The 144,179-nt window shown below is 36.9% G+C and overlaps 1 protein-coding gene across 1 annotated transcript; it reads left to right on the top strand.

Annotated features, from left to right (window-relative positions):
* The first annotated feature begins 56,218 nt into the window (after nt 1-56,218).
* On the top strand, nt 56,219-142,446 carry SLC13A3 (solute carrier family 13 member 3). Its single transcript, XM_053693641.1, has 13 exons — nt 56,219-56,469; nt 62,444-62,610; nt 80,609-80,675; nt 82,747-82,749; nt 92,639-92,824; nt 94,163-94,288; nt 97,665-97,760; nt 101,807-101,911; nt 106,659-106,756; nt 113,210-113,322; nt 118,073-118,234; nt 118,701-118,838; nt 142,279-142,446. The coding sequence occupies exons 1-13, from the start codon at nt 56,234-56,236 to the stop codon at nt 142,444-142,446; spliced, it is 1,665 nt and encodes a 554-aa protein (XP_053549616.1). The 5' UTR covers nt 56,219-56,233.
* The last annotated feature ends 1,733 nt before the right edge of the window (nt 142,447-144,179 follow it).

Genomic DNA, 144,179 nt, shown 5'->3' with positions numbered 1-144,179 from the left:
ATTATGGCAGGGCCTCATGAGATGGACACTCTGGGGGGAAGTAGTGATTGGAGGAAGCCGGTTTCGTCATTGGTGATGTATTTACAGAGGACTTGCAGGCATGGGATGCTGATCCAGCTTTGCAGAAGTAAAAGGTACTTATTTGTAAAATACTGTGCAATGTAAACTTTCATCAATGAAAGTGGCCCTGTTTTTAATAGTATTTTTAAAAAATGGGCACTAATTGATGAAAGTTTACATTCACTTTATTGGGCCAAAAAAATAGCTGAAACGTGGCTGCTGATAGATCATGATCAAGGTCTAATTTGGTTCAAGCTGGTACACAAATGTCATATAGCTAGTATGGTAATTTGTCTATTTTTATATTGTAATTTGAATCTAATGCTTACAACAGTGGTAATTTTTTGGTTGCTTTAAAACAGTACTAGATACTAGAGATGCGAGCATGGTTTTGTCCAAAATGGGGTTTTTTTGGTAAAATTAAAATTTTAGTTTTAGTTCATTTTTGTTCATGGTTGTTTTCGTTTCAAACTAAAAAAAAATGTTTTGTTTTGAGCTAAATTTCAGATTAATGCCATTTTTCTTTATCTGAAGCTGTTATCAGCTATATTACTTTTTGGTAAAGCATTTTTGTTATTTTCTTTGATTCTTCTAAAAACATAAAAAAAACAAATGCACATGTCAACTAGATGTTACTATGTAGAGAACCGACTTTAATGAATGTAGAATACACCATTTTTATGATCAATGTTTCAGCCATCTCAAAATCTAAATATACACAAAACCCAAGCAAATATTTTTTTTCTTAGACGAACATTTAACACTAAATAATTCTAGACAGAATTATGTAATGAAAGTAAATATTAGACTGAGAATATTATACAAGTGTATTTATTTAAATATTGAAAAAATAAATATAATATTTTAGTTTACATAAATCAATTTGTGCTGCCATGTTGTAACTTAGGTTTCCTTATCTAATTATTATTATTATCGGTTATTTGAAGAGCTCCGACAGATTCCGCAGTGCTATAAACAAATGCCGAGTACAACAAAACAATTATATGGATCAAATGGGTAGACAAACAGCTAGACTCTTAGGTTTACATGCTAAGGGGGTTCAGGGGATAGCGATGGAGGAGAGGAACAAGTATAAAGACAGGTTAGCGTAGGTTGTATGCATCCCTGAACAGTAGAGTCTTTAGGGAGCGCTTGAAGCTTTCAAAACTAGAGGAGAGTCTTGTGGAGTGAGACAGAGAGTTCCACAAGATGGGAGCCAGTCTGGAGAAGTCCTGTAAACGGGAGTGTGATGAGGTAACAAAAGAAGAGGAGAGTAGGAGGTCATGAGGAGAGCAAAGGGGACGGGAGGGAGAGTATCTGGAGACAAGGTCTGAGATATAGGGGGGAGCAGTGCAGTTGAGGGCTTTGTATGCCAGAGTGAGAATTTTGTGTTTGATCCTAGAGGCAAGAAGAAGCCAGTGAAGGGATTGGCAGAGAGGTGCAGCAGATGAAGAGCGACGTGTAAGGAAGATGAGCCTGGCAGAAGCATTCATTATGGATTGTAAAGGAGCTAGGCGGCAGGAGGGGAGACCAGAGAGGACAGAGTTGCAGTAATTGAGGCGGGAAAGAATGAGAGAGTGGATTAAAATCTTAGTTGTGTCTTGTGTAAGGAAGTGTCTAATTTTAGAGATGTTTTTAAGGTGGAAGCGGCAGGCTTTAGCTAAGGACTGAATGTGTGAAAGAAAGATCTGAGTCAAATGTGACCCAGAGACATCAGGCATGCAGGGTAGGGGTAATGATTGAGTTGTCGACAGTTATAGAGAAATTGGGGGTGGAGATTTTGGAAGAAGGGGGGGAAATAAGGAGCTCAGTTTTGGAGAGATTTAGCTTGAGGTAATGAGAGGACATCCAGGAAGAGATGTGAGAAAGACAGTTAGTGACATGGGTTAGCAAGGAAGGAGATAGGTCTAGTGCAGAGATTTGGGTGTCATCGGCATACAAATGATATTGGAAACTGGGGGACTTTATTAGGGAACCTAGTGATGAAGTGTAGATTGAGAAGAGAAGGGGACCGAGGACAGAGCCTTGCGGTACTCCGACAGAAAGTGGTGACGGGGCAGAGGAGGCCCCAGAGAAGGCTACACTAAAGGTACGGTTTGACAGGCAGAAAGAGAGCCACCAGAGGGCTGTGTCACAGATGCAAAAGGAATGGAGGGGTTGGAGCAAAAGAGGGTGGTCAACAGTGTCAAAGGCTGCGGACAGATCAAGGAGGATAAGCAGAGAAAAGTGGCCTTTTGATTTTGCTGTAAGTAGGTCATTGGTAACCTTAACAATTGCTGTCTCTGTGGAGTGATGGGGAAGAAATCCAGATTGCAGTGGGTCAAGGAGGGAGTTTGATGTAAGGAAATGGGATAGACGTGCATATACTAGTTTTTCAAGAAGCTTTAAAGCAAGAGGGAGGAGGGAAATAGGGCGGTAGTTGGATGGGGAGGAAGGATCAAGGGAAGGTTTTTTGAGGGTAGGTGTGACTAGTGCATATTTCAGAGATGAGGGAAATATACCGGTGCTGAGGGAGAGGTTGAAAATGTGTGTGAGTATAGGGGTAATGGTAGCAGAGAGGGAGGGGAGTAGCTGTGAGGGGATAGGGTCAAGGGGACAGGTAGTGAGGTGAGAGCGCAGTATAAGTGCTGGAACTTCTTCCTCAGTAACAGGGGAGAATGAGCTAAGTTTAAAGTTATGTGGGTTGTGGTTGATTGAGAGCATGTGAGAGGGTGAGAGAATGGAATTATGTTGAGAGCTGATTTCGTTTCTGATGGAGTCGATTTTGTAAATGAAGTGGCTGGCAAAGTCTTGAGCTGACAGAGAAGTTTTATTAGGAGGTGGGGGAGGGGGCGGAGAAGAGTATTGAAAGTGAAGAACAGACGTTTTGGGTTTGAAGAAAGATTAGAGATAAGAGTAGAGAAGTAGTGTTGCTTATGGAGATTAAGAGCAGAATAGTAGGAGTTCAAGATGAATTTGTAATGAAGAAAATCAGCTGAACTCCGAGATCTAATCTACTCTGTTGAAGCCAAGCAATGACAGCTATAAATGAGTTGTTACACTGTGATACCCATGAGTGTATGGAATATAGCAGGGTTAAAGGGACAGTCAAGTCCAAAAAAAACTTTCATGTTTCAAATAGGGCATGTAATTTTAAACAAATTTCCAATTTACTTTTATCACCAATTTTTCTTTGTTCTTTTGGTATTCTGACTTGAAAGCTAGACCTAGGAAGGCTCATATGATAATTTCTAAGCCCTTGAAGGCCACCTCTAATCACATGCTTTGTATTTGCTTTTCACAGCAGGGGAGAGCTAGTTCAGGTAAACCCTATAGATAACATTGTAAGCATGCCCGTCAATTGTGGCAGACACTGCACTAATTGGCTAAAATGAAAGTCAATAGATAATAAATAAAATGTCATGTGATCAGGGTTTTTTTCAGAAGATGCTTAGATACAAGTTAATCACAGAGGTAAAAAGTGTATTATTATAACTGTGTTGGTTATGCAAAACTGGGGAATGGGTAATAAAGGGATTATCTATCTTTTAAAACAACAAAAATTCTGGTGTTAACTGTCCCTTTAAGTCTGGAGTCTGATCTTCCACTGCTAACAGGAATTGGAAAGCCCATGATTTTCAGGGAAAAAATAAAGGAAATGGGACAAAATAAATAATGGAAGTATAGTGAAAAATATTTCTACATTATATAGTTAAACATTTTATATTACAATCACAAATAGTGTTGCAAAACGTTGAGAGATCAAATGGACAGTCTATTATTTAAGCAGGCTGTCCAGTTAAAGCTTCACAAAAATACTGGACACTTCAAGGGACAGTCAACACAATTTTTTTTTATTGTTTACAAAGATAGATAATCCATTTATTACCCATCCCCCAGTTCTGCATAACCAACACTGTTATATTAATATACTTTTTACCTCAGTAATTACCTTGTAGCTAAGCATCTTCTGACAGCCCCCTGATCAAATGACTTTATCTATTGACTTGCATTTAAGCAAATTAGTGCTGTGTTGTTAGAATCCACGGGCATGAGCTCAATGCTATCTATATGGCCCACAAGAACTAGTACTCCCCTGTTGTGAAAAGCTAGTGACTTAGAAACAGGCAGAACTTAAGAGGCTTAAAGGGACACTCAAGTCAAAATTAAACTTTCATTATTCAGATAGAGCATGCAATTTTAAACAACTTTCCAATTTACTTCCATTAAAAAAAGTGCACAGTCTTTTTATATTTAAACTTTTTGAGTCACCAGCTCCTACTGAGCATGTGCAAGAATTCACAGAATAAGTGTATATGCATTTGTGATTGGCTAATGGCTGTCACATGGTACGTGTATGCATTTGTGATTGGCTGATGGCTGTCACATGGTACAGGGGGAGTGGAAATAGACATAACTTTTAAAATTGTCAAAAAAAAAATCTACTATTCATTTGAAGTTCAGACTAAGTGCTATTGCCTTGTCTTGTTATCTTGCATTTGTTGATTATGCAAATCTATTGTGTTGACTAAAGTATATTAATATAATCATGTTTTTTGTGCAAAGCTGGGGAATGGGTAGTAAAGGAATTATCTATCTTTTTAAACAATAACAATTTTTGTGTTGACTGTCCTTTTAAATGTCCATTTTTTCTACAGTCCCTGAGTGTTAGCTAATGTATCTAAATGTAAAAGGCCTGCAATTCCTCAATGCATTACGAATATGGAGCAGCAAGAATTGAGGGGCCGTCAAGGGGGTCAGATCATTACTGTTTGGCAGGCTACTGACAACCAAAAAGTTAAAGTTATTAATTTGCATGTTACTGGCAGGCGATTGGTAAATGACTGCTCAATTGAATAAAATACATTGTGGCGATGAGGAGGACAATCAGCTAGCAAAGCTAATCACAAACACCTAGATTACAAGTTTTGCGCTACAGAGGGTAGTTAACGAAAGCAACAAAAAGTTGTGTTATTTTACCCTCCATAGCGCTGCCATTACGAGTTTTTGAAAAGCCGCCTTGTGCATGCAATATGGTTGTGTTGAGCTCCATACCACACAAAATACAAGCGCTGCTTTGATGTGCTTGTGCATGCTTTTCCCATAGACATCAATGGGGAGAGAGTGTTAGAGAAGAACCTAACACCTGTTATCACGGAATTAAAAGCTCCGTAACGCAGCCCTATTGATGTCTATGGGGGAAAATAGTTACGTTTAAACCTTACACCCTAACATAAACCCCACATCTAAACACCCCTAATCTGATGCCCCCAACATCGCCGACAGCTACATAATGTTATTAACCTCTAATCTGCCACTCCCGATATCGCCGCCACCAAAATAAAGCTATTAGCCCCTAAACCTCTGGCCTCCCACATCACTACCACTAAATAAACCTATTAACCCTAAACCGCCAGCCCCCCACATCGCAACAAACCTAAATTAAACTATAAACCCCTAAACCTAACCCTAAACCTAGAATAGGACTTACGCCTCCGCACATCGACCGCTCCGCCTCCGCAGGGATGAAGAAGATGCCGGTCCTACGATGAATGAAGATGGAGCCGCCTGGATGAAGATGGAGCCGCTGGGATGAAGATCGTTCAAGCAGGACTTCAGCAACTATGAGTACCTAAAGAGGGGTTAGTGTTAGGGTTTTTTAAGGTGTTTTGGGGTGAGTTTTTTTTTAGATTAGGGTTTGGGCATTTCTTTCTTTCATATAACTGCATGTAATAGACACTACTATAAAGAATAAGATGCACAGATACTGATATAAAAATCCAGTGTAAAACTGTTTAAAAACTTACTTAGAAGCTCTCAGTTTAGCTCTGTTAAAAAGGTAGTTGGAAAGCCCACTGCAAGTGGAAAATAAGACACTCCCCCCCCCCCTTCTTTTGCATATGAAAAGACCCTTTACACAAACAGGAGCAAGCTGGAGTAGGTATCTGTCGGTATTCTCCTAAAACTTTGGGGCTTGGTTAGGAGTCTGAAAATCAGAGCAATGTTATTTAAAAATAAGCAAAACTTAACTTTAAAAAAAAACAAAAAAACTTTATGGGCTATATAAATAGATCATCTACAAAACATGTATGCAAAGAAAAAATGAGTATATAATGTCCCTTTAAGGGCAAGAAAAAGAGCTGAATGCCCTTTTAAGGGCAATGCCCATACAAATGCACTTTTCAGGGCAATGGGTAGATTATTTTTTTTTAAGAATTAGGTTTTTTATTTTGGGGGGTTGGTTGGGTAGTGGGTTTTACTTTTGGGGGGTCTGTATTTTTTTTTCAGGAAAAAGAGCTGATTTCTTTAGGGCAATGCCCTACAAAAGGCCCTTTTAAGGGCTATTGGTAGTTTATTGTAGGCTAGGGTTTCTTTTTGTTTTGGGGGGATTTTCTATTAGATTAGGTTTAATTTTTTTTATTTTGGATAATTTCGTTATTTTTTGTAATTTAGTAATTTTTATTTTTTGTAATTGTAGATTTTTTTTTTTAGTAGGGTTAGGCTTTTTAATGTGTAATTTAATTAATTTAATTGATAGTTATTTTAATTTTAGTCTAATAGTAATGTTAGTTTAATTTATAGTTTAAACTTAGTTTTCTTTTCATTTCCCAGGTAAGGGAGCGGCTTAATAGGGGTTAATATATTTATTATAGTGTGGTCAATGTTGGGGTGTGGGGGAATAGGGGTCAATAACTTTAGTATAGTGGCGACGATGTCGGGGAGCGGCAGAATAGGGGTTAATACATTTTATTAGTGGTGGCGATGTCAAAAGCAGCAGATTAGGGGTTAATAGGTTAAATATAGTGTTTGCGATGAGGGAGGGCCTCAGTTCAGGGGTTAATAGGTAGTTTATGGGTGTTAGTGTACTTTGAAATACTTTAGTTATGAGTTTTATGTTACAGTTTTGTTGCGTAAAACTCATAACTACTGGTCTCAGATAGCGGTACGGATCTTATCGTTATAGGGTGTAACGCAAGCTTTTTAGCCTCACTGCAAAACTCGTAATGGCAGCGCTATGTGAATTCCATGAAAAACGTTATTTTTTCGAGTGCGGGACTGACGTTGCGTTACAGGCTAAAAGGCTTGCGGTACAGCTATACCGACAAGACTTGTAATGGCTGCGTTGCTGTTTTAATGCTAAAATTACCATTTTTTCAGCGTTAAAACACGAACGCACAACTCGTAATTTACCTGAGAGTGTTTAATACTTTCTGACTAGGTATTTTAGCATTGGAAATTATGAAAAGTAAATTAAAGGTTTAAATGGATTTCATATGTGTGACCTAAATCATTTCTACATATGTTTAATGTATAAGCACATTTTATAAATATCATATATAGTTCAAAAGCTTACTGTCTTTAAAGATGACTTCATTTTGTCTTTATAAACTAGAGAAGGAGGGACAAATGCAAATGATTTACATTTCTTAAAGGCACAGTAAATGCTATGTAATTGCAAAACATTTCTGTTGTGAAGTATTCTGTTGCTGTAGAATGAAATATCAGCCATGTCTTAAAGGGATATGCAAGTCAAAATTAAACTTGCATGATTCAGATAGAGCATTCCATTTTAAGATCACTTCTATTTTCAAATATACTTTGTTCTCTTGATATATGTTGTTGAAAAAGAATATATACATATTCTACACTACAGTGAGCTAGCTGGTGATTGGAGCATGCTTATATTTGATTGGCTCACTAGATGTGTTCAGCTAGCTACCAGTAGTGCATTGCTGTTCCTTCAGCAAAGGATAACAAGAGAATGAAGCAAATTTGATAATAGAAGTAATTTGGAAACTTGTATGTTCTATATGAATAATGAAAGTTTTAGGTTTCATGTCCCTTTAACAATTTTAAAACAAATTAACATTCTTTTTACTGCAAATATTTTTCAATAGCTATACTCCACCCATCATTTGCATTACTCGCAGGAGGCAATATGGGCTTTAGTCCCCAGAAAACAAGGCTAGCCACTGTCATAAAGTTAGTATACAATTCATTGTTTTGTAGTCATTATCTGATAAATCCAATTAGGGACAGATATGTATAAGCATTAGTCTTGAGAAGCCAGCAGGTGCATTTTCAGTTCTGAGAACGTGCTCAATTTTCAGACCTAAATTACAAGAAAAGAGGGCAAAATAAATAATTAAAATATACTGCAAAGTTGTTTATGTAACACGAAATGTAAAAATCTCAAGGTGTTTACTGTCCCTTTTTGCATAATCCTTTTTCTCTTTCCACAAGTTCTCAAAAGGTTATGTACTCCATCTGCCCGGCTCTTTTACATCCTTTCTCTAGGAACTATATAACAGTAAGTGCTTTGTATTACCCCACAAACACTTCACCACAGTATTAATGCTGTTCTAACAACTCCCACTGCAGAAACTCACTAAAGTTTTGAAAACAGCAAGCAAAATTCAACTTATTGTGCATTTAGAATACTAGAAGGGGTGTTCCACTGATGAACCACTCTTTATTATGGACTTGTTATTATGGGCTGAAAATATTTTAAATAGAACTTTATTTTCAAGTTAATGGTCAAAAGGTCACTTGCTTATCCCAACAAAGAAGTTTCATTCATGATACAGCATGTTTAAAATGCTTACATACTTTTCTTAGTAAATATCCAGACTCTGTTTAAGCTCAAGATTCTTGTAAACTCAGCATGGTAAACAAGTGTGTTTAAACTGCACTTTCTGTTTATGTTGTCTTAAAATTTACAATATAATTTGTAATCAATTTTAATGTGTTTTTAAAAGAAATAGTTTAAGAAAATGTTATATATATATATATATATATATATATATATATATATATATATATATATATATATATATATATATATATATATATATATATATATATACAAGTGCAAGGAGTAAAGCATTAGCATTTGAGATGATTTCTGAGTGTGCACTAAACCACTATGCACAGTGTGAGAAAGACTTAGGCCTAGATTTAGAGTTCGGCGGTAGCCGTCAAAACCAGCGTTAGAGGCTCCTAACGCTGGTTTTGGCCGCCCGCTGGTATTTGGAGTCAGTGATTAAAGGGTCTAACGCTCACTTTTCAGCCGCGACTTTTCCATACCGCAGATCCCCCTACGCCATTTGCGTAGCCTATCTTTTCAATGGGATCTTTCTAACGCTGGTATTTAGAGTCGTTTCTGCAGTGAGCGTTAGAGCTCTAACGACAAGATTCCAGCCGCCTGAAAAAAGCAGGAGTTAAGAGCTTTCTGGCTAACGCCGGTTCATAAAGCTCTTAACTACTGTACCCTAAACTACACTAACACCCATAAACTACCTATGTACCCCTAAACCGAGGTCCCCCCACATCGCCGCCACTCGATTAAAATTTTTAACCCCTAATCTGCCGACCGCCACCTACGTTATACTTATGTACCCCTAATCTGCTGCCCCTAACCCCGCCGACCCCTATATTATATTTATTAACCCCTAACTTGCCCCACACAACGTCGCCGCAAGCTACTTAAAATAATTAACCCCTAATCTTCCGACCGCAAATCGCCGCCACCTACGTTATCCCTATGTACCCCTAATCTTCTGCCCCTAACATCGCCGACCCCTATGTTATATTTATTAACCCCTAATCTGCCCCCCACAACGTCGCCGACACCTACCTACACTTATTAACCCCTAATCTGCCGACCGGACCTGAGCGCTACTATAATAAAGTTATTAACCCCTAATCCGCCTCACTAACCCTATCATAAATAGTATTAACCCCTAATCTGCCCTCCCTAACATCGCCGACACCTACCTTCAATTATTAACCCCTAATCTGCCGACCGGAGCTCACCGCTATTCTAATAAATGTATTAACCCCTAAAGCTAAGTCTAACCCTAACACTAACACCCCCCTAAGTTAAATATAATTTTTATCTAACGAAATAAATTAACTCTTATTAAATAAATGATTCCTATTTAAAGCTAAATACTTACCTGTAAAATAAATCATAATATAGCTACAATATAAATTACATTTATATTATAGCTATTTTAGGATTAATATTTATTTTACAGGTAACTTTGTAATTATTTTAACCAGGTACAATAGCTATTAAATAGTTAAGAACTATTTAATAGTTACCTAGTTAAAATAATTACAAATTTACCTGTAAAATAAATCCTAATCTAAGATATAATTAAACCTAACACTACCCTATCAATAAAATAATTAAATAAACTACCTACAATTACCTACAATTAACCTAACACTACACTATCAATAAATTAATTAAACACAATTGCTACAAATAAATACAATTAAATAAACTATCTAAAGTACAAAAAATAAAAAAGAACTAAGTTACAGAAAATAAAAAAATATTTACAAACATAAGAAAAATATTACAACAATTTTAAACTAATTACACCTACTCTAAGCCCCCTAATAAAATAACAAAGACCCCCAAAATAAAAAATTCCCTACCCTATTCTAAATTTAAAAAGTTACAAGCTCTTTTACCTTACCAGCCCTGAACAGGGCCCTTTGCGGGGCATGCCCCAAGAAGTTCAGCTCTTTTGCCTGTAAAAGAAAACATACAATACCCCCCCCCCCAACATTACAACCCACCACCCACATACCCCTAATCTAACCCAAACCCCCCTTAAATAAACCTAACACTAAGCCCCTGATGATCTTCCTACCTTGTCTTCACCATGCCAGGTTCACCGATCCGTCCTGGCTCCAAGATCTTCATCCAACCCAAGCGGGGGCTAGACATCCACTGAAGAAGTCCAGAAGAGGGTCCAAAGTCTTCCTCCTATCCGGCAAGAAGAGGACATCCGGACCGGCAAACATCTTCTCCAAGCGGCATCTTCTATGTTCTTCCATCCGATGACGACCGGCTCCATCTTGAAGACCTCCAGCGCGGATCCATCCTCTTCTTCCGACGACTAGACGACGAATGACGGTTCCTTTAAGGGACGTCATCCAAGATGGCGTCCCTCGAATTCCGATTGGCTGATAGGATTCTATCAGCCAATCGGAATTAAGGTAGGAATTTTCTGATTGGCTGATGGAATCAGCCAATCAGAATCAAGTTCAATCCGATTGGCTGATCCAATCAGCCAATCAGATTGAGCTCGCATTCTATTGGCTGTTCCGATCAGCCAATACAATGCGAGCTCAATCTGATTGGCTGATTGGATCAGCCAATCGGATTGAACTTGATTCTGATTGGCTGATTCCATCAGCCAATCAGAAAATTCCTACCTTAATTCCGATTGGCTGATAGAATCCTATTAGCCAATCGGAATTCGAGGGACGCCATCTTGGATGACGTCCCTTAAAGGAACCGTCATTCGTCGTCTAGTCGTCGGAAGAAGAGGATGGATCCGCGCTGGAGGTCTTCAAGATGGAGCCGGTCGTCATCGGATGGAAGAACATAGAAGATGCCGCTTGGAGAAGATGTTTGCCGGTCCGGATGTCCTCTTCTTGCCGGATAGGAGGAAGACTTTGGACCCTCTTCTGGACTTCTTCAGTGGATGTCTAGCCCCCGCTTGGGTTGGATGAAGATCTTGGAGCCAGGACGGATCGGTGAACCTGGCATGGTGAAGACAAGGTAGGAAGATCATCAGGGGCTTAGTGTTAGGTTTATTTAAGGGGGGTTTGGGTTAGATTAGGGGTATGTGGGTGGTGGGTTGTAATGTTGGGGGGGGGGGTATTGTATGTTTTCTTTTACAGGCAAAAGAGCTGAACTTCTTGGGGCATGCCCCGCAAAGGGCCCTGTTCAGGGCTGGTAAGGTAAAAGAGCTTGTAACTTTTTAAATTTAGAATAGGGTAGGGAATTTTTTATTTTGGGGGTCTTTGTTATTTTATTAGGGGGCTTAGAGTAGGTGTAATTAGTTTAAAATTGTTGTAATATTTTTCTTATGTTTGTAAATATTTTTTTATTTTCTGTAACTTAGTTCTTTTTTATTTTTTGTACTTTAGATAGTTTATTTAATTGTATTTATTTGTAGCAATTGTGTTTATTTAATGTATTGATAGTGTAGTGTTAGGTTAATTGTAGGTAATTGTAGGTAGTTTATTTAATTATTTTATTGATAGGGTAGTGTTAGGTTTAATTATATCTTAGGTTAGGATTTATTTTACAGGTAAATTTGTAATTATTTTAACTAGGTAACTATTAAATAGTTCTTAACTATTTAATAGCTATTGTACCTGGTTAAAATAAATACAAAGTTACCTGTAAAATAAATATTAATCCTAAAATAGCTATAATATAAATGTAATTTATATTGTAGCTATATTATGATTTATTTTACAGGTAAGTATTTAGCTTTAAATAGGAATCATTTATTTAATAAGAGTTAATTTATTTCGTTAGATAAAAATTATATTTAACTTAGGGGGGTGTTAGTGTTAGGGTTAGACTTAGCTTTAGGGGTTAATACATTTATTAGAATAGCGGTGAGCTCCGGTCGGCAGATTAGGGGTTAATAATTGAAGGTAGGTGTCGGCGATGTTAGGGAGGGCAGATTAGGGGTTAATACTATTTATGATAGGGTTAGTGAGGCGGATTAGGGGTTAATAACTTTATTATAGTAGCGCTCAGGTCCGGTCGGCAGATTAGGGGTTAATAAGTGTAGGTAGGTGTCGGCGACGTTGTGGGGGGCAGATTAGGGGTTAATAAATATAACATAGGGGTCGGCGATGTTAGGGCAGCAGATTAGGGGTACATAGGGATAACGTAGGTGGCGGCGGTTTACGGAGCGGCAGATTAGGGGTTAAAAGTGTAATGCAGGGGTCAGCGATAGCGGGGGGCGGCAGATTAGGGGTTAATAAGTGTAAGGCTAGGGGTGTTTAGACTCGGGGTACATGTTAGAGTGTTAGGTGCAGACGTAGGAAGTGTTTCCCCATAGGAAACAATGGGGCTGCGTTAGGAGCTGAACGCTGCTTTTTTGCAGGTGTTAGGTTTTTTTTCAGCTCAAACAGCCCCATTGTTTCCTATGGGAGAATCGTGCACGAGCACGTTTTTGATGCTGGCCGCGTCCGTAAGCAACTCTGGTATCGAGAGTTGTATTTGCGGTAAAAATGCTCTACGCTCCTTTTTTGGAGCCTAACGCAGCATTTGTTTGAACTCTCGATACCAGAGTTAAATTTATGGTGCGGCCAGAAAAAAACCCGCGGAGCGTTAACAGCCCTTTTACCGCCAAACTCCAAATCTAGCCGTTAGTTAGTACAGTGTGTGCGCCTGAGTCAGATCACTTTCATTTGCAAAGTAAGTAGGACTTTCTTAGTAAATGTTTTTTATTTATTTGTGCAATTTCAGATTGCAAATTCAGTGTGGTAGTTGTATGGTGGGGCCAGGGGTCCATAAAAGCACATTATGTTAGCAATATGCAGCAGTGTATTTATGATTATTTGACAATGCTGTAGAAATTCTATATTTAGAACCATGTAGAAATGTTTGCTCCTCAATACACAAATGGTAGGTGCCCTTTTGGCAGATATGATTTTTTTAATTTATATATATATTTTAATTACATTACACTTTACTGCCCCTTTATGCAAGGACTTTCCAGATGCTAGGAGGCATTTTATCTAAGATTTTTTTACATCTGAATAAAATGTTTTACTCTCAGGCTAAGATTGCTCAATGTTTGAAATGAGACAGGTTAACTTAACACTGTTCAGTTTACACTACAGCTGACTTAATTTTGAAATACATACAAACAATCCTAAATCCTGCATTTAACCAGATCTAATGGTATGATGGTATGAGACTGAGTACCACAGCTTATAGTTCCACCAAGACCATGTAGAATACAGGATTTTCAAAATCCAGAAGTACAGCTGACAGATTTGAAGTGGTGCTCTTGGTTGGGGAAAATGGGGGGGGGGACCCAAACATATGTCAACCTTTCAAAAGTACTTTTCTTCATCTACCCCTTCTGACAGATCAATAAGGTACAATTTTGAATTCACATAAGTATTTTTGTAAGCTCATTTACAAATATGATTATTTACAAATATGATTTTTTTAAAAGTGATCTCTTAATTTCTGCTATTTTTTTTTATCATGCACGTCACACACTGTTGATTTAGGGGATGGCAATGTGCATACATTTGACCTCCTGTGAGTGTTTCTGTGGGTGTCTGTGTTTATGTCTTTGTGCTTTTGTTGGTGTCTCTATGAGTGTGTGTGTATTTCTTTTCTGTGAGTCTCTCTGTGAGGGTTTATGTGTCTGTCTTTGTGCATTTTCTGTGGATGTCTCTGTGAGGGTGTGTGTGTGTATGTATGTCTTTTCTCTGTGTGTCTGTGTGTGTGGGTGTCTTTGTGTGTTTTCTGTGGGTGTCTGTGAGTGTGTATGTCTTTGTGTGTTTTCTGAGGCTGTCTCTGTGGGTGTTTCCTTGGGTGTATGTGCAAGTTTGTGTTTGAGTATGTCCAATGTCTGTTCCTTTTTAGGACATTTTGACCTTACTACTGAGTTCTGTGTTTGTGTTTTACTACCTTCACAACATTTCCAAGTTTGACTACACTTAAGAATAAAGTGCATATATGTTTTAGTCACTTGGTCGAAAATTGCACGTCAAAGTGGGGGGCCCTGATCATTAAGTAAGGGGTCCCAAAATTTCTAGTGGTGGCCCTGCATGGGCATATGCAGAATTTGTACAATCCTAATTCAAGTTGCAGGTCCATCTATATATCCTCAAAATCATTATACAGAGCAACATATATATCATTATTATTTGCCTTTGGGGGAGGGCAAAAAGAAAAACTTGCACCAGGGCCCTATGTTGAGTAGTTCTGCTTTTGATGCCAGAGATATGCTCAAATGAGACCTCAGCTAAGATATATGATTCCTACAGAACCTCTAACACAATCTATATGAACAAATTAGACCTTTAATTATGTATGATTCCAGGCTAGTTTTATACCCAAATTAGATGCATAAATACTGAACTTAAAATAAAGGTGAACGAAAGCAGCACCCAAACCCTATACCTAGACAAGTACCAGGGTCCTCTTGTAGTTGTGGAAATAATCTACTACTATCATGTGTCCTGAAGCTTCTGCAAAGGCTGCACAACCTATTGTTCCATTCATGATGTATAGTATGAAGGAGTCACAGATATTTGGGGTCACAGCTTTCCAATTATCCCTTTTAAATACTGGAGTGTATTACATTGTTTACAAACATCTCCTTTACCTTTACCTTTGTGTCTGTGTGTGTATATATATATATATATATATATATATATATATATATGTAGATAGATATTTATAATGTGTATATAGAGAGAGATAAGTTAACAACATCTGCTCTTCTTCAAAAATAAAGCTATAAAATAAGCCATTTCCCATACCCCTTGAAACTCTGCCACTGAAATAAAAAGTCATTAGAACACAATTTTATAGTACACAAGTTTAAAAAAATAGTTTTAATAGGTACTCCCAAATGAAAAAGTGAACACACAAAATATATTAGCCCATTGACAAACTGAAAGTTTGCTTGATAACTTAAAAAGACACTCAAGTCAAAATTAAATATTCATAATTCAGATAGAACATGCAATTTTAAACAACTTTCCAATTTACTTCCATTACAAAAATGTGCACAGTATTTTTATAATTACACTTTTTGAGTCACTGGCTCCTACAGAGCATGTGCAAGAAATCACAGAATATATACCTATAAGCATTTGTGATTGGCTGATGGCTGTCACATGATACAGAGGGAGTGGAAACAGACAGAAATTTGTCAGAAAAAAATTCTACTACTCATTTGAAGTTCAGACTAAGTGCCATTGCATTGTCTTGTTATCATGCATTTGTTGATTATGCAAATCTACTGTAATTACATGTCCTTCCTTTAATTGTTCATCTATATATACATTGTATTTTAAATAAGCTTTATCTACACTTAAATCTTATGCAAGGACTTTTACAATTGTTTGGGTATGTATATTGGATAGCCGTACTGAGCTGATTACAACTTTAGTTCAAAATTAAATTAAATGTATATTTCATAAAAGTGCAGCACCTTAAAGGGTAGATCTATGTACCCAATGTTGAAGGGCACTAATTTAAGAAATATTCTGCAATAATAGAATATTTTTTTCACGCAGAGAAATAAATAAATTAACATTGCATAAGTTTGTCTTAGAAATCCAGTTCTTATGCTAGGTTGGAAAACCAAGATGCATGTAATGTACTAGAAGGAGGTTCTATGTCAGGTGGGGGTGGTTTGTTAATTACAGAGCAACTCTTCTCAACACTGCTATAACAACCAACAAGTCAGTGTTTGACACTTCTCATCTGCCACTGCAGCATGTCTGTCACTATAGCTTTAGTCAAGAAACTCTGGTGCATTAAAAGGTATATTATTTTAATTGCAACTCCGCTGATTCTTCTGCCTATTATTTTCACACTTCCACCACAGGTAAGACTGTATTCTTTTAATGCAAAAACAATATTAATCTTTTATTTTAATATGATTAGAAGAGTATAGAGTGATACAATGTATGTGCAAGGATATTATTTGCACACAATCTAATTATTGTGCGCTATTGATTTATACTTCTATACTTTTACACTTGTTTTCATAAACTTATACAACATGCAACATTTGATGTTAAGATGTGAGGATTTTTTATTTTTACAGTTTAAATAAAATGTAATTGTTGCTTTATTTATTACTGTAAGTGTTCATGTCAGTTATCTTTATTTATATCAGAAAAAGAAAGTTTTTTTTGTTTTGTTTTTTTAAATCGCCTGCTTTATCTGCAAAAAATCCCTGTTGCTTTTATAAAAGAATTTAGTAGAAAGATGTTGTTAAACTTTCATCTAGAATATAATATGTCCATAGACTGCTAAAGATGCAAGGAAAATGTTTTATTTCCCACTATATGAAATAGCACAATTGTAAAATAAATAAATATAAGTCAGATTACGAGTGGTATTTAATGCTCCTGCTGGCTAATTCCGCTAGAAGTAAGTTTTTTGCACGCATTGGGTAGCGCACATACTACAAGTTGAAAGTAAAAAGTTTCCGCTTGAGTGCTAACCTTTGCGTGCAAAAAGCTGAAATTAGCTGAATTTTGTATATTGCAAATGTGTTAACGTATTTCCCCACAGAAGTTAATGGAGCAAAAAAGTGAACATGATCGCATATTCTAATGTGTGCCAACCCGACATGAAAATATGAATATTTCACATTACAATGTTCTTCAAATAGAAGAATATGTTCTATTTATTCATAAATACATATTTCTATATATACCTTTTAGTATTTTGGTACAATATATATCTATACCTATATACATTTATATACATGATTATATATAGGTATAGATGTGTGTGTGTGTGTGTGTGTATATATATATATATATATATATATATATATATATATATATATATATATATATATATATATATATATATATATATGAATATCTATTTAAAAATACTTAGAACAAATTCCCCTATGTGCAGAACTTTGGAATGTGAAATATTCACAGTAAATACACAGTATAACACTTTATTAAATATGAATATTGAATAAATATGAATGTTTTCATCTACTTGACTACAAAGGGCTCCAATGCATATATACTGTGTATATATATATATATATATATATATATATATATATATATATTATTATTTTTTTAATCTCTATGGAAAAGCCCTTTGTCTGCCTTCATACCTTCATATCTTTTGTGCAATATTTTTTTAAAATAATTTTTATTAGATAGTGTTATTTTGAGTGGATTTTTTATGTGTTTTGTGACACTTTTTTTTCGCTCTGAGGTTGTGCTGTCCTGACACGCATTAATTTCAATTGCGCTCAAGTAATCGCGTTTACTTTTAGCTTGTAATACAAGTGATACATACAACACAAAAACAGCAGCGATAAACCCTATATCACTCATGCATAAATGTTAGTGTGCCACTTGTAATCTGGCCCTAATAAAGAGCTATTTCTGCTATTCCACATAATAACACTTGTTTTCCTTTGCATAATGACAATTGCTTTTATATGATTCACCCTTGTATTACAAGCACAAGAAAGAGATTGCATAATTGTTCATTGGGTTCATAGAATGAAACACATCAGCTAAGCTGAGATATTGAATCTTAAATTCATGAAGAAAAGTGGCTAAATGACAGTGTACTCTGTCCCATATAAACTAATGGGCTTCCTAGCCCATTTTTTCACTAGCTTTATTGTGGTGACACCCAAAACAACTTACACTGTAATGTTCTTGAGCAGAATGTGCCAATCAGGAGCAGTAGTTGAACAACCTGACAATCATTGGCTATATTCTGGTTTGACTATGTGTTTGCCTATTCTGGGGGTTTAAACTTGTAGTTAGCTAGGGTCAATAATGCTCTAATTTGTCATAGCTAGGGTCAATAATGCTCTAATTTGTCATTTTTGCATGTAGGTTTTGCATTACAATGTCCCTTTAAAAAATAACTAGAACAAAATATACTTTGGCTTTAGCACAATAAGGACGAGCATACAACTGTCTCTAGAATAACGTTGTAAGTCAGTACTCCTTGAGAATTTCACCCGGATGACGATATTTGCACCGGCCATAATATCTCGGCCACAATGTTACCATAGCCACAAAATAAACGCTGTAATGTCACAGGTGTAGCAGGCAACATTGCCACAGTTGTGAAAAACGTATATTACAGCCCTTAATGGCATCCAAGGGATGTAATCTATCTCTGTCCCTAAACCTAACATAATCCCTAACCCCAGTGACTATAATACCAAAAGACCTTCTAGCAAGACTGCAAGTTGCAACATTTGTGCATTTGGATGTTGTTGGGTAAGATTTAGCTTTACTTTAGATCTCCGGCTAAGGTTTTTAGACTGTATCTGTTGCAGGAGCAGGTACTGTACTCTCATAATCAAGTACAGTGCAGACAGAGTAGCTTTTCACAGTGTTATAAAGGGAAATGAAATGTGTGTTTATGTACATATGTGTGTGTTTGAAATGTATTTTCATATATCTTATTGCAGCTAGGCAGCCTCAGAATTCAATTTTATACTTGGCCTAGTATATCCCCATCTGCGCAGACTATATTAAACCAACATGCAAAGAACGTTCCCAAGCCATATAAGTTTTAGTATAACTATAAATAACTTGTGTAATCTGTATGTTTTTCACAATACAAACAACAATACAAGTTTACATGCTGCCCCAATATGTATGGAGTAAATGTGCTTCCTGAAGTGCCTGAGCGAGGGGGGGGGGGGGGCGGTGTTGGGGCACAGAGATAATAAGACCCTGTAGGCTAAAGGTAACTGTCCATTCTGTCTAGAAGACAAGATACAAATTTAGTATGTATAAGGAAGGAAAGAAGTCTGATGCCTAAAAATGTGTGAGACAAGATATTCAAGTTTAGCAGAATTCTACAAAGACAAAGAGCTGTAGAACCACACTTAATTATTCAATCATTCACTGGATTTCAGCTTTTTCTCTGTCTTTGAATCATTGCTCTGTTTGGGGAGCACTCATACTGCACGGTTTATAGGTGATTCACAGCTCACTCTCTAAGGGACAAAGGATCATTAAATTGTGCCCTAATAACAAAACTCATCCCCACAATTTGGCTTATTTGTAAGAGCCAATCTGCACTCGAAATGGAGTACACAAGGCACATGACTGTCATTTTGTTAGTAAAAATGTAAGTTGTATTATTGTATCTTAGCTTATGCCCCTGTAGAAGCCATCTGGCGAGAGATATGTAGCAAGGCTAGTCTTGTAAAGTTTGCCATGTGCAGTATGAATTTTCACAAATTGGAAACCCCAACATTTTCAAAATTAACTTAAAGGGACAGTCTAGTCAAAATTAAACTTTCATGATTCAGATAGGGAATGCAATTTTAAACAACTTTCCAATTCACTTTTCTCATCACATTTGGTTCGTTCTCTTGGTATTCTTTGTTGAACGCTAAACCTAGGTAGGCTCCAATTCTAATTCCTAAGCCCTTGAAGGCCGCCCCTTATTTCAATACATTTGGCAGTTTTTCACAGGTAGAGGCCATTAGTTCATGTGTGCCATACAGATAACATTGTGACCACGTCAGTGGAGTTACAAATAAGAGGGTACTTATTGGCTAAATGCAAGTCTGTCAAAAGATCTAAAATAAGGGGTCAGTCTGCAGAGGCATAGATACAAGGTAATCACAGAGGTAAAAAGTATAATAATATAACTGTGTTGGTTATGCAAAACAGGGGAATTGGTAATAAAGGGATTATCTATCTTTTTAAACAATAACAATTCTGGAGTAGACTGTCCCTTTAAATGAAAATAGGGCAATATATATAAAAGTATAGTGCAAATTTCTTTTCTATGCATAGTTACGTTTTTTATATTTCAATCTCAATAATTTTATGTCCCTTTAAAAGTACATGAAACACCTTGTATATTCAAGATTTTTCTGCAGACCTACAATAAATTAATATCAGTGGAAATGTTCTGATTGGATCATCACTTGATTTTCAGCATTTCTTTTTTAATTGCCAAACTACCCCACCATTTGCCTTTAAGGTACATTGTACTGTAAACTGGTCTCCCCTTAAAGGGGCAGTAAACCTAAAAAAATAATGTTATATAACATCTTAGCGCAAACTTTATACAGCAAAATATTGCAGCCATATTTTATTATAAAGTACAGTTTTTCAGACCGGCGCTCCTTGCTCTGCTGAGCGGGTCTGTTAAGCACAACTGGGCAGCCGTCTACTCACAGCCGGCCCGATCGTGCCTTTAAACTCAATGTAGCTCGTTCCTGCTACCAAACCACAGTGGGAGGGACCTACATTGAGTTTAATGGAGCGATCGGGCTGGCTGTGTGTAGACACCTGCCCAGATGCGCTTAGGAAAAAAAACAGACCTGCTCAGTAGAGCAAGGAGCAGCGGTCTGAAAAACTGAACTTTATAATAAAATATGTGCAGAATTATATAACATTATTTTTTAGGTTTACTGCCCCTTTAAAGGAATAGTTTACATTAAAATTGGTTCCCCTTAAATGGAGAAGAAACCCAAAATGTTTCTTCTGTGATTCAGACAGAGCATACAATTTTTTTTAAAAAGGTTTCAAATTTACTTCTATTATCAAATGTGGTTCGTTCACATGGTATTCTTTGTTGAAGAGATACCTAGGTAGGTCTCTGGAGCACTACATGGTGGGATATAGTGCTGCCATTTAGTGCGCTTGCAAATGGATAACATTCTTGCAAAACCGATGCCATATAGTGCTCTAGACACATGCACGCTCCTAAGCTTACATCTCTGCTTTTCAACAAAAGATACTAAAAGAACCGAGAAAATTTGCTGATAGAATTAAATTATTAAGTTGTTTAAAACTGAATGCTGTATTTGAATCATGAAAGAAAAAGGTGAGGTTTTGTGTTTCTTTAATGTGTTTACAATGACTCATTTAGGTTTATTTTTCTATAGGAAATTTGCTGGTTTAGTTTTTTACACCATAACCCATTAATATGGGCTGAACTTGCAGGGAAATCTGATCTACTGACTTAATCACATATTCTTTATATGCGCACATTTCCTTATTGCTGTATCTCTGTCTGTATACCAAAGCCCAATGCTTAGAAATTAACTAAAAGTAACATTGCATTACTTATCTTTCATACCTCCCACTGGGAGTTTAATTTATTCTGCTGGCTATGTTCACATACAGTGTCTCACAAAAGTAAGTACACCCCTCACATTTTTGTAAATATTTTATTATATCTTTTCATGTGTAAACACTGAAGAAATGACACTTTGCTACAATGTACAATGCTGTCCCCTCAAAATAACTCAACACACAGCCATTAATGCCTAAACCGTTGGCAACAAAAGTGAGTAAACCCCTAAGTGGAAATGTCCAAATTGGGCCCAAAGTGTCAATATTTTGTGTGGCCAACATTATTTTCCAGCACTGCCTTAACCCTCTTTGGCATGGAGTTCACCAGAGCTTCACAGGTTGCCACTGTAGTCCTCTTCCACTCCTCCATGACATCACAGAGCTGGTGGATGTTAAAGACCTTGTGCTCCCCCACCTTCCGTTTGAGGATGCCCAACAAATGCTCTATAGGGTTTAGGTCTGGAGACCTGCTTGGCAGTCCATCACCTTTACCCTCAGCTTCTTTAGCAAGGTAGTGGTAGTCTTGGAGGTGTGTTTGGGGTCTTTATCATGTTTGAATACTGCCCTGTGGCCCAGTCTCCGAAGGGAGGAGATCATGCTCTGCTTCAGTATGTCACAGTACATGTTGGCATTCATGGTTCCCTCAATGAACTGTAGCTCCCCAGTGCCGGCAGCACTCGTGCAGGTCCAGACCATGACACTCCCACCACCATGCTTGACTGGAGGCAGGACACACTTGTCTTTGTACTCCTCACCTGGTTGCTGCCACACACACTTGACACCATCTGAGCCAAATAAGTTTATCTTGGTCTCATTGAACAACAGGACATGGTTCCAGTAATCCATGTCCTTAGTCTGCATGTCTTCAGCAAACTGTTTGCGGACTTTCTTGTGCATCATCTTTAGAAGAGGCTTCCTTCTGGGGCGACATCCATGCAGACCAATTTGATGCAGTGTGCAGCGTATGGTCAGAGCACTGACAGGCTGACCCCTTACCCCTTCAACCTCTGCAGTAATGCTGGCAGCACTGATACGTCAATTTCCCAAAGACAACCTCTGGATATGACGCTGAGCACGTGCACTCAACTTCTTTGGTCGACCATGGGGAGGCCTGTTCTGAGTGGAACCTGTCCTGTGAAACTGTTGTATGGTCTTGCCCACCATGCTGCAGCTCAGTTACAGGGTCTTGGCAACAATTCATTTTTTCAGATCCTTAAGAGAGTTCTTTGCCATGAGGTGCCATGTTGAGCTTCCAGCGAACAGTATGAGAGAGTGTAAGAGCGATAACACTACATTTAACATACCTGCTCCCCATTCACACCTGATACCTTGTAACACTAATGAATCACATGACACAGGGCCCAATTTGGACATTTCCACTTAGGGGTGTACTCACTTTTGTTGCCAACTGTTTTGACATTAATAGCTATGTGCTGAGTTATTTTGAGGGGACAGCAAATTTACACTGTTATACAGGCTGTACACTCACTACTTTACATTGTAGCAAAGTGTCATTTATTCAGTGTTGTCGCATGAAAATATATAATTTAAATATTTACAAAAATGTGAGGGGTGTACTTACTTTTGTGAGATACTGTAGCTTACCTATAGCCAATACTTAAGTATTTCAATTTTCAGTATAAGCAGGGATATCACAGGCAAAACCAGCTATTTCACATTTCAAAATAGAGATAAATGAACTATGTACAAACTATTTAATACACTCCAGATGTCCAAATGTATAAATGGAAACAAATTAAAGGAGAGAAAATTTTACAGTATACCTGCCTCTTTAATATGTTTTAAATAGTATGTTATACTAATTGCAGAGTTTTAAATCTATGATATTATTTCTTCATGTTTATTTTTGTGTTAGCTGTTTTTTTTTTTTAATTAAAATCATCACAAAATCTCAAAGGTGTGTCTATTGTCAATGGGCAGAAAGACCTGTTCATGTTACGGCTTTCTATTCCCAAAGCCTGATAAGTATTGTAATGCTAATTATGGATGGGTGAGGGGGATTCACAAACCAACAATTTCAGATACAACAGTGTCTCTCTACCACCTCCACTAAAACAGTTATTTCAAATGAGAAAAATAAAAGTTAAGTTTATATTTCCAAGCAATTTAATACACTCCAGCAGGTAAAATGAAAGACTACGAACATGTTAAAGGGATAGGATACTTTCATCAGCCAATCACAAATGCATATATGTATATTCTGTGAATTCTTGCACATGCTCAGAAGGAGCTGGTGACTCAAAAAGTGTAAATATTAAAACACTACACATTTTGTTAATGGAAGTAAATTGGAAATCTGTTTGCATGCTCTATCTGAATCTTGAAAGTTTAATTTTGACTTGAGTGTCTCTTTAATGTGCCCTTAAAATAGCAAGCACAAATAAACCTCTGGGATAATTATGGGAACTTACATATTACTGTATACCATTGGCATACTCTAAGCTTTTTATATATTTTTCTTCACAGTTTTAATATTATTCCCTTTTTTAAATAAACTATATGCTCTGCACCATGCTAATATACTTCCATGGCTTTTAGTCACTCTATTTATGGAGATTATTAAACTGAAATGTAGGTTTCTTTCCATAGTGAGATTAACAGCTTTCAACCTACAGTTTGTCCCTTTAAAATTCTTAGTACTGACTACTGATAATTTCGCCAGAGCAGAGAGCTTTAAATCATTGGGTCACTCCTGCATACTCAGTAACTTTTACAGGCACAGTCTCTGAATGTAGATGCATGACACCATGCAATCTAAATGTTTATTGTAAGAATGCTTCTAATCAAAATGTGTGTGTTTTAGTTTTGACTAGAATGCTCTTTTAACACTTTAATAAAACTAGGAAGTTGTAGTCTTTGCTAAAAGTCAAGCTGAATCTGAGTGAGAATAGAAGCCAAAAAAGGAATGTGAAAAAAACTAGACATGCCTGAGAAAAATATAAAAATATAGCTTTTACCCAGGGTAAAAGTCTGAAATGTTTTTAGAAATCCCATTTAAAGATATTGTAAAAATGTGTAAAAAAAATGGTGAGTTGTCTAAGTATCTGATGAGTTATTTAAAAAAAAATTGTACTATAAATATTTGCTACATTCACATATATTGTAGATTTAGTGTGTGTTGCCTAAATTACTTCTAGTGGAACCTATGTACTAAACGATGGGTGAACAAAGTTCCCAGCTAGGGAACCTGTTCAATTCATCCATTTCATCCATCTTTGCAGTGTGTGGGCAGTAGACACTGTCACTGGAGGATCTATCTAAAACAAATGTTTTTTTATATATATATATATATATATATAATCAACAAAATGAATGCACTCTCAGGTCTTTTGGAAACAACATTCCATTACATTTAAACTCTTTTTTTTCCAAAAGATCTGAGAGTGCATTGGTTTTGTGGATTATTTAATATATCTATGCACCCAGGCAGAAGTTCTTAGGAGGGTAATCCTGTAGAGTGGACTTTTGAGATATATATATATATATATATATATATATATATATATATATATATATATATATATATATATATATATATATATATATATATATCTTAATTTTTGTTATTTTAGCTAGTTATAGCTTTCTTTACATTTCTACTACCTAAGTTACCTAAAGTATAACTAGACCCATCAGAGAACATACAGGAGGTTAGCTAAGACAATACAATCTAAATGTAATTATGACTATAGAATAGCATTTACAAAAATATCTTATAGAAGTACCTTTTGGTTATGTTAGCCATAGGTATAATACAGCAGCTATTAATGGCAGACATGAACAATTATCTTTCCCATCAGAGGCAGGAAGTACTTCTGGAGATATAGAACATATCTTCTTAATCTAATACACATCAAAGGCATCTGGTTTATAAAGATGAATAGCTTGTTTATTATCTCCTGGGATGAGTCCACTGTTGATCTTTTCACCTTTTGTTTTTGTTATTTCCATGTAGGAACAGGTCAACAGTAAACAGCAATGCGCATAAACATACATACTCATAATCCAACAAGAAGTAGATAATTATTAGACCTCAGTAGTGGGAGGAAAAAAAGGAAAGGTTGTGGGTTTTTGTCACGTATGATGAAACATTTTGTTTTTCAATTAAAATGTAATACAGTATATTATAATATAATGCTTTAACACTTTTTTTAAACAATGAGGGGGTAAATATTAAAATACATTTAAATATTTCTATCTATTGGGTACTTATAGAGCGCGTACTAATCACCCGTGAGGGTCTCAAGGCGCTAAGGGAAAGTAGATAGGAGGAAAGGGGGGGTGGGAGGGGATGGGCGTTCAGTCGAAGAGCCAGGTTTTGAGGTCCTTTCTGAATTTTATAAGGGAGGTGGATTGTCTGAGGTGCAGCGGGAGGGTGTTCCATGTCTTTGCTGCTATGTGGGAGAAGGATCTTCCACCCGCTGTGGCTCTGCTGATGTGGGGGATGACTGCGAGTGCTTGGTCGGCCGATCGTAGTTGTCTGGCGTGGGTGTAGAAATTTATGCGGTGGTTTATGTATTCGGGTCCAATGTTGTGTAGGGCCTTGAACGCGTGGGTAAGGAGCTTGAAGGTGATTCTCTTGTTGATGGGGAGCCAGTGAAGGTTCCTTAGGTGTTCAGTGATGTGGCATTGGAGAGGGATGTCGAGGATGAGTCTGGCTGAGGCGTTCTGGATACATTGGAGTCTCTTTTGGAGTTTGATGGTGGAGCCGGCGTAGAGTGCGTTGCCGTAGTCCAACCGGCTGCTGACAAGGGCGTGGGTGACTGTTTTCCTGGTTTCAGTAGGGATCCACTTGAAGATTTTTCGTAGCAGGTGGAGGATGTGGAAGCATATTTAATCTTGAATCCTGGGTTCCTGTCACCTCATGTAAGACAATACATTTGTAAAGGGACATGAAACCCAAAAATATTTATTTCTTGATTAAGACAGGTTATACAATTTTAAAAACTTTCATATATTCTTCTGTTAACAAATTGGCTTAGTTTTCTTGGTATCCTTTATTGAAGGAGCAGCAAATGCACTACTGGGAGCTAACAGCACATTGGGTGAGTTAATGAGAAAAGGCAAATATGTGCATCCACCAATCAGCAGCTAACTCACAAGAATGCATTGTTATGCTTTTCAGCAAAGGATATCAAGACAATTGGAAAGTTGTTTAAATTGTTCTATTTGCATCATGAACGTTTTTATTTACCCTTTAACTCTACCTGGAGTTCTTCTGGCATTAAAGCATTTCTAATCATTTACTTTTAGAACATCCTTTATATATTAGTATTCTTTCTCTCTTCCACTTTTACAGCTGTTAATAGGAAGAAATTAGATTATATTTGTTTTCAGTATAAGTTATTGGCAAAAAAAATATTTATCGTCATTATAAGAGTTAAAACAGAAACATTAGTAATCTTGCATATACTTAAAGGGACAGTCTACTTTAAAAACGTTATTGTTTAAAAAGACAGATAATTCCTTTATTACCTATTCCCCAGTTTTGCATAACCAACACGGTGGTATTAGTAAATGTATTACCTCTCTGATTACCTTGTATCTAAGCCCCTGCAGACTGACCTTTATCACAGTTCTTTTGACAGACTTGCATTTTAGCCAATCAGTGCTGACTCTTAACTCCACGAGAGTGAGCACAATGTTATCTCTATGACATAGATGAACTAGCACTGTCTAACTGTGAAAAACTATCAAAATGCACTGAGATAAGAGGTGGTTTTCAACTGTTGAGATATCTGTTTGAGCCTACCTAGGTTTAGCTTTCAAAAAAGAATACCAAGAGAACAAAGCAAATTTGATGATAAAAGTAAAATGGAAAGTTGTTTAAAATTGTATGCCCAATCTGAATCATTAAAGTTTCATTTTGACTAGACTGTCCCTTTTAAAGAGTTTGATTCTTGCAGCATACTTCAATAACAACTGGTGCTCACTGCATATCTGTTATGAATGCTCCAATAAACATGTGGAGCTCTCTATTGAACAATACCAAGTTTGTTTCTATGAAGCAATGCTTTCATTAGCAAAGTACTTGGCAAACTTGCTGTCTACAATACCATTACAATTCTTTTCATATTGCATCTGAATTGTTAGAAATTTTTTTTGGGGCTTACAGTATGTGACCTTTCCATGTTAAGAATAATTTGAAGATAGAATTAAAGTGATAAAAAAACAGTGCTCCTTTGGTAAAAAACAGAATTTATGTTTACCTGATAAATTACTTTCTCCAACGGTGTGTCCGGTCCACGGCGTCATCCTTACTTGTGGGATATTCTCTTCCCCAACAGGAAATGGCAAAGAGCCCAGCAAAGCTGGTCACATGATCCCTCCTAGGCTCCGCCTACCCCAGTCATTCGACCGACGTTAAGGAGGAATATTTGCATAGGAGAAACCATATGATACCGTGGTGACTGTAGTTAAAGAAAATAAATTATCAGACCTGATTAAAAAACCAGGGCGGGCCGTGGACCGGACACACCGTTGGAGAAAGTAATTTATCAGGTAAACATAAATTCTGTTTTCTCCAACATAGGTGTGTCCAGTCCACGGCGTCATCCTTACTTGTGGGAACCAATACCAAAGCTTTAGGACACGGATGAAGGGAGGGAGCAAATCAGGTCACCTAAATGGAAGGCACCACGGCTTGCAAAACCTTTCTCCCAAAAATAGCCTCAGAAGAAGCAAAAGTATCAAACTTGTAAAATTTGGTAAAAGTGTGCAGTGAAGACCAAGTCGCTGCCCTACATATCTGATCAACAGAAGCCTCGTTCTTGAAGGCCCATGTGGAAGCCACAGCCCTAGTGGAATGAGCTGTGATTCTTTCAGGAGGCTGCCGTCCGGCAGTCACATAAGCCAATCTGATGATGCTTTTAATCCAAAAAGAGAGAGAGGTAGAAGTTGCTTTTTTGACCTCTCCTTTTACCAGAATAAACAACAAACAAGGAAGATGTTTGTCTAAAATCCTTTGTAGCATCTAAATAGAATTTTAGAGCGCGAACAACATCCAAATTGTGCAACAAACGTTCCTTCTTCGAAACTGGTTTCGGACACAAAGAAGGTACGACTATCTCCTGGTTAATGTTTTTGTTAGAAACAACTTTTGGAAGAAAACCAGGTTTAGTACGTAAAACCACCTTATCTGCATGGAACACCAGATAAGGAGGAGAACACTGCAGAGCAGATAATTCTGAAACTCTTCTAGCAGAAGAAATTGCAACCAAAAACAAAACTTTCCAAGATAATAACTTAATATCAACGGAATGTAAGGGTTCAAACGGAACCCCCTGAAGAACTGAAAGAACTAAGTTAAGACTCCAAGGAGGAGTCAAAGGTTTGTAAACAGGCTTGATTCTAACCAGAGCCTGAACAAAGGCTTGAACATCTGGCACAGCTGCCAGCTTTTTGTGAAGTAACACAGACAAGGCAGAAATCTGTCCCTTCAAGGAACTTGCAGATAATCCTTGCTCCAATCCTTCTTGAAGAAAGAATAGAATCTTAGGAATCTTTACCTTGTCCCAAGGGAATCCTTTAGATTCACACCAACAGATATATTTTTTCCATATTTTGTGGTAAATTTTTCTAGTTACAGGCTTTCTGGCCTGAACAAGAGTATCAATAACAGAATCTGAGAACCCTCGTTTTGATAAGATCAAGCGTTCAATCTCCAAGCAGTCAGCTGGAGTGAGATCAGATTCGGATGTTCGAACGGACCTTGAACAAGAAGGTCTCGTCTCAAAGGTAGCTTCCATGGTGGAGCCGATGACATATTCACCAGATCTGCATACCAAGTCCTGCATGGCCACGCAGGAGCTATCAAGATCACCGACGCCCTCTCTTGATTGATCCTGGCTACCAGCCTGGGGATGAGAGGAAACGGCGGGAATACATAAGCTAGTTTGAAGGTCCAAGGTGCTACTAGTGCATCTACTAGAGTCGCCTTGGGATCCCTGGATCTGGACCCGTAGCAAGGAACCTTGAAGTTCTGACGAGAGGCCATCAGATCCATGTCTGGAATGCCCCACAGTTGAGTAATTTGGGCAAAGATTTCCGGATGGAGTTCCCACTCCCCCGGATGTAATGTCTGACGACTCAGAAAATCCGCTTCCCAATTTTCCACTCCTGGGATGTGGATTGCAGATAGGTGGCAGGAGTGAGTCTCCGCCCATTGAATGATTTTGGTCACTTCTTCCATCGCCAGGGAACTCCTTGTTCCCCCCTGATGGTTGATGTACGCAACAGTCGTCATGTTGTCTGATTGAAACCGTATGAACTTGGCCTTTGCTAGCTGAGGCCAAGCCTTGAGAGCATTGAATATTGCTCTCAGTTCCAGAATATTTATCGGTAGAAGAGATTCTTCCCGAGACCAAAGACCCTGAGCTTTCAGGGGTCCCCAGACCGCGCCCCAGCCCATCAGACTGGCGTCGGTCGTGACAATGACCCACTCTGGTCTGCGGAAGGTCATCCCTTGTGACAGGTTGTCCAGGGACAGCCACCAACGGAGTGAGTCTCTGGTCCTCTGATTTACTTGTATCTTCGGAGCCAAGTCTGTATAGTCCCCATTCCACTGACTGAGCATGCACAGTTGTAATGGTCTTAGATGAATGCGCGCAAAAGGAACTATGTCCATTGCCGCTACCATCAAACCTATTACTTCCATGCACTGCGCTATGGAAGGAAGAGGAACGGAATGAAGTGTTTGACAAGAGTTTAGAAGTTTTGTTTTTCTGGCCTCTGTCAGAAAAATCCTCATTTCTAAGGAGTCTATTATTGTTCCCAAGAAGGGAACCCTTGTCGACGGAGATAGAGAACTCTTTTCCACGTTCACTTTCCATCCGTGAGATCTGAGAAAGGCCAGGACTATGTCCGTGTGAGCCTTTGCTTGAGGAAGGGACGACGCTTGAATCAGAATGTCGTCCAAGTAAGGAACTACTGCAATGCCCCTTGGTCTTAGTACCGCTAGAAGGGACCCTAGTACCTTTGTGAAAATCCTTGGAGCAGTGGCTAATCCGAAAGGAAGCGCCACGAACTGGTAATGCTTGTCCAGGAATGCGAACCTTAGGAACCGATGATGTTCCTTGTGGATAGGAATATGTAGATACGCATCCTTTAAATCCACCGTGGTCATGAATTGACCTTCCTGGATGGAAGGAAGAATTGTTCGAATGGTTTCCATTTTGAACGATGGAACCTTGAGAAACTTGTTTAAGATCTTGAGATCTAAGATTGGTCTGAACGTTCCCTCTTTTTTGGGAACTATGAACAGATTGGAGTAGAACCCCATCTCTTGTTCTCCTAATGGAACAGGATGAATCACTCCCATTTTTAACAGGTCTTCTACACAATGTAAGAATGCCTGTCTCTTTATATGGTCTGAAGACAATTGAGACCTGTGGAACCTCCCCCTTGGGGGAAGCCCCTTGAATTCCAGAAGATAACCTTGGGAGACTATTTCTAGTGCCCAAGGATCCAGAACATCTCTTGCCCAAGCCTGAGCAAAGAGAGAGAGTCTGCCCCCCACCAGATCCTGTCCCGGATCGGGGGCCAACATTTCATGCTGTCTTGGTAGCAGTGGCAGGTTTCTTGGCCTGCTTTCCCTTGTTCCAGCCTTGCATTGGTCTCCAGGCTGGCTTGGCTTGAGAAGTATTACCCTCTTGCTTAGAGGACGTAGCACTTGGGGCTGGTCCGTTTCTACGAAAGGGACGAAAATTAGGTTTATTTTTGGCCTTGAAAGACCTATCCTGAGGAAGGGCGTGGCCCTTACCCCCAGTGATATCAGAGATAATCTCTTTCAAGTCAGGGCCAAACAGCGTTTTCCCCTTGAAAGGAATGTTAAGTAGTTTGTTCTTGGAAGACGCATCCGCTGACCAAGATTTCAACCAAAGCGCTCTGAGCGCCACAATAGCAAACCCAGAATTTTTCGCCGCTAACCTAGCCAATTGCAAAGTGGCGTCTAGGGTGAAAGAATTGGCCAATTTGAGAGCACGGATTCTGTCCATAATCTCCTCATAAGGAGGAGAATCACTATCGATCGCCTTTACTAGCTCATCGAACCAGAAACACGCGGCTGTAGTGACAGGGACAATGCATGAAATTGGTTGTAGAAGGTAACCTTGCTGAACAAACATCTTTTTAAGCAAACCTTCTAATTTTTTATCCATAGGATCTTTGAAAGCACAACTATCTTCTATGGGTATAGTGGTGCGTTTGTTTAAAGTAGAAACCGCTCCCTCGACCTTGGGGACTGTCTGCCATAAGTCCTTTCTGGGGTCGACCATAGGAAACAATTTTTTAAATATGGGGGGAGGGACGAAAGGTATACCGGGCCTTTCCCATTCTTTATTTACAATGTCCGCCACCCGCTTGGGTATAGGAAAAGCTTCTGGGAGCCCCGGGACCTCTAGGAACTTGTCCATTTTACATAGTTTCACTGGGATGATCAAATTCTCACAATCATCCAGAGTGGATAATACCTCCTTAAGCAGAGCGCGGAGATGTTCCAACTTAAATTTAAATGTAATCACATCGGGTTCAGCTTGTTGAGAAATTTTCCCTGAATCTGAAATTTCTCCCTCAGACAAAACCTCCCTGGCCCCCTCAGACTGGTGTAGGGGCATTTCAGAACCATTATCATCAGCGTCCCCATGCTCTTCAGTATCTAAAACAGAGCAGTCGCGCTTGCGCTGATAAGTGGGCATTTTGGCTAAAATGTTTTTGATAGAATTATCCATTACAGCCGTTAATTGTTGCATAGTAAGGAGTATTGGCGCGCTAGATGTACTAGGGGCCTCCTGAGTGGGCAAGAGTGGTGTAGACGAAGGAGGGAATGATGCAGTACCATGCTTACTCCCCTCACTTGAGGAATCATCTTGGGCATCATTTTCAGTGTCACATAAATCACATCTATTTAAATGAGAAGGAACCTTGGCTTCCCCACATTCAGAACACAGTCTATCTGGTAGTTCAGACATGTTAAACAGGCATAAACTTGATAACAAAGTACAAAAAACGTTTTAAAATAAAACCGTTACTGTCACTTTAAATTTTAAACTGAACACACTTTATTACTGCAATTGCGAAAAAGTATGAAGGAATTGTTCAAAATTCACCAAAATTTCACCACAGTGTCTTAAAGCCTTAAAAGTATTGCACACCAAATTTGGAAGCTTTAAGCCGTTTTTATCTTTAACCCCTTTACAGTCCCTGGTATCTGCTTTGCTGAGACCCAACCAAGCCCAAAGGGGAATACGATACCAAATGACGCCTTCAGAAAGTCTTTTCTATGTATCGGAGCTCCTCACACATGCGACTGCATGTCATGCTTCTCAAAAACAAGTGCGCAATACCGGCGCGAAAATGAGGCTCTGCCTATGATTAGGGAAAGCCCCTAGAGAATAAGGTGTCTAAAACAGTGCCTGCCGATATTATTTTACAAAAATACCCAGATTAAATGATTCCTCAAGGCTAAATATGTGTATATATGAATCGATTTAGCCCAGAAAATGTCTACAGTCTTAATAAGCCCCTGTGAAGCCCTTATTTACTGTCTGAATAAAAATGGCTTACCGGATCCCATAGGGAAAATGACAGCTTCCAGCATTACATCGTCTTGTTAGAATGTGTCATACCTCAAGCAGCAAAAGACTGCTCACTGTCCCCCCAACTGAAGTTAATTCCTCTCAACAGTCCTGTGTGGAACAGCCATGGATTTTAGTAACGGTTGCTAAAATCATTTTCCTCTTACAAACAGAAATCTTCATCTCTTTTCTGTTTCAGAGTAAATAGTACATACCAGCACTATTTTAAAATAACAAACTCTTGATTGAATAAAAAAAAAAACTACAGTTAAACACTAAAAAACTCTAAGCCATCTCCGTGGAGATGTTGCCTGTACAACGGCAAAGAGAATGACTGGGGTAGGCGGAGCCTAGGAGGGATCATGTGACCAGCTTTGCTGGGCTCTTTGCCATTTCCTGTTGGGGAAGAGAATATCCCACAAGTAAGGATGACGCCGTGGACCGGACACACCTATGTTGGAGAAAATAATATAATATGTTTAGTAAATCAAAGTAAACAGATAAACACACTTGTTTTCTTGCTGCCTACAGCTAGGTAAGGGAGCCATGCGGAAAACTTAGTTTGCATTCTGTCTCTCCTGAGCATGGGCAGAACCTGACTTCCTACCTCTCTAGCTTTCACTGAATAGTAAACCAGCTCATGTTACTATATAAGATTTATGACATCAAGTTCTGTGAGCCTTCCTGTAGAGATCCCAGCTCCTTTGTAGGGCTGTGGCAGAAGTAGTAATGGGCACTGCTAAATATTGAAATAAAAAGTGAAATCCTTTTAAAATGATTAATACATTAAGGGCCACTTAATGCAGTAGAATTGCATAACTATCAAGTGCATAATAAACATACAGTTATTTAACACTTACTCTAAATTTCAAATAAGCAGTAGATTTTTTTTCTGACAAATTAATTTTTCTTCCATATTCTGGCCTCCTATATCACGTGAAAGGCATCAGCCAATCACAGACTAGTATACACATCCCTGTGAGTTTATGCACATGCTCAGTAGGATTTTGTTCCCCAGAAGTGTGAATATAAAAAGACTGTGCAAAATTTCATAGTGGAAGTAAAATGGAAAGCTTCTGAACTGCATGCTCTTTCTGAATCATAAAAGTTTATTTTGACTTTAGTGTCCCTTTAAAGGTATATGATACCCAAATTGTTCTATAATTTAACAACCTGCTTAAAACAATTATGGAATATTACATGCTCCAAAAAAAAGAGTATCCGCTAGAAACATTTATACAGAATGTCAAAAATAATGAAGAAAAGGAGAATGATACACTAACAAATTATATAGAAAGAAAAAACATTTAAAGGGACAATAAATCCAAAAATTTTGTTTCATGATTCAGATAGAGAATACAATTTAAAAAAAAGTTTCCAATGTACTTCTATTATGAAATATATTTCATTCTCTTTGTTGAAGAGATTCCTAGCTAGGCAGCATGCACATGCCTGAAGCACTACACGACAGGAAATAGTGCTGCCATCTAGTGCTCCTGCTAATGTATAACATTGTTGCAAAACTGCTGCTATATAGTGCTGCAGACACGTGCACACTCTTGAGCTTGAGAAAATTTGTTAATAGAAGCAAATTAGAAAGTTGTTTAAGATGTTATGTTCTATATAAAGTATGAAAGAAAAAAATGTGGGTTTTATGTCCCTCTAAGGACAATTCTATTTAAAAAATGAAATGCTCTAATTTGGTTATAGTATTTTATTCTTACACTAGTGTAGGATAATCAGATGTTCCCATTTTTGACACACTGAGATAGCAATATAAAGGGCTAGTTTACAAGTGGAGCACAACATATTGCTTTTGCAAAATTGTATTCTACTTAATGTGTTTACAATGACTTATTATGCCAGCTGCAGAGTTTAAAATCTATGGGAAATTGCTCCTTTAGGTATATTTTTATATGAAATAGCTGTCTCTGCTAATTGAAATCACAACCTAATCAAATGGGCTGAGCATCCATTGAGAGCAGACAGACCTCATTAGCCTATCTCCATATATTTACACAAAATTCTTCTTATCTTATCTCTCATACAAAGTGGGACAATTAGAAAATTAACATTTTACTATCTCTCTTTCTCACTACTCTTCAGAAAGTGTAATTTCTTCAAAACATTCTTGTTTACATAACCTTTCTATAACCAGTATTTAAGAGTATTGAAATAAAAGTGGGGATGCCAAATGCAAATTCATCTATTCAATGTACAAAATAAAGATAAATGGATCAGTGGGAACACAATAAATGGAACAAATTACAGTACACTGTCCCTTTAAGGCAAGAGGTTGATGTAGTTTGACTTCTGAAAAACAACAATTGTGCAAGGTGATAATGGCTTCCAGTATGTTAGTTTATTGCAAGACTGCAAGTTGTTTACTGTCTTTTTAATGGGATTGGCATTTTGTTAAATGGACAGTCTACATCAGAATTGTTATTGTTTAAAAAGATAGAAGCCTATCTAGGAATACCAAGAGCACAAAGCAAATTTGATGATAAAAGTAAATTGGAAAGTTGTTTAAAATTGCATGCCCTATCTGCAAGACTGCAAGTTGTTTACTGTCTTTTTAATGGGATTGGCATTTTGTTAAAGGGACAGTCTACATCAGAATTTTTATTGTTTAAAAAGATTGTTTAAAGCCCTCTAGCTGTAAAAAAAAACTGTCAAAATGCACTAAGATTAGAGGCAGCCTTCAAGGGCTGAGAAATTAGCATATAAGCCTATCTAGGTTTAGCTTTAAACTAAGAATACCAAGAGCACAAAGCAAATTTGATGATTTGATGATTTTTTTTAATGTGGTGGGCGGGGCAGGGCTTAAAAATCATAAGACTAAAGTAATATAAATAAAATTCTAAATAAAGTCATATCTTTAATTACTCTTAGGCAGCAAATCAAACACAAGCTCAAACCACTCGTAGAGCTATGTGAACTCTGTATTTAATTAACCTTTGCAGAGACAGTGCTAAATATTTTTTATCTTAATTAGACATTTAATAATAGATTTTTTTTAAACTGCTTTCCTCATTAATATTCTAGATTCTGGACTTTAAATTTACTAAAAATGCACAGTAACACACTACATAGCATACACTTATACATGCAGATACACACACACACTACATAGCTTACACATATACATGCAGATACACTACATAGCATACACTTACACATGCACATACACACACACACACTACATACCATACACTTACACATGCAGATACACACACACACACACACACACTACATAGCATACACTTACACATGCACATACACACACACACACTACATACCATACACTTACACATGCAGATACACACACACACACACACTACATAGCATACACTTACACATGCACATACACACACACACTACATACCATACACTTACACATGCAGATATACACACACACACTACATAGCATACACTTACACATGCACATACACACGCACACTACATACCATACACTTACTCATGCAGATACACATACACACACACACACACACACACTACATAGCATACACTTACATATACAGACACACACACTACATAGCAGATACACACACACACTACATAGCTTACACTTATACATGCAGATACACACACACTACATAGTATACACTTATACATGCAGACACACACACACTTATACATACAGATACACACACACACACACACACACTACACAGCTTACACTTATACATGCAGTTACACACACATACGCACTTATAGATACAGATAGACACACACACTACATCATATATGGGTATCCGTAACTCATTGTATGGGGTCCTGGGGTTGGCAAGCACATTAGCTGGCAGTCTTAGGCTGCCACTGTTCATTACCCTGGTATTAGCATTGCTCATTGAATGAAACTGCAGGCATGCTAGTATTATCACCAGGAGTCAGACGTGATCACTACCGTGGGTTAGAGGTCACCATTACCTGAGGTCAGAGGGTATACAGCCTGTCTACTACTGCTTAACTCACACACCATTACTTTTCCACAAGGAATCTAACAGGTATATAACCTTGGGAGAGAAAAGCCAGCTGCTTCTGAGTATGTGCCCAATAGAATTAAAAAAAAAAAAAAAAATTAATGCATGGGGTAATGCGGAACAGAAGCCTAGCAACCCGGGACAGCGGGACAGGCCGCTAAAATTGGGCCTGTCCCGCGAAAATCAGGACAGTTGGGGGGTATGGAATCATGAATGTTTAATTTCGACTAGACTGTACCTTTAAAGGGGTGATCCTGTTGTCACCAGAAAATTCAAAAGGTACTCATAAGCCTTTTATTTTAAATGTAGTAATTTGTGCTCACAGGACTTTTGCTCATTGCATGTGCCTTAATATACTGTAGATGCATTGCTCTTTTTCTTGCACTTTAGCCGTTCACCAGCCCTGTGTGTCTGGGAACTACAGTTCCCTCCATACCACTCTGCAAGAGAATTGCAGCACACACTGTATGACTAGGAGGAGAGAGCTCAGTGGTAGGGATGGGCGAATGTGCAAATTTTCGAATTTCGAATGTAGAACGAATGTTATTACCGAAATTCGAATTCTAAATTCGAATGTCGATAAGAACGAATATTCTTAAAAATTCGAAAATCGAATGTTATTTACAGTTTTCGAATGTCAATTTCGAATTCGAATGTTTATAATGATATCGAATGTCTACATTCGAAATTCGAATTTTTAGAATTCGAATTTTTCGAATTCGAATATAAATTTGAATTTTTCGAATATTGCATAATTCGAATATTGCATTTAAAAGCATTAAAAATACTATTACAATCTAAATTCAAATTTTTCGAATTCGAATACACGTATTGCATAATTCGAATATTACATTTAAAGAAAAAGCATTAGAAATACTATTACAATCTAAATTCAAATTTTTCGAATTCGAATGCACGTATTGCATAATTTGAATATTACATTTAAAGAAAGCATTAAAAATACTATTACAATTTAAATTAGAATTTTTCGAATTCGAGATTACATTTAAAGAAAAAGCATTAGAAATACTATTACAATCTAAATTCGAATTTTTCGAATTCGAGATTACATTTAAAGAAAAAGCATTAGAAATACTATTACAATCTAAATTCGAATTTTTCGAATTCGAATACACGTATTGCATAATTTGAATATTACATTTAAAGAAAAAGCATTAGAAATACTATTACAATCTAAATTCGAATTTTTCGAATTCGAATATTGCATAATTCGAATATTACATTTAAAGAAAAAGCATTAGAAATACTATTACAATCTAAATTCGAATTTTTCGAATTCGAATATTGCATAATTCGAATATTACATTTAAAGAAAAAGCATTAGAAATACTATTACAATCTAAATTCGAATTTTTTGAATTCGAATACACGTATTGCATAATTCGAATATTACATTTAAAGAAAAAGCATTAGAAATACTATTACAATCTAAATTCGAATTTTTCGAATTCGAATATTTTCGAATGTAATCGTAAAATTTGAAACCGAACATTCGAAAATCGAATGTTAGAATGTTATGTAAACATTCGAAATTCGATTCGAACGAACGAATGTGTTAAAATTCCTGCCGTTTTTCGAATGTTGCGAAACATTCGCCCATCCCTACTCAGTGGTCATTGTTGCAAAACTCCCCCCCAAAAAACAAATACATAAACCATTCAGCTTTGCATTAGGCTGGCAATTGAGGAAAATAGCAGCCACTGAGGACTGTTGTGGAACAGTGCTGAAGAGGTAAGTAAGGCCAGTTGATAAATACTTACTGTAAAAAAAAAAGTCTCCTTTTCAAGAACTGTATCATATATGAAATTATATAACTTTCTTCTCCCCCCATAATACCAAACTGTGGGCTAGATTAAAAGTGGCACACTAACTGTAGGGTATTACAAGTTGAAAGCAAACACGACCGCTCAAGAGCAGATTTTGCACTTGTCTGGATAGCGCGACTGAAGACCTTGCATAAAGATTTAGGGCTGAAATAAAAGTTGCCCCTAGCACAACATAAATACATTTAAAATAAACAGCTACAGAGATATAAATAATATCTGATAAAAATTAGTCATAAAAATATTAATAAAAATGTATTTATGAGGGTTCAAAAGTATATGCTAAATAATCATTCTATAATACTATTTAATAAAGTGTTTTACTGTGTATTTCCTGTAAATATTTAACGTTCCAATGTTCTTTGTATTTTTTAATTGATATATATATATATATATATATATATATATATATATATATATATATATATTACATTAACCTTATCATATATATGTGTGTGTATGTATATATATATATATATATATATATATATATATACACACAAACAGTAGAGCTCTAGCACTCGCATTAAAATCCAACATCCGGAGTGCACTTCAAATATATCAAACATAAGCAAAAAACAGGAAGGCACTCACCATTATAGCAAAATTACTTTAATAATGTTTCAAACGTGGTAAACGTTTTCAGGGTCTCCCCCTTCCTTCCTCCGAGAAAATAATTTTGCTGTAACGGCGAGTGCCTTCCTGGTTTTTGCTTATATATATATATATATATATATATATATATATATATATATATATATATATATATATATATATATATATATATATATATATATATATATATATATATATATTAGTTAAAGCAGGGAAAGTACTTTCAGAGATGCGCAATTTAGCTTCTAATTCTTCTTCATGGAAACCAGAAAAAGATGTTACTTCTAAGCAATTGACCTTTGTGACCACCTACTCACCAGATAGATATGCGATAACAAGAGCAGTGAAAGATGAGTGGAAGCTATTGGAAGCTGATCGGTCATTACCATTTATGAAGTGGGAAGTCCTGAGAATAGGATACAGGAGGGGACGGAGTCTGAGAGACTCATTAATGAAAACTGATATGGTTGAAACATCACAGGAAACTTGGCTGAACAAAAAGAAAGGGTCTTACAGGTGTATAACTTGCAACAGTATGATAACCGGTACACATTTTCAACATCCAGAACGCAAGAGGAAGTACGAGATCAAGTACTTTTTAACTTGCACCACACAATTTATAATCTCTTTTCAACTGCCCCTGTGGGAAGTACTACACAGGAAAAAAGGTGGATGACGCAAGGACGAGGATGGCGAATCATCGGTCAAGTATCAGGACAGCCACCCAGAAAGGAAAATCCGACTTACCGGTAGCTCGTCACTTCATGGAGGCGGGCCACACTGTGAAGGACTTAAGGTTCCGAATTATAGATCACTTCCCTAAACTCAGAAGAGGCGATAATAGAGCAAAGACCCTCTTACAGAAAGAGGCGAGATGGATCTACGAGTTGGGAACCCTTAGTCCGAGAGGACTAAATGAACATACAGGGTGGCAATGCTACCTGTAAAGAGCTGATTGGTGAACATAGAATACCATATGAGAGTCTATGATCATTATCTAAGTGTAAACATGATGGGGCATCCCAATCATGCACACCACAATGGTTCCAACAATGGTTGTGATTATTAATGAGAGTAAATGGATCCAAGATAGCATCTATGATCATTCTATAGCCAGGATGGGGGCGGTCCCATAGTACTAATATGATCCTTAAATAAGTATTTATACATCAGACAAACATTATACTCCCATAAGTATACAAAAGTTAATGACAGTTCATGAATCTGTTTTAAATGTATGTCTGGATTGTTGTTAAATTCCTCAATTTGAGTCACATGTAGCTGTATGAAAATAAGTAATGTGATTTGATGTTTTGATTCTGTAGGCCTTGTTAAGATATGTTAGCAACTTGTTTTTAATTTTTTAATATTCATTTTTTTACACTTTGTGGTGATTGAACCTGCCAGCGGTGAATCGGCTATGTGGTGTGAATGAATGTTTATTTAGCCCTGAGGCCAATACCTTATGTTGCGTCTCTTTAAATTTATATAAATTATTGTTATTTTATAATAGTTTCATCAAAACCCCTTTTTTCTGTGAATATATCATTTTTACTTTTATGTCTAATGTTTTATGTATACAGGGTATATGTGTTTTAAAATATGAAATTTTAATATGTTATTAAGAAGGGATGCATTGTTGTATATACATCATTTGCTCACTCTTAATTAATGTAAATATTTAAATATGATGTAAACTATGTAGTTAGTAGTTAAGAACTCTTACTGTACACTTATATGAGTATTTATTTATAAATAAGGACAGGTTTGAAAAGAGCGATTATCAGTTGAATAAGAGTTTTAATATTGTGAACCATGGTCTAAATTTATATAGTGAATTTGGTTGCCTCTTTTGCACCAAATAGGGGAGTGTTAAAGAGGAGTCTAAGGTATAAAAACACTGCACATGTTACAAGTTGCAGACTCTTGAAAAAGTTCAGCCGATTACAGAACGAAACGCATGTCGAGTTGTAATCAGTTGTTTCTCAACTGTCAGGCGGAACATCTGCTTTAGAAGGGATTAGGTCCCAGTGAGGCTTCCGTACCCTACCAGTTGAACACACAGGGCGTGATAAAGCCGAGGGTTACCTCTCCTCAGAAGATATATCAGTAAGTCTTATTATTTGTCATATTTGGGACTTATAAACATTATCATCTGTTATTCATATGTGGACATCATTGGATTACTTTGGAGGTCCTTAGAGAGCAAGAAAAGAACGGATGAGAACAGGATACATGGTGATATATGTTTGTGCTCATTAATGCACTAAAAGCACACATATGTTTTTTATCTTGTGAGTGTATTACTTTATATTAGGAAATGATTAAAAGGGTTTTTAATGCTGCACAGAGATCTGGTGTCTTGCGCTTCTCTTTTTTGCTATAGTTCCTGAGGCCAATACTAAACAATTTGCTGAGTTTTGAGTAAATAAAGACATTGTGGTCCGATAAGCTGCTATCCTTTGTGCAATTATTCAGTATGAAAGAACTTGAGGAGTTTTGAAACTAAGGAAACTAGAATAGACTCACTAGTGTAACTTTATTTGGTGTTAGGCGTAATGAGAGCTCTTAGTTTGATATAACTTTGGCCATTAAAGGCTAAGGCAACCATTGAGGGTAATATTCATAAAGTGAATTATTTACACATTGTTTATATTTTTATTAATGAGACACCCACAGTGGGAGTGACTAGGGTAGATAAACCAATGGGAAGTGATCTGGCGTGGTATCAACACTCCTCCACTATGACGTTGGATGTATGCACGACAGAGCAGCGCTAAGTATGGACACGCCTTTATCCATAACGGGAATTGTATCTTGAGTTGTTGAATGTGCCATATTGTCATACATATGTGTCCCCATGGATTTTGTTAGACAGACATGAAGGGTAAAGCAGATTGAATACTCTATGTGATCACAGTATAAACATTGCGTGCAACTATATAGGTGTGTACGTGATCCACCAATAGGATTAGGAGGAGTGACGTGCAAGCCAACAAGATGTTTATATTTCTTGATTGGATCAGCCTGTGGTGTGTTGTATCCCTCCGGGATCCCCATTGGCTGATCGTACTGGCTGATACAATTAGGTAGAAGTGGGTTTAATATGAATTAATATGACAGTTTCCTTACACACTGTTCATATCTGATCTCTGTTTGGCTTGTATACTTATACCATAAGCATATATTATTAACAATATTTGTTATCCTATCATGACAAGAGTTTTTTGTACACGGACAGTCGTGATTGGCTGAAATGAGGGGGAGGGTTTCAGAGGCCTTTAAAAGTTTGCTTTTCACATGAGTTGTTTGTCAGAGGAAGGGACTACATTTTGTCCCGAAATGTCACACAAATAAAGTTTATCACAGACGGCTAAAGACCAGTGAGTGCTTATTTGCAAGCAATCCTTGAGAGCACCCTGGCGGTTATTGTTTGATGGTAAGAGTGCATACACCTGAATTACTATCTATATTTTTATATAGTATTTGAAGCCAGGACTGCACTCACTGGGTTTAGATAAAGTAATATTTATTTTATGGTAATGTTTCGGGGTTCACAGAATGCTTCCTCAGACCAAGTAGTGTTCAATACAAACTGTGCAACTTAAATATACTAAGCCACACTATTTTTTGGCACAGTTTTTTAATTGTTTGTGAGGGTGGGGCTTCGTATATTTAAGTTGCACAGTTTGTATTGAACACTTCGTGGTCTAAGGAAGGGGTCTGCGAACCCAGTGAGTGCAGTCCCTGCTTCAACTACTATTAATTTTTTTTTTACTTTGCACTCTGATGACCTACTGGAATTGTGAGTGCAGATACATGTGGATTATATATATATATATATATATATATATATATATATATATATATATATATAATGTTTAAAAATAAAATACTTTTTTTTTCTATGTGAAGAACATAGGAATGTAACAACTGCGTAATGTGCTTCGAGTTTTACACTATAGATCTAACATTTTGTCGGGTTAACACACAAGAAGAATTAGTGATCTTAAGGCATGTTATGTATATATATATATAAACTCTCCGTAAAGTAGTTGAATCAGGAACACCTTATGGAGGACATGCTGGATATATCCTACCCCTTAGGCTGCAATAAGTTAAATAAATTAGCTGAGATAAATGTAGCATGGGATATTGGTTAAATACTGTACAGTTTAATGCTTAAGTATTAAGTTAATTAAAGGGACACAGAACCCAAATTTTTTCTTTCATGATTCAGATAGAACATGCAATTTTAAGCAACTTTCTAATTTACTCCTATTATAAAAAAATGTTCGTACTCTGGCTATCTTTATTTGAAAAAGAAGGCATCTAAGCTAAGGAGTCAGCCAATTTTTGGTTCAGGACACTAGACAGCACTTGTTTATTGGTGGGGGAATTTATCCACCTATCACCAGCAAGAAAAACCCAGGTTGTTCACCAAAAATGGGCCGGCATCTAAACTTACATTCCTGCTTTTCAAATAAAGATACCAGGAGAATAAAAAAAAATTGATAATAGGGGTAAATCAGAAAGTTGCTTAAAAATGCATGCTCTATCTGAATCATGCGTATGTTTTTTTTTTACTGGGTAAATCAGGCAACCGCCTAAAAAAGGAGAAATCAGTTTTGATGATTTTTGTATTAGTGTATGATGTATAAGCTCTCACTTTGTTATCTCTAGTCCTTGATTAGGGTAAGTACACTGAGGCTGATTTTCCATATTGCACCCTCTATCATTTAATCAAATACTCAAGTACTGACCGAGTGTTACTTATTTCAATAGTTGATGTATATTCTGAACAAAGACATAATCAGATAGTGGTGCCATACATAGATATCTCTCACTAAGTGTATTAGGTAAGTTAAATATGTTAAAATATAGGTATCACTTATGAGATATTCTCCATTTAACTCTCTAGAGAGTATGTGAGGGGCTTATACAAAGGGATATACATTTAAGCTACACGGTATCATACATTATTTATATTCCATAAAGTTCATTTTTTGTACCTTTGTATCCTAAATATCATACAAAGAAAAGCTGGTAAGCTTGCTCAATTGCTGGTTTTCATTACTAAAGAATTAAAATTGTATATATTTTACTCTAGGCTATCTTAAGTTTGGTAAACATTGTCTATTGTTCAAAATTATTTAACAGGCAATTTATCACTAGTACACCAATTATTTAAAGGACCAGTAAACACAGTAGATTTGCATAATCAACAAATGTAAGATAACAAGACAATACAATAGCTTTTACTCTGAATTTCAAATAAGTAGTAGATTATTTTCTAGCACATTTCAAAGTTATGTATATTTCCACTCCCCCTGTACCATGTGATAGCAATCATCCAATCACAAATGCATATACGTATAGTCTGAGTTCTTGCACATGCTCAGTAGGAGCTAGTAACTCAAAAAAGTGTAAATATAAAAGAATGTGTACATTTTTTTTTTAATGGAAGTAAATTGGAAAGTTGTTTAAAATTACATGCTGTATCTGAATCATGAAAATGTAATAAAACCTGAGTGTCCCTTTTAATTGTTTTCTCGCCCCCCCCCAAACACATTTTAAAGAAAGATTTTAAAGCAGAACGTGATGAACCTGCTGAAATGACTGTGTAAATTGATGTAAACTAAATAATGTCAAGAAGACATTACTATCTGTAAAAACATTGTCGTTCTGCATGTTGGTCTGATATGATAAGGTATAAACCCTGTAATTCTCAATAAAAAAAAATAAAAAATATATATATATATATATATATAAATCAATGCGGGGGGCGGAGCCAGCTGGGCATCTGAGCGGTCGCACTTAGAAGGAGCTCTGCTCACATATTATCTTTAATTGTTAACTAGACCGCTCAAAATTGCCCGAGAATCTTTAAAACATCTTGTTCATGCCTAGGAGTTCAGTACTACAAAAAACGGAGGTGAAGAGGGGATCTAAAAACGTCCATACACGAAGCCTCTCTCTATCGCCCATAATCTACAGACATACCAGCTAAGGTGCAGCCATATTGCGAGCCGCATGGCGCTCAACATAGTAAGAGAACAGATTGAAGCAGAATATAGCAATAAACTTTCTCTACCTGCTCCCCGGTCCTTTGGTATCCTGTGAGACACACACTGGCGGTACAGCTGAGTGCCCAAGTCGCACAGAGGAGGAACACACTACAGTCGCAACCAGGGAACCCAGAGATACCGCACGATGGCTGTCACAGCAGTCGATTTGCTCAGACTATTGACTGTCAAGATGGAGAGGCAGTTTGATTCTCTTGCAGCAATCCTCTCCGATAAGCGGAGCGCTGCAGCTATGGAGGACACGGAATATTGGATGACACAAGCTTCCTCCAGATTGCGTGATGCATTAAAAAGTAATAAGCCGCCAGTGAGCATAATGGAGGAATTAACTACTAAGGGTGCCTCGATTAGCCCTATCTTGCAGGACCGGGAGAAGAAGAGTACAAGTTGCAAATCTGAGGATAATGCTGACAGCAACTTTCTGATGACCTCGCTGAAACTCTCATCTAGCCCTTCGGTGCTACGACAGATCGCTGAGAGCCATAAAATTCAGCCTACCCATGAGCTAAATGCTGAAACAAATATAACCCCAGCTACAACACATTTGCTCTTTACCTCCTACTCAGATCCCGAAGACGGCCGGGACAGAAGATGGAGCGTCATTGTGATGTCCAACCTAGTATTTTGCGGGCTCTCAGCTTTACTCCCTGCAGACTCCATTATGCTTACCCTGATCCCCTATGAGAACTACCTAATGTTGCCCAAGCTGTACTGCCCTCTGAGCCTACTACCTAGCGTTCATCCACAAACACAGATGGCAAGAAACTCCCCTATGACCGCTGCAAGACTGGGCGTTGGGTGACTGTTTTCTCCTTCCACCACATAGAGCCCCAGAGCTTAGATTTGGCTGTGGTAGTGCAAACTGATTATGCAGGATCTAAAGACACAGGCACCTTAATGAGAACACATGTTTGAGAATGGTGTATGTCTTACTATGTTTGTTAGGGGTCTGTTATCTATTTACTTAATTTAGTATAAGTTGTGCTTTTTGCTGAAATTAGTTACCCCTAGTACAGTTTAAGTAATAGTAAGTTATTTTTCAGTAACCGTTTAGCTTCTGAGCCCTTTTTGACCTTCAGAATTCTATGTGACCACCTACCCTGTTTCAGAGTCTGAGGTTATATTGAGGTTATGCAGATGAGTTTCAAACCCCATAATTACCCAGAGATTAAGTGGGTCCTATATAAAGTTTGCTCTTACAGATCTCCAATGTCTATTATATGCCTACTAACCTCCCTTGCCTTTCATTTCTATATCTAACCAATCTGTTATATCCATGAGATATAACTCACCTGTAAGCAGAATACTTCCTTTTTCAGTGAGACCTACGCCTAGTTCCCTAATTATCCAGTTCACAACTGCACTAATGAGGCTCTCTTATACCCCAGTTATTTCTTTAGAAGATACGTGAATTCACAGATTCATCTAATGATATTATGTCTTGTTTGCAATATCCCACATAAGCCTCTTGTTATTTGATATTGTGGCACATCTAAATATGTTTTATGTCTCTTACTACCTGAGTGTAGCAGTGAACATATTAAGCAGTGAAACCATAAGCTTCCACACATGAGATTGTATGTACATTATAGAATACCTCCAGTTTCCCTGATGCATGTTCTCTGACAATTAGGACTTAATGCGTATTATAATGTGACCATGTAAGCTTCCTATGCTAAAGGTTTAAGCTTAAATGAGCTATTTACCTATTTCAATACTAGAAGCTATGTCCTTAATGAGACCTTTCCACTCCTAGCCTAAACTACCCACAGGTACTGCCCCACTCGCAGAGCCCATATCCTTGACTCGATAGTAAGCCTCCTAGTTGCCCCATTCACATAATTGATTTAGCATTTAGACAACTCCGCCCCTCACTCCCTTCACTCCCCTCTCTTTTCATCCCTTTTTCTCTCTCCCTTTTTCATCTCTTTATTGCAGCTCTGATCTGCTATTTTTCCCCATCTTGCTCTTTTACACACTAGGTCCAAAAGTGGCCCCTCTCAACGCCAATTTCCTCTCTCAGTATCCATCAGCTCCGTTGGGTTCAAAAGTAGCCCGTTGTTTTCATGGAGGAATTCATTACAGAAAAATAATATAAAACAGAGGTTTCAGATGATAAGCCATACAGATTTGATGTATTTTTTTTTTTTTTTCTTATCGCTTTATTCTGGTTGTCATGTATTTTGATGTTTATGCTCTATGGCATTTCGCATATGATGTACTATTCCATAACCTCAATAAAAAAGTATTAAAAAAAAAAAAAAAAAAAAAAAAATGCAACTCCTGAGCAGGACACAGACAGTGATAAGCAGCTTCATGAGTAACTGATTTACCAGTCCTGTTCTGATTAGGAGCCATAATGTGTTGCCAGCTTCATTTAATTCACTTAAAGGGACACTGTACCCAAAATTTTTCTTTCGTGAATCAGATTGAGCATGAAATTTTAAGCAATTTTCTAATTTACTCCTATTATCAAATTTTCTTCATTCTCTTGGTATCTTTATTTGAAATGCAACAATGTAAGTTTAGATGCCGGCCCATTTTTGGTGAACAACCTGGGTTGTCCTTGCTGATTGGTGGATAAATTCATCCACCAATAAAAAAGTGCTGTCCAGAATCTTGAACCAAAAAAAGCCTAGATGCCTTCTTTTTAAAATAAAGATATCAAGAGAACGAAGAAAAATCGGTAATAGGAGTAAATTAGAAAGTTGTACTGAAACAAAAAAAAGCTTAGATGCCTCCTATTTCAAATAATGATAGCAAGAGAAAAGTTGCTTAAAATTGCATGCTCTTTCTGAATTACAAAAGAAAAAATTTGGGTTCAGTGTCCCTTTAAATCACTACAGAGTAAAGATCCTAGTGCTTTTGATGTGCTAAATCTTTATTAATCCAATTTTGTTCGTAAATCCTATTTTAAATCTGATTAACAATTCCTCTGGTACATAACATACTAATTCCATTTATGTGTGGAAACATAAAATACATTTTACACTTAGATAAGAATTATTTTATTTAACCATGAAAAGATCACATTTCACATGCACATGTTGTTTAGGCCTAGATTTGGAGTTTGGCGTTAGCCGTGAAAACCAGCGTTAGAGGCTCCTAACGCTGGTTTTAGGCTAACTCCGGTATTTGGAGTGACTCACAAAAGGGTCTAACGCTCACTTTTCAGCAGCGACTTTTCCATACCGCAGATCCCCTTACGTAAATTGCGTATCCTATGTTTTCAATGGGATCTTTCTAACTCCGGTATTTAGAGTCGTGTCTGAAGCGAGCGTTAGAAATCTAACGACAAAACTCCAGCCGCAGAAAAAAGTCAGTAGTTAAGAGCTTTTTGGGCTAACGCCGGTTCATAAAGCTCTTAACTACTGTACACTAACACCCATAAACTACCTATGTACCCCTAAACCGAGGTCCCCCCACATCGCCGCCACTTGATTAAATTTTTTTAACCCCTAATCTGCTGACCTCCACCTACGTTATACTTATGTACCCCTAATCTGCTGCCCCTAACACCGCCGACCCCTATATTATATTTATTAACCCCTAATCTGCCCCCCACAACGTCGCCGCTACCTACCTACACTTATTAAATCCTAATCTGCCGAGCGGACCGCACCGCTACTATAATAAAGTTAATTACCCCTAATCCGCCTCACTAACCCTATAATAAATAGTATTAACCCCTAATCTGCCCTCCCTAACATTGCCGACACCTAACTTCAATTATTAACCCCTAATCTGCCGACCGGAGCTCACCGCTATTCTAATAAATGTATTAACCCCTAAAGCTAAGTCTAACCCTAACACTAACACCCCCCTAAATTAAATATAATTTTAATCTAACAAAATTAATTAACTTTTATTAAATAAATTATTCCTATTTAAAGCTAAATACTTACCTGTAAAATAAATCCTAATATAGCTACAATATAAATTATAATTACATTGTAGCTATTTTAGGATTAATATTTATTTTACAGGCAACTTTGTAATTATTTTAACCAGGTACAATAGCTATTAAATAGTTAAGAACTATTAAATAGTTACCTAGTTAAAATAATTACAAAATTACCTGTAAAATCCTAACCTAAGTTACAATTAAACCTAACACTAGACTATCATTAAATTAATTAAATAAAATACCTACAATTACCTACAATTAAACCTAACACTACACTATCAATACATTAATTAAATAAAATACCTACAAATAACTACAATGAAATAAACTAACTAAAGTACAAAAAATAAAAAAGAACTAAGTTACAAAAAATAAAAAAATATTTACAAACATAAGAAAAATCTTACAACAATTTTAAACTAATTACACCTACTCTAAGCCCCCTAATAAAATAACAAAGCCCCCAAAAATAAAAAAATGCCCTACCCTATTCTAAAGTTCAAAGCTCTTTTACCTTACCAGCCCTGAACAGGGCCCTTTGCGGGGCATGCCCCAAGAAGTTCAGCTCTTTTGCCTGTAAAAAAAAACATACAATACCCCCCCCCAACATTACAACCCACCACCCACATACCCCTAATCTAACCCAAACCCCTCTTAAATAAACCTAACACTAAGCCCCTGAAGATCTTCCTACCTTGTCTTCACCCTGCCAGGTTCACCGATCGGTCCAGAAGAGCTCCTCCGATGTCCTGATCCAAGCCCAAGCGGGGGGCTGAAGATGTCCATGATCCGGTTGAAGTCTTCATCCAAGCGGGGCAGAAGAGGTCTTCCGTCCGATTGAAGTCTTCATCCAGGCGGCATCTTCTATCGTCATCCATCCGGAGCGAATCGGCAGCATCCTGAAGACCTCCGACGCGGAAAATCCATCCTGCCCGACGACTGAATGACAAATGACGGTTCCTTTAAATTACGTCATCCAAGATGGCGTCCCTCGAATTCCGATTGGCTGATAGGATTCCCTCAGCCAATCGGAATTAAGGTAGGAATATTCTGATTGGCTGATGGAATCAGCCAATCAGAATCAAGTTCAATCCGATTGGCTGATCCAATCAGCCAATCAGATTGAGCTCGCATTCTATTGGCTGTTCCGATCAGCCAATAGAATGCGAGCTCAATCTCATTGGATCAGCCAATCGGATTGAACTTGATTCTGATTGGCTGATTCCATCAGCCAATCAGAATATTCCTACCTTAATTCCGATTGGCTGATAGCATCCTATCAGCCAATCGGAATTCGAGGGACGCCATCTTGGATGACGTCATTTAAAGGAACCGTCATTCGTCATTCAGTCGTCGGGCAGGATGGATGTTCCGCGTCCGAGGTCTTCAGGATGCTGCCGCTTCGCTCCGGATGGATGACGATAGAAGATGCCGCCTGGATGAAGGCTTCAATCGGATGGAAGACCTCTTCTGCCCCGCTTGGATGAAGACTTCGACCGGATCATGGACATCTTCAGCCCCCCGCTTGGGTTTGGATCAGGACATCGGAGGAGCTCTTCTGGACCGATCGGTGAACCTGGCAGGGTGAAGACAAGGTAGGAAGATCTTCAGGGGCTTAGTGTTAGGTTTATTTAAGGGGGGTTTGGGTTAGATTAGGGGTATGTGGGTGGTGGGTTGTAATGTTGGGGGGGTATTGTATGTTTATTTTTACAGGCAAAAGAGCTGAACTTCTTGGGGCATGCCCCGCAAAGGGCCCTGTTCAGGGCTGGTAAGGTAAAAGAGCTTTGAACTTTAGTAATTTAGAATAGGGTAGGGCATTTTTTTATTTTGGGGGGCTTTGTTATTTTATTAGGGGGCTTAGAGTAGGTGTAATTAGTTTAAAATTGTTGTAAGATTTTTCTTATGTTTGTAAATATTTTTTTTTTGTAACTTAGTTCTTTTTTATTTTTTGTACTTTAGTTAGTTTATTTCATTGTAGTTATTTGTAGGTATTTTATTTAATTAATGTATTGATAGTGTAGTGTTAGGTTTAATTGTAGGTAATTGTAGATATTTTATTTAATTAATTTAATGATAGTCTAGTGTTAGGTTTAATTGTAACTTAGGTTAGGATTTATTTTACAGGTAATTTTGTAATTATTTTAACTAGGTAACTATTAAATAGTTCGTAACTATTTAATAGCTATTGTACCTGGTTAAAATAATTACAAAGTTGCCTGTAAAATAAATATTAATCCTAAAATAGCTACAATGTAATTATAATTTATATTGTAGCTATATTAGGATTTATTTTACAGGTAAGTATTTAGCTTTAAATAGGAATAATTTATTTAATAAGAGTTAATTAATTTCGTTAGATTAAAATTATATTTAATTTAGGGGGGTGTTAGTGTTAGGGTTAGACTTAGCTTTAGGGGTTAATACATTTATTAGAATAGCGGTGAGCTCCGGTCGGCAGATTAGGGGTTAATAATTGAAGTTAGGTGTCGGCGATGTTAGGGAGGGCAGATTAGGGGTTAATACTATTTATTATAGGGTTAGTGAGGCGGATTAGGGGTTAATAACTTTATTATAGTAGCGGTGCGGTCCGCTCGGCAGATTAGGGTTTAATAAGTGTAGGCAGGTGGAGGCGACGTTGTGGGGAGCAGATTAGGGGTTAATAAATATAATATAGGGGTCGGCGGTGTTAGGGGCAGCAGATTAGGGGTACATAGGGATAATGTAAGTAGCGGCGGTTTACGGAGCGGCAGATTAGGGGTTAAAAATAATATGCAGGTGTCAGCGATAGCGGGGGTTGCAGATTAGGGGTTAATAAGTGTAAGGTTAGGTGTGTTTAGACTCGGGGTACATGTTAGGGTGTTAGGTGCAGACGTAGGAAGTGTTTACGCATAGCAAACAATGGGGCTGCGTTAAGAGCTGAACGCGGCTTTTTTGCAGGTGTTAGGTTTTTTTCAGCTCAAACAGCCCCATTGTTTCCTATGGGGGAATCGTGCACGAGCACGTTTTTGAGGCTGGCCGCGTCCGTAAGCAACTCTGGTATCGAGAGTTGAAGTTGCGTTAAAAATGCTCTACGCTCCTTTTTTGGAGCCTAACGCAGCCTTTATGTGGACTCTCAATACCAGAGTTATTTTTATGGTGCGGCCAGAAAAAAGCCGGCGTTAGCTACGCGGGTCCTTACCGACAAAACTCTAAATCTAGCCGTTAGTTAGAAATGCAAATTTTAAACAAACAACTAAATTGAAAGAAAATTAAGAAATACTGACAAAATTTGTTTCCTCTAATTTACTTTTAGGGGTTAAATTCTTTCCTCTAGCCTGCTATGGGCTTAGCGAGGTGGATCCCAGGGTCTGCATTTAAAAAAAAAAGTAGATGTTCCAGGTATATTCAGTATTCGTTCAGTTTAAAACAAATAGTGCAGTAGGCAAATTTTAGGGGGAACTAATTTCCCACAATATCCGTTCTGAAAGATTCGGACAAACCAAATTTTCTCTGCTGCATATGTCTAGACACTGCTGCTTTGTAGTTAGAAGCCCAACAGAAAGACCATTCATTGCATTTTCTAGAATGTTTTTATATCTACATAAGTTATATAACTGTCTGATTTGACTGAAACTTGCTATTTCATAATGAATTGGGAATCACAACAATCTCTTGTACACAAATCAGTTTTTAGATATGTGATAGAGAGAAGATGCTTTTTTTGAAAGCTGCTTAATAATAAGTCGTGAGAAACATTTCTTATAGTAGTTAAAACCAAATCAATAAAACACACATCACAACATGTACTGGAGGCATTCTGGGACAGGAAGATTAGGGAACTTGTGGGCAGGTCTGTGATAGGGTGTCTTGCCTGGAGTGTCCTTTGTGGAACTTATGCATTCCCCAAAAAAATCAGGATACTGCAGGCAGGAGGTGGGACAAGACTTCCTAACCAATGATAATTGCACAGAATATGGGATGGTTGGGAGGTCTTCAAAAAATGATCTCTTGAAATTCCTCAGAAAGATAGATTTTATTATTATTATCAGGTTTTTGTAGAGCACTAACAGGTTCTGCAGCGCTATGAACATAGCTGGTATATAAAAACAATTACAGGGATCAAATGGGTAGAGGGTCCTGCTGAGAGTTGCACTGTTGTAGTCGGCTCTTATTAAGGTGGACTACAAACAGCTGGGCTCATAGGTTTACATGCTATGGGGTTTAAGGGGATAACAGTGGAGATAGGAAAGATAGTGTAGGTTGTAGGCATCCCTGAATAGTAGAGTCTTCATTGATCTTAGGAGTGTATACTATCTGTTGTAAATAGCAAGTAAATTGTGCCGGTTTCATATATTTTCTTTGCTGTGGTATAGTAGTTTTTTTATGTGTGCAGTGTATGTACCGTGAACATTATTACTGTATAGTGTGAAAAAATAGTTGGTGTACGAATGTAAATTAGAGTATATGCAAATAAATTAAAACCCAAGTCTTCATATGTATGAGGAAGTTATTTAATGGGGTTTGTGAAAGACAAAAATACATCATTAATAAACAGATTGTAAAGATGCCTTCCAATGTTAAATGAGTTGCAAAAGTTGGTAGCTAATGGTTCAAAATGTGATGCAAATAGAGTTGTTAGGTGTCTGGTATTCAACCAAATAGTCCAGTATTTTAGCAGGCTGTTCAGTAAAATAAATACAAAAATACCAGACACTTAAAGGGACAGACTACTCCAGAATTTGTATTGTTTAAAAAGATAGATGATCCGTTTATTACGTATTACCCAGTTTTGCATAACTAACATGGTTATATTAATATATATGTTACCTCTGTGATTACCTTGTATCTAAGCCTCTGCAGACTGACCCCTTATTTCAGTTTTTTTGACAGACTTGGATTTTATCCTTCAACGGTTTAGAAATCAGTGTGAATCTACCTAGGTTTAGCTTTCAACAAAGAATACAAAAAGAACAAAGCAAATTTGATGATAAAAGTAAAATGGAAAGTTGTTTAAATTTGCAAGCCCTATCTGAATCATGAACGTTTAAGTTTGACTTGACCGTCCCTTTAATTGCATTTAGTCAAACAGAACTTCTAGGTTCCAGCAGAAAATGGAAATGTACTGGGTTTATAATTCATGTTGTGGACAAAAGTTCACATAGTTTTCCTCTTTCATTAACCAATACTTTGTTAATCTGGTTGTTACTGTAATAAGATTTTCTTGTTAAACCTTCCTTAAAACCAGCCTTCAGTCATCTTGCGCACAGGATATTTTGAGAGATTATTTACTCCATAAAAAGACTCTGAAGGTCAATTCAACACATGACTTACTCACCTATTGACTGTACTGACCACATACAGAATAATTATAAGTTCATGGAGATACATAAAGCATGTGCAAAGTTAGATCTAAACATAGCCCTCTACCTTAAAGTCATAATTGATTATGGGTTGGAAAATTACATTGAAAATACTATACCAATGAAAAGGTTGTTCATTAAAGTTTTATATTCCTTAACCCCTTTAAGAAGAGCTTTATATCTGACCTTATGAGCCCATTAACGGTCTGATTACGAGTTGACCGGTATTTAACGTTTTTGCGTTGGGTAGCGCTTGTATTGCAAGTTAACCCAATGTGCGCATAAAAGTCAATGGAACAAAAAAAGTGTGAAAAACACCCTAATCGTGTACAAATCTGATCGCAAATCCTCAAGTGTGCAAACCCGACATTAAATTATGAATATTTCACATTCCAGTTTTATAGAATATGTTCTATATATTCAGAAATACACATTTCTACATATATCTGATTATTTTTTTGGTTATATATATATATATATATATATATATATATATATATATATATATATATATATATATATATATATATATATATATATATATATATATATATATACACCACACACACAGATATGTATAGGAATATCTATTTAGAACATATTCTGCTTTGTGCAGAACATTGGAATGTTATAGTAAGCACACAGTATCTGGCCCTAAGTGTTTGGTCTTATAATTTGTATATTGTTTTAGCATCGTATGTAAAAGACTAGCCAATTTTTTTTTCTATTGCTCATTATTTTGTTCTTCTTTACATTTTTTTTTTGCTAACAGTTTTTAAAATAGTTGTAGATTTTTGGTAAACTTTATTAAAAATAATTATTTAAAAAAAGGGCACAAAGGAATATTCATTGTAACTTGTCATTTGCTTTTATTCTCTTAGCATCAAATCAAGGTAAAATGACTAAGCTACTTACATATTGTACTACAGTCTTCCAAATTATTTTATCATTAGAAAACTGAGGTGTAGAAAAACTTGATTGCTTCCATTGCCGGTAGTTGCCATAATCTTGGTTACTGAGACTATTAAAACTCAGATGTCCTATTAAAAAAAAAAAAGAAAAACTATAAAATTAAGATGTTTAAATTAAATAAAATTATATTGGTTTAAATACATCATTGTTTTTAATTACAGGAAGGAAAATGCCTCTACGTAGTATTATTAATGGCCTTATACTGGTGCACAGAAGCTTTACCATTGGCTGTCACAGCACTGCTTCCGATAGTTCTCTTTCCTTTCTTGGGTATTTTGCCTTCCAGCAAAGTTTGCCCACAGTACTTTTTGGATACAAACTTCCTTTTTCTTAGTGGGCTTCTAATGGCATCTGCAATTGAAGAGTGGAATCTCCATCGAAGAATAGCTCTTAAAGTTCTCATGTTGGTGGGAGTCCAACCTGCAAGGTAATGCCTATTAAAATAATTGTGCCACCATTGTATACATTCCTGCAACTGATAAATTCAATGAACCCTACAAACAGATTATTTTAAATAATGGTATACTTTATGGTGTTTTTGTCAGGTCAAACAGAGAATTAAAAATGATACAGATAACCTGGCCTGGAAGATCCTCACATCAGTAGATGTAACACACATATCAGGCAAATCTGTGTGAAATATTAGCATCCACTATAAAAAATCACTCAGAACAATATAAATTTCAGTCATATTTTGTCACATATGCAACACATCATTAGATACGTAGATTGTCGCAGGAAACAATATGGGCTTGGAATTTTTCACATTTGCAACAAGTGTATTGTCTGTAATTACTATTCAAAAACCACTCTGACTTGTCTCAGCTAGACAAAAAATTTCCTTATCACTCTACAAAAGTTCTCCATCTGTTTCCTTGGGAACCCTGTAGTAAGCACTAGAAAAAAGAGTCAAGACAGATTCTTCATCACAGCACCCTACAACAATGATTACACAAAACTGATATCTAAAAACCTTAATATGTGACATATTCTAAAATGTCTTAAGGTTTTAAAGCAAAGATACAAGTATTTGTATAATCTTCATGCTAGTACACAAGCATTTGCATGGATTTGACATGTAGTGCTGAGCTGTCTTTTAGAGTGCAATAATTTACTTTATATGTGAATCATATGTTGCAGTTATTTGTTTAATGTATTTTAAATACAGTAAGCATAACCATTCATACTTGGATTGACACATAAGGGCGTTCATTGTAGTAAAATGCTCGTGTAGAACTAGAATTTACATGTTTCAACACAGTTGAACATTTCCTACATTTATGAATCAGAAATACTATTGGCTTAAAAATAAATAAAGAAAATCAAAGTGAAAAAGAGATGGGCAAAAATGATTAAATATATCAGCTTTTACATAAAAATTTTGAAACAATGTGTTCTATTATAATTCTGCAATACTGTTTAACATACAGTCACTTTATCACTTCCTCTAACAGAACAGTTGTCCACTCACTTTAACATAGGGAAGATACATTCACTAAGATTTCATGAAGAGATAAGTTTAAAGAGGCATGGAAGGAATATTCAACTTTCAAAATCCTGATAGAGTTTACACTTAGAAAAAGTTCCAGTTTACTTATATTCTTAAACTTTTTAACCCTTTAAAATTTCATTTTTTTTTTTAAATTTGGCCCTTCCCAATGAGGGTATACTCCTAAATATGCTTAGGAGCATACATGTGTCATGTGCAGTATGTGGAAACAGTTTGTGTGACGACAGTATGCAAGCAGCCTGTAGAGGAAGCTACAACAGAAAGTGCTGAGTAGCAGCAGGGAGCACACACACAGTTTGGATTTCTCTTACCAGAAAGCTATCTGCACTTTCAGGTGGCGTTCAAACAGTTTATTTTTATTTTTAATTAAACAGTGCTTCTAGCTATACAGCTATCATATTCAATAGCTTAGTTTACCATAGTTTTTACTACAAAGTGGCTGAATCTACTGCACTCTAAATCGATGAAGAGTGAAAACTTTGAGTTGCCATAAAAACATCCAAAATATTCCTCATTGTTTAGCCCTTGTTTGCTGCTTCATCTGTAAAGGGGTGACTAATGTAAAAGAAAATGCTATATTTCATTATATTGCCAATTTTCTACTATGTATTTAATCATATAAAGGGTTTAACTCCATAGTTAAAGGGACAGTAAAGTCACAATTAGTCATTCATGATTTAGACAGAGCACACAATTTTAAAAAACTTTCCAAATTACTTCTATTATTTAATTTATCCAGGTAAGCTCAGGAGCAGCAAATAACCTAGGTTCTAGCTGCTGATTGGTGGCTGCATATATATATATATATATATATATATATATATACCGATTGTCATTGGCTCATCCATGACCTATATTTAACAAAGTCTAGCGGACCTGATCCGCCAGATCTCGCTGAATACGAAGAGCAACACGCTCTCTGTATTCAGCATTGCACCAGCAGCTCACAAGAGCTGCTGGTGTAACGCCGCCCCCTGCAGGCTCGCGGCCAATCAGCCGCCAGCAGGGAGGTGTCAATCAACCCGATCGTACTCGATCGGGTTGATTTCCGGTGATGTCTGTCCACCTGCTCAGAGCAAGCAGACAGGTTATGGAGCAGCAGTCTTTGTGACCGCTGCTTCATAACTGCTGTTTCTGGTGAGCCTGCAGGCTTGCCAGAAACACGGGGCATCAAGCTCCATTCAGAGCTTGATAGATAGGCCCCCATGTGTTCAGTTAGAAACCAGTAGTGCATTGCTGCTCTTTCAACAAATGATACCAAGAGAATGAAACAAATTTGATAATATAAGTAAACTGTAAAGTTGTTTAAAATTGTATGTTCTACCTAACTCATGAAAGATACATTTTGGGTTTCATGTCCCTTTAAAGTCACACACCTAGACACTGCCCTTACTGTGGACTCAATGAGAAGGACACAATGAGTCAGGAGCTGCGTATATGTCAACCAATAACCTGGTTGTTCTGCTCAGGAATGACACAGGAGCAAGGTAGCTGCTTGTTAATAATTATGTATTTAACTCCTTTGCAGAGGTTTAACAGTAAATCAAAGGAATTTGTTTACAAATAGAATATGGTAATGAACACATAGGCCAGATAACAAGTGGCGTGCATACTGATTTTTTTGCTTGCACTCTAACTGCGCTCAAAGTAAAGATTAGCGCAGTTGGGTTAGCGTACCTATTACAAGTTGAAAGTTAAAAGCACTAGAGCAAAAGTATGATGCGCTAACTTCAGGACTTCGGATATTGCGACCACACTAACATTATCTCCCATAGACTTCTTTGGGGCATGCTAAACCGATACCACATAAGACCAACAGCACTAAAGCTTAAGGTAGTTATGAATATTTTACATTCCATTCCATGTTCTACACATAGACAAAAAATTTTTTTATTTTTTAAACCTAATTGCTCTATAGATATGATTATTTTTTTGCAAAATATTTATCTTTACCTGAATATCTATAGGAATATATACAGGTGTGTATGTATGTATGTATGTATGTGTATATATATATATATATATATATATATATATATATATATATATATATATATATATATATATATATATATATATATACACTGTATATATGTTTAAAAATACAATGAAAATGTTCTTCTAAGTGAATAACTTTGGAAACTATTTATATTAAAAAAAACAGTAAAATACATTTTAGGATATTACATTGATTTTTCATGTTTCAAGGTATTTGACTGGAACAGGCTCAAAAGTGTGTGTGTGTGTGTGTGTATATATATATATATATATATATATATATATATATATATATATATATATATATATATATATATATATATATATATGTATCTAAACATATTTGCAAATATATACACATAAATAAACGTTATATATATATATATATATATATATATATATATATATATATATATATATATATATATATATATATATATATATATATATGGACTTTTTCTGTGTGTTTATATTAAAAAATATTATTTTTTGTAATTTTCCTTGTTTGGGCCTTGCACCCAGGCCTGACTGGGGTTAACTGCCTGTGGCTCTGGTGACAGTACAGCTTCCTGAGAGTGCTGGTTTGCACCCAGGGCTGTGCATGTTGCAGGGTCATGGGATGTGTACCCGGTCCGGCCTGAGAGTGCTGACCCCACCCCATGTTTTTTATATATATATATATATATATATATATATATATATATATATATATATATATATATATATATATATATATATATATATATATATATATATATATATATACGCGCACACACACATGTACTGTATATGACAAAAGACAGTAAAGAAAGAAAAGTAAGTGTATACTAGGCGCTGCACTAAAGCATATAAAAATTGTGCCTATGTGGATACTTATTCTGTAATGTATAATACAAGATGAATCGCACAACAATATATCTCTGTATACAACAACACTCAAAACCAATGTTAAATGATCACAGGGTCTGCTTAAAATCCCCCACGTAAGGAAGAAAATCTTACACAACCCAAAAATCAGTCCATAAAAATGGATAAAGGAATGTTCCAATAGTGGTTGTTTGTGGATATGGATGGCTGCTCCTTTAAAAGAGTCCCATCATGAACTCTGCGTAGAAAACTGTAAAAACAAAAATAGGAACAGGAGCGCACAAACGCATCTAAGTGCAGATTCAAAAGACACCTTTAATAATGTAGTGCCCTATTACAGAAACACACTCATAATTTATAAAATATAAAACAGCTCTGTGACAAGAGTTATTAAAACTGCAAACCCGCTCTGACGTCTTCTCCCCAGTAAAGAGTAGCCCAAGTCAGCGTATCCACCAATCACAAGAAGGGGTGTGTTTCCAGCCTGGCCAATTGTATGTCCTTAGACCCGTAAAAGTCCTTCCAAGTGGCTCAAAGTGGGAGGTGTGATTATACACCCATCGTAAGTGGTGCCTTTGTGACAAGCTGTGGATTTCTCTATGAGAAGTATTCAGTATGTCCGTAATTCACAGGATACAAAGCATGGGTACAAGACCTTCAAAATACAATAAAAATACCTAAAATCGGCCCTCAAGCCATGTTATGCTTGTTATAGATTACAAGCACACTACTGTAGCCTCACAGAGACCTTCTTGATTACTTCACTCAACGTACGTTTGGAACGAAACGTACGTCGAGTGAAGTAATTTAGAGCTGTTTTTTATTTTATAAATTGTGAGTGCATTTCTGTAATAGGGCACTACATTATTTCTGTAATAGGGCACTACATTATTAAAAGTGTCTCTTTAATCTGCACTTAGATGCGTTTGTGCACTCCTGTTCCTATTTTTGTTTTTACAATGTACTGTATATGCACACATACACATATTTAAATATATATATATATATAAATATACATAATAGCCCTTTCCAGTCAATTACCTCGCCACATACCATATCCCTTTTAACCTTTATAAAAAAAATATTAATGTTTATATACTTTTTTTTTATCAGAAAGTGTATATATGAAGGAATAGTTTATTTTGTGATGTTTATGATGTGTTTGGTCAAAAAAATGTTTTTAACCCTTACACTTTATGCTATGACTTCAGGAGTGATAATATATTTTTTTTTGCGCTCAAGTATAACTGTTTACTTTCAACTTGTAATATGCAGGTTCATTTGCTCAGTCGCTATATTGCTTGTAATCTAGCACATTATGGGCTCCATTTATGAAGCAGAGAGAGCTACTCCAGAGCACTTGAGGGGCAGGTTCGCATATGCGAGCCTGCTTCCCGCAATATAAGAAGCAGCGGTAATTAGAGGTGGAAAAGAGAAATCATAAAGAGCTTGCTCGCTCTTTGTGATTGACAGCCCGAGATTCGCATGATTGAAGGGTCTGACATTACACTCATCGAAGTGTGTAATGGTACATATGGGCCAGTGGACTTACAGATCCGCTGCCCGTATGCAGCAAAGGTGGGTAGACAGCTTTGCATGTTAAGAAGTTGTCCGCCCGCCTTTCAATACATTGGGCCCTTAGTTTACAGTCTGTGAGATAACAGATGGTTGTTACAACATAATTTAAAATATCAATTCTTTTTCTTCAAAATATCTTATTCCCTTCAAAGAATACAAAAAGTTGCAATCAAAAGACACTAATCATGCCCCCTGCAGAGTAAAACAAATTCTGCTGTTAAATTTAAATGAACTATGTATGTTGGACTATTTTGTACTGTCCAAATAGGTTTGCACCCTCCAAATAATACACAGGTGCTGGATGGACTATTGATTTAACCTTCTTTAAAATCCCAGGGATATTTGGAGTATATATCTAGAACACTTGTGCTCTTGTGAGATTTGTTGAGATTGAGCTTCTAAATCACTGTAAATAATGACTAAAACTAACTAATATACCTATTTTAAGGCTCATTTTAGGAATGATGATGGTCACTGCTTTTCTCTCGATGTGGCTGAGCAATACAGCATCCACCGCCATGATGCTGCCCATTGCTAATGCTATTCTGAAAAGTTTATTTGGTGAGAAAGATGGTGAAGAAGATAAAGGGATCAAAAGAAATGATGACAGCTCAGGTATGTAATAAATTAAACTTGGATTAGTTCTTACGGACAGTAAACACCTTGATATTTCAATATATCATTTTAAGTTATGTGTATTAAAACCAAAGTGCAATATTCTTTCATTATTTATTTTGCCCACTTTTCTTTAGCTTTGAAAATTGTGTATTTTTATTCCTCAGACTTGGAAATGCACACTGCAGACTTTTCAAGGCTAGCCCTGCTACATATATTTCCCTAACTGGCTTCATCTGATATCTGCAAATCATTGCAGTCTATACTAACATAATGAACATAGTTAGCCTTGTTTTCTGCAGAAGCAAGCCCAGATTGGCTCCTTCAAATAAGGCAAGTGGTGGGTGGAGTTTGGCTAATGAAAAACAATAATAGCAAACCAGATGTTAATTTATTTTAGAAATGCTTTCACTTGGCTGATATTTTATTTAATTGTAAGGTGACATATAATTAGAAGGTGTTTAGTCTCCCTTTAAAATATAATTAGGATTACCTAACACACGGCCAGATTACGAGTTTTGCGCTATTTCCACCGCTCACCTTTAATAACGCTGCTATTACAGGTTTGCAAAAACCCGGCGTTAGCAGGCAATATGGCAGCATTGAGCTCCATACCGCACACACAAATACCAGCGCTGCTTTGAGCTGGTTTTACGTGCTCGTGCACAATTTCCCTATAGACATCAATGGGGAGAGCCGGCTAAAAAAAAGCCTAACACCTGCAATAAAGGAGCGTAAAGCTCCGTAACGCAGCCCCATTGATTCCTATGGGGAAAGAAAAGTTATGTTTACACCTAACAATCTAACATAAACCCTGAGTCTAAACACACCTAATCTGCTGCCCCTGACATCGCCGACACCTACATTACACTTATTAATCAGCCAATAGGATTGAGCTTGCATTCTATTGGCTGATTGGAACAGCCAATAGAATGCAAGCTCAATCCTATTGGCTGATTGCATCAGCCAATATGATTTTTTCAACTTTAATTCCGATTGGCTTATAGAATTCTATCAGCCAATCTGACTTCAAAGGACGCCATCTTGGATGACGTCCCTTAAAGGAACCTTCATTCTTCAGTAGCCGTCGACAGAAGAGGATGCTCCGCGCCGGATGTCTTGAAGATGGAGCAGCTCTGTGTCGGAAGGAAGAAGATAGAAGATGCCGTCTAGATGAAGACTTCTGCCCGCCTGGAGGACCATTTCTTGCCGCTTGGATGAAGACTTCTCCTGGCTTGGTTGAGGACTTCTGCCCACTTGGATGAAGACTTCCCCCGGCTTCGTTGAGGACTTCTGCCCGCTTGGATGAAGACTTCTCCCGGCTTGATGAGGATGGATGTCCGGTCTTCAAAAACTGTAAGTGGATCTTAGGGGGTTAGTGTTAGTTTTTTTTTAGGGTTTATTGGGTGGGTTTTATTTTTAGCTTAGGGTTTGGGCAATGGAAAAGAGCTAAATGCCCTTTTAAGGGCAATGCCCATCCAAATGCCCTTTTCAGGGCAATGGGGAGCTTAGGTTTTTTAGATAGGATTTTATTTTGGGGTTTGGTTGTGTGGGTGGTGGGTTTTACTATTGGGCAGTTGTTTGTATTTTTTTTACAGATAAAAGAGCTGATTTCTTTGGGGCAATGCCCTGCAAAAGGCCCTTTTAAGGGCTATTGGCAGTTTAGTTTAGGCTAGGGTTTTTTTTATTTGGGGGGGCTTTTTATTTTAATAGGGCTATTAGATTAGGTGTAATTTGTTTAAATATTTGATAATTTCTTTTATTTTGTGTAATTTAGTGTTTATTTTTTATTTTTAATTTAGTTAATTGTATTTAATTAATGTAATTGATTTAATTGTAGTGTAATGTTAGGTGTTAGTGTAAGATAGGTTAGGTTTTATTTTACAGGTAAATTTGTATTTATTTTAACTAGGTAGCTAGTAAATAGTTAATAACTGTTTACTAACTAGTCTACCTAGTTAAAATAATTACAAACTTGCCTGTGAAATAAAACCTAAGCTAGCTACAATGTAACTATTAGTTAGATTTTAGCTAGCTTAGGGTTTATTTTACAGGTAAGTATTTAGTTTTAAATAGGAATTATTAAGTTAATGATAGTCATTTTTATTTAGATTTATTTTAGTTATATTAAAGTTAGGGGTGTTAGGGTTAGACTTAGGTTTAGAGGTTATTAACTTTAGTATAGTGGCGGCGGTGACGTTGGGGAAAGCAGATAAGGGGTTAATAATATTTAACTAGTGTTTGCGATGCGGGAGTGCGGCGATTTAGTGGTTAATATGTTTATTATAGTGGCGGCGATGTCCGGAGAGGCAGATTAGGGGTTAATAATTTTATTTTAGTGTTTGCGATGCGGGAGGGCCTCGGTTTAGGGGTTAATAGGTAATTTATGGGTGTTAGTGTACTTTGTGACACTTTAGTTGTGAGTTTTATGCTACAGATTTGTAACGTAAAACACATAACTACTGACTTTAGATGGCGGTACGAATCTTGACGGTATAGGCTGTACCGCTCAATTTTTGGCTTCCCAGGCAAAACTCGTAATACCGGTGCTTTGGAAGTCCCATTGCAAAAGGACTTTTTGAAAGGTGCGGTAGTTACGTTGAGTTACGGCCACAAAAGTGTGCGGTACACCTATACCTGCAAGACTCGTAATAGCAGCGGTAGTGAAAAATCAGCGTTATGAAGCTTTTTCACTCATAACGCAAAACTTGTAATCTAGCCAAAAGATTCTTTGTAAATTAATTAAAAGCAAATCAGAGGTCTTATCTGACTAAAGAAAATAACTAAGGGTCAATCACATTAAATCACTTCTATGCGGGAATACGTGAACATGCACACAATATTCTTTGTTTGGCTTTTTGCGCTCGTCAGGTTAGTGCGAGAGCGAAAACAGTTTACTTTCAACTCATAATACAAGCGCAACACAACTAGCACAAAAAGCTTACTTCTAGCGCAATTAACTCTGGAGCGGGAGCGTTCATTAGCGCTCCACTTGTAAGTTTTTCTGAAGGATTGTGATCTAAGTTTAAAAAAGTAGCTAAATATTTTTCAACCTCTGAGTATTATACATTGAAAAAAACACAAGTTGTAGTAACAGATTTTTTTGTAGTTTCTAACATGTGACTGCGATTTCTAATTTGAATTATTGCCTGTGATGAAATCTTTAAAGTTTAGGAAGCTGAGTTCAAAGTCTTTTGTTAGTTTACTCATTGCAGAAAAGTAAAGAAAATATTTAAGAATACCTAATTGAAGAGACTATGAACTCTGAACAGTGTACGGTTTTGTAATGTCTAAAGAAACACTTTGTAATTCCTTAGCTTATCTACTTTTAATGAAAAACCTAGCTCAAGGTTGCAGGTTTTAGACGCATGGGGGGTGGAAAACTATATTTAGTTATAGGAAGTAAACTGCAGATAAGAAAAGGCATTAAATGGACAGTAAACACCTTTGAAAACTGAGCAATTTCTAATTCTAAAAACTTGGAATACACCCTTATCAAGACTAACTCTGCTACATATCTGTTTCTTATTGGCTATATAATCTAACAACTGCAAAATCATTCACTTTATTCTAACTTTAGGACTTTGGCTAACCTTGTTGGCAACAAGCCAAAGCCCAGATTGGCTCATCCAAATAAGGCAAATTGTGGATGGAGTTTGGCTATAAGAAGTGCTAAAAGGATGTTAATTTGTTTTAAAAACATTAAGACTTGGCTGATATGTTATTCTATGGAAACACCACAGAGATGTCTTATAATTACAAGGTGATTACAGTCACTTTAGGATGCCTATAATCAGAACTTTGGAAGAAAAAATATTTTTTGTGGAAAACCTAAAACTTTAAAGGGACATAAAACCCAAAATGTTTCTTTATTGGTTTAGATAGATCACACAATTTTAAACAACTTTCCAATTTACTTCTTTTATCAAATTTCCTTTATTATCTTGTTATCCTCTGTTGAAGGAGCAGCAATGCACTACTGGGAGCTAGCTAAGCACATCAACGGCTAGATTTGGAGTTTGGCGGTAAAAGGGCTGTTAACGCTCCGCGGGTTTTTTTCTGGCCGCACCATAAATTTAACTCTGGTATCGAGAGTTCAAACAAATGCTGCGTTAGGCTCCAAAAAAGGAGCGTAGAGCATTTTTACCGCAAATGCAACTCTCGATACCAGAGTTGCTTACGGACGCGGCCGGCATCAAAAACGTGCTCGTGCACGATTCTCCCATAGGAAACAATGGGGCTGTTTGAGCTGAAAAAAAACCTAACACCTGCAAAAAAGCAGCGTTCAGCTCCTAACGCAGCCCCATTGTTTCCTATGGGGAAACACTTCCTACGTCTGCACCTAACACCCTAACATGTACCCCGAGTCTAAACACCCCTAGCCTTACACTTATTAACCCCTAATCTGCCGCCCCCGCTATCGCTGACCCCTGCATTACACTTTTAACCCCTAATCTGCCGCTCCGTAAACCGCCGCCACCTACGTTATCCCTATGTACCCCTAATCTGCTGCCCTAACATCGCCGACCCCTATGTTATATTTATTAACCCCTAATCTGCCCCCCACAACGTCGCCGACACCTGCCTACACTTATTAACCCCTAATCTGCCGAGCGGACCTGAGCGCTACTATAATAAAGTTATTAACCCCTAATCCGCCTCACTAACCCTATCATAAATAGTATTAACCCCTAATCTGCCCTCCCTAACATCGCCGACACCTACCTTCAATTATTAACCCCTAATCTGCCGACCGGAGCTCACCGCTATTCTAATAAATGTATTAACCCCTAAAGCTAAGTCTAACCCTAACACTAACACCCCCCTAAGTTAAATATAATTTTTATCTAACGAAATAAATTAACTCTTATTAAATAAATAATTCCTATTTAAAGCTAAATACTTACCTGTAAAATAAATCCTAATATAGCTACAATATAATTTATAATTATATTATAGCTATTTTAGGATTAATATTTATTTTACAGGCAACTTTGTAATTATTTTAACCAGGTACAATAGCTATTAAATAGTTAAGAACTATTTAATAGTTACCTAGTTAAAATAATAACAAATTTACCTGTAAAATAAATCCTAACCTAAGATATAATTAAACCTAACACTACCCTATCAATAAAATAATTAAATAAACTACCTACAATTACCTACAATTAACCTAACACTACACTATCAATAAATTAATTAAACACAATTGCTACAAATAAATACAATTAAATAAACTAGCTAAAGTACAAAAAATAAAAAAGAACTAAGTTACAGAAAATAATAAAATATTTACAAAGATAAGAAAAATATTACAACAATTTTAAACTAATTACACCTACTCTAAGCCCCCTAATAAAATAACAAAGCCCCCCAAAATAAAAAATTCCCTACCCTATTCTAAAATACAAATATTACAAGCTCTTTTACCTTACCAGCCCTGAACAGGGCCCTTTGCGGGGCATGCCCCAAGAATTTCAGCTCTTTTGCCTGTAAAAAAAAACATACAATACCCCCCCCCCCAACATTACAACCCACCACCCACATACCCCTAATCTAACCCAAACCCCCCTTAAATAAACCTAACACTACCCCCCTGATGATCTTCCTACCTTGTCTTCACCATGCCAGGTTCACCGATCCGTCCTGGCTCCAAGATCTTCATCCAACCCAAGCGGGGGCTAGACATCCACTGAAGAAGTCCAGAAGAGGGTCCAAAGTCTTCCTCCTATCCGGCAAGAAGAGGACATCCGGACCGGCAAACATCTTCTCCAAGCGGCATCTTCTATCTTCTTCCATCCGATGACGACCGGCTCCATCTTGAAGACCTCCAGCGCGGATCCATCCTCTTCTTCCGACGACTAGACGACGAATGACGGTTCCTTTAAGGGACGTCATCCAAGATGGCGTCCCTCGAATTCCGATTGGCTGATAGGATTCTATCAGCCAATCGGAATTAAGGTAGGAATTTTCTGATTGGCTGATGGAATCAGCCAATCAGAATCAAGTTCAATCCGATTGGCTGATCCAATCAGCCAATCAGATTGAGCTCGCATTCTATTGGCTGATCGGAACAGCCAATAGAATGCGAGCTCAATCTGATTGGCTGATTGGATCAGCCAATCGGATTGAACTATATTCTGATTGGCTGATTCCATCAGCCAATCAGAAAATTCCTACCTTAATTCCGATTGGCTGATAGAATCCTATCAGCCAATCGGAATTCGAGGGACGCCATCTTGGATGACGTCCCTTAAAGGAACCGTCATTCGTCGTCTAGTCGTCGGAAGAAGAGGATGGATCCGCGCTGGAGGTCTTCAAGATGGAGCCGGTCGTCATCGGATGGAAGAAGATAGAAGATGCCGCTTGGAGAAGATGTTTGCCGGTCCGGATGTCCTCTTCTTGCCGGATAGGAGGAAGACTTTGGACCCTCTTCTGGACTTCTTCAGTGGATGTCTAGCCCCCGCTTGGGTTGGATGAAGATCTTGGAGCCAGGACGGATCGGTGAACCTGGCATGGTGAAGACAAGGTAGGAAGATCATCAGGGGGGTAGTGTTAGGTTTATTTAAGGGGGGTTTGGGTTAGATTAGGGGTATGTGGGTGGTGGGTTGTAATGTTGGGGGGGGGTATTGTATGTTTTTTTTTACAGGCAAAAGAGCTGAAATTCTTGGGGCATGCCCCGCAAAGGGCCCTGTTCAGGGCTGGTAAGGTAAAAGAGCTTGTAATATTTGTATTTTAGAATAGGGTAGGGAATTTTTTATTTTGGGGGGCTTTGTTATTTTATTAGGGGGCTTAGAGTAGGTGTAATTAGTTTAAAATTGTTGTAATATTTTTCTTATCTTTGTAAATATTTTATTATTTTCTGTAACTTAGTTCTTTTTTATTTTTTGTACTTTAGATAGTTTATTTAATTTTATTTATTTGTAGCAATTGTGTTTAATTAATTTATTGATAGTGTAGTGTTAGGTTAATTGTAGGTAATTGTAGGTAGTTTATTTAATTATTTTATTGATAGGGTAGTGTTAGGTTTAATTATATCTTAGGTTAGGATTTATTTTACAGGTAAATTTGTTATTATTTTAACTAGGTAACTATTAAATAGTTCTTAACTATTTAATAGCTATTGTACCTGGTTAAAATAATTACAAAGTTGCCTGTAAAATAAATATTAATCCTAAAATAGCTATAATATAATTATAAATTATATTGTAGCTATATTAGGATTTATTTTACAGGTAAGTATTTAGCTTTAAATAGGAATTATTTATTTAATAAGAGTTAATTTATTTCGTTAGATAAAAATTATATTTAACTTAGGGGGGTGTTAGTGTTAGGGTTAGACTTAGCTTTAGGGGTTAATACATTTATTAGAATAGCGGTGAGCTCCGGTCGGCAGATTAGGGGTTAATAATTGAAGGTAGGTGTCGGCGATGTTAGGGAGGGCAGATTAGGGGTTAATACTATTTATGATAGGGTTAGTGAGGCGGATTAGGGGTTAATAACTTTATTATAGTAGCGCTCAGGTCCGCTCGGCAGATTAGGGGTTAATAAGTGTAGGTAGGTGTCGGCGACGTTGTGGGGGGCAGATTAGGGGTTAATAAATATAACATAGGGGTCGGCGATGTTAGGGGTAGCAGATTAGGGGTACATAGGGATAACGTAGGTGGCGGCGATTTGCGGTCGGAAGATTAGGGGTTAATTATTTTAAGTAGCTTGCGGCGACGTTGTGGGGGGCAAGTTAGGGGTTAATAGATATAATACAGGGGTCGGCGGTGTTAGGGGCAGCAGATTAGGGGTACATAAGTATAACGTAGGTGGCGGTCGGCAGATTAGGGGTTAAAATTTTTAATCGAGTGGCGGCGATGTGGGGGGAGCTCGGTTTAGGGGTACATAGGTAGTTTATGGGTGTTAGTGTACTTTAGGGTACAGTAGTTAAGAGCTTTATAAACCGGCGTTAGCCAGAAAGCTCTTAACTCCTGCTATTTTCAGGCGGCTGGAATCTTGTCGTTAGAGCTCTAACGCTCACTGCAGAAACGACTCTAAATACCAGCGTTAGAAAGATCCCATTGAAAAGATAGGCTACGCAAATGGCGTAGGGGGATCTGCGGTATGGAAAAGTCGCGGCTGTAAAGTGAGCGTTAGACCCTTTAATCACTGACTCCAAATACCAGCGGGCGCCCAAAACCAGCGTTAGGAGCCTCTAACGCTGGTTTTGACGGCTACCGCCGAACTCTAAATCTAGCCGCAAGTGAGCCAATAAGAAGAGGCATATACGTGCAGCCACCAACCAACACCTAGCTTCTAATAATGCTTTGCTGCTCCTGAGCCTATCAAGGTATCATTTTCATCAAATGATACCAAGAGAACAAAACAAATTAGAAAGTTCTGAATCATGAAAGAAACATTTTGGTTTCATGTCCCTTTAATGGATGTAAAACCACTTTGTTGCATTGTTATATTAAGAAAAACACTAAGCATTGGGTTAGACTTAATAAAAATAATTGCAATGTGTATTATTTCTCATTTTAAAATTATTTTATTTATTTTTTAAACTTTATTTTTGTAGGGCCCATTACTCCCTGTCACTGCCCCACAAGGTGACTGGGGTCTCTACAGAAAGGCATATATAGGTTGATGTCATAAATCTTGTAGAGTAAATTGAGCTGGCTTTCTCTAGCATTTACTGAACAATAACAGGAATCCAGTTTCTTGCCCATGATCAGAAGAGGACAGAATGCAATTAAGAGAGGCAGTAAGGTCAACATTTCATTATTCAGACAGAGCATGCAATTTTAATCAACTTTCCACTTTACTTATATTATTTCATCTTCTTCACTCTATTGAAATCCTTTGTTAAAAAAGCTTACCTAGGTAGGCTCAGGAGCAACAATTCACTACTGGGAGCTAGCTGTTGATTGGTCGCTGCACAATATGCCCTTTGTCATTGGGTCACCTGATGTGTTAAGCTATGTCCCAGTGGTGCATTGCTGCTCCTTCAATAATAGATACCAAGGGGTCGATTTATGAAGCAGCGGATGCTGCTTCCAACCCACTCCGCTTCAGTTCCGTCTGAAGTGGAAGTTTAGAAGCAGCGGTCCTAAGATCGCTGCTCCTTAACTCGTCCGCCACCTCTGAGGTGACAGACAGCAATCAGCCCTATTGAGTTGATTGACACCCCCTGCTAGTGGCCGATTGGCCACAAATCTGCAGAGGGCGGTATTGCACCAGCAGTTCACAAGAACTGCTGGTGCAATGATAAATGCCAACAGCGTATGCTATCGGCATTTATCGATGTGCGGCGGACATGATACGCTACATTGTATCAAGTCCATCCGCACAATAGTAAATTGACCCCCAAGAGAATGAAGCAAATTTGATGATAGAAGTAAATTGGAAAGATGTTTAAAATGATATGCTCTATCTGATTAGAAAATATTTGGGTTTTATGTCCCTTTCAGTTTTCAGCATGTCAACTCCCTTATGTCACTATAGGCTGTGGTTAAACTGAAAATTTCTAAGTGCTTATTTTGCCAGAAAACAAGTTTTAGCACATTATGTTTCTGTTTCTGTTAAGTTTGTTTTAAAGGAACAGTAAACACCAATTTTCATATAACTGCATGTGATAGGCACTACTATAAAGAAGAATATGCACAGATACTAATCTAGAAATCCAGTATAAAACCTTTTAAAAACTTATTTAGAAGCTCCCAGTTTAGCACTGCTGATGAGGTAGTCTGGGACACCCACTGAAAGGGACTGGGTAAACAAATAGAGCAGACACTCTCCATCTCCCCCCTTCCCTAGGAGTCTGAAAATTAGTACAATGTTCTTAAAAAATAAGCAAAACTTTACATTTTTATAAAAATACTACCAGATTGGCTATATAAACGGATCATCTACAAAAAATGTATGCAAAGAAAAATCTAGGGTGAGATCCAATATACGGCGCAGGTTTCAGTGCCGCCCGTAGTTTGACCTCGCACATCGAGCTATCACATATACGGCGCCGGCAGTTGCTAAAGTGCCGTAAGTCAGACAAACTAGCGATGTCCAGAAATAAGCGTAAGTACAAATTTCTGGAGTCGCCAGTGACTTACGGCACTTTAGAAACTGCTGACGCCTAAAAAAAATTAACTAAAGTATAAAATATCCCGGAACTGTCTAACACGCCTCCCAAAAATAGCCCGACACATATACCCCTCTATCCGCAATCCCCCCTCTCACTCCTAACAATAAATGTATTAACCCCTAAACCGCCGCTCCCGGACCCCGCCACCACCTATATTATATGTATTACCCCCTAATCTGATCCCCCTACACCGCCGTCACCTATTTTAAATATATATACCCCTAATCTGATCCCCCTACACCGCCGCCACCTATTTTAAATATATATACCCCTAATATGATCCCCCTACACCGCCGCCACCTATTTTAAATATATATACCCTTAATCTGATCCCCCTACACTGCTGCCACCTATTTTAAATATTAATTATTATTTAAATAAATATTAATATTATTCACTAAATAATTCCTATTTAAAACTAAATACTTACCTATAAAATAAACCCTAAGATAGCTACAATATAATTAGTAATTACATCCTAATCTAAGTTACCATTACAACTAACACTACACTATCAATAAATTAATTAAATAAACTACAATTATCTCAACTAAATACAATTAAATACACTAAACTATATTACAAAAACAAACAAACACTAAATTACAAACATAAACAATTACAAGATTACAAGAATGTTAAGCTAATTACATTAATCTAAACCCCGTAATAAAATAAAAAGCCCCCCAAAATAATAAAATTTCCCTACCCTAAACTAAATTACACAAGTAATCAGCTCTATTACCAGCCCTTAAAAGGGCCTTTTGTGGGGCATTGCCCCAAAGTGATCAGCTCTTTTACCTGTAAAAAAAAAGAACCCCCCCCATTACAACCCACCACCCACACACGCCTACTCTAAAACCCACCCGATCCCCCTTAAAAAAAAATATCTAACCCCCAAGTGGTCCTTACCTGTCCTGAAGACCGGCGGAGAAGGTCCTGTTCCAGGCGGAGAAGTCTTCTTCCAAGCGGCGACCTCTTCTTCTTCCAGGAACCAGCCGGCGCGGAGCGAAGGAGTTGAAGACCGATGACCGCGGAGCTGAAGACCGTCCACTCTGGAACTGAAGACCAGCAATGCTGGAACTGAAGATCGGCGATGCTGGAACTGAAGACCGGAGCCATGGAGCGTGGAGGATCCTCTTCATACGATCTCCACTGTAAACTAAATAGGAATTCAAGGTACGCGATTAAAAATGGCATCCCTTGAATTCCTATTGGCTGGTTTGAGCCTTCAAATTCAAATCAGCCAATCGGATGAGAGCTACTGTAATTCTATTGGCTGATTTGAATAGCCAATAGAATTACAGTAGCTCTTATTCTATTGGCTATTCACATCAGCCAATAGAATTACAGTAGCTCTCATCCAATTGGCTGATTTGAATTTGAAGGCTCAAATCAGCCAATAGGAATTCAAGGGACGCCATTTTTAATCGCGTACCTTGAATTCCTATTCAGTGTACAGAGGAGATCGTATGAAGATGATCCTCCACGCTCCATGGCTCCGGTCTTCAGTTCCAGCATCGCCGGTCTTCAGCTCCGTGGTCATCGGTCTTCAACTCCTTTGCTCCGCGCCGGCTGGTTCCTGGAAGAAGAGGTCGCCGCTTGGAAGAAGACTTCTCCGCCTGGAACAGGACCATCTCCGCCGGTCTTCAGGACAGGTAAGGACCACTTGGGGGTTAGACTTAGGTTTTTTTAAGGGGGGATCGGGTGGGTTTTAGAGTAGGGGTGTGTGGGTGGTGGGTTGTAATGGGGGGTTGTTCTTTTTTTTACAGGTAAAAGAGCTTATTACTTTGGGGCAATGCCCCGGCAAAGGCCCTTTTAAGGGCTGGTAATAGAGCTGATTACTTTTGTAATTTAGTTTAGGTTAGGGAAATTTTATTATTTTGGGGGGCTTTTTTATTTTATTAGGGGGCTTAGATTAGGTGTAATTAGCTTAAAATTCTTGTAATCTTTTTTTATTTTTTGTAATTTAGTGTTTGTTTGTTTTTTGTAATATAGTTTAGTGTATTTAATTGTATTTTAGTTGAGATAATTGTAGTTTATTTAATTTATTGATAGTGTAGTGTTAGGTGTAAATAAATATATAAATATAAACCCTAAAATAGCTACAATGTAATTATATTGTAGCTATCTTAGGGTTTATTTTATAGGTAAGTATTTAGTTTTAAATAGGAATTATTTAGTGAATAATATTAATATTATTTAGATTTATTTAAATAATAATTAAGTTAGGGGGTGTTAGGGTTAGACTTAGGTTTAGGGGGTAATATAGTTAATATAGGTGGCGGCGGTGTAGGGGGATCATATTAGGGGTATATATATTTAAAATAGGTGGCGGCGGTGTAGGGGGATCAGATTAGGGGTATATATATTTAAAATAGGTGGCGCCGGTGTAGGGGGGTCATATTAGGGGTATATATATTTAAAATAGGTGGCGGCGGTGTAGGGGGGTCAGATTAGGGGTTAATATAGTTATTATAGGTGGCAGCAGTGTAGGGGGGTCAGATTAGGGGGTAATACATATAATGTAGGTGGCGGCAGGGTCTGGGAGCGGCAGTTTATGGGTTAAATACTTTATTAGGTATTGCGGTGGGGGATTGCGGTTGACAGCTAGACATTGCGCATGCGTTGTGTTAGGTTTTATTTTGCAGGCAGTTTAGGGAGTTACGGGGCTCCAATACTCAGCGTAAGGCTTACTATGCCTGCATTTTGTGGCGAGGTGAAAATGGAGTAAGATTTCTCCATTTTCGCAACGTAAGTCCTTTGTCCTTTATATTGGATACCAAACTGCGTGGGTTTGGTATATCACTCTATGGGCCAAAAAACTACGGCCGAAGGGTGAAATATACGAGCGTAACTTCTAGGTTACGCCATATATAGGATACCAAACCAGCTCAATATTTGGCGTCGCCGGCTTTTGCGGGTGACGCTGCATATTGGATCAGGCCCCTAGTGTACAATGTCCCTTTAACAAATTTATTTTTATTAAAGGAGTACTGTTTCTTATCCCTATAAATATTCCTGCAATTATATACTGATAATAATACCATAATCATTATTTTACAGGAAAAAAATGTTTAGCCTTGGCAATTTTTATTTTCATCTGGAAAATCAGATAAATGTTTACTATTTTGCCATGTATTTATTTAGGCAAGATATATGCATGACACATAATAGATTTTAATAAAAATCTTCATAAAGTTTATTGTAAGACATGTTAAAGTGATGGTAAACTCTCCCAATTATATAAACAGATCTGGAATGTTAGTGATATTTTAGATGGAGTTTAATTTATCAGATGTAATGAAGATGCGCTATAACTTACTTTTTAATATACTAATTAAATTCAAATAACCCGCACTCCACCGCCTACATCAAAAGTACATTTTCTGTGAGCTAATAGTTACGGTTTGAATTGTTGTCCAATCAGCTCTCTAACTACAACAAAAGGCGCCCAAAGCGGAGAGTTCACGTGAACCAGTCTGCCCAGGATTGCAAAACGCTGGCCGTGTATTACATTTCACAAGCGTTTGATTGTGAAATGCCACCCCATGCTCTCGCTAGCCCAATGGCAGGCAAGTAGGGGTTGTCAATCACCCCGGGGTGAACGTACTCGGGGTGATTTAATCTGCCTGCTAATAGCTGGCATATTGGTTAGGAATCTGCTGTCTGATGACCGCTGCTTCCTAATTTTTGGCTGAAGGCTCACTAATGTGAGCGCCCAGCGATCAGCCCCCAGAGCTGCATACGCAGCCCATTAAATGGAGGGCCTAAATGTTGCTATAGAACAAAATTTACATGAAGGACTGGTAAAACCAACATCAGAATGTTATTATATTTGATATAAAAATGTTACTTTTAATAAAAAAGAATGCTAAAAATTGTTTGTGCAAAATCTAATGTTTAATGTTTCGTAGAGTGAAGAAAAGTGGTCAACATTTGTAAATGTAAAAAAAATGGCCCAGCAACATAATAATACAATGTATGGTATGCTAGGATCTGCATACAGCTTTTCTGAGAAATTATTAAGACAGTGTTCCTTAGATAGATGCAATAGAAAATCAGACATAATATATAGTCTAGTATTGCATTAAAGTGATGGTATATTTGCCCATTGTTTAAATAATAATTTAAATAAACATTACATTTTATTATAAGGTTTAATGATAAACAGTGGCGTCACTAGGGTTGGTGTCACCCGGTGCGGTAAGTCATGGTGTCACCCCCCCCCCCCAGAAAGCAGACACACACAAAAACACAGGCAAACACACATACAAACACTCAGACACACTTAAAAACATACTCAGATGCACACACAAACACTTGGAAACACACTCAGACACACACACAAAAACACACACACAAAAACACTGAGACACACAAAAACTCAGACACACACATACAAAATATGTAAACTGCACTGCATTAATTAGGAAGCTCATGCCTAGAGCTGCTCCCTGGCTCAGCAGAACATCAAATGAAAGATAAACAGAGCACTCTAAAATAAATCACTGAAGAAAAGGTTTAGGCACGCAAACTATGAAAATTCTGCTCTCTGACTCTGTTCCAAGTCTGTCAGTGCACAGCCCTGAGCCGCATGTCACTGAGCAGTGAGCACAGATAGGCAGGCAGGTTTAGGCTAGCAGCGCAACTTTGCAAGCCCCACGGCACACCCACAACATTCATAGTGAAATTGGGCAGGGGAGGAGCAAAGTACAAACAAGCAAAAGCAGCCGGGAAAACTATTTGTTGAAATTGCAGCACTGGCTCAAGGGGCAAAAAAATTGTGTGTCTACAACTTCCCCAGTCCCACTAATGTTCACAAATGCCAGCCTCTAATAAAATAATCTATGCATCTCAACATTGTATTTCTTTGAATTTCAATAAAATTTAAAAAAAAAAAAAAAAAAAAAAAAAATTTTTTTTTTTTTTTTGGTGTCACCCCCTGGAGGGTGTCACCCGGGTGCGGCCCGCCCCCCCCGCCCCCCCCTAGTGACGCCACTGATGATAAACTATTCGTTTTTATGCGCCCAAAATTATACATTAATGTTACATCCTTTTATTCTAGTACCTTCATCTGCCCATTATTAACCTAGCTTTTTTTTCTTTTTCTGAAGTTGAATGGCAGCCCATTATAATATGTGCTGTTTGGCACGTCAAGAAAAAGAAAAGAAAAAAAAAAGCCCATTGCAGAGCTGCTAATGCGTTCTGATCCCTTGCACACTGATAATCTGCTTAACTAGTCTCAGAAGCTCCCATTGCTGGTGTAATGATAATATAATAATGTATGTCTAATGATAATAATGTATGCCGAAAAGAGTGATTTCTGTTCCTTCTACTGTTAGGCGTTATATAACAAACAGCAAACCGCTTTCCTGACCAAGCACCAGTCTTCTCAGTGTCAGGTTGACGGCTGTTGTTTTGAATAAAACAAACTTTCCTCAAAGGCTGAGCCGCTTAGCTCAGCACACACCTTACAGATATACTGAACATTAACACAGTGTTTCAACAAGGGCCAGGTGTACGAGAGCAATGAGACTAAACTTAGTAGCTTAACTCTCTCTAGTACTTTAACTAGCTCCTATAAAACAAACAGCAATTTAGTACTAAGAAGTAACTGTAAATTTTTAACTTTGTTTTTCAAAGAAAGACATACATTTGTAAAGGTTTAGTCTCACAATCCATGCAAATATAAACTTAGATAAGTTTATTAAGTTACTTAATGCACATCTCCTGATAGCAGATGTATCCAGGGTAAAGGTAATCTAAGTCAGACAGTCCAGGTCAAGGCCTCACATGGAACAGCAGTACAAATCATTTAACAAACTCAGAATACACAAACAGGCTAAAGTCAAATAACAAGTCAGTCCAAACAAAAAGTTAAAGGGACAGTCTAGTAAATATTATACTCTCATGATTCATATAGGGCATGCAAGTTTAAACAACTTTCCAATTTACTTTTATCATCAAATATGCTTTATCTCTTGGTATTCTTTGTTGAAAGCTAAACCTAGGTAGGCTCATATGCTAATTATCTCAGTGCATTTTGACAGTTTTTTTTACAGTCAAACAGCTCTAGTTCATGTGGGCCATATAGATAACTTTGTGCTCACTTCTGTGGAGTTATTTAAGAGTCTGCACTGACTGGCTAAAATGCAAGTCTGTCAAAATAGCTGAAATAAGGTTGCAGTCTGGTGAGGCTTAGATACAAGGTAATCACATAGGTGAAAAGTTAATTCATATAACAGAGCTGGTTATATATGGCAAAACTTGAAAATAGGTAATAAAGAGATTATCTATTTTTTTAAACAATAAAAATTCTGGAGCAGGCTGTGCCTTTAATACAGAAGCATAGGCAGGGAAAGCAGAAATCAATCCAGAATATAAAAGTAGAAATTGCCAGAGCCAAGGTAAACTCAATACACAGGCAACCACATGCTACAAATCAGAGCTAATATATACTACTGCAATTAAGGCCTAATTGGTCTTCTAGGCCTCCCTAAAGGTGCAATACGCTTAAAGGGACAGTTTACTCAAAAATTTGCTTCCCTTTAATTTGTTCCCAATGATCCACTTTACCTGCTGGAGTGTATTCAATTGTTTACAAGTATTTCCTTTACCCTTATATTAGCATTTTAAATAGTTGATTTAGCCTGTGGCATCCCCACCTATTCTGAAAGTTTTGGGCCTTAGGTCCAAACTGTGTAATCGCAGCCAGCAGATGAAATTACACTCCCAGATGGGTATAGAAGAGATGAGGTAATAAAATGTTAATTTTCCATTGTTCTCTCCAAGTATTGGTCTTTGGTTTACGGACAGATATAAGATAAATAAGCATGTATATGTACACAATGTGATAAAGTAATGAGATCTGATTATACCTACAAGTTCCACCCATTTTATTAGGTTGTGGCTTCAAAACACAAAATCAGCTAATTCATATACACAAATAAGCCATAAATAGCAAATTGTAATACATTTTATACTCTGCAGTTTGTAAAAAAGTAATTGGAAACACATTAAAGGGACACTTAACACCTGCTTAAAATTTACTAAACTGTTTCTGAGGAATCAAAATAATCTAATACACTGTTCTAAATGATGTATATTCATCTTACTACAAGCTCTTCAAGAAGACTCTTCATATTTTCTATGTTTATCAACAGCTTGTATTTTCCTATCTATGGTGCCATCTTGTAACGTGCGTTCCACACAGGCACTGCAGTCACATGACACGTGTGCACGGCAGCTTCTTCTCTCACTGATGTAACTTATTGAAGGCAGCCAAGTCGTCAATGCTCATTCACTGTAATGCATTGCAGTATATGAGGACAAAGTTTAATTTTATATCTGTAATACAGTAACTGCTTCTTATTTTATAAAACATGTTTAACATTGTATATACCCTGAACAGATCTCCACAGTCTTTATTTTTCACAGTTAGTTCAGAAAATCTTAAGCAGGTGTTTAGTGTCCCTTTAAGGGAAAAACTAGTTTACAGTATTCTGTCCCTTTAAGAGTAGCAGGAACAGAAATCGCTCTTTTAGACATACACTTACCATGATAGTTGGCTACGTAGAGAGGAATCGCTCTGCTTTTTATTTTTAAAGTGTTTTTGATTATAAAAACGTCTTTGAAAATAGTTAAATTTACCATCACTTTAACTTGTCCAATAGCTATATAAAGTCAAGAACAAATGTTAGTGGGAAAATGTAGACTATGTCCATGTTCAGTCCTCAAGAGTTTCCTGTGCAGCTTCCATTGATCCTTTTGAAACAGCCCCAAACTCTTGCTTCTTTTATATCACATAATTATAACTTTGTAGGTGGTCTAATTAATTAAATCCAGAATCTTTCTGATTTTCAGCAACTTTGCAAGAAAAAGGCCTGCATCAAGTTCCAACAGAAATGCAGCTATTGACAGCCTATGAAGAGTAAGTTAATTACTGTTTGTATTTATAATTTTACCAACACAGATATATTTGTAATGAGAGCAAAACTAATGTAAAAAGCGAGTAATTTCTAACTTTATCACAGAATACTACATCATTATTTTGTAGATACACAAACACAATGATCCATATAATGACTGTGAGTAACTGGATGTCAAGTAGCTTTACAAATGTGTCTGTAGGAGGAAACAATGTTACTGGTAATTAAAATACTGAGCTACACAAATATGTACTCTATAAATACTTACATTTAGAATACATGGGTTTTCTTCTTAAAGGTAAAACATTCTCCACAAATGTACTGCTAGCTTGTAAGTTTAATATTTGCTGTAGTGAAGTTATTACCCTCCCACCTGACACCCCGCACCCCCTGATCCCTCATCGATCCATCCCAAACAGCTCTCTTTCCACCCCCACACTGGTCACCATCATCTTAGGTACTAGCAGACAGTATACCAGTATGCAGTTTAGGGCTTTTATTTATTATTTAAAAAATATATAAATATTTACTTTTTAATATTTCCATAATGTAGATGACTCTTCAACCTTCCACCTCCCTGGTCCCCCTCAAACAGCTCTCTAAAAATGAGGGGTTTGACTTTTTAGAGCACTTGGCTGACTTTTCACTTGGGTACAATTTATACAGTAAGAATGGATTGCACCTGAATGACATGGGTGCATGTGTGTTGGGGGAGAGGATGGTAGTAATAATGTAGAGACCCTGTGGATTGAAATAAAGAGTGAGGAAAAAACGTTACAAATATTACTAGGAACATGCTACAAGCCCCCCCCCCCCCCCCCAACATTAGTGACATGGAGAAAATGAAACTCAACTACTAAGGCAAATAGGAAAGGCTGCTAATAATACTAGTGCTGCAATTATGGAGGATTTTAACTACCCCCGACATAAACTGGGCCAATGAAACTACTAATACAGCTAAGAGAGATCGATTTTTAAATGTTTTTAGGGAAAACTTCATGTCACAGTTAATTGAGGAGCCAACTAGGAGTAAAGCTATATTGGATTTTGTACTATCAAACAATACAGATATAATATCAAACATAGAAGTCAAAGAACATTTGGGTAACAGTGATCATAACATGGTCACATTTAAAATCACTTTCCATAAGCAGTGTTATAAGGGTTCAACTAAAACTTTTAATTTTAAGAAAGCTAAATTCTCTTATACAAACACTGAGGATAAATGGATAACATTTAAAATTGTGTGTGTATATATATATATATATATATATATATATATATATATATATATATATATATATCAACACATACCACATGGTTATAACAGTAAAATAAATAAATCCAAGCCAAAGTGGATAAATAAAAATGTGTTAAGAGAAATTAGGAAAAAAAATGTGGGGCATTTAAATTATATAACGAAAATAGTACAGACTCAATATTCCAAATATATAAGGAATGTAATAAAGCATGCAAAAAAAGCATTCAAATTAGCCAACATTGAAAATTAAAGATTAATGGCAAAGTATTATAAGTCAAACCCTAAAAGTCTTTTCATTTTTTAAGTACATAAATGGCAAAAAAATCTAAGAAGGACAATATAGGTAAATTAAACTATGTGAAGGGTAGTGTGACAGGGAGAAGGCTGAGGTACTAAACCAGTTCTTTTCTTAAGTATACACAAGAGAGGAACCAATGGGAGATACTTTGAAACAAACTAGAACAGAAATTTGTCTCTTGTGATTGGCTAACTAGATGTGCTCAGCTAGCTGTCAGCAGTGCAATGCTTCTCCTTCAGCAAAGGATAAGAAGATAATGGAGCAAATTTGATAATAGAAGTAAATTGGAAAGTTGTTTAAAGGGACAGTCAAGTATAAATTAAACTTTCATTATTCAGATAGGACTTTAATTTTAATTGACTTTCCAATTTACTTTTATCATCAAATTTGCTTTTTTCTCTTGGTATTCTTAGTTTAAACTAAGCATAGGTAGGCTCATATGCTAATTTCTAAGCCTTTGAGGGCTGCCTCTTATCACATGCTTTTTAAATCTCTTTTCAACACAAAGAGACAGAAAGTACACGTGGGTAATATAGATAACACTGTGATCAGGCACAGGAGGTTATTTAAAGGGACAGTTTACCCAAAATGTGAAACAATTTTAAATATAACAGCATGAAAAGTTAAACATAGTAGTGCTGAATAATGTTTTGGAATCGTTGCCTGCTTTAATAAATAATTTTTTGAAATCTTCGTTTCTTAAGTACTAACCTAAGCCCATCATATTATTTTGTGGCCGAGCGGCCAGTTCGACTTTGCTCTTTTTGCGCAGCGCGCATGCGCTGCCCCTCACGTTGATGTCACCGCAAGTGTGAACTCGGGCTTGAGCTGCGTAAAAGAGCGTCCGTGTTCATATGTGAACACTTTTCTTTTTATCATCTAGAAGGAATGTAGGGACACATACTGGAGTTTTTTTATTAATACTATATAAAGCTGGCATTGATTAAATGGTTATCACAGAGTAACTGCTGGTGTTGTAGTTGTGAGGAGGTATTCTATACCATTAATAACACGTTAACCTCATCATATGGAGATGCTAAGCACAGTTGTCAGGTATCACAATTTTGCGAGTAGATATGTGCATATATTCAGCATTCATTAATCGTTAGATAAACAAAACTAGTACTAAATATTGCTGTGGTCTGGGCATTCGGCTCTTTCTGCTGCCAGATTCATTAGGAAAGAAGTGCAATACAAGAATATCTGTGCAAATCTGAATATCTGTGGTTGCACTTCTTTCTTAATAAATCCTGCGGCAGAAAGAGCCGAATTCCACAGACCAAAGCAATATTCAGTATTTGTTTATCTAATGATTAATGAATGCTGAATATATGTGATAACGCGACCGCAACATTGAGCACTCACTGATGGCAAGTGGGGCGCGCGTGAAGTGCATCTAATTAATTACGCAAATGGAATTGGTCAGGGGGCGGGATGAGAACACACTGTTGCCCATCCCTTTTACCCGGGCGTTCCGAGATCATCGAGAACAGCATCTCAGAAATAAAGTCAAAAGGTATAAAAATTTATTTTGACATATACAATTTAATTATCTATTGCTCTATATACATTTTGCAAATCGTGTTTCTGCTGCAAGATCATCAGCCTAACTTGAGTAAACTGGTCCTTTAAGATCTAGCACAAAACAATGCTAAATGCAAGACAATAGATAATAAACAGTCACAGTCATGTGATCAGGGGGCTGGAAGAAGGTTCCTAGATACAAGGTAATCACAAAGGTAAAAAGTATGATTATAAAAACTATTCTTTTTCCCCAATTGATGTATATCATGCAAAATCTACCATTATTTATAAAAACCCAAGATATAAAAAAATTCAATAGTGAATCAACTAATTTTATATGGAACAACAAAAGACATATGATATCTATAACTAAACTATCTCTTGGATCTGAGGAAGGTGGCTTATCTTTCCCAGATATTAAAAAATATAATATTGCTATATTAGCTCGATCAGCATTTGACTGGTTAACAGAAGCTAATCATCTTACACATCTCCAAACTGAAAAATATCTTTGTAAACCATATGCATTAAAAGCCTTGTTACATTGCCCTGTGTCTCAGTTGCCTAAGGAAATTAAAACTATGACTATAATACGTAACACACCATTGATGCTTGGCATAAATTAAACAAATTATTTAACATTAATTTTGAGATTTCCCCATTACTTCCAATAAAAGGTAACCCAAAATTTACTCCTGGGTTATCTAATGAAGTTTATAATGTCTGGGCACAGAAAGGTCTATTGAACGTATATCAATGTTTAAATAACCGCCTTCAAATAAGAACGTTTGAGGAACTTGCGAGTGTTTTTTCTTTGTCAAATAAAAACTTTTATGCCTATCTTCAGATTAGACATTTTATTACTGATAGTAAAATTTCAAACGCTGATACGGAAGGATGGGGTAAAATTGAACAATACTTCACTTATTACAAATCTGGTCATCACAGCATCTCTCTATTATACAAGATTATGCTTGCTAAACAGGGGCAATTGAGCATCAATAGCCTTTCTGAAAAATGGAATTTCCATTTTTCTGATATATCTGTAGACATACTATATACAGGCTTTAAATGGGTTAAAAAAGCTGCCATTTCTACAACTTGGAAAGAATCACATCTAAAGCTAATGAATAATGCATATCTCACACCTAGGAAAATGTCTAAATGGCATACAAAACATGTCTTTAAAAAGGGTATTAATTGTTCCAGATGCAATAACGCAAATGCAGACATAGTTTATTGTTTTTTGGGACTGTCCTAAAATTAAACAGTTCTGGTGTAAAGTTGAGTTTTGGATTAATAAGATGTTAGAAAACAGAATAAAATTTACATCCAGATATATTTTTTTCTTGCCCCTAAAGAAAATAGAAATAATAGCAACCATATCAATACAGTGATCATGTTAGGGCGTAATCTTATCCTTAAAAATTGGAAGAGCAACAAGGCTCCATCGATCCCGTCCTTTTTAAACTCAATACTTTCCCAGATATTTTTTGAACAAATGACCATATCACCTTTACACAAGAAAAAGATCACAGTTTTCTTTTCAACATGGTTAAGAGTTATACTATCTTATCCTCGAGATACACAATTTTCTCTTATCACTAGCCTGCGCAGAACAGAGTACTTTGAAACCCTAATTTTGTCAGGGGTATTCCCACCTGAATGGTACTGAGTTTCAGAGTAGCTTGGTTATGAGATAAGGAGATGGGGAATGGATAAACCATCTTGAGTGGGACGGCGGGGATTGGGGGAGGGTTGGATGCGGAGGGAGTAGAGAGTTAGAGCGGTGGGTGTTTTCTCTTTTATTTTATTTTTTTCTTTTTTTTTTCTTTTCCCTTTCTCTCATTTTTCTTCTTCTTTTTTCTCTCTTTCTTTGTATGAATTTAAATTGCCTTATATCTCAATTGGGATAAGGCAAAGGATCCTTAAAATCCAAAGGATAATGAGCACAAGTGTAATCTCTATAGATAGAACTAGAATTGTATGGAATATATGATAATGTATTTGTTTTCTAGTTCCCTTTTTGTTTACTACTGCAAGTGTACTTGTTTCCTTTCAATAAAAAAAAATTTGATTTAAAAACAAAAAAAACAAAGGTAAAAAGTACATTAATATAACTGTGTTGGTTTTGCAAAACTGGGGAATGAGTAATAAAGGGATTATCTATCTTTTAAAACAATAACAATTCTATGGTTGACTGTCCCTTTAAATTATATGTTCTATCCAAATCATGAAAGAAAATGTTGAGGTTTCCTTGTCCTTTAAGGCTCAGATGGAATTTATCCAAGGGTTTATACGGGAATGTAGCACTGTTATAGCGAAACCTCTTCTCTTAATTTTTCAATCCTCAGGCATAGAACCACAAGACTGGCATAAAGCTGATGTGGTGACACTTTTTTTAAAAAGGGAAGCAGGGCTGATCCAGTAAACCATAGACCGGTTAGTCTGACATCAATAGTGGGGAATATACTTGCAGGGATTATATGGGATTATATTGATGAGTATAATAATGTAAACAAGATTATGAGTTCAAATCAGCATGGTTTTATGATAAATTATTATTATTATTATCATCGGTTATTTGTAGAGCGCCAACAGATTCCGCAGCACTATAAACAAAGGGGGAGTACAACAAAACAATTATAGGGTAGAGGGCCCTGCCAAGAGTTGCACTGTTGTAGTCAGCTCTTAAGAAGGTGATCTACAAACAGCTGGACTTTTAGGCTTACATGCGAAGAGTGTTCAGGGGATTGCAGTGGAGGAGAGGAACTGGTATTAGGAAAGGTTAGCGTAGGTTGTATGCGTCCCTGAAGAGTAGAGTCTTTAGGGAGCACTTGAAGCTTTTAAAACTAGAAGAGAGTCTAGTGACATAAATAGATTATGTCAAATTAATCTAATTAGATTATACGAGGAAGCACGTAAAAATATAGATAAAGGGTAATCGATTGATATGATATACTTGAATTTTGCAAAGGTGTTCGATACAGTGCCACAAGAGAGATTAATGTACAAAATGAAGGGACTGGGAATAAATGAAAATGTCAGCTCATGGATAAATAATGGGATAAAAGACAGGGAGCAACGAGTAGTAGTAAATGGATCATACTCGGATTAGACAAAGGTAAATAGTGGAGTCCCACAGGGATCAGTACTGCAGTACTGGGTCCTGTTCTTTTTAATATTTTTATTAATGACTTGAAGCAAGGATTAAATAGCAACATCTATTTTTGCAGATGATACAAAGTTGTGTGAGGTCATTAGGTCAGTGCAGGATGATATTGCTTTACAGGGGGATCTACAAAAATTAGAAGAATGGGCAGATACATGGAAAAATTTGATTTAATACTGGAAAATACAAGGTTCAACATTTTGGAAGTAGAAATAAGCAGGCAACCTATTATTTCAATGGGACTAGACTTAGCTAAACAGAAAAGGAATGGCACTTGGGAGTAGTAATAGATAACAAGCTAAAGATGGGTTCACAATGCAGGGCAGTGGCATGTATTAAAAGAGGCATTGTTGCAAGGGAGGAAAGCATAATTCTGTCACTATATTAATCCCGGGTAAAACCTCACCTTGAGTGTGTAGTGCAGTTCTGGGGACCAATCTTAAAAAATAGATTGCAGACTTATAAAAAGTTCAGAGAAGGGCCACAAAGCTAATAAGGGGAGTGGATAATTTAAGATATGAAGAGAGGTTAGCCAAACTGAGTCTGTTTTCTCTAGAAAAAAAGGTGCTTGAGAGGTGACTTTATATAAATGTATTCAAGGCCCATATACAGAGATGGCCGAAGCTCAGTTTGTTCCAAGAATTCTTTTGTGACAATAGGTCACAATTTAAAGCTGGATGAAAGGAGATTTGATATCCAGCAATGTAAAGATTGTTTCACTCTTAGAGCAATCAAATTGTGGAACTCATTACCTAAGGAGGTAGTAAATGCTAATACCTTAGATACATTTAAAAATGGTTTAGATACATTTCTGGCAAGAAACAGAATTCAGTGATATGACTGATTGTTTTAAATGGGTCACCGTTTTTTAATGGGATTAATTTAAACCCAACTGGAGCTTTTATTTTAAGTTTATTACAGGGAGTGCAGAATTATTAGGCAAGTTGTATTTTTGAGGATTAATTTTATTATTTAACAACAACCATGTTTTCAATGAACCCAAAAAACTCATTAATATCAAAGCTGAATAGTTTTGGAAGTAGTTTTTAGTTTGTTTTTAGTTATAGCTATTTTAGGGGGATATATGTGTGTGCAGGTGACTATTACTGTGCATAATTATTAGGCAACTTAACAAAAAACAAATATATACCCATTTCAATTATTTATTTTTACCAGTGAAACCAATATAACATCTCAACATTCACAAATATACATTTCTGACATTCAAAAACAAAACAAAAACAAATCAGTGACCAATATAGCCACCTTTCTTTGCAAAGACACTCAAAAGCCTGCCATCCATGGATTCTGTCAGTGTTTTGATCTGTTCACCATCAACATTGCGTGCAGCAGCAACCACAGCCTCCCAGACACTGTTCAGAGAGGTGTACTGTTTTCCCTCCTTGTAAATCTCACATTTGATGATGGACCACAGGTTCTCAATGGGGTTCAGATCAGGTGAACAAGGAGGCCATGTCATTAGATTTTCTTCTTTTATACCCTTTCTTGCCAGCCACGCTGTGGAGTACTTGGACGCGTGTGATGGAGCATTGTCCTGCATGAAAATCATGTTTTTCTTGAAGGATGCAGACTTCTTCCTGTACCACTGCTTGAAGTAGGTGTCTTCCAGAAACTGGCAGTAGGACTGGGAGTTGAGCTTGACTCCATCCTCAACCCGAAAAGGCCCCACAAGCTCATCTTTGATGATACCAGCCCAAACCAGTACTCCACCTCCACCTTGCTGGCGTCTGAGTCGGACTGGAGCTCTCTGCCCTTTACCAATCCAGCCACAGGCCCATCCATCTGGCCCATCAAGACTCACTCTCATTTCATCAGTCCATAAAACCTTAGAAAAATCAGTCTTGAGATATTTCTTGGCCCAGTCTTGACGTTTCAGCTTGTGTGTCTTGTTCAGTGGTGGTCGTCTTTCAGCCTTTCTTACCTTGGCCATGTCTCTGAGTATTGCACACCTTGTGCTTTTGGGCACTCCAGTGATGTTGAAGCTCTGAAATATGGCCAAACTGGTGGCAAGTGGCATCTTGGCAGCTGCACGCTTGACTTTTCTCAGTTCATGGGCAGTTATTTTGCGCCTTGGTTTTTCCACACGCTTCTTGCGACCCTGTTGACTATTTTGAATGAAACGCTTGATTGTTCGATGATCACGCTTCAGAAGCTTTGCAATTTTAAGAGTGCTGCATCCCTCTGCAAGATATCTCACTATTTTTGACTTTTCTGAGCCTGTCAAGTCCTTCTTTTGACCCATTTTGCCAAAGGAAAGGAAGTTGCCTAATAATTATGCACACCTGATATAGGGTGTTGATGTCATTAGACCACACCCCTTCTCATTACAGAGATGCACATCACCTAATATGCTTAATTGGTAGTAGGCTTTCGAGCCTATACAGCTTGGAGTAAGACAACATGCATAAAGAGGATGATGTGGTCAAAATACTCATTTGCCTAATAATTCTGCACTCCCTGTAAGATTTGTATAGGATGAACTCGATGGACTTTTTTTCTGTCTTTTTTATCCTTATCTACTATATTACTATGCAAAACAACCATAAACCCATACACAGAGTTACACATTTGTAAAAAAAACACACTGATTATGAGTTATAAACTAATCATGAATAGCATTAGTGAATAGTCTACGTTATCTATGTAACTTAAAAAACAACTTATGGAACACACATATCTGCAACCATATAATGATTAAACGGTGTTTATCCTTCAAAACCTTGTTTGGGTGTCATTTTCCACCCTTTGCTGTTTTACTGTGATAAATTATGTTGGGGATTTAACATTAACATTTCTTTAAGTTGTATTATGCTCATAAGAAAAAAAAAAATCAACATAAAAAGTATTATACTTCCACAATGTTAGTGCCCTACTCATCAAACTCTAATTGCCCCTCTTTCACTACAGAATCATTAGATAACATTTATGTTAGATCCCTGACATAATTTATAGCTTTAAAAATATCTTAAGGCTTTATAGAGATAAGGAACTCTTTATGATGTGGTAGGCTCTTATGAGTTATGATACAAGGTTGTAAAGAGACAAGAACAACACTATTATATGATAGAGAAATAGGTTATAGCAGCTTACTAATAATGTTTCTAAAGCAAAATACATAGTAAAACTAAACAATGCATGCCCATCATGAAATTACAATAAAAATAATTAAGAGACTATATTCTTTATCCATCAAACTACTCATTATCTATAATAATTATCAATGCATTGTTTACTTTTTCTAAGATACAATCAAGTGATTAGGGTCTCTTTGATAGGCCATCTGGTAGATAATGATTGCCATTTATATGGAAATCACCTGCTATTGAGAAAGGTGTCTACTTCAAAGAATGCTTACAAAAACAACAATATAATATATATTAAAAATAATTACTACTCTAAATTAATCTAAAAAACATGTGATGACTCGAAGAATATGAATATCTAAAAACCAATAGGGAACATATATTTCAGATGATTCGGTTTTACTGGGAGGAATATATGAATAGACCAGACGTAGGGTAGAGGAAGGGGGCCTGGAGGGGTGGGAGGTATGTGTTTTTCCTTTTTTTTTTTTTTTTTTTTTTTAGGACACACTGATGTATAAATGTAAGTGGAACAAACTAGCTTTATACCATGTTTAAGAATATATACGACGTTTGTTCAAGTTTATGTGTAAATTTTGTAGGTTATTGTAATGTTGTAATGGTTTGTTGTGTATAATAAAAAAGATAAAAAAAAAAAAAAAAAAAAGATGTGATCATAAAAAACAAAAAAACAAAAAAAAAAAACAGTTTTTAATAGAAAGATATTGGCAGGCCCAAATAGAACAAGGCTTAGCTGTTAGTTTGTGCACTATTCCTATAAAACAATATGTAAAGGATATTCACTTTTCAGAATACCTTGTTGCTTAAATGGCACACACTGCTTAATGTTATCTTTGTGGCAATAATATATGAGAATATGGGACACTCTGGACACACTATAGATGGTGTTGTAATTTGACACTTATCAGCACAAAGCCTAACTCCAATTTTAATCATTATCATTTGTCATGTTATTAGATCATTTACAAATAGAGTAACATATGACATTCAACAAAAAGAAAATAAAATACTACAGAATAAAATTGTAATCTTGAACATCAACAATTGTGCTCTAAACCCACTTGTTTCAACACCCCTTTTCCTTTTGAGGTATGAGTGGTGTTTGTGTGGGTCCTGTATGCTGTCCCAATAAGAAATTGCCTAATTTTGATATCCACCATACAGTAATTTTTTTTCAGTGTCAGAGGATTGATATCACTCATTGAAAAAGGGCTTCCCTCTTTCCAAAACAGGGCCTTATGCCCTATGCATGTTTAAAATGTCTTTGGTGTTTTGTAGGGAAGGTAATAATCAGCATTATCACATCAAAAACAATTGAATGCTTTATTTAATTTGCATAAAATCCTGAAAGTCTGCAATAAATTACAGGTTCTGTATTTAATTTTACAAGAACATAACATATAGCACCACTCTGTGCTTTACTATTTCATTTCTATTATACTCAATTAAGTTAATCACCACTGGGGAAAAAAGAAAACGTAATAAATATGTAACTAACAACTAACTTCATGTATAAATATTTGTTTTGCTCAGCTATAAAAACAGGCTCAGAAGAAAATGGTCAGGTGTGGAACAATTTATTATTCTATGACTATAAAGAGTATTTGTATTTTGAAACCAGGAAGAAAATCCTTCTTAATGAGATTAGAAAAGAATGTGAAATGGTAATAAGGTACTTAAAAGAAAACTGGCATTTTTTACTTCAAATGTAAAATTATTCTTGATAATAACAACATGTTGTATAAAATAGTTATATAGAACTTTGAAAAGCTCCAGATTACTTAAAATGTATTTGACAACACCACCTCTTCAATATTTATAATATGTTTGCACATAGCTCAACAAGGTGACTGCCCTCAGTGTGATTGCCCAGGAATAGGCTACCTTGCATGTAAAGCAATACAAAGCCAAAGGTGCTGATATCAGACACTAACATGAAGTAATAAAGAATCAGTTTTAACAACAGTAATGGTTCAATCTTTATTTAAAACTTGAAAGTGTTTTCTTTTTAAATTTGATGCTAATTATAAGGACATTAAAGGGACACTGAACCCAGTTTTTTTCTTTCGTGATTCAGATAGAGCATGCAATTTTAAGCAACTTTCTAATTTACTCCTATTATCAATTTTTTCTTCGTTCACTTGCTATCTCTATTTGAAAAAGAAGGCATCTAAGCTTCTTTTTTGGTTCAGACTCTGGACATCACTTTTTTATTGGTGGATGAATCTATCCACCAATCAGCAAGAATAACCCAGGTTATTCACCAAAAATGGGCCGGCATCTAAACTTACATGCTTGCATTTCAAATAAAGATACCAAGAGAATGAAGAAAATGTGATAATAGGAGTAAATTAGAAAGTTGCTTAAAATTGCATGCTCTATCTGAATCACGAAAGAAAAAAATTGGGTTCAGTTTCCCTTTAAAGGGATATGAAACCTAAAGATTTTCTTTCATGATTCAGATAGCGCATGCAATTTTAAACAATTTTCTAATTTACTTCTTTACTTTATCCAAAATGTACAGTAAAGCAATCGTGAACGCCTATGTATTCTAATAAACCTTTCTGATGTGTTTCTTTTTATAGCAAGGATATACCAGTGAAGACAGACATTACTATTGAGATGCACCCAGATATGAAGGAAGAGAAAGCAAGACAGACTCGAGTTTGGAAAGCTTTTCTTATATCAATCCCATACTCTGCCAGTATTGGAGGAACAGCTACTTTAACTGGAACAGCACCCAACCTTATTCTCCTTGGACAGCTCAAGAGGTACATTTTGTAAATGGAATTTTTGTACTAATTATAATTATTAGAAAGTGCATGAATTGTTAAAAAAAATATATACTTTAAAAAAAATGTAACTACAAGGCATATTTAAATTATTTATCATATATACTTTTATTTATTTATTTTTAGTCAACTACATTATTTGTTCTTTTGATACCTTCCAATATTGGCATTTTAGGATTAAAAATCTTCAAGTTAAAATTCCTACAAATAGCAAATTAAATAAGTGTGAATATAATAGTCAGATGATTCTGTTAAGGCTCATATGTCAGAAACAATAAATAGATTATGTATCCTATTCTGTGTTTTATTTTATTATACATAAACATATTAATTGCATTGACTGTCTTATATTGTATTACTGTATTCTTATTTTTTATCACTTAAAGGGACATAAAACAAGTTGGGATAGAGCCAAAATAATATAATATGTACTTTAATTACTTTACCTGCAAATTTATACTGCAGTGCCTCACCATTAACCCTTTCTTTTCAGCTTCTGAATTGTACAGCTCTAACTCTCCCCACACAATTCCTTGTATGGCTGCATCTATGTTTATTGTTGTTTTGGTAGAAGGCAAAAGTGAATAGGGATGCATGACTAAAAGCTGTGAACTCAGTTGAAATACAATGCCTGTGTCTAAACACTGATAAGAGGGGTGGAGTTGGCTGCTCCAGGTAGCTTAGCTATGTAATTCATTTTGCTTATTTTTGAAAATGATTTTGAAATACTTGCCAGCAATTTTTAAACAATTTTTTAATGCAAATTATTTTAAATTAATTAGCCCTTTTAGGATATGCACAGATCTCAACCTGTTTTATGGCACTTTAATTTATTAAAGCATTATTGATTTATAGAGAAGGCATATTAACATTGCAAATAAATTCAGTGGAATTCTTACATTCTCCGTATATTTTTCTTTTCTCGCTTTCACTAACAGCAATTATTTTAAAGTGTAATAGCTTTATTGTCTTTATTAATTTTGGTAACTTTGTGACATAGGTATTTCAAATATAAAAATATTATCCTTTTTCTTTTTTTAAAAAAGAATGTCCAATAAGATAAAATATTATTCTACAAAGGTATCTTGATGAGTTTATATTTTCATATTAGAGGTAGTGCAGAGGTGTATCTATCTATCTATCTATCTATCTATCTATCTATCTATCTATCTATCATCTATCTATCATCTGTCTGTATGTCTTTCTGTCTGTCTGTCGATCGACCTATCTATATCTATCTATTTATATCTATTTATATATATATATAATGTGTGTGTGCTTTTTATGCTAACATGCTAACTAAAATGTTTTTTAAAGTTTCTTTCCAGGGTGTGATGTAGTGAACTTTGGTTCCTGGTTTGTCTTTGCATTTCCATTAATGATTTTATTCCTTATTTTTGGATGGCTTTGGATCTCAATTATGCATGGAGCAATTAGCTTCAGGTACTTCAGAATTTTGTATATGTTTTATGATAATATTAGTAATTACATGTGATCGGTGGAGGACATACTAAAACCTAGTTGTAATGCAATCAATGTAGAATAAACACTTTAGTACTCTGGATTATAATTTAACATCTCTCTGAATAAAATCTGAGCTGATTTATTATTTATCGAAAAGTAAAAGGAATGCCCAGCACTTACTGCAATCAGGTGCACGCTACAGAGGTCCTGCACATACCCCTCAGATCATTTCCAAATGTTTAAAAAGTAGCAGCACCACTTGGTATAATGTTTACCTCTGTTTATTGGGACATCAAATAAATATCTTAGCACAACGTTCCCAATAAACAGAGTTGAACATTATACCAAGTGGTGCTGCTACTTTTTGAACATTTGGAACTGATTTATTATTTGCCAGAGTATAATTAGGATGAGATAATGGCATAAATTAAGTTATTAAGGTAAAAATGCAGTTTATTAACAATAATGAACCTATAACTAAAATGTTCATAACAAGTATTCATCAATAACAAAACAACAGTAATCAGAAATAATTTCTATTGATTTATTTTTTTATTGCTGTGATTTGAAGAAATTTATTTTTTTGTTTTTATTCTTTGTTATCTAAACAAATATGTACTTCTATAAAACAAAATCATAAATCATGTAATAATACACATTTAGAAGAATTAAAGGGGAAGGGTAGTCAACATTTAAATTGTCATGATTCAGATAGGACATGCAATTTTAAACAACTTTCCAATTTACTTTTTATCATCAAATTTGCTTTGTTCTTTCGGTATCCTTTGTTGAAACCTAGATAGGCTCATATGTTAATTATTAAGCCCTTGAAGGCCGCCTCTTATCTCAGTTCATTTTGAAAGTTTTTCAAAACTAGATAGTACTATTTCATGTGTGCCATATAGTTATGTCTATTTCCACTCCTCCTATACCATGTGACAGCCATCAACCAATCACAAATGCATATACATATATTCTGTGAATTATTGCACATGCTCAGTAGGAGTTGGTGGCTCAAAAAGTGTAAATATAAAAATAATGTGCATTATTTGTTAATGGAAGTAAATTGGAAAATTGTTTAAAATTACATGCTCCATCTGAATCATAAAAAAGTTTAATTTTGACTTGTGTCCCTTTAAGAATAAAAGTACATTTTCCAGTAAGTGAAGAATATTGGAATGTGAAATATGTACAGTAAATATACAGTAGAACACATAAATACATAGATTCATATAAATTATATGAGAAACTAGCACGATATGTAACATTGCTTGGTATCTTTCTCTTGGGACAGTTGTGAGTCTTATTTGTGGACATTGACAAGGAAAGTTATCATGTATAATCTTGTGTTCTGATTATAAATTGACTAGGGATGGGCAAATGTCTTGCAACATTCAAAAAATGAAACAAATTTTAACAGATTCATTGGTTTGTTTGCATTTAGAATAATTGTACAACATTCTAATGTTTGTTTAATGTAATAGTATGTCTAATGCTATCTTTAAATGTATTATTCAAATTATGCTATATTCGAAATAGAAATAATTGAATCCATATATTTTTAATAGTATTTCTTACTCTCTCTTAAAGGGACATTGCGGTCAAAATTTAAATGCACATACTGTAGATGAATTACATCTTTGTATAGAAACACATTTGCAATATACATGCTTAGGCAAGTATGCTTCTAGTAAAAGTTATCACTGTTTTAGAGTTAACATTTTTCTCTGCACGTGCATGCGAAGCATAGCTAGATATTCTCAGTGCACCAGCATTTTAAAAACTGCAGCTGATCAGAGCACTAGTAGGGCTTGTATCATGTCTGCAATTAACAAATTGAGTCATTATCAAATGATACAAGCACCCTGGGTTCTCTGAGCAAGTGCTGTGTTTAAAATGCTGGTGCACGGTGCATACTTAAATACGCATTTGAATCAGGTATAGCTTTTATTAAAAACATTTTTGCTAATAAATGTATATTACAAAAATGCTTCTATTGAAAACTGAAATTCATCCATGTGGATTCCAATTTTGGCTGAAATGTCTCTTAAAAATGTAATATTTGAATTATGCAATTTTTGAAACAGAAACATTTGAATCAATATATTTGTATCTATTATTTATCAATTTACTAAATTCCCTACCACATGAACTATTGAACTTTTGAATAGCATTAGGTAAATCAAATGTTACATTTGAAATTTTGAATGTGGATATTCGATCTAATTTTAAACATTCGAAAATGAAAGTAACTTACGAAAACCGGTAATAACATTTATACCAATTTTTAATGGATTTTAATTCTTATCAACATTCGATTGTCCAAAACGAATGTTCACAGGACTATTCATTCTACCAAGTGAATTGCACTTTCATCCCATCCCTAACATAGACCCTATATGTCATGATAAATAACATCTGGTCCCATTTTAAATTATGTCTATCGACTTGTGCTCTTTGATGTTTGATATTTTCATAATGTCTACCTTATTTACCTGTTTGTTTTTATGAAAGGTTTTGCCTTAGAGGTTGCAAATTAAAATTATTTTAGGAGTATTATCTTAGTAGAGTATGAAAACTGATAAATCATGCACCATTCTCAGCACGTGATACCCAATACATGTCAGATATTCTTTTCATAGTTTGATAAATTGGCCAATGTATTCAAATAATATACTGTATTCTAGTTATTCTCAGCAGGTAACTGTGACAGCCGCAGTTATATGTGTCACAAGTAATAGCTAAAACATTAGTAAAAGCTTGGTGATAAATAAAAATATTAGATAATATTCAAGCAGATGTATTTAGTATTTCATTTAGCTGTACAGGTAGAATATACTTACATTTTCATATATTTTGTTTATTATTTACAATAAAGCCACTAAAGTAAAAATAAAAGTTTAATGATTCGGATAAAATATGCAATTTAAAAAAAACACAACAACTTTCCGATATACTTCCATTATTAAAATGTGCAGATCATTATTTTTCTGCGCACTTTCTGAGGCCCTGGTTCCTATGGAGCATGTGCAAAGGTGCACAGTATTTACATATATCTATTTAGTGATTGGCTAATAGATGAAACATGATATAGGGAAAGGAAAAATTGGATGAACTTTGAAATTTGTCAGAAAATATTCTACTGCTCATTTCAAATTCAAAGTAAGGACTATTGCATTATCTTTTTTTGTCTATTTGTCAATTATTCAATTATAGTGACCTTAGGGTATCAGCAGTGTTGCATGAATTAAAACAAAATAATGCATAAAAAAGAGATGTAAAGATTTAGGAAAATCTAAAATGTACAAAATGAAATGCAACACATAATTATTTATTTTTTTTACCTTTTTTCCAGTTGCAAGAGGAAAAAAAAATCTGAATTCAGAGCAGATGCTGAAGCCAAAGCAAAAGAAATTATAAAAGAAGATTACCTCAAGCTCGGACCAACTGTGTGAGTGTTGACATTAAAGGGACATTAAGCACTTTGTTATGGTAATATAAAATATAATTGCATTCTACAATTGAGAGCTTTTTAGTTCCTGCTAGAAATGAAAGTGCAAAACACTGTTATATTCCACACGGCCTTTAGCTGCACACTTCAATTACCTATTTATAACTGTCCCTAATTGGCCACAGCAGAGAAGGTAACCTAAGTTACAACATGGCAGCTCCCATTGTTTTATAGACACTAAAACTTTACACTTATTTTGTCAAAATTTAAACAGCTAATGAAACTTTAAAAAATAGATCTATATGTTGTTCTCAGACTAATCTTTTCTTTGAATGCATCATTCTATCTAGCATTTATTTAGCGCTTAATGTCCCTTTAACAGCTGTTTTTTCAAATGTTAAGTATTTTTTTTCTTTCAGCCCTAAATAAAGAGTCTAAAATGTACTAATTGTAATGTCTAATAATCAGAGTATTTAATAGACATGTGCAATGTGATCATTTATTTTAAGCTGAATCATTCGTAATGAATATTCGGGAAATTTAGTTTCCCCGTATATTTGTGGTTGCACGATTCGGTATTTGGTACATTTTAAATTAAAAGAATACTGAATATTCGCAAAAAAATTACATTTGTTTTTGTTAAACAAATGTAAATATTCCTAAGCTACAGGTGAAAAAAGTTCACCTGTAGCTTATCCTTACCTTTAGCGTTCCTGAGAGCCACGGGAACTCGACACCCTTCTTCACAGAGCCCCAGCCGCAATAATACCTCATGCCCTGGAATCTTCCACATTATGCCTCCTATAAGTGTGGGACTCTGTGAAGAAGAGGACCGGTTAGCGCAGCTCTCCATGGCACTAAAGTTAAGTATTTATCCATTTAAAGGAAATGTTTTCTTTAAATTTTGGCATTTGTTTAGATATTTATTTTGTAAAAACAAAATGAATATCTGTGTTTCGTTAACAAATTTGAATTTGTAAAAAAATAAATACACAAGCCTAACATTTAACATTTTCAGATAAAAGTCAAGGTATGTAGTCTTAGATGGCTTGAGTCAAATATTATAAAGTGCAACTGGCCTTGTTATGAAATTTCAAAATTAATTAATTTGAAGTGATATAAAACATTTTGACATTGCAATATACAGTGTTTAAAGGGACGTGAAACCCAACATTTTTCATTTATGATTCAGATAAAGCATATAATTTTTAACAACTTTCCAATTTACTTCAATTATCATTCTCTTCGTATCCTTTATTAAAGGAGCAGCATGCACTACTGGGAGCTGGCTAAACACATTGGTAAGCCAATGATAGGAGTTTTATATGTGCACCCAACAGTCAGCAGCTAGCTCCCAGATCCTGAGCCTACCTAGGTATGTTTTTCAACAAAGGATACAAAGAAAGCAATGCTTGCATCTGTGGATATTACTATCCACACAGGATGAAGAATGGAGGTTCCCTGAACCAATGACTGGCGAGTCTGCCACCAAGTCAATGACTGTCTTGTCTTGTGATCAACAGAAACCTCTGAGACAGATCCTTTTGGTCCCCATTCTGTTGATGCAGCAGGACCTGAAGATGAAATATGTCAATTGGTCTGCATCTGAGGCAGCCACCATGAGACCCACAACTTCCATGCTCTGAGCAACGTAAAAGAGAAGATACAGCTGTGGTACAGGCCTGCTGTAGCTTCAGTCTGCATTGATCTGTCAAAGACAAATGCATGGTCATGGAATCGATTATAATTCAAGAAAAGAAACACGAATCTGAATGAGTTTTTTGGAAGACTTTGGGGAAATCAGATATCCTTAGTTTATCACTTTCTGTACATATATATGTTTATTTATATTATCTATGTAAACCAAAGCTCAATACTTAGAACAATTGATGTTTAACATTTTATTTCTTATCTCTTCTACCTCACAGGTTTTCTTTAATCTATACTTAAAGGGACATGACACCCACATTTTTTCTTTCATGATTTAGAAAGAGAATGCAGTTTTAAACATCTTTCTAATTTACTTATATTATCTAATTTATTTTATTCTCTTGATATTCTTTGCTGAAAAGCATATCTAGATATGCTCAGTAGCTGCTGATTGGTTGCTGCACATAGAAGCCTTGTGTGATTGGCTCACCATGTGCATTGCTTTTTCTTCAACTAAGGATATCTAAAAAATGATGCAAAATAAATAATAGAAGTAAATTGTAATGCTGTTTAAATTTCTATTCTCTATCTGAATCATGAAAGAAAGATTTTGGGTTTAGTGGCCCTTTAAGTATAGAAACTTTCTGAATATAATAGCTAGGAATACCACAGGAAAAATAAGCTATGTCAAATGCCAAATTAAAGTAAAAGGAGCTATTTGTAAACAATTGTATACACCCAGCAGGTAAAATGGATCATTGGAAACAAATTAAAGTGAAGAAACATTTAGGGTAAACTGTCCATTTAATTACAGTAGCCAAAGTGTTATGATATGTAACATATATTCATTTCCTGGACAATTTGAATAAACAGTTATCTAAAAGCATATAGTTTGTGCAAGATCACACAGGGGGTGCTATCTAGCGCTTTCGCTAGAGTCTAAACTTTGCTAGAAGTAAGCTTTTTGTGAGTGATGGGTAGCACGCTTATTACAAGATATAGTTCACATTCCAATGTTCTTCACATACAGATTTTTTTATTTTTTATTGTAAATATATTTATATATATATATATATATATATATATATATATATATACACATATATCTATTTCTATATGTATAGATATCTATTTTATGATAACATTATCAGATATATATATTAAAAATGTATTTAATAAAACAAATTTACAAAATTTTCTATGGGAAGAACATAGGAAATTGTTTTTTAACACTTTAGGACTAACACAGTGTGGAGCGTGCATGAAGAATTAGTAATCTTATAACGTGATATTGAAATAATAAATAAGAAATATTAAAAAAAAAAAAAATTATTAAAAACTATTATACATGCTGTTAAATAATTTGTATATAGTATATGAATTATTTAGATTTTTTTACAGCCCTGGAACACATTGCATGCTATGTTCCCACAATAAACATCTTAAAGGATGACTCAATGCAATAGAATTGCATAATTAACAAGTGCATTAAAAAAGACAAGGCAATAACACCTATACTGAATTTCAAATAAGCAGTATATTTTTTTTCTGACAAATTATTTTTTCTCTCCCATTTTCTGGCCCCATGTATCATGTGACAGATATCAGCCAATCACAGACTAGTATACGTATAATCTGTGAGCTTGTGCACATGCTCAGTAGGATCTTGTTCCCCAGAAAGTGTGCATATAAAAAGACTGTGCAAAAATTTTTAATAGCGTAATTTAAAGTGGCTTAAAACTGCATGCTCTATCTGTATCATTAAAGGGACAGTCTAGTAAAAAATAAAGTTTTTGTATCCAGATAGGGCATGCAAATTTGCTTTGTTCCCTTGGTCGTATTTTTGAAAAGTTAAACCTAGGTAGGCTCAAACTAATTTCTAAAACTGTTGAAAACCGCCTCTTAGCTCAGAGCATTTTGAAAGTTTTTCATAGTTAGAGAGTACTAGTTCATCTGTGTCATATAGATAACATTGTGCTTGCTCACTCCTGTGGAATTATTTAGGAGTCTGCATTGATTGGCTAAACTGCATGTCTGTCAAAAGCACTGAGGTAAGGGGGCAGTCTGCAAAGGCTTAGATACAAGGTAATCACATAGGTAAAAAGTGCATTAATATAACCGTGTTGGTTATGTAAAACTGGGGAATGGGTAATAAATAGATTATCTATCTTTTTAAACAATAACAATTCTGGAGTAGACTGTTCCTTTAAAGTTTATTTTGACTTGAGTGTCCCTTTAAAGGTTTTCCTTATTTTTTATATGAGAGGCCATTTTCAAATATATTACAGTTTTTTACTTATTGAAAAATCCTTGGATATTGCTTTTACTGCATAAATATTTGGATAACTTTACATGCTATTTTACATTCTAATGTGATGTTATGTTTTCCTCCCTAGATTTGCTGAAAAGGCTGTTTTCTTCTTTTTTTGCCTTTTTGCAATACTTCTATTTACACGAGATCCAAAATTTATACCTGGATGGGCAAGTGCCTTTACCCCTGGGTAAGATATCATTTTGATAAATAAAATAAAAATCTTATCAATAATATGTTCATTTTTTTACAATGATATTACTTATTGGGGGTACATTTTAGCTAAATAAGACAACTTTTACATTGCTGATGTTCCTCATGTTTAGCTGGATTTTAGTTTAGTGCTTGTAGCAGGTTGTTTTTAGCTCCCACTAAAGTCAATGAGATGCAAGAAATTATCATTTGCATTGAGCCTGTTAAAAACTCAAGCTACCAATACTATTTTCAATCATCAGCTTCCTCTATTTCTCATAAAGGGTTATAATGCCCTTTAAAACTAGTAAATCAAATTCATATTAAATAATTAAATGTTAATTAACATACAAAATGTACCTATAAATATTATTACTAACATAATAAATTCTTAAACATTATATATTAAAGTTTTAATATATAATATTAAGTGGCAATCATAGGTGAAGGTGGTGTGCAAAAAAAAAGGCTTTTTATTATTAATTTAGCATTAAAAAGCAACATACTCTGAGATGCTAATTTTCTTCTCACAACTACCTAATTGCTGAAAATGAAAATTAGGGTAGGGTTACATTAACCCCTTAATGACCACAGCACTTTTCCATTTTCTGTCCGTTTGGGACCAAGGCTATTTTTACATTTCTGCAGTGTTTGTGTTTAGCTGTAATTTTCCTCTTGCTCATTTACTGTACCCACACATATTATATACCGTTTTTCTCGCCATTAAATGGACTTTCTAAAGATACCATTATTTTCATCATATCTTATAATTTACTATAAAAAAAATTATAAAATATGAGGAAAAATGGAAAAAAACACACTTTTTCTAACTTTGACCCCCAAAATCTGTTACACATCTACAACCACAAAAAAACACCCATGCTAAATAGTTTCTAAATTTTGTCCTGAGTTTAGAAATACCCAATGTTTACATCTTCTTTGCTTTTTTTGCAAGTTATAGGGCCATAAATACAAGTAGCACTTTGCTATTTCCAAACCATTTTTTTCCAAAATTAGCGCTAGTTACATTGGAACCCTGATATCTGTCAGGAATACCTGAATATCCCTTGACATGTATATATTTTTTTTTAGTAGACATCCCAAAGTATTGATCTAGGCCAATTTTGGTATATTTCATACCACCATTTCACCGCCAAATGCGATCAAATACAAAAAATCGTTCACTTTTTCACAAATATTTTCACAAACTTTCGGTTTCTCACTGAAATTATTTACAAACAACTTATGCAATTATGGCATAAATGGTTGTAAATTCTTCTCTGGGATCCCCTTTGTTCAGAAATAGCAGACATATATGGCTTTGGCGTTGCTTTTTGGTAATTAGAAGGCCGCTAAATGCCACTGCGCACCACAAGTGTATTATGCCCATCAGTTAAGGGGTTAATTAGGGAGTTTTTAGGGAGCTTGTAGGGTTAATTTTAGCTTTAGTGTAGTGTAGTAGACAACCCCAAGTATTGATCTAGGCACATTTTGGTATATTTCATGCCACCATTTCACCGCCAAATGCGATCAAATTAAAAAAAACGTTAAATTTTTCACAATTTTAGGTTTCTCACTGAAATCATTTACAAACAGCTTGTGCAATTATGGCACAAATGGTTGTAAATGCTTGTCTGGGATCCCCTTTGTTCAGAAATAGCAGACATATATGACTTTGGCGTTGCTTTCTGGTAATTAGAAGGCTGCTAAATCCTGCTGCGCCTCACACGTATATTATGGCTAGCAGTGAAGGGGTTAATTAGGGAGTTTGTAGGGAGTTTGCAGGGTTAATTTTAGCTTTAGTGTAGAGATCAGCCTCCCACCTGACACATCCCACCCCCTGATCCCTCCCAAACAGCTCCCTTCCCTCCCCCACCCCACAATTGTCCCCGCCATCTTAAGTACTGGCAGAAAGTCTGCCAGTACTAAAATAAAAGGGTTTTTTAAATTTTTTTTTTATTTTTTTTAGCATATTTACATATGCTACAGTGTAGGATCCCCCCCTTAGCCCCCAACCTCCCTGATCCCCCCCAAAACCGCTCTCTAACCCTCCCCTCTGCCTTATTGGGGGCCATCTTGGGTACTGGCAGCTGTCTGCCAGTACCCAGTTTGCAAAAAAAAAGTGCTTTTTTTTATTTTTTTGTTTTTTTTTCTGTAGTGTAGCTTCCCCCCCCACACAGACAAACCCCCACCACCTTGCTTATCATTTTTTTTTATACTTTTAAGACCGTTTTTTAACATGATTTATTAAAGATTTTCTGTAGTGTAGCGGTTCCCACCCGCTCCCTCCCCGTGCACGCGCCCGCCCCCGCCCTCCCGTGCACGCGCGCGCGTCCGTGCGCGCCCCCGGTCACCCCCGCCCACGATCCCGCCCCCCTCCACATCAGCAGGGCCATCGATGGCCGCCACCCGCCTCCCGGTCCGGCTCCCACCCACCAACGCCGCAAGCCACCGATCTCCGGTGCAGAGAGGGCCACAGAGTGGCTCTCTCTGCACCGGATGGCTTAAAAAGGTTATTGCAGGATGCCTCCATATCGAGGCATCACTGCAATAACCGGAAAGCATCTGTAAGCGAGCAGGATCGCTTCCAGCTGCTTTCCACACTGAGGACGTGCAGGGTACGTTCTCAGGCGTTAACTGCCTTTTTTCTGAGGACGTACCCTGCACGTCCTCAGTCGTTAAGGGGTTAAAAATCTGATGACATTTTAGTGCGCTTGTAAAATAGAATGAAAAAAATAGAAATGAGAAAGTATGTAAACATTGTTAAAAAGGGAAGTCAAATGGTTTAACACTGGGACTTTACATTAACAACAGCAATGTAAACTTAGCCTAAACTTGCAAAAATAAACTGCCTTATAAAAATATTATTAGAATTGAGCTAATTTCAGCGAAAAACTTGCCTAAAGTACTAGAGAATTTTTTAGCATTTTTGCTATCACTCCATTTAAACAGAAATAGTGCTTTATTTTTGTTGTTTTTATTTACCTATAACAACTATATATTTTGATCTAAGCCCATTTTGGTGTATTTAATGCCACCATTTTGACACCGAATGTATCCTTTGAAAAAAAATGTTAACTTTTTCACAAACTTTGTTTTTTTTACTGAATTTATTTACATACCGCTTGTGCAGTCATTACACAAATGGTTGTAAAAGCTTCTTTTTGTTTGCTTTTAGTTCATAAATTGCAGACATGCATGGCTTTGCCATTGCTTTTTGGTAATTAGAAGACTGCTAATTGTGGCTGTGTACCACACATATATATTTCCGGCAGTGAAAGGTTAATTAGTACCCAAACAGATCTCTTTCCTTCCTGCCCCTATGGTCACCTCCATCTTAGGTACTGGCAGACAGTCTGCAAGTACGCTGTTTTAGGGATTTTTAAAAAAGTTTTTAGTTTTTTTATGGTAGGGATCCATCATCAACCCTCCCACCTCCCCAATCTTTCCCAAACTGCTCTCTAACCCTCCTACCTTTACTTAGTAGTAACCTTATTAAGTACTCACAGCTTTCTGCCAGTACCCAGGTTATATTATTAATCTTAATTCTATCAATTAAAAAATGTTCTGTAGTGTAGTGATCCCCCTTCCCCCTCCTCTTAAGAGATTGTTAAAAGAGACCCCCTCTCTCCTCCCTCACCTGTTTCTGTAGCATAGGGAACCCACCTCTTCCCCCCAAGCCTCCCCTCTCCCACGATGCACTGGACGGCCACCTCCCTCATTCTCTACCCACTCCACCCACGGCATCACCGCAAGCTGATACTGACAGAAAAATTAGTTCTTCCTTACCACATGAAGGCAGCTGCCTTCTGCCCCTAGCTGCAGTCTTAACTGTCAAACCTGACAGCAAGGACCTCAGCATGAGCCAAAAAGTAAGCTGGCTAAAGTACTGTGGGGCTTAGTGCCTACATCCATTAGGCTTAAGTGGTTAAAGGGACATGAAACCCAATTTTTTTCTATCATGATTCAGATAAAAGATAGAACTTAAACAACTTGCCAATATACTTTCGTCATTACATTTGCTTCATTCTCTTGGTATGCTTTGTGAAGGAGCAGCAATTTACTACTTTGAGCTAGCTTAATGCATCGGGTGAGCCAATGACAACAATTATATATGTACAGCCACCAATCTGCAGCTAGCTCCAACTAGTGCATTTCTGGCCATGAGCCTACCTAGGTATACTTTTCAACAAGGATACCAAGAGAAAGAAGTTAGAAAGTAAAAGTAAATTGGAAAAATGTATGCTCTTTCTGGATCACAAAATAAACATTTTGGGTTTAATGTCCGTTTAAATAGACATGTTAAATTGTCATGCTAGAGGCCTTAGTCATGAAATAAAAATGTTCATATCTATCTATCTATCTATCTATCTATCTATCTATCTATTAATCTATCTATCATCATCATATATCTACCTATCTATCAATCTATCTATCTCTATCTAACTATCGATCTAGAGTTTACATTTTAATTCTATTATTCAGTTGTAAGTTCTTTCACCTGACTTTAAGGTGACTTTAGAAGCATATGTCATTATAAATGATACCCAACTAACTGCAAATGTTTTTTTCTACACTTACATATTAATAGGTCTTTTCATTTCATATCTAATAAGTATGAGTGGCAAGTGATCCTTCAAACACAATGCATTTAATTAATGTAATCATTTAGAAATTTTAATCTTCTTTGGCTCATGCCAAGAAATTCTACACTATTATTACTTCACTGTTATTCTAATTCACAGATTTACCTCAGACGCAGTTACTGGAATAACTATATCCATCATACTGTTCTTGTTCCCTTCTGAAAAACCTTCTTGGAGATGGTGGTTTGACCTTAAAGGTATAATTTAATAAATGTATCTGTTTTTTTTTTGTTTGTTTTTTTTAAATTGGTGCATATTTAAGTATTTTTTAACCAAATAAAAGGTTTGCTTGTTGGTTAGGAATACCATTAAAAACATTTGCATAATATAGAGTTTTTAAACCTAACTTTGCCTCTTTTCATCTGTCTTAGAGAGGGGTTTTATTGATCAATAAAATTCCATGAAAAAAAAAATAGAGATAACATTAGCATATATAAAATAAAAACCCTAGGGGAAAGATTTGCTTGCTGTAAAAATGAGGAAAAGGCCCTTTACTATTGAGACTTTACATTGGTTAAAAATTCAAAAGATACAAAAAAAAAAGAAAAAAAAAAAAAGTACATTTATTGAAATCTAACTTTATTAACCATCCACTAAGTTCAACATTTGTTAAAGTGCATGTAAAGTGAAGACTATCGCTCTTCGTCATATTATGCATCTACTAAAATAAAAAGGACTTTAACTCATGATTTTTTTTATACCGCATCCTAATTCACAAAATCAGTCTATTTACCAAAAATTATTAGCCGTGATTTCTCCACCCGCCATTTTGTCCCTCAATTCACAAGTGATTGACATTGCAGTCTTCTAATCCACAGTTACCCTCCCCGGGGCGTTCAGCCCCTTTTCTGCAACATCACGCAATGCTTCTGCACATGCATTTTTAACTCCAACAGGCCCATTTATCAAGCTCCGTATGGAGCTTGAAGGGCCGTGTTTCTGGCGAGTCTTCAGACTCGCCAGAAACACAACTTATGAAGCAGCGGTCTAAAGACCGCTGCTCCATAACCCTGTCCGCCTGCTCTGAACAGGCGGACAGGAATCGTGGACATCAACCCGATCGAATACGATCGGGTTGATTGACAGCTCCCTGCTGGCGGCCGATTGGCCGCGAGTCAGCAGGGGGCGGCGTTGCACCAGCAGCTCTTGTGAGCTGCTGGTGCAATGTTAAATGCGGAGAGCGTATTGCTCTCCGCATTTAATGAGGTCTTGCGGACCTGATCGGATCAGGTCCGCAAGCCCTTTGATAAATGGGCCTGCATGAGCTATTCAGATCCAAAGCGCGTCCACGACACACGCATGCGCTACACAGAAAATCACTAATTTCCAAGAATAATACTGTCTTCTTTCTGTAATGCATGCGCATATCTACTAACGATGTAGACACGCATGCGCAAATTGAGTACTCCACGCTTTTTAGCTACGTAATAGAGCGGGCGGAACAGCTCTTTACGTCAGGGACTAGAGTTGCTCACAAAAACATTTATAAAAAAAATATGGCGGTTAAACTAAAGAGGTGTTTGTGAATTAGTAGTGAATACCAACTATCAGAAAATTTACAATCACTTTAAGCTGCATTTGCAGCTTTTGAGACTCAAATTAGCGAGCCTGCAACTGCAAATTTAATAAGCATAAGCTGCTTCTTTCGCCTTTCTACTACCTCAGAAGTGACAGGATCAATCACCTCAACACAATCATTTGGGGTGATTGACATACATTACTCTTGCTCTTGTGCAATGCTATAGTAAGCCACGTGATGCAGCATTGCTAGTGGTGATTGCAGGAGCATAGGTCTACCTGCAATCATGCTAAATTGTGCCCAAAAAGGGACTAAAACCACCCTTTTTATATACTTTATATTGTATAGTGTGTAACAATAGTTTAGGGGACTTGACAGCGCCAGCATACTATTGAATGCACATGGATGAAGCAGAACATTGTTGGAAATCTGCTGCCATGTAGTTCTGCAGACACATGCACACTCCTGAGCTTACATCCCTGATATATATATATATATATATATATATATATATATATACAGCAGACAGGCCAGCACTCACAGTTAACATTTCATCCACCCAGGGTGCTTCCATGGTATTGATAGTAGTAAAGAATGGGGATGCACTCGCCAGGATTTCCAAAGCTACCTTTAATGTAACGTTTCGGGTTGTTACCCCCTTCATCAGACAATACAAAATAACAATACACAACCTACTTACCACAGTGCCTTTTAAACTAACCTAAGTGATACAGTTCCAGGTCAACATCTGTGATGCCACTCCCACAATCAGCAATCAACAGGTGTAGACCCACACTGCCTTTCCAGTGTATGTGACTACCTAATCATACAAACATATTAACTAAAAGTGAACACCAAGTGCCCTATCTTAATAAAAAGAATCACATAGCAAAAATGAATACATAACATTGCTCATAATGTTGCTCATAATAGGTTAAACACAAGTTTAGGAGCTTTGGCAATAATAGGCTGTATTGGCACACTTTAGGCGCTCATTCATGTTGCAGTACCTTTGATTGGCCATATCAAGCCTTACCCAATAATGGGGGCCGTTGTTGCTAGTTTTGGTTGCTATGGCAACCACCCACAGGCTGTAAACAGATTAAAGCACATATGGCTTATCAGGGACTGATATCACAGTTTCCCAAAAGGTTCTTTTCTGCTCCTCTAACCTATTATGAGCAATATTATGAGCAATGTTATGTATTCATTTTTGCTATGTGATTCTTTTATTAAAATAGGGCACTTGGTGTTCACTTTTAGTTAATATGTTTGTATGATTAGGTAGTCACATACACTGGGAGGGCAGTGTGGGTCTACACCTGTTGATTGCTGATTGTGGGAGTGGCATCACAGATGTTGACCTGGAACTGTATCACTTAGGTTAGTTTAAAAGGCACTGTGTTAAGTAGGTTGTGTATTGTTATTTTGTATTGTCTGACAAAGGGGGTAACACCCTGAAACGTTACATTAAAGGTAACTTTGGAAATCCTGGCAAGTGCATCCCCATTCTTTACTAATACAGGGAGTGCAGAATTATTAGGCAAATGAGTATTTTGACCACATCATCCTCTTTATGCATGTTGTCTTACTCCAAGCTGTATAGGCTCGAAAGCCTACTACCAATTAAGCATATTAGGTGATGTGCATCTCTGTAATGAGAAGGGGTGTGGTCTAATGACATCAACACCCTATATCAGGTGTGCATAATTATTAGGCAACTTCCTTTCTTTTGGCAAAATGGGTCAAAAGAAGGACTTGACAGGCTCAGAAAAGTCAAAAATAGTGAGATATCTTGCAGAGGGATGCAGCACTCTTAAAATTGCAAAGCTTCTGAACATGATCATCGAACAATCAATCGTTTCATTCAAAATAGTCAACAGGGTTGCAAGAAGCGTGTGGAAAAACCAAGGCGCAAAATAACTGCCCATGAACTGAGAAAAGTCAAGCGTGCAGCTGCCAAGATGCCACTTGCCACCAGTTTGGCCATATTTCAGAGCTGCAACATCACTGGAGTGCCCAAAAGCACAAGGTGTGCAATACTCAGAGACATGGCCAAGGTAAGAAAGGCTGAAAGACGACCACCACTGAACAAGACACACAAGCTGAAACGTCAAGACTGGGCCAAGAAATATCTCAAGACTGATTGTTCTAAGGTTTTATGGACTGATGAAATGAGAGTGAGTCTTGATGGGCCAGATGGATGGGCCCGTGGCTGGATTGGTAAAGGGCAGAGAGCTCCAGTCCGACTCAGACACCAGCAAGGTGGAGGTGGAGTACTGGTTTGGGCTGGTATCATCAAAGATGAGCTTGTGGGGCCTTTTCGGGTTGAGGATGGAGTCAAGCTCAACTCCCAGTCCTACTGCCAGTTTCTGGAAGACACCTTCTTCAAGCAGTGGTACAGGAAGAAATCTGCATCCTTCAAGAAAAACATGATTTTCATGCAGGACAATGCTCCATCACACACGTCCAAGTACTCCACAGCGTGGCTGGCAAGAAAGGGTATAAAAGAAGAAAATCTAATGACATGGCCTCCTTGTTCACCTGATCTGAACCCCATTGAGAACCTGTGGTCCATCATCAAATGTGAGATTTACAAGGAGGGAAAACAGTACACCTCTCTGAACAGTGTCTGGGAGGCTGTGGTTGCTGCTGCACGCAATGTTGATGGTGAACAGATCAAAACACTGACAGAATCCATGGATGGCAGGCTTTTGAGTGTCCTTGCAAAGAAAGGTGGCTATATTGGTCACTGATTTGTTTTTGTTTTGTTTTTGAATGTCAGAAATGTATATTTGTGAATGTTGAGATGTTATATTGGTTTCACTGGTAAAAATAAATAATTGAAATGGGTATATATTTGTTTTTTGTTAAGTTGCCTAATAATTATGCACAGTAATAGTCCCCTGCACACACAGATATCCCCCTAAAATAGCTATAACTAAAAACAAACTAAAAACTACTTCCAAAACTATTCAGCTTTGATATTAATGAGTTTTTTGGGTTCATTGAGAACATGGTTGTTGTTCAATAATAAAATTAATCCTCAAAAATACAACTTGCCTAATAATTCTGCACTCCCTGTATATATATATATATATATATATATATATATATACACACACATTATCTCACAAAAGTGAGTACACTCCTCACATTTTTGTAAATATTTTAATAAATCTTTTCATGTGACAACACTGAAGAAATGTAAAGTAGTGAGTGTACAGCCTGTATAACAGTGTAAATTTGCTGTCCCCTCAAAATAACTCAACACACAGACAATAATGTCTAAACTGTTGGCAACAAAAGTAAGTACACCCCTAAGTGGAAATGTCAAAATTGGGCCCAATTAGCCATTTTCCCTCCCCGGTGTCATGTGAGTCATTATTGTTACAAGGGCTCAGGTGTGAATGGGGAGCAGGTGTGTTAAATTTGGTGTTATCACTCTCACACTCTCTCATACTGGTCACTGGAAGTTCTGCATGGCACCTCACGGCAAAGAACTCTCTGAGGGTCTTAAAAAAGAATTGTTACTCTACATAAAGATGGCCTAGGCTATAAGAAGATTGCCAAGACCCTGAAACTGAGCTGCAGCCCGGTGGGCAAGACCATACAGCGGCTTCACATGACGGGTTCCACTCAGAACAGGCCTCGCCATGGTCGACCAAAGAAATTGAGTGCACATTCTCAGCGTCATATCCAGAGGTTGTCTTTGGGAAATATACGTATGAGGTTGAAGGGGTGTGGTAGCAACCAGGTGAGGAGTAGAAAGACAAGCGTGTCTTGCCTACAGTCAAGCATGGTGGTGGGAGTGTCATGGTCTGGGTCTGCATGAGTGCTTCCGGCACTGGGGATCTATAGTTCATTGAGGGAACCATGAATGCCAACATGTACTTTGACATACTGAAGCAGAGCATGATCCCCTCCCTTCGGAGACTGGGCCACAGGGCAGTATTCCAACATGATAATGACCCAAACACACCTCCAAGATGACCCCTGCTGGACTAGTGAAGCATGTCTCCAGACCTAAACCCTATTGAGCATCTGTGGGGCATCCTCACATGGAAGGTGGGGGAGTGCAAGGTCTCTAACATCCACCAGCTCCGTATTGTCATCATGGAGGAGTGGAAGAGAACTCCAGTGGCAACCTGTGAAGCTCTGGTGGACTCCATGCCCAAGAGGGTTAAGGCAGTGCTGGAAAATATTGGTGACCATACAAAATATTGACAATTTGGGCCCAATATCAACTCAGGGGTGTACTCACTTTTGTTGCCAACGGTATAGACATTAATGGCTGTGTGTTGAGTTATTTTCAGGGGACAGTCAATTTACACTGTTATTCAGGCTGTACACTCACTACTTTACAGTGTAGCAAAGTGCAATTTCTTCAGTTTTGTCACATGAAAAGATATAATAAAATATTTTAAAAAATGTGAGGGGTGTACTCACTTTTGTGAGATACTGTGTGTGTGTGTATATATATATATATATATATATATATATATATATATATATATATATGTTATCCTCAATAAAATTGCCCCTGGATATTGTTTTTAAATGCGAGCATATGTGTACTGGTGTGATGAACAATTAGTATTACTTAAATTACCTCATTTAGGGCCTTAAAATCCTTACAAGGGCCACGGAAGGATTTAATACTCATAACTTACCCAGAGCATTAGTGTTTAAATCCTCTGTATGAGGTGGAGTGAGAAAATGTGTGTGCTCTAATACATTGAACAGGCAATGTTTGCATTATTGACCCTAGATATATGTTTATACAGTTAAACACATACATAAAACCCTGCTCTGTTGCAGCAAACTTACATATACCTGAATGATTCATTTTTTTATTAGTGCGTTTTGGCAATAACAGTTATTAGTGGTGCTTTTACTTTTGACTGTGGAACTCTGTGTGCCTCCCTACCATAAATGGTTCCTGGAGATGCCACTGACAATCACATGGCCTCTTTTTTGGGGTTAAACAGTTATCTAGGGTCAGTAACACATTAACACGCAGTTTTTTGCATTAGAAAAGTGTGGTTTAAAATAGAGGACATTCTTTCCTGCTCTAGTGGAAAGTTTGAGTTGCAGTTGAAGCTTACCCCTAATCTGTTTTTTCTTTTAGCTCCAAACAACGATAATAAGCCTCTATTATCTTGGAAGAAAGCCCAGGAAACTGTACCCTGGAATATAATTTTACTGCTAGGAGGTGGCTTTGCCATGGCTAAAGGTTGTGAGGTAATGAACAAGAAGTATCTTCAATGCAATGTGCAGCTATTTTTAATGGAAACTTTTACTCTAGGTAGGCACATTAGAAAACAGCTATTTCAAATGCTGAAATAAAAGAAAAGGATATATGTATAAACAATTTAATAAACTCCATCAGGTAAAATGGACCATTGGGAACAAATTAAAGGGGAGGGAAACATAGGGCACACAATCATTTTTAATTAAATACATATCATCCATCTGCATTACATTTTTTTTCATGAACTCATTGACAAAAGCGTAATTATTATGAACAGAAAATAAATGGTATCAAGAGAGGCACGGATTAGAGCACACTTTGGCAGCACTATGCTTGGCCACAGAGGCAAAATAAAAGTACATATGAATGAATAACTGGTGTTTACCTTTATTGAAAAGGAATATATTTCAGCACTCACAGTAGTAGAAATGACACAATAATGTTGAAGTTATACATCTCAAGTTGTAGGACACACAATAATCACAAAAGAACAGAACTGGGCAACAACTTAAGTGGCACTTAATCATTTGATGTCAGGAAGACAAATACTCTTTTTTTTTTGTAGAGAATTAAACATATGAACCAGTGCCTGAAGTTATTACATTGTCACTTCCATACAGATTGTAGGAAGTATTATTAATGGTTTCTACGTGTTCTTTGCTTTAATTTTGTGATACTTGATTTTAACAGCGCTGCAGAATCTGTTGGCGCTATACAAATAACCGATAATAATAATAATAAATGTGAACTATCTTTAAAGGAATATGAAACCCACAAATGTTCTTTTGTGATTCAGGCAGATCACACAATTTAAAAAAAAGTTTACAATTTACTTCTGTTTTCAAATTTGCTTTGTTCCCGTGATATTCTGTGTTGAAGAGATACCTAGGTAGGTGTCTTGAGCACTGCATGGCAGGAAATATTGTTGCCATCTAGTTGTCTTGCAAATGTATAACATTCTTGCAAAACTGCTGCCCTATAGTGCTACAGACTCGTGCATGCTCCTGAGCTTATGTCCCTTCTTTTCAATAAAAGATACCAAGAGAATGAAGAAAATGGCATAATAGAAATAAATTAGAAAGTTGTTTAAAATGTAATCTCTATCTGATTCATGAAAGAAACATTTTGGGTTTCATGTTCCTTTAAAGAGCCATAAAACATGTCATGTAGCAAATAATCTCATTTCTCTAAGTACAATATATAATTGATTTGAATTTACTTTACCTTTAAATTGAATCTAGATGGTAATGTCCCTCTCAAATGCATTTCTCAAATGTATTCATTGCTCTTGCAAGTCTCACTCTCACCTTCTCTCACTCACACTCCTATTACTGCTTGATGCTGGTGACATCTCTCCCAACCCTGGCCCGTATCAATTACCAAACTTTTACACTTTTGCTCAATCAGCCAAAGTAAAAACTCTAGGCCATGCAATTCTAACAATCTCATCTCCATTAAACCACAGTGCTTAACCCCTTTTTTTTCTTGTGCTCTCTGGAATACTTGCTCTGTCTGCAACAAACTTATAAATGTTCACAATCTGTTTGTTTTTAATACTTCAACCTTTTAGCAATTACCAAAACCTGGCTATCTTCTTCTGACACTGCTTTCATTGCTGTTCACACACACGGTGGCCTCCACTTTAGCCATACCCATAGGCCAGGTGAGAGACATGGTGGCAGTGTTTGGATCTTATTCTCCCCCTATTGCACCTATCAGTACCTGACTCTGCTCCCATCTCTCTCCTTTGAAGTTTACTGCATTCGCCTGTTCTCCCCCTCTCTCTCAGAGTGGCAGTCATGTACCACCCTCTTTGACCAACCTCCCAATTCATAGACAACTTTGCTTCCTGACTTTCTCACTTTCTCTTTCCAAATATACCCACTCTAATACTGGGGAACTTCAACATCCACATTGATAACACATTTGCCCCTACTGCCTCTAAACTTCTTTCACTCACATCCTCCTTCAGTCTCACAATCCACCCTTTTCCCTACTTGCTGCCATGGACACGCTATTGACCTGGTATATTCCTAACTCTGCTCTATATCTGACTTCACCTGTCACCCCTTTTCCATTAAAGACTAACACCTGCTGAACTACAATCTTAAACCCACTTCTCCCTCTCTCCCTCTCCCTCACACCTGCAGAAATCTGCACGCTGTGGATCCTCTCTAATTTTTCAAACTTATTCAACATCTCTTTCCTCACACTTTCTCTATAACCTGTCCTTATATTGCTACAGCACACTAACATTACGCTCTGCACTAGACACTCTTGCTCGTCCCCAACTGCGCAAAACCCAACTTCATCAGTTACAGCCTGGCACTCTCAGCAAACACACTACTTGCAAAAATGCTCCCACACTGCTGATGGTGTCTGGAGGAAATCTTGCTCTGAACTTGACTTCATCCACTATAAGTTAATTCTTCATTCATACACATCTGCCCTTCACTTAGCTAAGCAAACCTACTTTTCGTCTCTTATATCTACTCTTTCATCCAAACCTAAATGACTCTCTCTACTTTCAACTCTGTCCTCTACCCTCGTGCATCACTCCTTCATCTGTCTTTATTGCTCAAGACCTAGCAGACTACTTTTTAAACAAAAAGCATACTATGCAAAGCAACATCCCAACACAAGTCAGCAATCTTTCATCTTCACTCCCACACATCCCCTCTGCCACTCTCCATCTCCCCCTCCCAGCCACTAAAAATTAAGTTTGTTCCTTACTGTCTTCCTCAAGTCTCAACCAGATCCCATTACATCTAATTCCTTCTCTGTCTTCCACCCTCACTCCAGCTCATACTCACATATTCAACCTATCCCTTTCAACAGGTTCACTCCAATCTTGTTTCAAACATGCAAAGGTTACTCCCATACTCAAAAATCCCTCCCTTCAAAGTACCATCCCATATAACTGCTTCCACTAACATCAAAACTCCAATAATAACTAGTTTATGACTATCTAACCCACTTCCTGTATTGACCCCCTGCAATCTGGCTTCCATCTCCAACACTCAACCAAAACTGCCCTCACCAAAGTTACTAATGATCTTCTTTCTGTGAAACATAACAACCACTACTCTATATTTATCTTACTTGACCTTCAAACTGTATTTCACACAGTTGACCCCTCCCTCCTCCTACAGACTTTCAGCTCTCTTGGTCTCTGTGACACTGCTTTCTTTAGGATTAACTCTTATCTTTCTAACAGATTCTTTTCTGTGTCATTTGCTGGTGGCTCCTCCTCTTCAATGCCTGTCTGTTGGAGTACCCAAGGCTCTGTCCTTGGTTCTCTACTCCTCTCCATTTATACTTCTTCACTGGATAAACTTATCAACAACTATTGCTTCAAATATCACCTCTATGTTGATGGCACTCAACACCCTGCTCTCTCTCCCTCTGTCCTTTCTCAGATCAGTGACTGCTTAGCTGGCATTTCTTCCTGGATGGCATCTCACCCCCTAAAGATTAACATGTCCATTTCTAAGCATCTTCTAATCTCCCCTCTAGCTCAATCCGACCATCACTATCTTCCCATTACCCCTAGTCTGCTGCCTCAGATTTTCATTTGACTCCAATCTGTCCTTCATCCCGACATCCAATTTCTCTCTTCATCCTGTCACAAATACCTACGTAATATTTCCAAAATTGAGTTCTGACACCACTAAGCAACTAATCCACTCCCTTGTAAGTTCCCGAATTGACTACTGCAATAACCTACTAGCTGCCCTTCCTCGCTCCTGCCTTTCCCCCTTCAATCCATTCTAAGTGCCTCTGCCAGGCTAATCCATCTTCCCTGCTGATCTGTATCTGCTGCCCCTCTCTGTGAGTCCCTTTACTGGCTCCCCATTTACAGCAGAATTAAATTAAACATTTTTACCCTGACCTACTAAAACCTTTCCAACGCTGCTCCCCATGACGTGCTCACTAATCAACAAATATACTCCAGCCTAACCCTTAAGATCCAACAATGACCTGCTCCTTGCATCTTCTATCTTCACCTCTTCCCATTCTAGACTGCAGGACTTCTCTCGTGTGGCATCAACCATCTGGAACGTACTTTCTCATGCTGTCAGACTTACCCCTAATCAGCCTTCATTCAAATGCTCCCAAAATACATTTTTGTTCAGGGAAGCCTACCACCCAACTCAGTAACAAATGAATTTCACCTACCTAATAATTGCCCCATCTATTTCTGTATTAACATCATTCTCATCCTTGTAGTCCTCACCTTCTGTTTCTCACCCTCTTACTCTTCTAGATTGTAAATTCCACAGGAATAGGGCCCTAAATTCATCATGTATTTGTTTGATTGCTTTACTTTTATCAATTGTACCCATGGACAGCGCTGCAGAATATGTTTATCTCTTTTTTTTAATGTTCTATCATTTTTATCTCCATTGCCTTCATTCTCTCTCACCCTATTCTCTGTCTACCTTACTAATTGTCTCTCAGTAGCATATTTTGTCTAAACTTTTATTTTCCTCAGTCTTTCCTTGCTTCTCCCTTGCTTGCTTTCTCTTTCATTCTCCCTCTCACTCTGGCTACTTTCTCCTTATCAACTAACTTTCTAATACTTTATATTTCTGTTTCTGCTACAGCGACATCATTGTACAGAAGATATGTGTGTGCCAAAGCTATATATTATCTTACAAATTGACAACTGGTTATACATTTTATTCATTGTAACAGACTATGTCTACCAAAGAGCAACATTCATGTTTATGATTCCAGGTTTCTGGTTTGTCCACATGGATAGGAGGTCGTCTACATCCCCTTGAAGGGCTTCCACCACCTCTTGCTGTTCTTCTCGTTACTATATTAATTGCCTCCTTCACAGAATTTGCCAGTAACACTGCTACAATTATAGTCTTCCTACCTGTGCTGTCTGAACTGGTACGTAAGATTTTTAATATTCTTGAATTTAAAGGGACATAAACATATTTTGTTTTCCCATAATGTTTATTTATGCATAGTGAAGAGAAATTGAATATTCTTTATTTTACCTTCTAAAATACAGAAAGTATGTACTGAAGGCTTCAAAAGCCCTCCTAAATTTTACATGGTAATTGATCACTATAGTGGCTCATTTATATCTGACACAAATTAGCCTCTGTAGAGGAGATATTAGGTTTTATAAGGGGCATGTCCCTTGCAAATTTTGCTAACAAAATGAATGTTTATAATTCTGTTTTCAGACCTTTTTTAATGTACTGTTTAAACTATTAACAAGTCTTTACAAAACACACACCTCTGTTATTTATGCTTGGAACCAAGTATAGTTAAAAAAAATATATAACCATATTTCTACATGGATTTTGACCGTGCTTGCCAGATTAATAAGCTATTTTCCTTTCTGTAGGCTATCCGTCTTAAAGTCAACCCCTTATATTTAATGATTCCTGGAACTGTTGGCTGTTCATATGCCTTTATGTTACCGGTTTCCACGCCTCCCAACTCTATTGCGTTTGCTACAGGGCATTTATTAGTCAAGGACATGGTAAGATTCTGTATTGTGATGATATGAAGTAATAAAATCTGCGACATTTCTTCAAAATAGTTATACTGCATCATTAGAGGTTAATATATTTGTCAACTGGCAGATATATTTTTAAAACAGTAGATAGATCTGTATCTCTGTATGTATCAAAAACTGAGCAGAGAAGAACAAACATATTCAACCTAATATCTACTGTACTTTATAGTTCTTTTAGTGCATATAAATGTGTAGTTGTGACTTCTGTGCTGAAAAACAGATCACTCTCTATTTTAACAATGATTTGACATTATATTCAAAACAGCTTATGCAATGTTTTTTTTCTTTGACATTCTGTGATGTTACAAAAGATTTTATATTGCACCTTGTTGTCTAGAACGGCATTCTGTCTAGCAGTTAAAGAGATATAAAACTGTATTTATTTTCTGTATGAAGCAATTTTAAAACAGCATAACACTTTCCAGTATATTGGTTATTGCCATGTACTATATGTAGGTAGCAATCTACTTCTTAGTAAATCCCACCGTGTATTGTGCAGTTTTCTTTCATATACTGCCCCTCTGTTTTAAAATATTAGATGATGATGATAATAATATTTTAACCATCATCCTGTGTTTATTTGTATAATTTATTTCTTTTAAACAGGGTTTCGGCTACTTTAAATTTAAAGGGATATAAATGTGGCCCTTAAAATGAATATATGTGTATTTCAAATAACATTAGAAGGAGGGATGTGCAGAATTTTCTAATCCATCATTTGTTATAGAAACATATGCTGATGTTATATGTGCCAGCAGGCAGCTGCATTTGGCTATTTTTGGAACTAATCTATTAGTGTAAATGTGTAACACACACATATCTGAGTTTATATATCTGGATTTGTACAGATTTTGTTTTTCATTAACATTAGCATTAAGGGGTATATTTATCAAGCAGCGGGTGCTTCTTAACCCGTGCAAGTCTTCGCACGGAAACAGGATTTAAGAAGCAGCAGTCCTTAACTCGTCCGCCACATTTTAGGTGGCGGACTGCAATCATCCCGATCAGATATGCGAATGTGCAGGGGGCGGCATTGCACAAGCATTGCACAAGAAATGTTTGTGTAATGTTAAATGCTGACAGTGTATGCTGTCGGGATTAAACTATGCAGGGCCGACATGATTCACTATAGTAATTCATGTCCACCCGGGGTCTGATAAATCTACCCCTAAGTGTCAGATTCTGAGTGAAGCGCAAAATGTTGCTTTCACAAACTCGATATTTGTGCTCCACTCAGAAATACCAGTGCACCCAAATTTGCTCTAGTATTACAAATTGAGTGCAATGCGACCTCGCATTCACATTGCAGGGAAGCTTGGCATTCACAAGAGCGCGCTTCCATAGCCTCCAATATGACCCTCATAGCAGAGAACCTAGCGCAGCGAAGGGGGTAAGTCGCGCAGCGATGAGGCTTCACATTTTAAATATATATGTATAATCATATACACATATTAACACATAAATATATGCAGTATGTATATAAGCATATACATATATATTAGCAGTTTTAACAAAGTCCCCATAGACTGCAATGTAAACACCTCACACCCGCTCACTTTAACCCCTTCTAACTGCTTCATGCAGTTATTTTTTAATTAAATAAAGACGCTAATTTTTTTAAATTTTCTTTTTTAAAGAACACTACATTTAATTTGGAGGGCAATTGGGGCACATTTTTAAAATTAACCAGAGATCTGATCTCTGGTTAATTTTCTGAGTTCTGATTGCTACCACGAGCCCTTGTAATGACTGGTTATTTACTGTGTGCCCGTAAATGGCGAATTTGCCCTCCACTTGTATCTAGCCCTAAATGTGTGTCCCGGTAAATTGGCATCTGTCAGATTGCTACATTCTGAAGAGGGTATGAAAAATGCAGAAGTTGAATGAAAACATAAAAAATAGTAACATAAAAAAAAGAAATGAAAAGAAAACAATCTTATATACAATACTCTAAATTTAATTATTGCAAATAATTTTTGGCGTATATAATTTACAGATAAAAATAACATATGCTGCCAAGTATTTGCTACCAGCGAAAAATAATTATCAGTGATAATTCACAAAAAGTGGTTACACCCAATGTAACAAATGAATCCAAACAAAATGTCAGTGAATTCACACCCTTATGTGTATTAAAACACACCTATATTTGCATTAATAGTGCAGTGTTTTTTGTATCATCTTATAATGTGCAAGAAGGCTTGAATTTACCAAAGCATACCTGACAGCTAATGAGTGCTCCCTTTGCAAAGCTCAGTATGTTTTTATCAAATATGAAATATCTAAATCCTTTTTGGAAATGGGCAGTCATTAAAAGGCTGTGAGCTTTAAAGGGACATTAATCTAGATAGAAAGATAGATTGACTTTTTTTTTATCTAAACTTGGACATTTTAATATATGTAACTTTTCTATATCTTTTTGGGACGTCAATGTGCATGTGCACCAGTAGTGCTGTGGGAGACTTCCTTATCAGCCAATGAGATTATATCCCTTGGACCAATTGCTTTCTACAATTTACTGTAGTTTTATTAACAAATTTTCTTTTTTCTCTTGTTATCCCTCATTGAAGTATAAACCTATGTAGGCTGATAGGAGCTTAGGAGTGTGCAAGTATTGTTAGCAGTCTATGGCAACAGTATTTGCAATATTATATAACACTGCAATAAACAATGTTCCAAATACTTCTGCCAGATGGCTATATAGACGTGCACGCTCCTGGGCTCACCTAGGATTACTCTTTACCAAAAGAATACCAAGAGAACTAAGCAACATTGATAATAGAAGTAAGTACTGGAAAGCTGTTTAAAATTTCATACTCTCACCAGTCAATTTAGGTTTCATTTTGACTTTATTGTTTCTTTAACATTTTTCATACAAAAAGCCAAACATATTCCAATAGTGCTCTTTCATATAGTTTTTTTTTTTTTGGAATTGCAGCTTTCACACTTTCACACTGTGTAGAAACATAGGGCTCAATTTATCATTTAAAAGGCGGACAAGGTTTGCTGTCATGAACTTTGTGTGTCGAGCCTCACAGCAATTTAAAATTGTACAAGCTATACTGCTTATGTAATGTTGCCCCTGCTCACATGCAGCCTGTCAATCATTCGGATCGGATCTGATCAGCATGACTGAAATCTGCAACACTTTAGGTGGTGGAGAGGTAAAGTAGCATCTGTCTTACGACCGCTGCTACTTAACTAGCATTTCAGGCTCACGTGAAACGCAAGGGCTCTAAAGCTGCACTTGCAGCTTGATAAATGGATCCCATAGGTTTTGATGGCAGATAAGACCCATAGGACCACCGATTCTGCCCAACTTTCCTGTAAAGTATAAGCTTTATTAGCGTGTAGAACAGCCTTATGCTGATCCCAGGCATTCTTGAAGTTCCACACAATTTGTCTTTATCACCTCTAATGGAAATTTATTCTGCTAATCAACCACCATTCTGTGAAAAAGTGCTTCTGTAATTTACTCCTGTACCTACTACCCTTCAAATTGTGATCATGACTGCTTGTTCTGTTGTTGCTCTTTCAGCCTCAGATTTATTAAGTCCCTTAAAACACTTGAGAGTTTCCATCATTTCTTAATGATATCACGGGTCGTGGTACACATTATTGCTGGACAGCACTATCATGTTCACACAACTTGACATTACAAATCCACGGTTAATTCCATTTACCAGAGAAGGCTTAGTGCGGCCGACATTACTCTAGTGCAACATATAGTTTTAATGGATATAGCGTCCGTTCTAATTAGCGTGCATATTACAAGTTGAAAGTTATAGTTTGTGCTCAAGCGAAAGCCAAAACTGCACTAGAATATTTAACACAACAGGAGGCCTGAAGTAAAATGCAAGGCTCAAACCGTTTTTGTTCACAAAACACTTTAAAAATATATTAAAATAAACTATTACACACATACATAAACATTTCAATTAAAAAAAATAATGCTTTATAAGGGTTAAAAGAGATATGGCAAGGAGTTTGACTGGAATGGCCTCCAATATGTATATATATATATATATATATATATATATATATATATATATATATATATATATATATATATATATATATATATATATATATGTATGTATATATGTATATTAGAAGGAAGAGGTTTGAGAAATCAGCGCTAAGTGGAAGCCCAGAGACTAGTATTAATATATCACTGCAAATGCTGCCTAAAATCTGGACAGGGAATGTCTAGGGTCCCCACCCCAGATAGTCCACTGCCCGAATTAAATGAAATAAAGGAGTAGCAAAGGGTGATAAAAGGCGCATGAACAGTCAAATAAATGCAGTAATAGCTGCAGATATTAGTGTAGTCCTAGCCACAGATGAGGGGTCAGTAAAAATATAGCACAATTAATAAATATTAAGCCTAGTTAAAAATAACAACGTGGTAGTATAAAATTAGACCCGCCCCCAGCCGGACCAATCATTGATACAGATAATGGTCATCTGACCATTGCATTTGACAGGGGGGTGTGTACTGGGCCACCAATGATTAGAGACCTTGTCTAGCTATGCACTAGGCTGCTTTATTTTGGAAGAAATTCATGAGCGTGTCTGGAAAAAACTTTAATCCCAAGATGCGGGGTCTATCATCTTAGATAAAAGGCTCTTCTGCGTGAACCCGAATGGCTCCTGTAATCATTGTTTTTGTTGTTGTTTGATGTTGTTGCTCAGTCACCAAATCTTGGATTTTATACTACCAAGTTGTTATTTTTGACTAGGCTTAATATTTATTGATTGTGCTATATTTTTATTGACCCCTCATCTGTGGCTAGGACTACACTAATATCTGCACCTATTACTGCTGTATTTTTGACTGTTCATGAGCCTTTTATCACCCTTTGCTACTCATATATATATATATATATATATATATATATATATAATGTGCATATATAAAATATATAAATACATACATACACATGTATACACATATAAAAACACACACGCACACATGTGTATGTGTATGTGTTTTTAAGCCCTTCCCAGTCAAATACCTTGAAACATGCAATACAATTGTTATTAATTTTTAACATGTTTTAATGTGTTTTGAATAGAAATACTTGAAATTCCAATGTTCTTCACTTTGAAAAATAAGTTATTTTCATTTTAATATTTTTATTGAGGATTAAAGAAACATACAGGAGTTCTGACATGCAATAATACAAACAAACAAATATTATGTTCCATAGCAATGGAATGACATATGAGCAGATAGGTGTATACATGCACAATCAGCTGGAATACAAAAACATAGCCGAAATATCTAAATAGTATATGCGTAAGAAGATAAAACAAAAACTATCCAATACTAATCCTCGTTTTTTCTTTTTTTTTTTTCCCCGTGACAAAAGTGAGGCCACTTTTGGACCTCCAACACATCTATTATAAGAAAATAGAAGGGGGGTTAATAATATAAGGTCCCTTATAGACCTTTTAAATAGCATTGTACCATATTAATCAATACCATGCTCTATACTTCTAGATCTCTAAAATATTCAGGTCTCTTTTGGACCTTCAAAACCTTATTAAAACACAGCATATATATTCAGCTTGTATAGTAATAGTAGTATTAGTTGTATTCCATAGAGGGTCAAAATATAATAATCCAGCTATAGGGGAGACCCTATCATAGTATAACACACATATATATATATATATGGAGGGGACTATAAGTGTAACAAATTTAGAGATATAATTTAGGATACTTGAAAGGGTGTAGCATATAGTAGTTATATTAGTCTGCATTTAATAATGAATGTACCAACTGATATACAATTGACAAGATTTAAATTCACAGCGCACTGTAAATATAGACACCTATGAAGCTGTGCTAACAGACATAGAGGCTTGTGATCCCAGCCTACTTAAATAACTTATAAAAAAAAAAACTAAACATAAAAAAAAGAAACACGAGCACTGTTGAAATTTCACCCTAAATAGGATCTAGCTTTATGTGAGATATTCATATTTTTCATTCTATATAGTATCTCACATAACTATAGGCAAATATATAGTCTAAATAGCAGGAAATAAATGTTAGCTTCTTAGGCTACGTTCTATATAAATACATATATATGGAGAAATATTTCAGAGATCTTGATCTTTTCATAATAAAGCTAAAGTTACTATCTTACTGAATCACAGATTTGAAAAAAGTAAACTCATAGATAAATTCTCATTGGTTAACATAAATTTGTAAGCTAGTTACACACTGAAAGTAATATGGTGCAGTATTTTAGGTAATTAGTGTGGGGAGCATATAATAACATAAGAACAAGTATCTGCACATCCATACATTATGGCATAGGAATATTTAATTGCAGACGCTAAGTCTTTAACCCATAGTGCTCCTAAAGTATTGTGGTATACTGTCTCAGGTTATAAGTATAGGGATCATACAATGTCAACATAATAATAAATAACTGCATCTCCATAGGTTGTGGAAAGAACAAAGTAGCCTTAGGTATGAATTATCACTAGACATCCGGCATAATTGCCATCATTAGGATAAGGCTAGGCTATATAGATATGTCCCAAGATTATAATCATATTTGGCAGTTCTGAGAAGGTAGTTATGTCTTAGATCATTTCCAAATCATACGTACTGCTGATGATTCTGTACTGGGAGTAACTTATCCTATACCAGTCTTGCAGCAATGTGGGACTATCCAGGGACTAACGCACCTTTTGCTGACTCTGCCACTCAGAAACTTGGGGTCTATGGTGTATACCGCTGCTCTCACCATATTCCCACCATCACCATCTGGACACTGTGACTCAGGGAAAGTCTGCCAGTCCTTGTCAACCGCTTCCTTATAAAGTGGCAAACTTTTATGAGGCTGCGATATGTCCTGACTAGAGCTCCACACAAGGGATACACGTCCAGCTGACACGCCGATCCCACATATGGAAGCCGGTCCAGGTAGTGAACCTCTATCGGTCAACACGGGTGTAGAGGTAAGTTTGGTGGTCTGATCTCCAAATTTATGGCGCATCTCAAAAGCACCACCTGCCACATTGGGTGTTATCTCGCCTGGTCTCTGCGGCGTGTCGCCTGCACTTTGGCTGCAATCGTTTGAGACCTCATGTTCCCGTACCGTGGTCCGGGATGAAGTGAAAGCCTCCCGTATCTCCCACAAAAGACTGCATTGGCATCTATCCAGCATATGTAGTAGGCTATTTAGTAAGGTAGCGTTCCTTATCTCCATGGTTGGAGGCAGCATGGCTCTTAGGGTAATACTTTCCTGATAGGTATCCATCACATTCATATAATAGGACCGGGTACAGTAGCCCTGATAGATTATAAGTGTAGCCCAAGGGCTTGTAGTAACTGTCGTATCTATGTACGAAGCGTATCTGTGTACGTAGTGACCCAGAGGTCTGGGAGGAGAATGTAACCGGTAGCCTTAGCCGCGTTGTGCACTGGTTGCAAGTCTATAAAGGCCTAGCTCACAAAAAAATGTACGCAGCTCACTTGGAGAACATAGGTCAGGGTGTCCGTAGTCCGCTCCTGGACTTTTGATATACTAGATAGATAGTCTTAGCTTCCCAGCAAAACAATCCTTGGTAGATATCTCTTCTTAGATGAAAGTAGAAAGCAAAGTTTATAAATATAAGCAGGAGCTTCTCTAAAACACGTCCTGCCGCTCCAAGCATAGGCTCCGCCCCCGAAAAATAAGTTATTTTTATTTTGAAATAGATATTTTTACATATATCTGTATATACATTATATCTTTATATATGGTACAGGGGTAGAAAAATATCACTGCAGTTTACTAGTTACTAGTTTACTAGTTACTAGGTGTTAAAAGTTACTCGCCCAAAGGGAAAAGTTACTAGTCAACTCAATTTTCTACTCGTCCACTTCTATTTGAAGAACATAGGGATATAAAATATTCCAAACTCATCTTTGGGTTAAGTGCAGTTGATCTAGCGCTTTGTCGGGTTCACTGCGAGCTATAAGGGAATTTATTTTCTGTAACGCTCCCCATAGAAGCCATCAGGTAGAAGAAGTTAGCAGGGTCACACTACAAGTCCTGAAGTCTTTTGCTCACATGCTAACTTTTTAGGTTAAACTTGTAATACGCACGGAAATCCAGCCTCATTAAAATTTTAACTTGAGTGCAGTAATCGCCCGAGCGAAAAAAAAAAAACTAGTGTGCCACTTGTAATTACAATATTTTTCTGCAGATGTGCAATAACATATTATGGGAATAAGAAACACATCACCAAACCAAACACATCACTTGCCTTTTCTGGAGGCGCCAATCCAGACTTGTTACTGGAATAGACACAGCTAACCACAGTCATTTTGTGTTTCATATCCCTTTTACTATGCCACTACAGTCATTTATCTCAGTGCTTTTTACAATCTTGCATTTTAGCCAATCAGTGCTGGTTCTTGCATAACCATTATCATTCTCCACGGAAGTGAGCACAATGTTATCTTTATGGGACACATGAACTAGCACTGTCTGGCTGCTGTGTAAGATTTAAAAAGCACTAACCCTTTCCGGTCCTATAAATTTTAGTTTTATTGCTCCAGCAGGTCTTATTTAATTTTGCTAAACATATGCGTTCATGCAGGTGAATCACAGACATTAGCTAGTAATAGAATCACTCTGCACCGAAGTGCAGAGCAGCGGCAAAGACAAATCTGTGCACCCACCAGCACACATAGCCCATAGCGGCCAGGTCCGGCTAGAAGCTCTGGTATATATGTGCCGCACAGGCAAATAAATGACAGCTATAGTGTCCTAGTTGGATTAACCCCTTGCCACCCAGAACCTTCCTAGGCAACCTCATGATCATGTGACAGATTGGCTTCTATTCCGTACAGCACCAAGTCCCTTGCTACTGTGAGAAGACCTGTCTGATTCACAATGAGATCCGTGTCTCATATCCGGATCCGGAAGCGTCCCTGTATGGGCTGTAGAGCTCTTGTGTGTGTGTACACCCCTTCCAATCACAATGCCAGATATCCTCGGTGTAAAAGTCATGTTGGAATATATCCAACATTAGCCTGCAAGAGATAAAACCCTTTGTCGGTTATATTCCGACATAGGAACGGAAAGGGCTAAGATAAGGGGTAAGGTGCTGGGGATTAGAAACAGACAAACTTAGAGGTTATAAAGTATATTAATATAACAATGTTGGTTATGCAAAGCTGGGGAATAAGTAGCAAAGACATCATCTATCTTTTTAAACAATAAAAAAAATCAACTATACTGTCCCTTTAACAAACATCCATTTATCCGCAGTTTCCTATGGGGAAATTCTTAAGGGCAGCTGAGGACTTGCTGTCATAGCATGAATAAGGACATGTAAGTCCGAAACCTGCTGTTATTTGCTGATTCTGCAATAAACCTGTGATTAAGAAGTACACTGTTCGGAGTGCTGCTGTATTTTTGGAATCCTTGGATATCACTGCAGGGTTGTGTGGTCCACTGCTGCAGCTTTGCACCCAGCTTCAGGTGTGTGCTGGACTATCCTTTTGTATCTTACATGTACAGCAGGTCAACCCTAATTAAAGTGGAAGTAGTAGCTAGTACTTTTCTACAAGCCAACAGCAGCACAAAAGAAGATGCATTATATTTTTAATGGAGTTAGGATTGTCAAGAAAAAAAAGACACAGGAATCAACTGCAGAAAAGTATTTGCAGCCTTTATAGTAACAGTTTTATCATCATGAACTAACCAACTAACTTTTTTTTGTTGCATGCATTTGTGTAGTATGTTTTTTTGTTTTTTGGCTAAAAGACCATTCATTTATCGCTCATAGACAAATGCACTGAATATTGAAAATTCTTTGTGCTTTTACATCTGTCTGAATTTAAATGCAAATGTTTGTTACCTTTTTTTTAGCATCTTTTTAAACCGCTATCAGTTGCTGATAATGATAAACAGCTCCAATGCAAGCTTGCCCGTGATCTTTAGCAATATCTTTTTACTTTTATAATGAATAGAATATTGGAACTAGTTTTAAAAGAAAAGAATAAGCTATGGCCACTAAATAAACAATTAAAAGCTTTTAAAAATGTTATTTAGCATGTTACGCAATCTCTTCAAATCATTATTTGAGGAACCTGTCAACAAACACTCACAAAGGGAACAGGAACTTATACAATGTTACTCATTTATAGACAAATTTGCTTTTACTTGCTCTATATGTTGATTTTTTTTTTTAATTATTAGTAAATAAAATGAAATTATCAAAGAGCCCTACTGTTTTACATATTCAGTTTATAACCTATCCAAAAGTTTCTTTATACGGTGTAAGGACCACAAATGTAATAAAGCTATAGAAATGTGAAAGTACTATGTGCATTTAATTAGAAACTACCCATTTGCACGGGTGAAAAATGTGTTTTCGTGAAACATTTACATTGGTTTTCATCAAGCGAATGTAAATGTTCAGTTGATACAGGTTTAAAAGTTTACCTGCAACATTACACTCTTACCTCTAGCACGCTGGAGTGCCGCACTAATCCCGACCCTTTTTCACAGAGCCCCTAAGTACTAATACGTGTAACGCTCATGGGATACTTCTCTATCAGACCGAACTCGGCCAGTAGTCTTGTTATCCCGGCGTCGGGCCGGAATGATAGGGAATATCCCAGAGCAGAGAAAGTTAGTGAGATGAGGAAGGCGGCACTCACCACAGGCAGGACAGTCCCCAGCGGCAAAAGCAAAGCAGTTTAAGGATAAACCACTAGAATGGTCAGGCAGGCAGGGTCTAGCAACAGTAAAGCAGTCCAAGGGCACACCACTAGAATGGTCAGGCAGGTAGTGTTTTGCAACAGCAAAGCAGTCCATCAGATTAAGGGTTAAGTCAGGAAGAGTAGTCAAACAGGCAGGTTCAGCAACAGTTAGCAATCCAACTCAGGGATACTCCTCTATCAGACCAAACTCGGACAGTAGTCTTGTTATCCCGGCATCGAGCCAGAATGATAGGGAATATCCCAAAAGCAGTCCAAGGGCACACCACTAGAATGGTCAGGCAAGTAGGGCTTGGCAACAGTAAAGCAGTCCAAGGGCACACCACTAGAATGGTCAGGCAGGCAGGGTTTAGCAACAGCAAAGCAGTCCAGCAGATTAAGGGTAAAGGTAGAGTAGTCAGACAGGCAGGTTCAGCAACAGTAAGCAATCCAACAGATTAAGGGTTAAGGCAGGTAGCGTAGTCAGACAGGCAGGTTCAGCAACAGTAATCAATTCAGCAGATTAAGGGTTAAGGCAGGTAGCGTAGTCAGACAGGCAGGTTCAGCAATAGCGATCAATAATGGGCAGTTAGAAAGAATGATCTGTTACACCTAGGAGCAGACAAAGTAACACCTATACTTGGGCAGTGACAGATCATTAGGGAAACATTTAAATAGGCACAGAATTTGCGCCACTGAGCTCCGACCGGCATCAGGAGCGTGCGGTGATGATTTCAGCACCGCATGCATCCTGAGCTGACACGGCCCCTGGCAATGAGCAGGGAAGGAGACTTTGCGCGCCTAGTAATGGCTAGAGCGGCGCGGCGTGACAATAGGAGGCTTTGCAAGGTGGCTCCCAGGGCCTGCGCTAAAGGACCTTTGCCTCCTATTAGTGCATCCTGGGGCTCTGTAAAGAAGGGTCAGGATTAGCAAAGTTCTCCAGTGCACTAGAAGTAAGCATTTTTAACCCCTAAGGTAATTTAAAGGAAACAAATTAATACCGATGAATTTCTTTGTTTTCTTTCAATTTTGTGGTGCATTCATTCAGATATTAGTTTCATGAAAGCGACATGAATATGCGTGTTTTGTTAACTAATTTGCATTTATAACAAAACAAATGCATGTGTCTATTAGAAAGATAGCAAACTTCTTGTGCTAATTTACATCTATCACATTTCCTCACATTAAACTTACTCTTTCATCCATTGCAAAATCTAAAGGACATGTCTCTCTGTTAATTATTCTCAATCTGTCTGCAACCTTTAATCTTGTTGACCACCCTCTCTTTCTCAAAATCCTCTAGTCTTTAGGCATTTGTGATATAGCCCACTTGTGGTTCTCCTCCTACTTGTCTAAATGTACTTTTAGTGTAGTCTTGGCTGGTGCACCCTCTACCACTTTCTTTTGGGGTACTACAAGGCTCTGTCCTTGGTGCCCCTTCTATTCACAATAATAAAAAAAAATATATATATATATATATATATATATATATATATATATATATATATATATATATATATATCTTTATATTTAGGTTCCTAATAAAGTCCCATATAATTTGTATGCTGATAAATCTACCTCTCTACATGAGACCTACGCCCTTCCTTGCTAACTTGTATCACTAACTATCTTTAAAATATTTTATCCTGAATATCCTCTCACTACCTTAAACTAAATCTCTCCAAAACTGAGCTTCTTATTTTCCTACCTTCTTGTAATATATCAAACCCCTAACATCATTACCCCAACCCTGCATGGCCAATGTATTGGGTTCACACATGAGTCAGATCTTTCATTCACTCCTCACATCCAATGCCTACCCTTTCTACCTTAAAAAAATCTCTAAAATGTGCCACTTCCTCACAAGACACAACTAAGATTTTAATCCAGTCTCCCATCTTTTGGGGCCCTGACTATAGCAACTTCATCCTCTCTGATCTCACTACTTTCCGTCTATCTCTTTTACAATCCATAATGAATGCCACTGCCAAGCTGATCTTCCTTACACGTTGGTCTTTATCTGCTGCACACCTCTCTGCCAATCCCTTCACTGGCTTCATCTAACCTCCAGAATAAAACACAGAATCTTGACCATAACATTCAAGGTCCTCAATAACATTTCTCCCCCTATACCTGTAAATTGGAGATTATGTTTAAAATGTATTGATAAATTCAGATAATATTGTTAGTGGCCACTTCTGTCATTAACATTAAAGCATCAGTAAAGTCATGTGTAACTTTAAAATTTTAAACTTTTACCAGCAGAAAAAGTGTTAAAATACAAGTTGATTGATGTTATTATTGCATATGAAGTCAATTGAAAATGTTTAGAAAACTTACGTTTAAAATGTTTGTTGAATGTTTGCAACACCACAGCCCAACTGCCACTCTCTGGAAAGGGTTTTTCTTTAACTTGACTGACAGATCCTTCTAGCCAATCACCTATCAGCAATTGTAATACCTTTTGGGTTTGTGCACCCAAACATGCGTTATCACAGCTGACAGTGTATCACAGTGGCATGCACATTACCACATATAAGGAAGCAGATCAGCTGTATAGCCAATTGCTTTAAACTAAACAAATACTTAATATTTGTGGAACATTTTCATTAGTTTTCATTAAATGACTGTAAATGTTGCTTTGCTACAGGTGAAATAGTCTGCCACACTCACTTATTAGTGAGGGCCGGGGCTCAGAGAAGAAGGATCTGGGTTATTATGATTTTATTATTATTATTGACACTGTTGACCATCCCCTTCTCCTATGGACTCTCAGCTCTCTTGGGCTCTGTAACACTGCCCTCTCCTGGATTCACTCATATCTCTCTAACAGATCCTTCTCTGTCTCTTTTGCTGATGACTCCTCTTCTCTATTGCCTCTGTCTGTTGGAGTACCTCAAGGCTATGTTCTGGGTCCTCTACTCTTCTCTATTTACACTTCTTCACTGGGTAAACTAATCAACAGCTACCACCTCTATGCTGATGATACCCATATCTACCTATTCACCCCTGCACTCTCTCCTTCTGTCAATTCTCAGCGACTGCTTTCCTGGCATTTCTTCCTGGATGGCCACCTCACCACCTAAAAATAAACATGTCCAAGACCGAGCTTCTTCTAATCCCCCCCATAATTCTACTCCAGTTTCTAATTTTTTTATCACTGTTGGCGGCACCACTATCTCTCCATCACCCCAAGTCCGCTGCCTTTGAGTCACACTTGACTCAAATCTGTCCTTCATTCCCCACATCCAATTGATCTCTTCATCCTGCTGCAACCACCTATGCAATATCTCCAAAATCCGTCCATTTCTGAGCGCTAAAACTACTAAACAGCTAATCCACTCCCTGGTAATTACCCAACTTGACTGCTGTAATAACCTGTTAACTGACCTCCCTCTCTGCCGCAACTCCCCCTTCATTTCGTCCTAAATGCCTCTGCCAGGATAATCCACCTCTCCCGATGCTCTGTATCTGCTGCAACTCCCTTCACTGGCTCCCCATTCAAAGCAGAATAAAATTCAAAATTCTCACCCTGACCTACAAAGCCCTCACTAATGCTGCCCCAACCTACCTGTCCTCACTCATCAACAAATATACTCCAACCCGGCCCCCAAAGAACCAACAATGACTTGCTCCTTGCATCCTCTACCATTACCTCCTCCCATGCTAGACTACAGGACTTCTCTCGTGCAGCACTAACCCTCTGGAACGCACTTCCTCGAGCTGTCAGACTTTCCCCTAACTTGTCCTTCTTTAAACGCTCCCTAAAGACCTTTTTGTTCAGGGAAGCTTATCACCCAACTCAGTAACTAATTAATTTCACTTACCTAACAGTTGCCCTCATCTAACTCCTTACAAACATTATTCTCACGTTTGCAGTCCCCACCTCCTGTTTCCCATCCTCCTACCCATCTAGATTGTAAGTTCCCACAGGAATAGGGCCCTTAATTCCGCCTGTATTTATCTGTTAAATTTTGTCTTATAATGTCTCACTGTTGTACTTTTATCTTTGTACCCATGTACAGCACTGCAGAATCTGCTGGCGCTTTATAAATAAAGAATAAAAAAATTGTAATAATTGTGGTTAACCAGTGTGTTAGAGGAATTGAACCCCTTAAATGTAATTTAAAGAAAATGAATGAATACTGACAAATTTCATCAGAATGTTTTCATAACGAATATACATTTTTCTTTATGAATTGGCATTCGTAATGAAACAAATGCACATTTCTATTGAGTGGTACTTTAAGTACCCAATAACTGAAATTTTACACATCAAAAAATAACTTACTGCTAACCAGTTAAAATAATTACATTGTTTTTAAGTACACAACCTAATGCATTTTAGAGGGGCTGAGTATTAAAGGGATAGTAAACCCAAATTTTTTTTTAAACTTATTAAATACTTGTTAAAATAATAAATACATTTGCAATTGGTAAAATATTCTTTCTTTTTTTTGTAATTTCAATTTGAAACTTAGTACTGCGCCAAACCCATTTTCTAAACATTATATGGGGCCTGTTGTGATGTTCTACCTAGGTAGAAACATCATGGTGGCCCGCATGCGCATTAAAACTATTTTATAAGCAACGCATGCGCAGACTCGCACCCCAGTCTCCAGCAGTCTACTGACAGAAGCACAAGTTCTTTTACACAGGCATCAAGACAGTCACACACAGAGTGCAAATCATCTCTTGCAAATGAGGGGAAGAGACATTTAGGAGAGCAGCGTGTATATTAGAATTCTTCACTGCCTGTGATGAAGTTCATTTGTGTTTTAGACGCTGAATACGGCAGTGAGTTTGAGAGCTATGTTTATTTAACTGTCGGGCTCATCTCCCCCCTCCCTCTGGCTGTGGGCAGTGAGTTTGAGAGCTATGTTTATTTAACTGTCGGTCTCATCTCCCCCCTCCCTCTGGCTGTGTTTGCTTTCATGTGGAAACGGAGCCCTCACCGCCATTAATCAAGTAAACAAGCCAGAGGGAAGGGGTGAGATGAGCCCGACAGTTAAATTAACATAGCTCTCAAACTCACTGCCGTATTCAACATCTAAAACACAGATGGACTTCATCACAGGCAGTGAAGAATTCTACTATACACGCTGCTCTCCTCAGCTTGTAAAGTCTTGCAGCACAGCTCTCTCATACTGAAGCGTGGGTAATAGAGAACCTGTTTATATTTTTCCCTGTCTCCGCTGTTGCCGGTGTGAAGCTGCCCCTTCAACCAATAGGATGACTCAGCTGTGAACAGCTGTTCTTTAACCTCAGTACTGCGCATGCGATGCTGACTAAATGTATTATTTAAATTAAGGGGCCCAGCTACTTTGCCATTGGATGGGGGACGTATATGAGCCATGCCTCATTTTAGGGGCTGTCATTACCACACATTTCATGACAATTTAACCTTTAAAATTAAGGTATGTGAAAGCTTAATTTAATAAAGAAAACTATTTTAATTTATTACATTGGTCATAGTAATTATAATAATATAGTTTAATTACTTTCACATGGGAATCAATTTCTAACCCTTTAAAATTAACAAGGAGAAAATTGATTGGTGAAACTGATCACAAAACAAAATTTAAAGATCAATCTCCGGGGGGCGGAGCCAACAACCAAACAGGACAGACGTGTTCATAAGAAGCTCCTCAGTCAGAACACACATTTATATTATTTTATTAAAAAAAAAAGGACATAATACATCCTTGAACACAAATGCCTTAAGTAATAGGGCACCTCTGCACCTGCGGCAGCCTTCACCTTTAAGTTTGGGACAGATTGGGAGCCGCGATCAGCTTAAAGTTGCTTGAGGCCTTGCATCTCGGCTCATAAGTGCACACAATAAATTGAGCTGCCTACAACTCTCATTAGAGCACTGCTTTGGTCCCCGGAGAGACGGGGACCCGCTCCGGTACCTGATCTCTTCAAGAGAAATAAGAAACCGTCTGAGAGGCACCTTAGAGTTATTGATGAAAGGACAGACGGCAACGGATTGAGCCTGCGGACCTTAGTGAGTACCCCACCGCTCCCCTGCAGTGCCAAATATCATAGGTGCTGATCTAGACACATTTTCCCATCACGGCCATTAAAGTCTCCATACAGGGGGGCTGTTTACCTAGCACCTTCAGTGATCAACAGTTTTGGCGCGAGGCGCCATCTTCCACGCCCGCACATCAACAAAGACTGTTACCGACCCAGCTAGCTAAGCGACAGCAGGCATAACCACTTAGGGCCACTTAGATGCGCTACATAAAATAAATGCTGCAGTACATGGTTAGGGCTACTGGACATACACTTTGATCCCACTGAGAGTATTCTTTCATGCCACACTTCTTCCATAACAGCGCCCTCATGGAGCTAGCCACTTCCCTCTTGGCAGCATTATGCGATCGACTTGATCTGCATCATGCAGGACTAGTAGATACTTTGAAAAAAGCAATTATCGCTCCTTACGCTACGGTGCTGACTGAAGGTACTCCTACCAACACGGCAGATCCCTCATCAGATAATGGTGACATCTCCTTACATGATACAGCTTACCAGCAGTGCATGCATCATGGAGAGTCTGAGCCCGCAGAGGAACCGGGAGGGAGAGAACCAGAAATAGTGCAACACTTCCATATTCAGGCCCCAGATCCGGACTCAGAACTAGTGTTCCGTCGGCGAACTCTAAACCTTTTATGCATCAAGGGTGGAACCATCACTGCACCTCTTCAGAGATCCCTGACACATCGGCTACAGAAACCTAAAGTCAGCTCTTCCCACATCAGCACAGCTGGAGTTATACATAATAATGGGGATAAGATCTGCCCAGAAGTGCGCTTTCTACACATCAACATTAAGGTGGGCACACTCCAACCACTGCAGTGGCTCTGGTGGAAATCCGGAGTGGGTTAGATCTTTAGCCCCTCTCTATGTACAGCAGCAATTGCATAGTCCTGATACTGAAGCAGACTGTTGTATTTCACCTGGTTCTTTGGTCCCAAACAGTTTTGTTAAATATATTGTTAATCACTCCGGGACTTATGTTATGAACTCAAGCTAAAGACTCATTGGGAACATTATCTGCTCGTCTGATATACTTTAATCTTTTGGCCCTAGTGTTTGGTCAAACTCACTTCTGGATCTGTCAGAGGATGAGATGATAACCCCTTCAGAGCCACCTGCTTATTTTTCTATTCTATATATGCTAGTTATGGAACATTAGTTAGTCTGTTCCCTATTTTGTAAGATTTGTATGCCTCATTCCTCCATATTTCCTACTGAAGTTCTATCAAGGAACTTATTTTGTAGAAACCTAGTTTGTAGCTTTTACTAATATATATTGACCGCATTCTTTATTTTATTCTTATTTTATATCTCCCTACAATCAGAAAATATCTAATATGATGCTCTCAATGTCATGTGTTCTAATATGTTTTAACTAGGTAATACCTGGTTAGTGTTTGCCATGTTATAAGAGATACACTTCATAGTTTTCTATTTTCCAAGGAAAGGCTTGCATGTAATACTAGGGTCAAGTAATATAGGGCTTTGGAGAGTGTTAATGACGACTCGTAGCCTGAACTATGTCCCCATATATGCTGCATGCTATTATCTGTATATAGGTTTTTGCACTGTTAGAGGGGGTTTATGATATATTAGCTCTTTGAGTCATTTTGCGATTACTTGAACAAGCTGCACACTAATTTTAGGAGAGACCATTCCTCATAGAACAGGTCCTAGTATTTTTCGAATATTACATTAGCAAGGATATATTTACTGTATAGTCAAAGGTAACAGTCAGGAATAGGTTTGGTGAGTGTTTCAAATTACATGCCTACTAAATGTGTCCCACACATTAGATACAATGGCAGATTAGATGCTATGTATATGTGTACGAACCTATATGTTTACTAATTACCATGCATCCTTGCCGATCCTCTGTATGAGTCTCCCTTCTTAAAGTGGTTCAAGAATTTTACAGTAGACTTAGCTTCACACCCTACATATTTTGACTAGTAGATATGCAGATTATTAAAGAAAAGTAGAACCTATACATAGAGTCAGCATAATATGTCAGGAACGGTTGGTATGCATTTCACAAGTCTTTTACCTGCTGTACATGTCTCACATGTTAGGTGTCACAGCAGAATAGATGTTATGTATATATGTACCCGCCTATTTCTCTACTAACTACTATATACACGCCATAGGTTATTATACCCTTTGAAGGCTTTAATGTAGATTATCCGCCCACCATATAGATTAGATATAAAAACTTCCTTCCCTGCTTCACTTGTTTAAATACGCCTCTCATAGTTTCCTATCTTGGCCACTACTATGTACATATTTAGCATACATAGATTTATAACCGAACCCATACTGCAGCCCCTCCAAATTAGGCTCCGCCCCCCAGCTTTCTCCTCCCCCGTCCCTTCCCCCTCCCACAACTCGAGTGGCTTTGGCCCACTGTAATCCCTCTTCCTTCCAGTGCTCTATGACCTACCTATGGTCACCCTACAAGCTAACTCCCCACATCATCGCAGCAATCGTCATTTTATTCATCCTAGAGATGTGGAGACCAGATTACAATTATTAAAATATAAAATGAAGTTTCACTTCAGTTTGCCCAAGCATATATTTGACACCCCCCTAGACACAACATAGGTCTCTACATGTTAAGGCTGACCTTATGATATTACTATGGTTATGTTTATTTCTGTGAGCCCTAAAAATGTATGATTTACCTTGATATATAGTTCAGTTACTCCTCCACTAGCCTAACAGATATAAGGGGTGTCAACACTGTTGTGCTGTACTTTTATGTTAATTTTATGATTGGGCAAATGTTGTATTTTGTATTCTTTGTGCTTTCTGAAACTTCAATAAAAAATCTTTTATAAAAAAAAAAAAAAAAGATTAATCTCCTATTGGTCCCTGCCCCTTTAAATACATTAGCTTCCCTTACTTGCATTTAGCATCTATGAGTAAGCGCACACCAGCGCGAAACATGTTAGATGGCTAACTACCCTCCTTGCTATTTTGTGTTTCCTCAATTTTAATGGAATAAAGCTTTTTTTTACCTGTTGCTCAGCAGCCTTCCATTTTTTTCTGTTCCTTGCTTAAAATAATTACAACTACAACAACTTCAGAAACATTGTGAACAGAACAAGGGGTTGACCATTAGTTTTTCAGCAGCATGATTGTGATTCTTCATCTAAACCTTGGCCAAGTATGCAGGATTCATAAAGACTCTGTTGGTTCTGTGAAGTATCTAGTTTCGTGGTCCTGCCTCACTATTTCACTGCTGATGAGGATGTCTCATTTTTGTTTCTTACATTTTCAAATATTTATTTTGTGTATATTTTAGAGGGGACTGTTTTATATATTGATTATTTTCTTTGCTTTACTTAATTTGTTTTGAGGGCAGTTTTGTGATGCTGGTATCCTTGAAATTAGATTTTTTTCTATGCAGAGATAAGGGAATTATTTAGAGATGGGTGCAGCTCTGTTGATTATAATGGAACACTCACATTCTTGTGATGTTGTGAAGTTTGTTCAGTAAGATATTAGTTTCACAAATGAGTTTTAGTTAATCAAGACCAAAGTCTCTAAAATGCAGATATATTATAAGCTCTGTTTGCACATGTGTAGTTAAAGGGACAGTATACACCAATTTTCATATCACTGCATGTAATAGACACTACTATAAAGAACAAGATGCCCAGATACTGATATAAAAATCTAGTATAAAACTGTTTAAAAACTTACTTAGATGCTCTCAGTTTAGCTCTGTTGAAAAGGTAGATGGAAAGTTCACTGCAAGACATTCCCCCCCTTCTTTTGCAAGCTGGAGTAGGTATCTGACAGTATTCTCCTAAAACTTTGGGGCTTGGTTAGGAGTCTAAAAATCAGAGCAATGTTATTTAAAAATACATTTAAAAAAAAAACTTTATGGGCTATATAAATAGATCATCTACAAAACATTTATGCAAAGGAAAAATGAGTGTATAATGTCCCTTTAAAGGGACACTCAGGTTAAATTAAAATTTCATGATTTAGATACAGCATGTAATTTTAAACAACTTTCCAAATTACTTCCATTACAAAAATGTGCACAGTCTTTTATATTTACAATTTTTGAGTCACCAGATCCTACTGAGCATGTGCAAGAATTCACAGACTATACGTATATGCATTTGAAATATGCAAGGAAATAGACTGGGTTAGTCTGCCCTCTTGTCTATCCTTAAAGGGACATTATACACTCATTTTTTCTTTGCATAAATGTCTTGTAGATGATCTATTTATATAGCCCATAAAGTTTTTTAAAAAAAATAAATGTATAGTTTTGCTTATTTTTAAATAACATTGCTCTGATTTTCAGACTCCTAACCAAGCCCCAAAGTTTTATGTGAATACCGTCAGCTACCTTCTCCAGCTTGCTCCTGTTTGTGTAAAGGGTCTTTTCATATGCAAAAGAAGGGGGAGGGGGGGAAGTGTCTTATTTGCCACTTGCAGTGGGCTTTCCAATTACCTTTTCAACAGAGCCAAACTGACAGCTTCTAAGTAAGTTTTTAAACAGTTTTATACTGGATTTTTATATCAGTATCTGTGCATCTTATTCTTTATAGTAGTGTCTATTACATGCAGTTATATGAAAATGAGTGTATACTGTCCCTTTAAAGGACCAGGCAACACATTAGATTTGCATAATCAACAAATGCAAGATAACAAGACAATGCAATAGCACTTAGTCTGAACTTCAAATGAGTAGTAGATTTTTTTTTTATAACAAATTTCAAAGTTATGTATATTTCCACTCCCCTTGCAACATGTGATAGCAATCAGCCAATCACAAATGCATATACGTATAGTCTGTAAATTCTTGCACATGCTCAATAGGATCTGGTGTCTCAAAAATTGTAAATATAAAAGGCTGCACATTTTTTTTAATGGAAGTAAATTGGAAAGTTGTTTAAAATTACATGCTGTATCTGAATCATGAAAATTTAATTTAACCTGAGTGTCCCTTTAAGATGGTCCAGCACTGATTCTGCTAGTAATAATTTATTTAACAGGTATTTAAACAGACATACCTATATTCCTTTCTATTCTCCATCTAATAGCTATATATTTATGTATTTACAATAATTTTCACACCTAAACTACCTAGTATGCCCACTGTTATTGCAAAGAAGGATTTTTCTATCATCATTGTTGATGCAAAACTGATAATCCACTTTTAAGAGCAAGTTACTGCAGAGAAGGTTAGGGGAGAAGGAGAAGGTAAACAACAGCTTACATAAATTGCCTAAAAAATTAACCCTAGTCTCCCTGGGAGAAAATGGAACAAGCACAATTTTCAGATGTATTTTACAGTAAAAAAAGGCAGCCAAAAAAATAATAATGAATTATGTATATTGTATTAATGATTCACTTACAATAATGAAACATGTTAGGCATTTGATAGTACAATACAGATGTGCGTTCATTTTTGGACAAATGTAATTTGATTGAACACACCAACGAAATGTAATGAAAACAAAAAAATACTGATGAAATTCGTCTGTATTTATTAGTTGATGTTAAAGTTTAATACCTCTGAAGAGTGCGCTAACCCAATCCTCTTCTTGCTAGGTCCCTGGCCACGTTAACAGGAGGCTTAACTTTAGTGCAGGTCCTGGGAGACAAACTACTAAGCCTCCTGTTAAGGTGGCCAGGGTTATGGCAAGAAGAGGATTGGGTTAGTAAGGTAAGTATTTTAGCTATAGGTGAACTTTTTACCCGTAGCTTCAAAACATTTCCATTTGTTTTAATGAAAACAAATGTAAATGTTAAATGAAGATCCGATTTTTATTTAGTTTTAAACTAAACAAAAACCAAAAAGTTCAGGGAATGAATATATGGGGAAACAAATTTTCTGAAATATTCGTAACAAAAATTGAATCTGAAATGAAATGTTCTTCACTGCACATATCTATGGTACAATATTTTTATTGAACTTTTCAAAAAGAAAAATGTCATAATTAAACACAAATGTATTGTGATTCACGATCCAGTCAACTCTGACATATATATATATATATATATATATATATATATATATATATTTATATATATATAAATGAAAATCCTGAAAGCTAAACATCACGATACAAATACAGGTAATTGGCGAGTTTTTAAATAATTTGACTCCTACAAGCAGGAAAAGAGGGAGAAAAGTGAGGCTCAAAAGGTTGCTTTTGGGTACCACATGGATATCATCAATTGTACACATTGAATATCGTATGGTTATTATTAGTAGGATGCTATGAAAACAGATCAAGCAGACAGCGCCACATTTGCCCCCCCCCAAATATAGTCAAACCTTTGTATTGAATTTAAATCCCTCTACTTCAGTTTAAAATTCTCTTTTTCAAATGCCCATTACTAGATATTGTTCATTGTCAAAAAGAAGAAAAGTTGGATGCAAGATTTAATTTATTGTAAAGGGCTCACAATAACTTCTGTACTTTATGACTGTCAGTCCATAGTCTATTTTAATTCTTTAGAATTCACATTTTAATTTACAATAAATTTACATTTCTGTTGAAGCTTTTGTGCAGCAGCATTTTTTTTTATTCTGTTATTTTTATCCCTTAAAATGTGAACGACTGAAATGTTTCTATATTCATGACTGCTTTATTTATTTATTTTCAGGCAAAAACAGGTTTGCTAATGAATTTGATGGGGGTGCTTCTTCTTAGTCTAGCTATGAACACATGGGCTTCTAGTATCTTCCAGCTTCATACATTTCCTGATTGGGTTACAATTCAGAACGTCACTTCATTGGTGGAAACTGCACAAAACATCACTACAGGTGGATAAAGATGTATCACAAAGCATCTACATGTCAAAATGTATGCGTTTTGGACAAAATGATGGACCAAAGAGACAAAGAAAAAAAAAGCAGGTCATCCTGATGTTTTACTGTGAAATAGATACATTTGTACGTATATAATGATGATGTGTTACTTTGAAGGACTCTTTTTTTCAAGCGCTTCCAATCAAAAAAAAAGTTTTAATTGTTACACAATTGTTTCACTGCTGGAAAAATTAATTCTCTCAGAATTGTGATAAAACTCTAAAGAAGTTAGCAATGTACATTGCTTTAGATAAAAAATTCATGCATATTAAACAAAGTAGAAATCGATCCAATATACCTCACTGGTACAAACTATAGCTTTAGGAGATATTAAATATCATTCATATGAATGAATTTTGAATATGCTAAAACGTAGCACTTTTCAGCAGGTTTGGGCTTTTGCAGGCCTTACACATATGCAAAGCAATATTGTAATATATATGTAGGGTACATTGGTTTTATTTTCATGTGGATTATACTGTGATCATAAAAATGAATGTAGGTTTCATTACATTTAATCGATATAATGATTTCATGATTATCGAAAAAACCTTTCTTTCTTTCTTTCTTTCTTTTTCAATATAAAGATATTTTTTAAACTATTTCTTCAATACTAGTTCCTTGCAGGGTATTTTTCAGTCTATTGGCCCTATTTATGAAAGTCTGCATGGACAAGTTTATACGCTGCCTCCATTAAACATTGCTGAAGGGGCTGCTTAGTAAATGCCGCCCCCTGCTTGTGCACGGCTTTTAATCACCCTGTTTGGACTTGTCTGGGGTGATTTTAATCCACAAACTAATAGCTGGCCTGTAGGTTAGCCAGCAGCGGTCTGATGACCCCTGCTTCTTCTTAACAATCAGAGCCTGCACTGAAGGAGCTCCAAAGTTGCATCCAGAGGCATAAATAGAAACCACAGGGCCCAAGTGCAAGACTCTAAGAAGGGCCCCCCCTACACCCCCCCCTAAAAAAAGGTGATTTTTTTTTAAAATTTTTTTACATTTAACACAGAAAAAAATGTGAATCAGATTACATGTCTGCAAAAGGAGGTACGGTACCCTGTGCCCACAGTCTGTGAGATGGTCTGACCGCCTATTACTGTATATAGTGACCCTGTTTATCCCACCAGTACTGTATATAGTGAGTTAGAGACACAGTCTGTAATCTGCCGGTGAGATGGCTGGCCTGACCCTACCCGCCCCAGTACTTTATAGAGTGACCATAGTAGTCTGTGACATTGTCCAGCCCCCCCCGTACTGTATATAGTGGTACTGTATAGTGACACTGTTTACCCCCGCCCCCCATGCTGTAGTAACAAGGTCTGTAATTTGCTGGTTCCACAAACATACACCCACACACATACATGCATAAATACACACACACAGTCACATACATACATACATACATAAACACCAATTAGTAAACAGAAACACTAACCCCTGTAGTCAGAGACACTAGTGAGGCATCATGTCACACTCACATGATATTAGTGCAGGCAGTGGCAGGTCAACATTTTTTATTGAAAGCTTTTTTTTTTTAAGCTGGGCCCCCACCCTCAGGGGCCTAGTTGCAGCTGCAACCTCTGCACCCCCTGTAGTTTTGCCCCTGGCTGCATCCACAGCTTAATAAATGCACTGTGCATTCTGCATTGTGAATATATAGGGGTCAATTTATCATGCTAAGGCAGACAGGGGCGTA

The sequence above is a fragment of the Bombina bombina genome, chromosome 1, assembly GCF_027579735.1.
Source record: "Bombina bombina isolate aBomBom1 chromosome 1, aBomBom1.pri, whole genome shotgun sequence".
Classification (NCBI taxonomy): domain Eukaryota; kingdom Metazoa; phylum Chordata; class Amphibia; order Anura; family Bombinatoridae; genus Bombina; species Bombina bombina.
The sequence above is the reverse complement of the archived record's forward strand: the minus strand, read 5'-3'. Positions and strand labels throughout refer to the sequence as shown.

Excerpts from the sequence above, each read along its gene's own strand:
- SLC13A3 (XM_053693641.1), top strand. The coding sequence starts at position 56,234 with ATGGCCTTATACTGGTGCACAGAAGCTTTACCATTGGCTGTCACAGCA. Across the intron at positions 97,761-101,806 it reads CTCAAGCTCGGACCAACTGT|ATTTGCTGAAAAGGCTGTTT; the intron begins GTGAGTGTTGAC and ends TTTCCTCCCTAG. Across the intron at positions 118,235-118,700 it reads TACCTGTGCTGTCTGAACTG|GCTATCCGTCTTAAAGTCAA; the intron begins GTACGTAAGATT and ends TCCTTTCTGTAG.